The 144,179-nt window shown below is 44.6% G+C and overlaps 1 protein-coding gene across 1 annotated transcript; it reads left to right on the plus strand.

The window, feature by feature from the left end:
- The first annotated feature begins 29,077 nt into the window (after window positions 1–29,077).
- Window positions 29,078–59,346, plus strand: LOC148107426 (small G protein signaling modulator 1-like). The gene is given in 15 exon segments (XM_087857154.1): window positions 29,078–29,121; window positions 29,165–29,232; window positions 30,307–30,470; window positions 30,861–30,990; window positions 34,775–34,913; window positions 37,279–37,343; window positions 39,264–39,409; window positions 42,949–43,077; window positions 46,967–47,149; window positions 48,633–48,701; window positions 50,052–50,061; window positions 50,064–50,638; window positions 52,584–52,708; window positions 54,634–54,716; window positions 59,168–59,346. Coding segments are annotated over 15 exon segments (2,109 nt in total).
- The last annotated feature ends 84,833 nt before the right edge of the window (window positions 59,347–144,179 follow it).

Here is a 144,179-nt window from a genome sequence, read left to right on the forward strand (position 1 = left end):
GTTGGCTTAAAACCCTCCAACTTCGTCTTCTGTTGTACTCTGTAAGTCCTTACAGTGCCTTTCAGGGTGCCACTCTATCTGGCCACCCTGTGCCTCTTGGACCAAGTTTGCTCCTCACTCACCTCTTACCGACCAGGATTCCTTGCAGTTTTGGGAACCTGCTAAACATGCCTCCAGGCTTCTGCATTTGTCATTCCTGTTATCCAGAATACTTTCCCCTGGAATCCGTACTTCTGTCTGGTCTTACACTTCAATGTCACCTTCGCAGACCACCCAGTATAAAACAGCAGCAGCCTGTCCCCCCAGACATCCTCTCTTCCCTGCTTTGCATTTGTCTCTACATGCTCAGTGTCATGTGGCATATCTTTGTTTGTTTTACTCTCCTCTTCCAGACTGCAGGCTCTATGACGGTAGGGATTTTACTGTATTCACTGCTGCGATCCATTCTTACAACAGTGCCTAACGTTTGTGGAAAGAAGAGATTATCTAGCCTGGGTCATTAGGTTAATCATGATGTCATTGGCAGGGAAAGAAAAAATATATTCAGGGAGATGGTGGAATGCCTTCATGCCTTCTGGATGTTAAGTCTAAAGTGACAGATTCTTAAATTATCACTATATGCTGTAAATAAATACCTATTTTTGATGGAGAAGAAAGTGAGTGCTAGGAGTAACCCGCCTAGAACAGGACCTTTTTTTTTTTTTACATTTTTTATTTTATTTTTTAAAATATTTTTTTATTATGTTAGTCACCATACAGTACATCCCTGGTTTTTGATGTAACGTTCGATGATTCATTAGTTGCGTATAACACCCAGTGCACCATGCAATACATGCCCTCCTTACTACCCATAACCAGCCTATCCCATTCTCCCACCCCCCTCCCCTCTGAAGCCCGCAGTTTGTTTCTCAGAAGTTGTGGTCCATACACACGTAGTAAAAGGGAGTGAAACTTGACTGGAGAATTCGTGCATTGTAACTTTAGTAACTTTTGTAAAACCAGATATGAAATTAAAAAAAAAAAAGCATGAGAGACTATGGACTCTGAGAAACCTTTTTTTTTTTTTTAATTTCATATCTGGTTTTACAAAAGTTACTAAAGTTACAGTGCACGAATTCTCCAATCAAGTTTCACTCCCTTTTACTACGTGTTTATCTTTCATGTTCCAAATAGGCAAGGAAAATTTCACAGACTGCAAGGACAAAACAATTTCTTTCAAGAGGTATTTTCTCAAACCGTGAACACAAATCGGCTGGTCATTTACTCTGAGATTTTACTTCTGTGGGTCAGGTAGCAAAACGTCCCTCCCCTTCACTCCTCAACTGGGGGTCTCTAATCCCATCTTCATTTCCCAGGTCTCTCCAGGAAGAAGTGAGTTCCAGGAGGGGTTTCAGAGGGCTCCAACAAGAGCCTTCTGCAGTTCAAAGGAGCAGTCCCTGGATTTGGCTGTTGGTCAAAGGATGCAATCAGTGAAGGAGAGAAGACTGGACGTGCCCTGTCCCCGTCTCCGCCTCCGCGGGGATGCTCTTTAGGCTGCTGGTCTCTTGGAAAAGGGGGGTCTTGGGGCGAACTTTCCCCTGGAGCATAAGGGTGTGCATTTCTCCAGCTGGGGAGGAGTCCCGGTGTTTGGGGGGTACAGGATGTCCAAGTTAAGGCTCTCTAAAGAATTTTTCCCAACGGATCTCCCCCAGGAAACTGACACTTCTGAGGAGCTTTTCTCCCTCGCATCAGGTCTCTATTTACCCGAAGAGTAAATGAGCCTGTTTTGAAAGCTATAAAAGGTGGCGCGGGGGGATCACGTCTGCCCTGGAGTCCGGCTTCCGGCTCTCTCAGTGTCAGTTAAAGCTCCAGGGGGTGAACGCAGTTGTCAACTGCTCATTCATTCAACAAATATTTATTGAGCGCCCGCTGAGTGCCAGGCACTGGGGGTGCCCGGGCCCCAGTAGCAACTTAAGAATTTATACTCGTTCCCCCAGAGGCGCGGCGCACAGTGGGAGCGACCCCGCACTCCTCGCCCACCCGCAGCTCCCCTGGGTGTGTCCCGCGCCTCCAGCGCTGCCCTCCCGACGCCCCCCGGGATCCAACCTCGAGGGTTTAACCCGGGGGAGGAAGGCGGGGGGGGGGGGCGGCGCCAAACACTCAAAGGAAAAAAACCTGAGCCCAGTCGGCCCTGGGAAACCGCTCCCGGGAAGCACGCGAGGCGAACCCAGGAGAGCGCAGCGCCCCGGGGCGGGCGGGAGAGGCCGGCGCCCGCGGGTCGGGGCGGGGAGGCGGCCCCGGCGGGAGGAGGGCGCGGCCCGCGGCAGGGGCTGGGGCCGCGCCGCAGGGAGGGGCGCGCGACGGCGGGGCTGCCCGGCCCAGCAGGTGACCGCGGGCCGGGGCGGAGCAGGAGCAAATCCGCGCGCGCGGCGCGGCGGGGAGACGGCTCGCGGGGTCGGCGAAGTTTGCCGGAACACGGCGGAGGAGCCCGAGCCGTGCAGGAGCGCGGCACGGCGGCTGCCGGGGACGCAGGAGCTGTAGCCGCCGCAGCCGCCGCTGCGGGGCGACGTCGCCGCCATGGCCAGCTGGATCCCGACCAAGAGGCAGAAGTACGGGGTTGGTGAGTGCTCGCCCCACCCCGCCCGCGCCCTGCTGCCGCGAAGTTCGCGGGAGCGGCCCTGCCTTGCGCAGAGTTGGGTGGCGGACGCCGGGCCGCTGGGTACCCGCGCTGCCCGGCACCGGTTTCGGCTCCCGCTGCCCTCGCGGGCTCAAGCAGAGCTCAACTCCCGCAGCGGCAGTTCCCGGTTGGGGACGTCCCTCCGGGTTTGGGGAATCCGAGTGCACTCGGGCTCCGGGACTGGTAATTGGGCTCCAGAACCCAGAGCTCCAGCGCTTTGCATGGTGGGAACGTCAAAAGATGAGCGCTCGCTTGCTATTCATTCATTTGGGGCACCGGGCCTGGGTGCTCGCCTTTCTCCTCCCCATCCTTGGGGTTTCATTGAGTAGTTGTAATCGGCCGCCGTCGGCGGATTGCGGGTTGCCGCTCGCGGACCCGGGGCTTTCTGCCTTCCCTCTTCCTGGGTTCTCTCTGATGTCCCAAAGTGAGGGTTTGGCGGGAGAAAGCCGCCCGCCCCCCTTTCCTCCCAGGGACTGGGACCCTGCTAACAGTTATAAACTGAATGGGAAACTGAAGTCGTGGGGTGGAGGTGATGGAAGAGACATGAAGTGTGTGACCAGGCAACGGGGGTGGTTGCGCCGGGGGCTGATTGTGCAAACACCCTCGTCGCTAACGGAGCGTGTATGAGACGGTGTAAGACTGCCTTCCGAGCCCCGAGTTTCGTCGTGGGATAACATGAGGATTTTTTTTTTAAAGATTTTATTTATTTATTTGACAGAGATAGAGACAGCCACCGAGAGAGGGAACACAAGCAGGGGGAGTGGGAGAGGAAGAAGCAGGCTCCTAGCGGAGGAGCCTGATGTGGGGCTCGATCCCATAACACCGGGATCACGCCCTGAGCCGAAGGCAGACGCTTAACCGCTGTGCCACCCAGGCGCCCCAACATGAGGATATTTTGTTAAGAAAACTGTGACAGGTCCTGGCCAGGCCCTTGGCATTCCTAGCAGCCCTCCTGGAAGAACCCCCACCACCCGCGGAGGGATTGTTGTTGTGTTGTTTTGCATCGGAAACACTGGATGTGCCTGGTTTTGACCCGGGTGAAAAACCATGGCCCTTGCACCTTTTAACCAGGAGCGAGGTTGCAGAGGTCTCCTGGAAAGACTGCCTTAAGTCCGGCGATTACAAGGGCAAGTAGACTTCCTGGCGGTTCCCTAGAATAAACAACAGTTGTGTGTGTTGAGAATTTTATCACTTCCTCTCAGGTTCATTCACTGGGCCCATTTGTAATTTAATCTTTTACTTTCGTCCCTTTCCTGCCCCCATTTTCCCTCCGAGCTTCAGTTAGGACATCCTCTGGGTGCTTTTTACCTCTGTAACCGCGAGTCAGTTAAACCAACAACCAGACCCTTTTACATTTACTATAGTATTCTTGATTGTGACCCTTTATGTATGTATGTATCTGTGTATATAATAATATATATTGTATATACATAATTCCTTGTTTTCCCTCTGCTCCAAAAAGCTTGTTTCCTCTTAAATTTTATTTAGAATCCTTGCACTCTCCTGTGGCTACAACTCAGAAATGAGTAGGCGTTTCTTCTGCCTCAGACTACCTGGTCCTGGGGCTTCAGGCAGGTGCCAGCACTAGCCAGTAGTTATGGAAGTGAAATGGTCTAAGATAGAGGGAATCCATTTCTTTATTTTTGAGCATTTCAGAGTACTACTAAATTAAAGCATATTTAGCAATGCCTAATCATTAATTACTACTTACAAAGTTTAATTTTATCAGTTTTAATTTTAACAGGATCCAAAACTATTATGACTTTTGTGTAGTTAATGCAAGCATACCCCCAATATGGTTTTAATTGCCATAGTCATAGGAGCAAGTATGACATGTTTTCTTTTTAATATACTTTTTTTTTTTCTATTCTGGGGTCAGGTTCCCCCGTTATTTATCATCAGTCGAGAAAGGTATTTGAATTACATTTCCAGGGCATAGGTGGTAGCAAAATGGCCCCAGGATGTAATTTGGCACACTTATTTTACTAGACACAATAGATTCTGATTAATCTTGGCTTGACAAAAGGACCCACTGTTAGGACAGATTAGCTGAGGAGATAAATCACCATTGTTTTTTTTTTTTAAGATTTTATTTATTTATTCGACAGAGATAGAGACAGCCAGTGAGAGAGGGAACACAAGCAGGGGGAGTGGGAGAGGAAGAAGCAGGCTCATAGCAGAGGAGCCTGATGTGGGGCTCGATCCCAGAACGCCGGGATCACGCCCTGAGCCGAAGGCAGACGCTTAACCGCTGTGCCACCCAGGCGCCCCAACCATTGTTTATCCCTAAAACTCACTGTTGTTCCTAACACCTCCCTGCTTGGAAGCCTTCATTGGCCTACAGGGTAAAGTCTAAATTGAGCCCAATTTTCAAGGTTAAGATAATCTGGTTCAACCTATCTCCACCAACCTTATCTCTCCTGGCTTCTTTCTTGAACTCACCAGTGCCGACACTGCCCTTCCTTGCTCTTGCGCCATGTGCAATGGCGAGTCTCTCCTTTGAGACTTTGCTCTCTTGTGCCTGTCCCCTGTCCAGAGTGCCCTCCCACTTCTCCATCCCCCCAATCCGGCCTTTTCCTCAGGGCTCAAATCCATTGCCATTACTTCCCCAGATTTGGTATGAACCAGACCTTCCCAAACCTTTACGCCTGTCCTCACAGTCACTACATTGTGCCATCCTTTGTTACTTACCCTTTTATCCTTGGGTTCACTGAATCAGGTTATGGTTCTGTATTCCTGTCACAGTACTAGGCATAGAGCGTGTCTTCAGTAACCGCTTGTCCTTGGTGTTGAGGTGACATTCTAAAGCCCTAACCTAATTTCTGTGATGATTTAATGCAGTTCCTCTCCCACCCCCCCAACCCTCCATTCACCACCATTTGAGTTTTATTTTGTTTAGTTAAGTGCAGAAAGTGAGAGCCTTCACTCTGTCTTCATCTTTGCAAGTAAAAAGAGACAGAGAGAGAGAGAGAGAGAGAGAGAGAGAGAGATGTGCTGTTGAGAAAATAAGGAAGCATAGAGTAGAAAGACTCACTTAAACAGAATTAGGAAAATTGGCTTGTTGGACTTTTGGGAGGATAGTAATCACTTACGAGTGTCTGTTGGTCAGATTGCGTTTCTGGGTGAAGGAAGCCATATGGTAGCCATTTTGAAGCATTTCAATGACTCACAGCTACTCTGTGTGAGGGTAGGGCTTTGATCTCAATTTGAATTTTGCTAAGTGAAGCTAGCAGTCTCTACTCATATTATCTTGGTGCCACTATCTGACGTAGCCCAGATTTTTCTATGGGGACTGAGATGCAATCTGTCTGGGCTTTCTTGGTTATTAAACATAGCTGTGTTGGCTCAATCTCTAGCATTTAGAAGGGCCTAAATGACCCATGTGTGTTTTCTGTGTTATCAAGGGAGAGAAGCAGTAGATTTGCTTCTTTAAAGTTCTAGTCCATTCATATCCCAGTGTGAAGTGCTCCCTGCCAAGTGCTTAGAATAAAGTGCTCTTCCTATAGCCATGGAAAATTCCCTTTCCTCCTTCCTTTTTCTTTTTTCTTTCTTTCTTTCTTTCTTTCTTTCTTTCTTTCTTTCTTTCTTTCTTTCTTTTTCTTTCTTTCTTTCTTTCTTTCTTTCTTTCTTTCTTCTTTACTTTCTCTCTTTCTCTCACTCTTTCTTTCTTTCTTGATTTTTTTCTGTTTGAGGATATGAGGGTACAATCACTTTTATTTAGATTTAAAGCAAATGTTAGTGGTATATATCCAGGTTACTCTTCTGATGATTGGAAACATTTATGTTTAAGTCTGCACCCAAACAAGCTATTTATATCAATAACAGCCCCAGACTATGTTGATGGTTGATTTTTTTTTTTTTTGCAAAATAGTTCATTATTGCTTATTTGTGATCTCTACTGTTATAATGTGATAAAAGATAGTGTGGGAGAATCTTTGCTTTCTGTTTGATTCTGCTAGGCCCCATTAATCTGAATGCATTTAGCTTGGTAGAGTAGATTCTCGAATGCTGGTGTAAAAATTGAAAGCAGACCCTTGTAGCTCTTTGTTAATGCATTCAGGTGTGCTGTGGGTTCCCGTCCAGCTCTTGGGGGGAGGATCTCAGAATAATCTCTAGTATTACTAGTCCAGTTTCCCTTTAAAGAGAAGAACTTAGTGTCTAAAGAGGTAAAGTGAATTGCTTAACACAAGGTAATCTTTTGACTACATGAACTCCCTTGGTCATCTGGTTAAGCCAGTGGATCCCTTCCTTAGAATAATGATTTTAAATACACAAAGTCAACTCTGAAGGATTGAAAATGAAACCCAGTTGTATTGAAATACAGCTGTCAAGATATTTTTCAAAATTTGTGATATTGTAATATACGTGCTTATCTGTGCACTAGATACCAAGATCTCCTGGCAGGTCTAATAACTACCGTACTTTTGAATTAGTGATGAGCATGTATGATTTTCTTAAGATATCTGCAGTAACTGTGAAATGATATGAAAATACCTATGATTTCAGTTTGGTACAAGTGGGGGGTCTATTGCCTGTTGTCATAATTAAGGTACATGCTGAGGGTTAGAAAATAGAGATGTATTTTTTTCCCTTTTCAAGTCCATGGATCTCTGAATTTGAGCACAGACTAAAAATCCTTGGCTGAAGATCACACGGCAGATTAATTACTGAACCAGAGTAAGCAGCAGTAGTAAGTAACCCTTGTTGATCAGCTGTCTACAGAGGCAGGGTGCTGCTAGATATTGTACAGCTGATGAAGAAGTCTTTGCCCTAATGTGTTCTTGTTCTAATAACATCGAGGCTAAGAACAAAGGGCAGAGAGAAGTAATATTTATTATGAATTTACTTTGTTTTACAAAACCCTTTAATTCAGTATGTTCCAGGTACATGTGGGGGTTGTGGAGACATTTTCAGTGAGCCCATGAGATTGAAAACTTTTTTGGCTATGATGCTAAGATGTTATCGGCCTGTTTCACTCTACCCTCTCTTGAGTATATGGTTTCCCAGAGCCTGCATGAAGTGTGATATCACAGCAGATTGAACGCCGAAGTCGATGGGAGAACCCAGTTGCCTTTCATGAAGGTAGACATTAAAGAGATTTACGAAGATGCAAAGCAGTGCCTCTCCTAAGTGGTTTTGTTTGGAGAAGTGTTTTTTTTTTTAATGATTTTTTATTAGATTATGTTAGTCACCATACAGTACATCCCCGGTTTCCGATGTAAGGCTCGATGATTCATTAGTTGTGTATAACACCCAGTGCTCCATGCAATACGTGCCCTCCTTACTACCCATCACCGGTCTATCCCATTCCCCCACCCCCCTCCCCTCTGAGGTCCTCAGTTTGTTTCTTATAGTCCATAGTCTCTCATGCTTCATTCCCCCTTGTGATTACCCCCCCTTTCTTTATCCCTTTCTTCCCCTACCGATCATCCTAGTTCTTATGTTCCATAGATGAGAGAAATCATATGATAGTTGTCTTTCTCTGCTTGACTTATTTCACTTAGCATCATTGGAGAAGTGTTTTTATTTGGAAAAATACATATTCACAAAAAACATGCATTGGGTTTATTATGATTATTTTATTATTTATTTAAATTTTTAAAAACTTTTATTATTTGAGAAAGAGTGCGCAAGAAGGGGGAGGAGCAGAGGGAGAAGAACGAGCAGACTCCACCCTGAGCATGGAGCCCAAGGTGGGGCCTGATCACAGGACCCGGAGATCATACCCTGAGCTGAAATCAAGAGTCGGTCACTCAACCAACTGAGCCACCCAGGTGCCCCATGATTATTTTATTTTTAAGATTTTATTTATTTATTTGAGAGAAAGAGAGCACAAGTGGAGGAGGAGGGGGGGAGGGGGGAGGGGGAGGCAGAAGCAGACTCCCTGCTGAGCAGGGAGCCCCCTACGAGGCTCCATCCCAGGACGCCAAGATCTTGACCTGAGCCAAAGTCAGCTGCTTAACTGACTGAGCCACCCAGGCGCCCCTATTATGATTATTTTAAATTAGTTAAGTAAAAAAGTATAAAATGTCTCAGTTTTACTTTCTAATATGGTAAATAGTGACAGATGGAACCCAGATAAACAAAATCTCTTTGAGAGTCTCGTAACTTTTAAGAGTATAAAGGGGTTCCAAGACCAAAAAGTTTCAGCTTTGCTTCTCTACCTGCTATTTCATTAAATTGAGATAATGCTGTAGTTCTCATCTATCGTCCCCTTTCCCAGATAAGACAACTGAGGCTCACAGAGGGTACGTTTTTCATCTATGGCTGTATAATCTTACTCTCAAGCCAAAACTCTACTCCATATGTTTCCCCAGACTTTAGTTGTTCGTTGTCACCTTGATCTCTGCCGTGTCCAGGTGACCTTGTGAAGCAGCTTCATGCCTGATTCCAACCCGTTTGCCTGGTCTGTTTCCTAGTTCATCTTCTATGTTGCGACCTTTTTTTTTTTTTTGTCTTTACTGAAAACAATTATTGCAAAAGAAAATCCTACATTCCTACCACTAAAGGAGAACCAGTATCACATGTCATAGGAAAGAGCAACTATAAAAATAACACCAACAAAAATAAAACAGCAGTGTACTGGAGTCTGGCTAGAATCTGGTACCTGTCAAGCCATTTCTCTATTAAAGAGCAAGGATGATGCCCAACTCCAGCGTTCTCTCTGTTGTAATGTAGATCCCTGTGATTGGTGGAAGTTAATATTCTGTAAAGTAGCTGGGAACACTGACTTAGGGAATACTGAGCCATCGCTCCTAGGCGAAATTCAAGGTCAGGTTGCTGTGAGCCTCTGGTCACATTTTCATCAACTGGTCAGTACATAACCTTATTTTATGTGTCTTCCGTGTAAGGTTTAAAGACTTTATTTATTTATTTATTTATTTATTTATTTATTTATAAAGATTTTATTTATTTATTTATTTATTTATTTATTTATTTATTTATTTATTTGACGGAGAGAGAGACAGCCAGCAAGAGAGAGGGAACACAGGCAGGGGGAGTGGGAGAGGAAGCAGCAGGCTCCCAGTGGAGGAGCCTGATGTGGGGCTCGATCCCAGGGCTCTGGGGTCACGCCCTGAGCCGAAGGCAGATGCTTAACCACTGAGCCACCCAGACACCTCTTTGGCAGTCCTTCGACATTGGTTTATAGGTAGCATCCAGCATACCTCAGGAATCATGGGCTTTTATTTTTAAGTTTAAAAATGTTATATGCAAGTAATGAATCATGGAACTTTACATCAAAAACTAGGGATGTATTGTATGGTGACTAACATAATAAAAAATATTATTTTTTAAAAAAAGTAAGAGGTTAAAAAAAATGTGCTTTGGACATCAGGCGAAGAAATGACTTTGAGGCAGAGATTTGGGTAAGCAAGGGAAAGCAGAGGATGGTTGTGTTAATTTTATTTTTGCAAGTGATGTCCAGGCCGTGTGCTCCGGCAGTCGGGACTCAAACGATTGTCTGAATTACTGGCAGCCAGTTCCCAAGCAAGAGACGAAAGTGGTCTTTGTCTTTCCCAAAGCTCTGTGCCATCGCAAAGCTGCTGTTGTTCCAGTGGCTTTATAGTCATGGATCCACGTTTCCAGATTGTGCCATTTTCTCCTACTTTCCCATACCCCATTAAACTCGGGGACTGCCCATGTCAGATACAGTAGTTGGACCCCTTGGAAGCCCTCTCTCTCTAAGAATCCTAGGCATCCATTCTTTATCTTGTCAAATAACTTGAGGAAAAGAGATCGGAGCAGAGATTCATTCCCTCTTGAAGATAGCTCTTGGCTGACTCAGCCAAGGTGCGTAAGAATGCATCCTGCTGACCGGTTTGTTACATGTGTACCTGGGACAGGATGTGCCGTACTTTGTCTGTACTTTCTCTGAGCCTGGAGTGATAGGGCTCTCCCTCCCCAGACTTTCCTGCTGGAGACTGGTTATAAGTCATAAACCTGAGTTACAGAATCTGACAGCTTTGCCTTTTTGTGTGTAGAATCAAAATATTAAGGGCTAGAGTCTATACGTATCCCTTCATAGCTAACATCCTTGTATATTGGAAAAATATGCCGCAGAGGCATAAAGTGATTAACCAGAGTCATGGGTCTACTAGCAGATTTGTTTCAGCCTATTGTCTTCTGGCTGCTTCCTCTCTCTTTATAACCAGACAGAGCAAGTTTCTTTATACGCCTACTTAGGGGTCTGACAAGTAATTGAACCCCACGCAGTCCTAACGGGAAAATGTCTGTCTTCCCTGGGTTTTTTCTAGGTGGAGGTTTGTTATAAAGAAGATCCAGCTATCAAATCATCTTCTCCCCCCCCCTTATTGAAATATCATTGACATATAACATGATGGCAAGTTCACTTGTACAGTGTCAAGTGTCTAGAATGTGAAATGATCACCACGTTAAGTCTAGTTAACATCCATAAGCACACATCGTTATAAAGTTTTCCTGGTGATGGAGACCTTTTTTTTTTTTTAAGATTTATTTATTTATTTTAGAGAGAAATAGCATGAGTAGGAGGGGCAGAGGGAAAGGCAGAGGGAGAGAGAGAGTCTCAAGCCGACTCCACACTAAGCATGGAGCCCGATGTGGCTCGATCCCGTGATCCTGAGATCACAGCCTGAGCTGAAACCAAGAGTTGCACGGGTAACCAACTGCGGCACCCAAGCGCCCCGTGATGAGGACTTTTAAAGGCTAATTTCAACTTTCAAATAGACAGTACAGTATTATTAACTGTAGTCATTAGGCTGTACACTACATCCCCAGGACTTACTTATTTTAGAATTGGACTTTTAAAGGCTAATTTCAACTTTCAAATAGACAGTACAGTATTATTAACTGTAGTCACTAGGCTGTACATTACATCCCCAGGACTTACTTATTTTAGAATTGGAAATTTGTACCTTTCGATCGCCACCCATCCCCCACCTCTGGCAGCCACCAATCTGTTCTATCTATGAGTTCCATTTTTGGGGTTTTTTTTTTTTTTGCTTACAATCCACATGTAAGTGATATCAGACAATATTTGTCTTTCTCTCTCTGTCTTCTTTCACTTAGCATAATCCTGCAAATGGCAGGATTTTCTTCTTTTTTATGGGTGAATAATATTCCGGTGTGTCTGTATCACATTTTCTTTATCCATTCATCCATCAGTGGACGCTTAGCTTGTTTCCAAATCTTGGCTATTTTAAATAATGATGCATGAAACATGGAGGTGCAGCTATCTTTTCAAGTTAGTGTTCCTTTGAATAAATACCCAGAAGGGGGATTGATGGATTAGATGGTAGTTCTATTTTTAATTTTTGAGGAAACTCCATACTGTTTTCCATACTAGCTGCACTAATTTACATTCCCATCAACTGACACAAGACTTTCCTTTGCTCCATATCCTCACTAATACTTGCTTCTTGTCTTTTTAATAATAACGTTCTAAAAGATTTGCGGTGATATCTCATTGTGGTTTTGATTTGTGTTTCCCTGATGATTCGTGACATTGGACATCTTTTCATGTGTCTCTGGGGCATGTGTCTTTGGAAAAATGTCTGTTCATATCTTCTTCCCATTTCTAATTTGGATTTTTTTTTTTGCTACTGAGTTTATGATTTCTTTCTATATTGGATAACTCCTTATCAGATAGGTGATTTGCAGATATTTTCTTCCATTTGGTAGGCTGCCTTTCCGTTTTGTTGACGGTTTTCTTTGCTGTTCACCTTCCCCTTTTTAAGAGTTCTGGGAAGGAAGGATGTTTTGAAGGTTTGAGCCTGCAAAGTAGAAGTCACGCTGTGGGTTCCATGGTGGTCATGCTTCAGGCCTGCTATGGGCCCAGTGGTCTTTGGTCCATGGTATTGACATAATGTCAGTCGCCCAGCACCATGGTATTGAAATAATGTCAGTCGCAAAATTAATAAGTAGTGTGACAGTCTTACAACTTTACAGGCATGTTTGAGAATGAATGTTACTATGGTTTACCGAGTGTTGATGGGTGAAGGAGAGGTCATGTATCGATCATAAAGGATTATAATATTGACCTGGAAGTGAGAGAACGTTGGTCTTTTTTTAGACCTGTATTTTGAGCAAAATAGTGATGCTTTATTCAGAACACTTAAGCTAGGAGAAGTCTGAGCAAGGCTCCCTGCTGTCGTGGGGGATGCCAGTCCTCCTGCACTGTTCTGATGGGAAGGGGCAGTGGGCAGTTCGATACTGGGAGGATATGCTCCCTCATCTCAGGCCGAGAGCTACTGTGGACTTCGTATTGGAACACACTCCTCCTAGAACAGGGCTGGCGTCCGTCTACCTGGTTTCTGAGCTCTCCAGCCAGGCTTTGAGCTCCCTTATGAACAGAAGCAAATAAACAGAGAAGGCTTGCCCCCCACATCATGACAGCGTGATTCATTTTAGTTTTTCCATCTCACAGGATTGTGAGGCACAGTTTCTATGAACTTCCATGCTTGTATATCTTTTCTCAATCAGTGGGTACTCGAAGCATAGTTACACATTTATTGTCTTTGAAAAAGGAATCCAAAGGCTCAGAAAATGTTGGGAACTTTGGTATAAGCGTAATTCTAATGTGCCGTGTCTTATAAGAATACTGTATGTGCCGTATCATTGTGGTCTGAAAGATCCAATTAAAATTGGTATAACCTTGGGGCGCCTGGGTGGCACAGTGGTTGGGCGTCTGCCTTCGGCTCAGGGCGTGATCCCGGCGTTACGGGATCGAGCCCCACATCAGGCTCCTCCACTGGGAGCCTGCTTCTTCCTCTCCCACTCCCCCTGCTTGTGTTCCCTCTCTCACTGGCAGTCTCTATCTCTGTCAAATAAATAAATAAAATCTTAAAAAAAAATCTTTAAAAAAAAATAAAATAAAATAAAATTGGTATAACCTCTATCAAATATTGATTTAAAATGCATATACCTTTTGACTTACCAATTCCACTTCTGTGAGTTTATCCTGAAGATACAGTAACACATGTGGGGAATGATATATGGACAAGTGTATTCATTAGAGCATTTTCATAAAAAAATGTGAAAATGTATGTGAGTCAGTGGGGGATGGGTTTAGTAATTTATGGCACATGCATGTAAATATCAGGCTCAGACAGACAAAGTGTCTGCTAAAGATGATACTGATGATACTGGCATTTGGTGGTTTAAGGATGATCTCTTCAAAAAATGGTGCCGGGTCAATTGGTTGTGTATATTGAAAAAATGTGCTGGACCCTTGCCTCATGCCAAAAGAATTGATCACTGGACCCCTACTTCATGCCATAAAAAATGATTCCAAAGGTCTGAAAGGTGGAGACTTTCAAAAGAGAGCACAATAGGGGTGTCTGGGTGGCTTAGTCAAGCATCTGACTCTTGATTTTGGCTCAGGTCATGATCTCAGGGTTGTGAGATTGAGCCCTGTGCCCGGCTCTGTGCTAAGCGGGGACCCTGCTTGAGATTCTTTCTCTCCCTCTGCCCCTCCCCCGCTTTCTCTCTTTCTCTAAGAATAAATAAATACATCTTTAAAAAAAAAAGCAGAGAGCATAAGAGAACATCTTGACCTTGGAATAGGCAGAGATTCTAAAAAGGGACACAAAATACACTAACTTAGGAAAAAAAAATTATACCAAGTCTATTAAAATTAAGAACTTCTGTTCACAGAAAGACACCCTTGAGAGATTAAAATGGCAACCCACAGAAGGAAGAAGACATTCCCAGTACACGTGTCTGACCAACGGATCATATTGCCAACATGTAAAGAACTAGAAATCAGTAAGAGAAAAGAATAACCCAATAGAAAAATGGGCAAAAGACTTGAATAGATTATCATAAAAGATGATAATCCAAATGTCCAGTAAACCTTTGGAAGGTGGCTGCTTTCCATTTGTCATCGTGGAGTTGTAAACACAATGGCAGCCCCACCAGAAGAGCTAAACAGAACAAACAAAACCATGGAGGGCACCTGGCTGGCTCAGTCAGTTCAGCATCTGCCTGCGGCTCAGCTCATGATCCCAGGGTCCTGAATCGAGTGCTGCGTCGGGCTTCTTGCTCAGCAGGGAGTCTACTTCTCCCTCTCCCTCTACCCTTCCCTCCTGCTGGTGCTCTCTCTCTCTCTCTCTCTGACGAATAAATAACTAAAATCTCTAAACAAAACCAAACCATGGAATCATTCCGGCTATTGGTGAGGACATATGGCTGTAGGAAGTCTCACGTGTCGTGGAAGCGTACATCGATCGGTACAACCATTTTGGAAAGCAGTTCAGTAGTTCCTAGGAAAGTTAGGCGTGGACCTCCTCTGTGCCTCAGCAGTTTCACTGTTAGGGGAATGACAAGTTTGTGCAGAATGTTCAAGTACACTAAATAAAATAGCCCCAAATTGGGAACTACACACATACCCGTTGGCAGTTGAACATATGTATCAATGATGGTGTCTCCACTCAATGAAATACCATAGGGCAGTGAGAATGAAGGATTTACATGTCCTCACAAAAATACAGTTTAATCCGACAAAAGGCTATGGGAAAGAAGGTGAACAGAAAAGGGTACCCATTGTATTATTGAATTTCTATAAATACGAATACAGGAGAAACTAATTGGTTTTTAGAAGTCAGGGTAGCGGTTACTCTAGGTGTGTGCAGGGTGAAAGGTGTGCTGGCAGTGAGGATGAGCAGAGCATTTAGGCTGTTGGTAATGTCCTTTCTTGATCAGGGTGCCGCATAGCTAGGTGATTCAGTTTATGAAAACCTAGTGCACTGTGCATGTGTGGCACGTGCATTTCCTGTATGTATATTACACCAAAAGAAGAATTTTGGAAAGGAAAAGAGTGAGGCAGCTATTTCCAAGATATATCTGAATGCAAGGGCAAGATGCAAAAAGTACCTATAGTACTAATTCTGTTAAATGAATATTTGTGCCTTACCCACTGTGTCCAGCACTGTTCAAGGCACTGAATGCAGTAGGCAGAGAAAGGTATGTGTTTGCGTGCGCTTGTAAATGCCAGACCATTTCTGAAACTGTACGTAAGAAATTGTCCCATCAGTCGTTTCTTGGAAGGGGATGGTGGATTGGGTGTCAGAAGTAGAGAGCTTTTATTGAGTACTTTTGCGTCTTTTAAAGTTTGTCTGATGTGGATTCGTTACCAATTTGAACAAATAAATAAATTGGACTTAAGGATCCTATGATTATTCATGTAATGTGTGACCTAAAGGCAGTAGCTGTTGTCACCTCTGTGTTAGGGGTCTAGCAAATGAAACAGAGTATTTTGGTGGTTTGCCCCAAATCACACAGGATGTCTTGTCTGGGTTCAGCAGTTAGGTCTTCGACCCCATCTCTCAAACTTACACTGACTCTTGCATATTCTAGCAGAAATCTAACCTTATGTGTCCCTGTGTACTTGAGGACAGTCTGTAATTTTGTATACTTTGCTTTCTATGGTTGGGTGAATTACTTATGACACACTCTGTCTCTGTTCACAATCAAAAACCAATTCCAAGATTGTTCTTCACTTAAGGGCAAAATGGAATCTTCATGTTTACACCAGTCTCATCTCTTTATAACCCTAAAACTAAAAACTCGCAGAATCACATCTCACTAATTCTAACCTATCGGCTGTCCTAAGGCCCTAGATGACTATTTTATGGCTGATAAACCATTAGTCTCTGGCTTTGACCCCTCTATCTGTTCAGAGACAGTAGGTGTGAGGTCATGGTCTTTTTTTGTTAAGGTAATGGACAGTCCCGTGGAATACATAAGACTTGGTGTCGTTGGGGCGCCTGGGTGGCACAGCGGTTAAGCGTCTGCCTTCGGCTTAGGGCGTGATCCCGGCGTTATGGGATCGAGCCCCACATCAGGCTCCTCCGGTGGGAGCCTGCTTCTTCCTCTCCCACTCCCCCTGCTTGTGTTCCCTCTCTCGCTGGCTGTCTCTATTTCTGTCGAATAAATAAATAAAATCTTTAAAAAAATCTAAAAAAAAAAAAAAAAGACTTGGTCTCACATTACATAAAATATTTGGCTAACAAAACAGAACAGTTACATACGATTATTTCTTAGTCTAACAGCTTCACTAATAGGGTATGCCTTTCAAAAAAATAAGTCCTGTTCTGCATGAGTGAAGAAGAACAAGGTACAGATGTTGATTTACTCAGTGCCACATGGTAAGCCGACATGGTAACTACTTCCAGTCCTGCAGACTGTGGTTAGTGCCAGTGGCCAAACCACGCTTAAAATCAGAATTGTCAAGGCAGACGCAAGAGTGAAGTTTTGGAGGGTAGCTTCTTGTGGCTTGGAACTTTGAAGTTCAGGTCTACTAACTTTTGTTACTCTTGGCCTTTATGAAGTCATACAAGGCTCTAAGCCAAGTGAGAAGTTGGGAATATGATTAGCACACTTCCTGGTACCGCGGGCAGTATGGCGATCATTACCTGAAATTTTGCTAGGCCGGAGCCTGCCTGAGAGTACGCTGGGCTGGCAATCAGGTGCCCTTGTTTGCAGAGCAGGGTAGATTATTAAGTAGTTAATGTTGGTTAGCTCTGAACCCATCTTCAAAGGTCCAGACTAAACTCTAGTATCAAAGTGTCAAAGTTCTTATGGCTGGAAATGGCCTGGTCTTGCAAAAATTGTCATAGAAAATATGTGAATTCCCAGGGGTCTCTGGGTGAGGGGACTTCTATTCTCTGTTTCTGTGCTCTTGAAGTAGCACTCGCTCACTGGCTCAGATCAGTCTGGGATCTGAAGAGGTAAAAATAAATAATAAACTCACACATAACTGACTGACTAACATGGGTGTTTTGAGTCAGGCCAACTGGAATTTTTTTTTTTTTTAAGATTTTATTTATTCGACAGAGAGAGAGACAGCCAGTGAGAGAGGGAACACAAGCAGGGGGAGTGGGAGAGGAAGAAGCAGGCTCCTAGCGGAGGAGCCTGATGTGGGGCTCGATCCCATAACGCCGGGATCACGCCCTGAGCCGAAGGCAGACGCTTAACCGCTGTGCCACCCAGGCGCCCCAGGCCAACTGGAATTTGAATCCCTACTCACTCTGACGAACTTACTGCTCTGAGGAAGTACACGTTCTCCGAGTACCTGCTACTTTCCAGTGGCTCATGTGCTGTGAGGATTATGTAAGATACAGAATGTGTGGAAAATACATAGAGAGAGTAGGCACTTCATAAAGGCTGGCTTCCTTCCCTCTGGCTTGATAGAATGCCACACAGTCCATCCTCTCCAGCCTCGTCTCCGGTCATGGACACACAGCCATTTGTGACCAGTAGCCCGCCATTTCTGGCCCTATCACACAGACTATCATAGAATCTGAAAACAGGAGTCCCCTGAGGACAGAATCCTGAATGACTATCTTGTGGGCCTGTGAGCCTCTCCTAAAGAAGACCGATGCCTGCTTGAGTCAAAGAGTTGACTGTGTATAGAATACTGCAGAGTATTTCAGAAGAACCGTAGACACCTTGGGAGAGGCCAGTACCCAGTTCACGTTGGGTGACGTGAGGATTGCAGCTCCAGCTTTTTTTCCATTTGCGCGATAGCTTCAGGGAGGTCTTTTTGGAAGCTCACAGATTCAGAAATGGTTTGACTCTGGAAGAATTCCTTTCATGTTTGAGTTCCGATCTAAGCCAAGAGCCTTGGAAATTTTGAATCCACCTCTTTGGTATAGTTGCTATAGAAAATATAATGATCACTATGGTAAACATATCATATATTAAAATATATAGCATATTGGGGCGCCTGGGTGGCTCAGTCGTTAAGCGTCTGCCTTTGGCTCAGGGCGTGATCCTGGTGTTATGGGATCGAGCCCCGCATCAGGCTCCTCCGCTGGGAGCCTGCTTCTTCCTCTCCCAGTCCCCCTGCTTGTGTTCCCTCTCTCGCTGGCTGTCTCTCTCTGTCAAATAAATAAATAAAATCTTAAAAATATATATATAACATATTAAAAGAATGTATAAATTATCATAGTTTTGTTTTAAGAATTATTTAGTGAACTATCCAACCCTTAGCTATTTGGGAATTTTTCCATTAAAAGAACCATTTCACGTTTCACAGGTCAAAGCTACCATTTAGAGAAACATGCATTTAGCTTACAGCAAAATTCTGAAGCTCTCCTGGTGAGAAGTACTTAGATATAGACCGCAATGAAAAGAAAACTACACTCATTTTCCTTAGCCCGTAACGTGAGAGTTCAGAAGGAAAGAAGCACTTCTCACTAAGAATAAACTGTGAAATGCGTGGGAAGTTGTTGGAGGCTGTGCCAGGGGGTTTGTAAGAGGAAGTACACAGAAGTTCGCAACTATTAGTGGTTAATTCGAAGGTACTTAAATCCGCAGTGACTAAATGGCATTAATGTTACATCAACAAATTGACCTGCAAAGGTAACCATCCTCAATGTCCCTGTGATCGTGAATGATTTGTACTTAAAAGTAAGTATATGAAAGTCCTCATTATAGTTGTCATTGCTCCAGAAATAAGTTAAAAGAAGCCTTGCTTATCTTTTCCCTGCTAAGACTACTGTAACGTTCGCCAGGTCATCTCTTCAAAAGACAGCTGGCCTGATTGTTAGAGTGTTCGATTAAGAAAACTAGATACTAAGGCAACATAAGGGTTCCAGCTTGCTCAAACTCTCGGTCAAGCCTAGAAACCTAATAACTGTGGATTATATTGACCATATTTGAATCAGTTATTGAAGCTGAAAAAATCGATCAACTTCTATTTCTGGAATTCAAAACAATACTCCTAAGACTAGAAGCAATCCTTCGTAGCCACAGATTATCAATGAAGATATTTGGAATTTCCATGTTTTTGTTTAAAAATGGTCACATGTATACAGGTCCTTAGGGTTGACCCTAATGCTTTACAGCATTTCAGTTGCAGTCATCCAAGTAGAAGTGTGTGAAGAAAAATACCCCACCGTTAAGCTTACTGATACATGAAAATGTTATCTGCAAAATAAACCACAGGTGAAATGCTGTAAATATGTGTTGGAGCTCTTCAGTGAAGGAAGTGGGTTACGTTTTAAAGTTGAATGAAATAATCATAACTCATCAGTAAAATGTGTGACCCTTGATAAAATGTGTCACTTTTAGTCTAATTCAGTGTGGTGATTTCTAAGGTATTTTTGCTCATTCCTCAGTATGAAAATCCGCATCGTTGAGTTACTCATTGGGGCTCATATGTCACTTTTTCAGAACCTTATCCAAAATGTCAGTTGAATCCTCGACGTCAGTATATTCTTGAAAACCTGGCAAGTTTTACTTTTTTCTACTTTCTTTAAATTGTCATTAATGTAGTTTAATACACTTTATTAGTAAATCCAAAGAAGAAATCAAGAATAGATGTAGAAAAGAAAAGTTTTTGGTTCTTTGTGTATTTAGGAGTCTAGTTTAGTATTTGAGTGATTTATTCAATAATAATTGTTGAATGCCACTTAAAACAAAATGAAAATCATCATCTTTTACCTATAAAAAAATCCCTTACATAGATGAATTCACAAATGGAAATTGGTGGTATGCTTTCTTAAGACGAAATTGTTGGGATTTAAAATATGATATTTTTATATGATTTGATATCTCTCAAATCTGAGAAATAAAAATCCATTCTGCAGATAGTTTTAAATTTGCATTTTCAAGTTAATATTTTCAGTGGGATGTTAGACCTACCACGCGAGCAGATTTGTCCTGAGAGTATTTCCATATCTCTGCCGTGAAGTGCATCCTTAGTCTGGAACTGAATGAAGCAAAGTTGCTCACATTACCTCGAGATACAGACTCAGGGACTGCTCTCTGTTACGGGGTATTAAATGGCTCTCTCTGGTAAGCAGTGTACAGAATAATCCTGTGCAGTCTGAAAAATCCCTAGAGATGTTTACATTTAAATTGCCTGTTTTCCACTGAAAAGCAAAATAATTCCAGTGGAGAAATATTACCATTTATGTTCAGGAAAAAAGGATGGGCAGACCCGTAGCTGCAGAACTTCAGTACCAACTAAATATTTAGTAAATAAAGCAAAAGAAGAGCTGAAAATGAGTTTGAAATCCATATGTAATGTGCAGTAGGCTTACATGATATTAATTGATGGCATAAATATATGCAATGTTAAACTTACTAAAAATTCACTGTGAGGGGCGCCTGGGTGGCACAGCGGTTAAGTGTCTGCCTTCGGCTCAGGGCGTGATCCCGGCGTTGTGGGATCGAGCCCCACGTCAGGCTCCTCCGCTATGAGCCTGCTTCTTCCTCTCCCACTCCCCCTGCTTGTGTTCCCTCTCTCACTGGCTGTCTCTATCTCTGTCGAATAAATAAATAAATAAATAAATAAATAAATAAATAAATAAATGAAGTCTTAAAAAAAAAATTCACTGTGAGACTAGAGCAATGCTCTTAACTTCCCAGTCGTTGCTGGCAGTTTTGAACGAAAGGAAGTTTTGGTTTGGGTTTACGCCCCTTATCATCATTTAACAATAATGTCGTCTTCATCATTATTAACATACTCGTTCTCATCCTTATTTTCATTGTTAAACAAAACGTGTCACAAAGCATTGTTTTCATAACCATATGTATATTAACTCTGGTTTCACAAACGAGAAATTGGATTCTTATAGAAGAGTTTTAAATACCTTGCCTGAGGTCATGAAGTTATTTTAAACGACAGTTGGGATTTGAACCTGTGTCATCTGGTCCCATAGGTCACTTCTCACATTGCAAAAATCGTATCATAACTTTAAACATAATTTGGGAAAGAACATGTTTTCTAGGTTTCTCATATATGGGGGAGCGATTAGAAAGTGACTCAGAATACTAAATTTTCACGTAACTGGGTTACGTTGCAGATGCTATTTTAGAAGCAAAGGTTCAAAGACAAAGGTGCCTTTAAACATGGAGACACAATTAATTAGATTTTGATTGTTTGAGTGAGGTGGTACCACGGTGAAAATAGTGTTGTTACTATTAACTATTCCCCAGTGAACCACTCCCTGTATTTATGTCTTGTGCGGTCCCCTCATACATTGACTCTACGCCTGACCTTGTGACTTTCTTTAGACAATTTAACGATTGTAAGCACCACACAAATAGAAATTTTATAAACACTTGCAAATTGTGCTGTTCTCTTGTATTATAGTTACAGTGTAAAGAAGTCCAAGCTGTCTATAGGCAGGCAGCGCGTGTAGACAGAGAGAAGTGTACAGGATTTATCTGGACTTTCTAGCCTAGCCAAACCACCATCTGAAAGCAACCTAGTAAGCTCAGTCATCTCCATATAAGCGGAATGGCCAAGATGGACTCATTCAACCCACAAAATCAGGAGAAATAATAAATCGTTGCTGTTATAAGCCATTAATTATTGGAGCAGTTTGTTACACAGCAATAGTCAATCAAAATGCAGAGAGTCTTATTAAATAACTTTGTCAAGAATCTTATTTCAGTGGAAAAGAATAATTTATATGAATGAACTGGAATCTCATCCACATATTTAGTAGGGTCTATGAATATCTTATACACATATTTAATAAGATCTGTAGCATGAATAAATATCCCATACACATATTTAGCAGGGTCTGGGACAAAATGTATAATCAAGGAATTTTGTAATTATAAGCTATTTTATTGATAGAAATGTCATTTATTGGATTCTTACTGCCACATTTTTGATGCTACAGTCAGGGAAATGATGGTTTCATTTCAAATACCTTTCATATGTATATAGTATATATGTGTATACAAACATATGTATGTATATGCACATAATATACATACATACATATGTATATACATGCATGTATATATATTATTGCCTAGAATATATGTAAAATGTGGTTTTAATCAGTTTAAGTAATAATGAATTAATATAATTAATATAAAGAAATTTATTTTTTTAAATTTTTATTCCAAATTGATGTCTGTGTTTTAATTGATTAGTTCAACTCATTTGTATTGATTATGTTGAAACTAAAATTTAATCTTGTTTTTTATTTTCAAATTACTTTTAATTTTTTCTTTTTTGCTATCCATTTTTTTATTTTATTTTTTTTATTATGTTAGTCACCATACAGTACATCCCTAGTTTTCGATGTAAAGTTCCATGATTCATTACTTGCGAACAACACCCAGTGCACCATGCAATATGTGCCCTCCTTACTACCCATCACCAGTCTATCCCATTCCCGGACCCCCCTCCCCTCTGAAGTCCTCAGTTTGCTTCCCAGAGTCCATAGTCTCTCATGGTTCATTCCCCCTTCTGTTTACCCCCCCTTTCTTCTTCCCCTTCTTTTCCTACCAATCTTCCTATTTCTTATGTTCCATAAATGAGTGAAACCATATGATAATTGTCTTTCTCTGCTTGACTTATTTCGCTTAGCATTATCGCCTCCAGTCCAATCCATATTGTAGCAAATGTTGAGAAATCGTTCTTTTTAATGGCTGAGTAATATTCCATTGTATATATGGACCACATCTTCTTAATCCAGTCATCTGTTGAAGGGCATCTTGGCTCCTTCCACGATTTAGCTATTGTGGACAATGCTGCTATGAACATTGGGGTGCTTAATGGCCCTTCTCTTCACTACGTCTGTATCTTTGGGGTAAATACCCAGTAGTGCAATGGCTGGGTCATAGGGTAGCTCAATTTTTAACTTTTTAAGGGACCTCCACACTGTTTTCCAGAGTGGCTGTACCAACTTGCATTCCCACCAACAACGTAGGAGGGATCCCCTTTCTCCACATCCTCTCCAACGATTGTTGTTTCCTGCCTTGTCAATTTTTGCCATTCCAACTGGCGGAAGGTGCTATCTCAGTGTGGTTTTGATTTGAATTTCTCTGATGGCTAATGATTTTGAACATTTTTTCATGTGTCTGTTAGCCATTTGTATGTCTTCATTGGAAAAGTGTCTGTTCATATCTTCTGCCCATTTTTTGATTTGTTTATTTGTTTCTCGTGTATTGAGTTTGAGCAGTTCTTTGTAGATCTTGGGTACCAGTCTTTTATCTGTAGTGTCATTTGCAAATATCTTCTCCCATTCCGTGGGCTGCCTCTTAGTTTTTTTGACTGTTTCCTTGGCTGTGCAGAAGCTTTTTATCTTGATGAAGCCCCACAAGTTCATTTTTTTCTTTTGTTTCTCTTGCCTTTGGAGATGTATCATGAAAAATGTTGCTGTGGCCGATGTCCTACAGGTTGCTGCCTATGTTCTCCTCTAGGATTTTGATGGAATCCTGTCTCACATCGAGGTCTTTCATCCATTTGGAGTTTATCTTTTTGTATGGTGTGAGAGAGTGGTCAAGTTTCATTCTTTTGCCTGTAGCTGTCCAATTTTCCCAGCACCATTTATTGAAGAGACTGTCTTTTTTCCACTGGATGTTTTTTCCTGCTTTGTCAAAGATTAGTTGCCCAAAGAGCCGAGGGTCCATTTCTGGGTTCTCTATCCTGTTCCATTGGTCTGTGTGTCTGTTTTTGTGCCAGTACCATATTGTCTTTGTGATCACAGCTTTGTAGTACAGCTCGAAATCTGGCCTTGTGATTCCCCCAGCTTTGTTTTTCCTTTTCAACAGTTCCTTGGCGATTCTGGGCCTTTTCTGGTTCCACACAATTTTAAGGGCTGTTTGTTCCAGTTCTTTGTAAAATGTCATTGGTATTTTGATCAGGATGGCATTGAAAGTGTAGATTGTTCTGGGTAGCATAGACATTTTGACTATGTTAATTCTTCCGATCCACGAGCATGGAATGTTTTTCCATCTTTTTGTGTCTTCTTCAATGTCTTTCAAGAGTGATTTGTAGTTTCTAGAATACAGATCCTTTACTTCTCTGGTTAAGTTAATTCCGAGATAATGTATGGGTTTTGGTGCTATCGTAAGTGGAATGGATTCCCTGATTTCTCTTTCTTCAGTCTCATTGTTCGTGTATAGAAATGCAACTGGTTTCTGAGCATTGATTTTGTATCCCACCACATTACTGAATTGCTCTATAACTTCTAGTAGTTTGGGGGTGAATTCTTTGGGTTTTCCATATATAGAGTATCATGTCATCTGCGAAGAGAGACAGTTTGACTTCTTCTTTGCCGATTTGGATATCTTTGATCCCTTTTTGTTGTCTGATTGCTGTTGCAAGGACTTCTAGTACTATGTTGAATAATAGTAGCGAGAGTGGGCATCCTTGTCGTGTTCCTGATCTTAAGGGAAAGGCTTCCAGCTTTTCCCCATTGCGAATGATATTTGCTGTAGGCTTTTCATAGATGGTTTTTATGAAATTGAGGAATGTACCCTCTATCCCTACACTCTGAAGTGTTTTAATCAGGAAACGATGCTGTATTTTGTCAAATGCTTTTTCTGCATCTATTGAGAGGATTGTATGGTTCTTGACTCTTGTTGATATGATCTGTTACACTGATCGATTTGCGAATGTTGAACCACCCTTGCATCCCAGGGATGAATCCCACTTGGTCATGATGGATAATCCTTTTAATGTACTGTTGGATCCTATTAGCTAGGATCTTGTTGAGAATTTTGGCGTCCATATTCATCAGGGAAATCGGTCTGTAATTCTCCTTTTTGAGGGGGTCTTTGCCTGGTTTGGGGATCAGGCAAAGTAATACTGGCCTCATAGAATGAGTTTGCTAGTTTTCCTTCTGTATCTAGTTTTTTGAAACAGCTTCAGGAGAATAGGTATTATTTCTTCTTTGAATGTTTGGTAGAATTGCCTGGGGAATCCATCAGGCCCTGGAGTCTTGTTTTTCGGGAGATTTTTGATCACTGCTTCAATCTCTTATAATTAATTGGTCTGTTTAAAAAATCAATTTCTTCCAGTTTCAGTTTTGGTAGTTTATAGGTTTCCAGGAAGGCATCCATTTCTGCCAGGTTGTTTAATTTATTGGCATAAAGCTGTTGATAAAAGTTTCTAATGATCCTTCCTATTTCATTGGTGTTAGTTGTGACCTCTCCCTTTTCATTCATAATTTTATTAATTTGGGTCCTTTCTCTGTTCTTTTGAATAAGTCTTGCCAGTGGCTTATTGATCTTATTTATTCTTTCAAAGAACCAGCTTCTAATTCTGTTGATCTGAACTACTGTGCTCTTTGTTTCTAATTCATTGATCTCTGCTCTAATCTTGAACTGCTTTCTCGTGCATGGGTTAGGCCTGTTCTTCTGTTCCTGTTCCAGCTTCTTGAGGTCAGAATATAAAAACTGCATTTTAGATTTTTCTATTCTTTTGAGTGAGGCCGGGATGGCTATGTATTTCCCCCTTAGGGCTGCCTTTGCAGTGTCCCGTAGGTTTTGGACCATTGTGTTTTCATTTTTGTTATTCTCCATAAATTGTTTAAATTGATTTTTGATTTCCTGGTTTATCGAATCATTCTTGAGCAGGATGGTTCTTAGTTTCCAAGTATTTGAGTTTCTTCCAAATTTTTCCTTTTGATTGAGTTCCAATTTCAAAGCATGTGGTCTGAGAATATGCAGGGAATAATTTCAGTCTTTTGGTATCGGTTGAGACCTGTTTTGTGACCCAGTATATGGTCTATTCTGGAGAAAGTTCCATGTGCATTCGAAAAGAATGAGTATTCTTTTGTTCTGGGGTGTAGTGTTCTATATATATATATATATCTATGAGGTCCATCTGGTCTAGTATCTCATTCAAAGCCTTGTTTCTTTGTTGATTTTCTGCTTAGGTGATCTGTCTGTGAGCAGAGTGTTGAGGTCCCCTACTATTAACATATTTTTATCTATATGTCTCTTTATTCTGGTTAAGAGTTGGCTTGTGTATCTTGCTGCTCCCCTGTTGGGGGTATAGACATTTATAATTGTCATATCCACTTGTTGGATACATCCTTTAAGAATAATATAGTGTCCTACTGTGTCTCTAACTACAGTCTTTAGTAAAATCCAATCTGTCTGATCTGAGAATTGCTACCCCAGCTTTCTTTTGAGGTCCACTGGCATGAAAAATGGTTTTCCATCCCTTCACTTTCAGTCTGGATGTATCTTTAGGTTCAAAATGAGTCTCTTGTAGACAGCAAATGGATGGGTCATGTCTTTTTATCCAATCTGCAACCCTGTGGCATTTATGGGAGCATTTAGGCCATTCACATTGAGAATGATTACTGAGAAATATGATTTTAATGAGGTCATGTTGCCTGTAAAGTATTTGTTTCTATAGATTGTAGCTTTCTGTTCTGTATCACTCTTGGGCCTTTTTACTTTTATAGAACCCCCCCTTAATATCTCCTGTAGGGCTGGTTTCGTGGTTATGAAATTGGTCAGTGTCTGGCGATTCTGGAAGGTCCTTATCTGTCCATCAATTCTGAATGACAGCCTTGCTGGATAAAGGATCCTTGGCTGCATGTTTTTCTCTGAAAGAGCTTTAAAAATGCCCCCCCCAACCCTTTCTCTCATTCCAGGTCTGTGTAGACAAGTCTGACGTAATCCTGATATTTTTGCCTTTGTATGTGAGAAATTTCTTTGCCCTGGCCGCTTTCAATACTGCATCCTTCAATCTAATAGTTACGAAATGCACTATGACATGACGGGCGTGGCGTAGGTTTGTCGTGGTTGAATTTGGGACGGGTCCTCTCTGCCTCTTGAACACGAATGCTTGAATCCTTTGCTAGATTAGGGAAGTTTTCAGCTACAATTTGTTCAAATATCTCTTCTAGACCTCTCTCTTTTTCCACCCCTTCGGGGATGCTGATGATTCTGACATTGGAACGTTTCATTGAGTCAGTAATCTCCCGTAACCTACATTCTTGAGATTGGATTTTTTTGAGCCAAGTTTCATTTTAACTTTCCCTTCTACCATCCCATCCTCCATTTCACTAATTCCTTCTTCTGCCTCATTCACCCTAGCCGTCAGAGCCTCTAGTTTAGACTGCATTTGATTCATAGCGTTTTTAATTTCTGCCAGATTCGCTCTCATTTCCGCCCTTAGAGATTCTATATTCTCATTAATATTTTCTTCAAGTCTACACATCATCTTGACCATTGTTACTCTGAACTCCATTTCTCACAATTTGGTTATATCCATAAATATCAGTTCTGTGGCAGAGGCCACAGACTCATGGTCTTTTCTTTGCTGGGGGGTATTTCTCCTTCTCGTCATTCTGATGAGGAGAGGTAGCCGGGATGCCCAGAGCCCAAATTATTGACCAGGACCCAGGCAGCGTGCTTTTGTTTTATAGGGACCTTAGGAATGTGGGCTTCTTGATTTTTCAGCCTGCCTTCTGGGGGAGGGGCCTGCCGCACTGATACTCAGGCACCCCTGTTTGGGTAGAGTTGCCCCGTCCCCTGCGAGGGGGGATGGGGATGGGCACAATGTGAGCTGGTAATTCCGGGCTTTTGTTCTCTGGCAGCTTTCCCTGATGGTTTTCTGTGCCTCTTCTGAGAGTCAGAGCAGCAGTGGCTGAATCCTAGCCTCTGTCTCAGAACAGAGAGATCACAGTCCGCTCTCCACTGAACTCTCCTGGCCACTTTACCTCTGTTTCTGTTGGTGCTGCTAAAAACCCTGAAGTGTCCCGGGTTGTGCGCCCCACAGCCACTCTCCCAGTCCTCGCTTCCAGGGCTGGCAAGTCCCTATCCTTTGTGCTTCGAACACCGCCAGCCGCCCCGGTTCCCGCGTGCGCTCCCGAGCTCTCGGTTTCAGTGTGGTTCGGGGTGCTCCGGAGCACCGGTTTTCAGTCTGGTCGCGCACGCGCACTCCCAAACTGTTGGTTTCAGCCTAGTTTGAGTGTGCACTCCAGAGCTCTGGTTTTCAGTTTGGACGCGCGCACACTCCCGAGCTCCCGGTATCAGTCCGGTTCCAGTGAGCACTCCGGGGCGTTGGTTTTCACTCTGGTCGGGCGCGTTCCCAGGCTTACGGTCTCAGTCTGCTCTCTCTCTTGCGGGTGCCAGTCCGGGAGCCCGCCCGCTCCCCCGTGCAGGTGGCTCCTGCTTCCTGGTCGGTGCCCGAGCACGGTGGCTCCCTCCCCCTTCTAATTTATCTTCCAATATCTGTGCGGGGATTCACGGCTCCCCCACTTCGTACCTCAATGCTCAGTGCTAGAGATGTTCATTTGTAGAGATCCAGATGTATCTTCCTGCGTCTCAGGCTGATTCCGTGGGTGTTTAGGCTGGTCTGGTACCTATCCAGCTCGACTCAGGGGACCGGCTGAAAAAGGGGACCCCCTACTCCTCTGCCATCTTAACTCTCTCTCCGAGCCTCATTATTTCTGCTTGGGTTGCAGGGCCATCCCTAAACCAGTCACTTGGCTGGAACAGTGGAAAATGCTGACCGGCCAGGCTGGGGTCAGATGGCCATTCCTGGAATCCTGGCATAGAGGGTGGGTGGACTCCGCCTCAGCCACATGGACTGGGGTTAAGAGAGGAGTGGTCCTTAGAAAACTGGGGTGCTGGGACCAAAGAAGGGGAGATGGATTCTGGGAAGCCTGGAATACAGATGTTGGAGACAGGTGGGTCCTAGTGAGAAGGGTGCAGGAGCCCATGGGTGTGGTTTCGTGGCCTCCTGGGCCCTTTGCCACGAATCGGTGAGCAGGCATCCTGCGGACCTAACCATCCCTCCCCTTCCAGCGTCTACTGGGACTATGCCATGACCATCTGCCTGGAGGAGATTGTGTACCTGCACTGCCATCAGCAAGGTAGGGACCATGGGGGAGCACGGGGCTGGGGTGTTCCTCCTGGCTCCCCTGCCTGGCCCCACCTCCTTAGTACCTGTGCAGCCTCAAACAAGTGACCTCTCGCTGAGCCTCAGTTTCCCCATCTGTAAAACGGAATCACAACAGCACCTACTCCTGGCGTTGTTGTGAACATCCTGTGACATATGATAAGGGCTCAGCACCAAACCCATGGTATTAGCTGCTCACGCCTATTGAGCGCTTACGATGTGCCAAGCAGGGCTCTAAACAGCTTGGCACGAGGTCACACACCCCGGGAACTCCTGAGTTTGGACTCGAAATCAGGTCTTTATCATTCCAAAGCCTGTGCTCTCAAGATCTGGGATTAATAACTAGAGTTCTCCTTTAAGGCTCAGAGAAGGCACATTCAGAACAAGCAAAAGGCCATCCTGCTGTAGAAAGCAAGTGATCCATGCCCCACCAAGGCACAAAACATGAAGCTTAGTTAGTGAGACAGATCTGGGTTCAGATCCAGGCCCTACTGTGCAGCCCTGGGCAAATTACATCGCCTCTCTGAGCCTTGGTTTCATCACTTGTAAAACACACAATAAGAGATATACCTCATAGGTCTATTTTGAGTATTCCAGTAAGACACTGCCTTTAACATGCTGTGCTATATACAGTAAGCGCTCAATACGTGCTAGCAAGTCAACTACTGCCCTGAGAAGGGATAGGTCTGCAAGCCTCCATGAAGAAATAGGTCAGGCTGATTCGTAGAGGGTGATTGAGGGTGTAGAGGGACATCACATGTTTAGGGGCATCATTTCCTTTGGGGGGTGACTTCATCGGGGCCAAACATAGTCTTCTGGATCATGTCCTCTACTTCCTGGTCAGTGACCGTGGCAGGTGGGGTGGAAGAGGCTTGGCGGGGGCTAAAAACTGGCCCTGACCTTCTGCCCAGGCCTTTCTCAGAGCCTTGGAGCAGGTCTGTGGGTCTGGTTTGACATGCCTGGGGGGATGTGTATGCCGGGAGGGCCCCATACCCATGCCTCATACTGACTTCCCGCTGGATCTCCTCTGGCTGGGTCGTGGTGGCAGTGGACAGCGGCGGGACAGTGATGCTGGTCAGCCAGGACGGGATCCAGAGGCCGCCTTTCTGCTTCCCCAAGGGAGGGCACCTCCTGCAGTTCCTCTCGTGCCTGGAAAATGGGCTGCTCCCTCATGGGCAGCTGGACCCTCCACTCTGGTCTCAGCGGGGAAAGGTGAGTGATCACAGGGGACCCAGGGAGGCTGGGGTGGGGGTCAGCTACGGGGAGTGGTCATTCTTTATTTTTTGAAAGAGAGGTGCATGCGTGTGTGTGCAAGCAGGGTGGGGGAGGGGTGGGGGAGAGGGAGAATCCCAAGTAGGCTCCGCACCCAACCCAAGACTTGGGGCCGGATCTCACGACCCTGAGATCATGACTTGAGCCGAAATCAAGAGTCAGATGCTTAACCGACTGAGCCACCCAGGCACCCGGAGGAGTGGTCATTCTTGCCCATGGATCCTTAAGTGGCTTTGTGGGCACATACACACCCCACTGAAACCCTCAGGCTGTGCAGATTGTGGGGACAGGTGTATCCCAAGGACTGTGCAATAGGACACCTTCTTTCAGGGCAAAGTATTTCCCAAACTGCGCAAGCGAAGCCCTCAGGGTTCCGAGTCCACGTCTTCAGACAAGGAAGACGACGAGGCCACAGATTACGTGTTCAGGACCATCTGCCCCGGCATGCGGTCTGAATTCGGTAAGCTGCCCCGTCTCTGGGCCCCCTGGATCCAGATGTTAGCTGATCATGAAAATGATTCCAGGTGTTTGGAACTAGAGGACAAGTGGTTTTTTTCCCAGGGGCCTGAGCCTCACAGAGCTAACACAAGCAGTCATGTATGGTTTTCAGAATCTTTGAGAACAAGGACGTCCTTTCTGAAGAAGTGCCTACATCAGAAATGGGCAGACTCCTTCCTGTGGTCCAAATTCGGCCCCCTGCCTACTTTTGTAAATAAAGTTTTATTGGAACACAGTCCCGCCCATTCATATCCATATTGTGTGTGGCTGCTCTCACACCGCAGCAGCGGAGTGGGAGTGTTGTGACAGAGACCGTATGGTCCACAAAGCCAAAAATAGTTACTATCTGGCCCTTTATAGAAAAAGTTTGCAGATGCCTGCCTCAAGTAATAAGAGAGAAGAGTTTGGCCCTGTGGGAGGGATGAGGGGCCATAAATGGTTCTAAACCCCCTCTCAGTGTCTTCCTGCCTCTGTCTCCACCACCCGGTCTGTGTGCACAGAGGAGGCAAAGACAAGTTCTGAACCGTGCAGACAGGCTCAGAGTCAGAGGAGGGCATTTTCAGACTCCTGTGTTGCTGAGACTGTCTGTACCATCTGGCGTGGTAGGCGTGAGCCACGTGTGGCTCCCGAGCACTTGAAATGCAACGAGTTCGAAGAGAGATGTGCCTTAAGTGTAAAAGACACCCTGCATTCTGGAGACTTTGGAGCAACAATAGGAAAGAATGTAAAATATCTCATCAGCAATGTTATATTGACTCTATGTTAAAATGGTAACATTAGGGATACACTAGGTCAAACAGAATATACTGTTGAAATTGATTTCATCTGTTTCTTTCCCCCCTTTTAGTGTGGCTACTAGAAACTTCTAAAATAAGCTGGTGGCTCAGGGAAGATTCCTATTGAACAGAGCTGGCCTAGGGCGGGGTTGACACATTGGATGAATAACTGTGTGTTTGGGAGGGGGGGTCTTGTCCATTATAGGATGGCAAGCAGCATCCCTGGTCTCTACCCACTGGATAGATGCCAATAGCATCTAGCAAATTCTCAGGTTGCGACAACAAAAAATGTCGCCAGACATCGCCAAATGTCCTTGAGGGGCCAGAATTGCCCCAGTTGAGAACTGCTGGTCTGGACAGAGGATGGATGAGGTTGAGGGGGGATATCGGTCAGGAGAGTGTGAATAGGGTCTTGGGGTCTGATGCCCTGGGTCAGAATCCCAGCTGCACTATTTGTTCACTGGGTGGTCTTGGGCATGATGCTTCCATCTGTGCCTCAGTTCCCAAATCTGTAAAAGGGGATAATAATAATAATAATATTTGCTCTCAGTAAGTGATAGCTGTCGTTAGCAGAAAGAGAAAGGGGACCTCGGTCGGAAAGAGCTGTTATGCCAGTTACCACCTGCTGGGGCCGTGGATGGTTCAGTAGTGTTGCCATTCTGAGCCTCAGTTTCCACTCTGCAGAATGGGAGGAGAGATGCGTCTCCCACAGGGGCATTAAGGCTGATAAAGCAATCCCTGCACAGCAGCCGGCACACAGTAGGGCATTTTATAAACATCAGCGTTCTTTCTTCCTCAAAGCCAACACAATACATGGGAGCTGTGCAGAGCCGGGCAGGGGGGAGATCAAGCCCCGAGGAGTGGGTTCTTTGGCTGTTTCAGGGTTCTGCCCACCTCAGACATTTCATTTCACTAGTGCTTTTTGTTTTGTGTCTCAAGTTGCTCCTGACCCCCTGGGCAGCCCTGCCCCCGGCTCCGCGAGCCCCGCCAGGACGGTGGTTCCTACCGGCCGGTCCGTGCTGGTGGTGGCCAGGGGCGGTCAGTGGGCGCGAGCCAGATGGGACACCACCTTCCCCGTGTCGGGCCGGAAGCAGCAGCCCCCCAGTAATGTCTGGGCTCCTCCCATGCCTGGGGCTGGGTGCTGGCCACCTCTGCCATGCTGTCTTTTGAGTCTTGGTCCCCAGGACGAGGGAAGCCGGAGACAAATGGATGCCCTCACGCTGTCCAGCCTCCACGTGGCAGAATGCAGCTTGGAGTGTTGTGGGGTCCATAGGGAAGGGGTCCACTGGTGATGCTGGTGGAGTGTGAGATGCTGGGGCCGGGGCCAAGGCATACTGGCCACAGCTTGCTGAAGCTGATCAATGCTTCCCTCAGACTGGCGGAGAACTGGGGATGCTTTTCTAGAACATTTTACAGGGGCTCACTGGTCTTTCTTGGCCAGCTCATCAGTGAGTCAGCTTGGGGAGGAGCTTTCTGCACTAACAGTGGCTAGGGCTGGGCCCTGTCAGCTACTGAGCTCTGATGACAAGTGGCCCTGGGTCCATAACTTCCCAGCCTCGCAGCCCAAGGGAAGAGGCCAGGGATTACCAGTCATCCTTGAGGGGGCAGGGCCTGTGGGACAGATGTGCACCCTTCTCAATCTCCTAGGTCAGGACTTGGCAAACCAGGGCCCAGGGGCCGGAGCCAACCTCATTCAGTGCGACCCATGAGCTAAGAATGGTTTTTACATTTTTTTAATGATTGAAAAAAATCAAAAGAAGAGTAATATTTGTGACCTGTAAAAATACGAAACTCAGATTTCAGTGTCCATAAATAAAGTGTTATTGGAACATAGCCACGCTCACGTGTTTGCAGCTTGTGGATGGCTGTGTTTGCATGATGATGACAAAGTTGAGTGGCTATGATCGCGGCCAAATGGTTCACGAACCCTAAAAATGTTTACTGCCTGGCCCTTGACGGAAAATGTTTCCCGAGCCCTGTCCTAGAGAAAATAAAATGTTTGCACCTGTCTGGAACTGCCAGGAGGCCAGGAAGTTAGTGATAGAAATTGTAATGTGTGAGTCACCGTTGTGTCTGTCATGCGGCTCTGCAGACGGGGCGGTTTCCATGGAGCTGGCAGGGAAGGCGGTGAGGGACACTCCAAGTGCTGCATCCTGGGACCATGTGATCACAAGTCACCAGTGTCCGTGTTAGGATATCAGTCATGCTCTCTTGGTTCTCGAACGTGGCTGCTGTTATCAAAATTTTTTTGGATATACGGATTTAAGGGCTGTATCTCCAGGAGGTTTAAATTCAGTAGGTCAGGGGTAGGATACAGGCATGGCTTTTTAAGAAGCCCCCCGCCACGTGATTCTGGGTGGGGGTAACCCACCTGTTTGAGACCTGTTGATGGAAGAGCCCTATGGCTCAGGATGATGGACAGTGCAGGTGGCCTCATCAGCAGGAGCTCCATTGGGTCCCTCGTCCTTGGCACCCTGCCTCATCTGTTGAGTTAGGCTCCCTTCTGTCTCCCCGGTAGACTCTGTCTTCCAGAGAGTCTGTCTCTGGCGACTCGGGACTATGAGCCGTCCCCAGAAGCCCCCAGCAGGCTCCTCTTCCTTCTTGTCAGCCTCCTGTGAGGACGCTTGAATGACAACATGGTGAGGCTCGGCCTCCTGCTCTGGGACTGGGTCTGTCCCTCTTGTCTGTCTCTCTTCCCCCCATGCCCCACTTCTTCCTCTCTCTTCAGCTCTCATCAGCTCTGCCTGTCTGCTGAGGGCCCCAAATCTTGGTGGTGGTTTTCCCTGGATCAGGTGGGCTCACAGGTCTGGGTCAGATAATGATTGGGGTCGCTGTCTCTGACTGTCACATTCAGGGTCTTTCCCTGTCCCTGTGCTGGCCTAGGGGCAAGCTGGTTGCTTTGGGATGAGCTTTCTGTGACCCACATAGGCTTAACCGGGGCTCTTGCTCTGACCCTCCTGTCCACCACAGTCCCCCAGGACCTGATGGATGTCTCCGTGAGCAACCTACCGCCCCTTTGGCAACCCAGCCCCCAGAAATCCTCCTGCTCACCCTGTTCACAGAGTGGCCTGGCCGATGGTGGCTCGTCCAATGGCTGCAACCATGAGAGGTATGAGGGGCTTAATCTGTGGGTGGAGGGTGTGGAAGGATTTGCCAAAGATTTGTAGATACCCATGTCTTGCCCAGCACTGAATTCAGAGGAGGAACATAAGCTATGAGATCATCGAGGTCTGGGTTAAATCCTAGCCTCATGAAGTCCTAGCTTCCTTACACGTATCAGTCAGGATAACCAAGGTTATGTTGCAGTAACAAACAGTCCTGGAATCTCAATGGCTTAGTACAACAGAGGTTGATTTATCATGCGTACTGTGTGTCTCTCGTGGGTCAGCTGGGGGCTCTGCTTGCACCACATTAAAGGGCCTGGCTGATGGAACGACACCTTCTGGAATATTCCCAGTCGCAGTGACAGAGGGAAAGGTAGGTCTGGGGCTCCTGAAGGACAATGAAATGCTCCACCCTGAGAGCAGCACATACTCTTTCTGCTCACGCCTCATTGACCTCATCCACAACATTCCAGGAAGCGCAGCCCTATCATGCTCTTGGAAGGCGGAAACTAGCAATACTACTCACTGCAAACCACATGTGCCTCCATTTGCTTCTCCACCGAATGGGGATACGAATGCTTGCTTTGCATAGCTATTGTAAGGACAAATCAGATACTGGTCTAATGTGGCCAGCACGTGGTACCCAGCCCCTGGAAATGTTCAATTAAGTGACGCTTCTTATTTTATTGGATAAAGTTAGACCCCCCCAGATCATCTATCTCCTGGCCGACAGATCTCATGTGTCTTCAGGGCTGCTCAGTGCAATAATGAGACTGGTCTTGTTTCCCACCAAACCCACCTGGCCTGGCTGGGGAGAGTGGAACCCCTTTTTCCATGCCAGGCCCCTGGCCCCATGGGTGGTCCTGTCTTCAGCCATAGGAGCTTAAGGGGTGGGAGCTGGCATCACACTCTTGCAGTCGTCCAGGGCCTGCTTTCGGCACGTGGTCCACAGACCTGCAGCAGCATCCTGGGGCAGATCTCAGTCCATCTTGCCAGACCTACTGAAGCAGAATCTGCATTTCACTGGATCCTAAGATCGTGTGTGCACGTTTCAGTTTGAGAAGCTTTCCTGTAATCAGAGAGTCTCCCACGTTTGTGTGCATCAGAATCACCAGCGGGAGGTGATACTGGTTCCCAGACAACTTCCTTAGGGGCCCCGATTGAGTCGGTCTGTGCGGGGCCCAGGAATCCGCATATTGGAGAAATCCCAAGTGATTCTTGGGCTGTGGTCCAGGGGCCATTGAAAAATGCTGTTGTAACCTAGTGTCCCCTCTCGTGGCATCTGCTTCCACACCTGGAGTGACGGGGAGTTCATCACCTTTCACAAGCCAAGTCCCCTGTGGGACAGCTGTCCGTGTGGTGCTCTTCTTAGGTAAACTGAGCAAGCCTGAGCCCCACCAACTTGAGGCCATGACGAGGGTGATTTTCATGTTTAATGCCTCCATGTGTGTAACTGGAACACCTTAGCCATGCCCCTGTTCCTGTCTTGTTGAGTTTTCCTGAGTGTCCCCAGGATGTCCTGAGAAAAAAAGATGCAGATATTCCTCCACTCTGTTCTCTGTGAGAATGCAGTCCCATCAGCAGTCCTTGATTTCCCCAACAGTGCTAGGGCCTTACTCCCCTCTCCTCTTTCAGCCAAAACAGCCCCCCCCCAAATTCCCATGCAAGGAGAAGCTCTGAGGCGTCACCTCCTTTGCAACAGCCAGACTCTGAGTCCCAGTTCGGCTCAGTTTGGTTTAGCTGGGTCACTTCAGAAGTCAGAACTCTTTCTACAAGTGACAGAAACCCACTGCAGACTGGTTCAAATACAGAAGAAAATCTCAGCAGAACTGAGGAGTCTAGAGGTGCAGTGACTTCAGGCATGGTTGGTTCCAGACGCTCAGAACACAAATGTCTCTGTTTCTTCACCTCTTGTCTCTGGCTGCCTCCGTGATGGTTTCATTCTCAGGCAGGCCCTTCCTATGCAGCGGCAGAAATGGATCCCAGCAGCCACTGCCCTACATCCCTCTGGCTTAGGAACTCGAGCAGAGAAAAGAGTGTGTATCTCCCCGTAGTTCCAACGAAAGTCCCAGGGCTCGTTCTCATTGGCTCAGGTCGGATCACATGACCACGTCTTACCCAATGCCTGTGCCTCCAGCCTGAATCCTGCACGGGGTCGAATCAGCCCCATGCAAACCACAGAGAGTTGGGGAGAAAGTGACCCCAGAGCTGATAGGTGAAGTGGACGAATGGGTAGAAACAGTAGTCCCCCCAGAGTCCCCTTGGCTGGTTGGTTTTAATCTGCCCCCTCCGGGTAATGGGCTCCACTCCTCCAGGAAACGTGGGCTCTGTGTGGTCTTTTCTAAGTGTCCCCTCTTCCTCCACCTGCAGGGCACCGCTGAAGCTCCTCTGTGACAACATGAAGTACCAGATCCTTTCCAGAGCCTTCTATGGATGTGCGTACTGGCCTTTTTTGCCACTGTGGTCTACGGGCACGTTGATCGAATGCCTGTTGTATGGCATCAGTATTGGGGGAAGGAGCCCGGCTCTGGCACGTGAACCTCGGCTCCCCTAGTTCCCGGATGTGTCTAGTTTTAGTGAAGTTAGGCAGACTTCTCGGAGCCTGAACTCCCTCCACCAGGGACTGGGCATAAGTTTTATCTCTAGTTCTTAGAGAGGGCAGCCAACGATGGGGCTCCTCGTGGCAGGGGTTTGGTTGGTCACCATCGCATCCCCAGTGCCTGCCTTAGAGGGTTTGTTCTCAGAATTAAAAGAGAAGCCTGTATAAAACCCCTAGCACCCAGCATTCCATGTCATGGGTGCTCAGCGAAAGTCCGTTCCCCTCACCTGTGGGCAGAAGCAGAAGAGTAAGGAGAAGTTAAAAATTAAAGCTTAAATACAGGTATTCTGATTATTTCCAGTTAGCATATGAGGAAGCTAAGGCACAAGGAGGCAGAGTGACTTGTCCAAGGTCACACCGCTAATGCAGGACAGAGCTGGGACTCAAACCTAGGCCTGTCTGACCTCAAAGGCTGTTTTGTTTGTTTTCCTTCACTCGCTGTGTTGATTCTTAGCACGTTTTATTTTCCCAGCCTCCCAGCCTAGATGAGGGAGATAAATCGTGTGTATTATCAGGGATTCTAGAAAAGTGTTAATATATCCTGCGTAGGCCTGGGGAATAGCAGGGCCAGCCGTGTGCCCGAGTGCCTGGAGGGGCAGGGAGAGCATGAGCTCCCAAGAGCAAGGATTTTTGCCTGTTCTGTTATCACCCATCCCCAGTGCCTAATGCAGGGCCTGGCGTGGAGCAGGCCCTGGACGAGTATTTATGGGACCCAAATGGAAGAGCTTCCTGGAGGAAGGGTTGGGGGTCAAGAGGGATCTCAAACAATGTTATCGCATTCAGTGGCTTGTCCCTGGTGGTGGTTAAGAGCCCAGGTTCTGGTGCTGTGCAGCTTGTGATCAAATCCCAACTCTGCACTTCCTAGCAGTGTGACCTGGGCAGGAGACAGAAGCAGTCTGTGCCTCGGTTTCCCCGTCTATAGTGTGGAGAAGATAGGAGTACCTGTTTCATATGGTTGTATGAGAATTTAGTGAGTTAAGTATGTGAGGTACGGGCAGCTCCCTGGCACGTAGTGCGTGCTTGTGTAAGTGTTAGTCACTCCCTCCTCCTCCCCCTCCTTTCCCCTCCCCCTCCTCCTCCTCATTGCTGGTAGGGGCCTGTCCTCAGGCCCCAGAAGGGTCCTCTCTGGGCCTTGGTAAGGGAGAGTCAGAGGGCGGGGGCACAGGCAGAGCAAACACACTCTGGCATTTGCTGATTGCCTCTTGTGTACCAGGCACTGTGCCCTCCAGGTGCCCAGGGCAGAGCAAGTAAGGGGCAGCAGGTTAGTGGGAAACCCTTTAAGAGTGCAGAGCCATCTCTGAAAGCAAACTAGGTACATCTCCCAGGGCCTTCTTTATCCAGCTGCACTTTGCACAAGATTCGTCCACCTCTGCCATTCTCCTCCCTTGGGACAGATTGGAGGCACCCAGAGGCACAGCGAGCCTGTGGGGTCACTTACCACCTCCTTCCTGCCGCCCCTTCCCGGCCTCTGCCCATGGATTAAATACCTTGGCTTCTGGCAGAAATAATGTCACCCTGGCCCAGGCTAAGAAAGGTGATCGGACGTCTCCAGGCTCACCCAACTATTAAGCAGTCAGGCCAGCAAGGGATTTTGCCCCTCAGAGCCCCTTCCTCGCCTGGAAGAAAGGGATGGTGGGACTTTCTAGGTCATGAGGGTTCACTGGGATTGCGGGCGGGGCAGTGCTTTGAGATCCATGAGACAAGGCAAGGTGGGTTGGGTGGTGGATGATGGCCCTTTCCCTCCCTCCCTCTCCAGGGCTTGCCTACTGCAGACACCTGTCCACCGTGAGGACCCACCTGTCAGCCCTGGTCAATCACATGATCGTGTCTCCAGACTCGCCCTGTGATGCTGGGCACGGGCTGACGGCCAGGATCTGGGAGCAGTACCTTCAGGACAGCACAGTAAGGCTTGGCCTGGCTCGGTCTGCAGTGGGGCAGACAGAGCCTGTGGGGGGACCGTCTGGTTATCTGAGCAGTAGACCCACCTGCTTGTGAGGACTTGAGGCTGTTATGACACCTTTGGGTTCTGCATACCCAACGCAAAGGCCCTTCCCTTCTTGAGAGTTCCAAGACCCACAGCCCACTTCTGCCTGTAAGGGTGAGGATCAAGGAGGATGGAAAGTACATATTCTCATCTAGAAGGAGTAAGAATGAATCCATCACCAAGCATTTATTAAGCACCAGCTGTATGCTCAGTGGTGCAAGAAGTGCTTTAAGTCCCCAGCAGGAAGGAACTTACAGCACAGTTGAACTACTTAGAGTGACGGAGGTAGTGAAGTCAGAGGAGGCAGCTGGGTGGAGGAAAGCCCGCCACGTGCCCCTCTGCCTCAGGGCCAGAGAATCCTCCCATTAGATATTTCACCCGGAGACAGATTTCTAAGATTTTCTTATCAGAAGGCAAATGTCCCCACAAGGAAGGTGTTTACGGTGGAAAAAAGCTTCACGGTCGGAGAGTTTGGGAAACAAGATGAGTCAACTTTTCTGTACCCTGCAGCACTTCCTAGAACCTTGGCTAGGCTGATACACTTGCCGGTCTCAAGAAACGGGGGTGGGTGGGATGGGGGGGGAGCATATGGAACAATCCCTCAAATGTGTGGGGCCACAGGGACCTTTGTTGGAAAAGTGCCTCCATGGCTGGTGTGGAAGGCAGAATCGATTTCGATAGACACTAGTCTCACTGCCGCCAGCAGCAGGCTTTCAGAAGAGAGACCTGATTTCTCCACGCGGGACGAACGCGGTGGCTCAGTCCGCCGGGTGCCTTCCCACCCGGGCCCTGGGGAGGGCCTGGCTTCGCCACGCTGGGGAAAGGTGCTATCCTGTGTATTGATTTGGGAATGCTGGGGGACTCTGGGAGAAACAAACTGGTTCCCAAACCTGGACAAACAGAAGGGTTATTTGACATTTTTTTTTGGCCAAAATTAGCTGTTTTTCTGAACAACAGGAGGAATGCCTGCTTACTGGGACAACTCAAACAAGGAAGAATGCAGGTGTATAAAACAAAAATTGTTTAGTTACCTTCTTTCTGCCACAATGCGTTCGTTCTGATCGCCTGAGTTAATGAATAGTGTCAGTTATGTAGAGACCCTAATGTATATTTCTGGTGCTTATACATTCATAGATATGTCTACATAGATATGTCTGTAATTCTTATTTTTTTAAAATGAGGTGATGTTATATTTGTATTTTAAGCAACAATTTCAGTTTATATCAAAGACGTCTTTCAGGGGCGCCTGGGTGGCACAGCGGTTAAGCGTCTGCCTTCGGCTCAGGGCGTGATCCCGGTGTTCTGGGATCGAGCCCCACATCGGCTCCTCCGCTATGAGCCTGCTTCTTCCTCTCCCACTTCCCCTGCTTGTGTTCCCTCTCTCGCTGGCTGTCTCTCTCTCTCTGTCGAATAAACAAAATCTTTAAAAAAAAAAAAAAGACGTCTTTCAGATCTGTAGGTGAAGTCCTAAATGCTAGCACCTTAACACCTCACAGATGAGTAGCCCATAATTTATTCAAATCTTCCCCTAATGATAGACAACGGGGCTCTTTCTCTTTTTAAAAACTATTTCAAACAGTGCTCCAGTCAACATCTTCATAAGCACATACCATTCTGCCTAGTGCTTTTATTTCAGGGGTAGATTCCTAGAAATTGATTGATACGCATTTAAAATTTAAATAGATATGCCAGCTTACTTTCTCAAAAAAGTCACAGTGTTCATAATCCCCGGGGGCCTGGGAGAGTGCACATTTCCTGAGGAATTCGAAAGATATAGACTTCTGGGCTCCACTCCAGTGTTACTGATTTAGCATCTCTGGGAGTGGAGCCCAAGAATTTATATTTTTTGGAAGTTCCCCAAACGCTTCAGTGATCCCCCCAGTTTGGAAGGTACTAGTCTAAGTACAAGTTGGTTGATCAAATAAATTAGTCAAAAATGAAAAATTTTCGTCTAACACTTTTGCAGTCCTTTCACAAATGGGCCGTATTTTTACCCTTCTTGGTTGCATTGTTGTATTAGGGTGGACTGAGCAGCAGTATAACAAATGTCCCCACTTTTTCAGTTGCTTGACATCATGGGGTATGTTTCTTGCTCCGTGAGGAGTCCTAGGTGGGCATTCCTGGCGAGTGGGCATTTGTCCTCCCTCCAGAGGTTCAGGGGCCTTTCATTCTCATGGCCCCACCATCCTCCAGGGTTAATGGGGGGATGCAGAGTCTGAAGGGAGTACACTTGCTCCTTTAAAGCCCTGGCCTGGAAATGGCTTATTGCATCCTGCCAGATCCCATTGGCCAGCGCCTCATCACGTGGCCACACCTAACTGCAAGGGAGGCTGGGAAATGGAGTCCAGCTGTGGGCTCCAGGACCCAAGCAGGTGGCTTTTTAATGAAGCGTTTACAGCCTCGGACACAAATAGTTCTCGGATTTTAAGCAGCTTTGACAAGGCTGTCTGCAGAATACAAGTTAAAATTTCCAACAAAGACAAAAGAATGGCTGGTTTTGCCATTGTGGTTGGGTACATCTAAGACGTGCATTAAGATGTAAAATCAGTGGGATGCCTGGCTGGCTCAGTCAGTAGAGCATGTGACTCTTGATCTCAGGGTTGTGAGTTTGAGCCCCATGCTGGGCATTGAGCTTACTTTTAAAAAATGTCACATATGCTTGTAATTTTGGAATGTAAAGAGATAGGAGGAAACAGAACCCTACTACCCTTCAGAGTAGCTTTCTAGTAGTCATTGGTACTTTCCATACACACACACACACACACACACACACAAACATGAACAGATTGGGCCTGCTGGGTGCCCAGCATGACTAATTATAACTGCAAAGTCTTTGCCTGAAAGTGAATTTTTGAAAAGAGAGTAAATCTATTGGACAATACAGCAAACAGTTGTTAAAGTCGTCTTAGTGTGCACAGGAGTCATAGTGCATGAAGAACCAGCTGGAAATGTTCATTTGGGATTGATTTGCTTTTAAGCAATTTTCTTTGAGCTGAATCAAGGTTAATAACTTTGAACTCATGCTGCCATATCGACACAATGCACAACATCGACTAAAAATTCAGTAGAAATGTTCGTTCATTCTATACTGACCTTTTGGGATTTTTTGCAAAAAAATGGGTTCACACTAGATATGTTCCGCCTCTTGGGATTTTTTTCCACCTAATAATACACGTTGAACATCTTTTTGTGTAAGTTCTCACGGATGCGCGTCCTGCCCTTTCTCCTCCTGCCCTTTCGATGTGGTGTTCCCATGTAGGGATCCGTTGTTCCTCCGTCAGCGGGCAGTTGGGGGTTTTCCCATATGATGCCAGGATGGCTGTCCCGGTACACACAGCTTTGCTTATTCACAGCATGATCTCTAAAGGCCAGGTCTGAGAAGTAGGGCTGCCAGGTCACGGAGCCCTCCTTCTGGTTTTCTGTTGACCAACCCTTTACTTCCTGCCACCTACCACAGAGCTACGAGGAACGGGAGCTGCTACATCTCATCTCCTATGGCGGCATCCAGCCAGAGATCCGCAAGGCTGTGTGGCCCTTCCTCCTGGGCCACTACCAGTTCGGGATGACAGAGGCAGAAAGGAAGGAGGTTGGTTGCCCCTGATGGGCAGTGGGGTCTTTGGCAGCAAAAGGTGGGGCTGGGGGTGCTCTGGTTTCATGCTGGACCAAGATGGGGCAGGGGAACGTGGGGGAGCCAGGAAACCCCAGGGCGGGGCTGTCCGGTAGAAATACAATGCAAGCCACAGATGCCATTGCTTAAAATTTTATTTTGGGAGATAATTATAGATTCACATAGTTACAAGAAATAATGCAGAAGGGTCTCGCATATCCTTTATCCAATTTCTCCCAATGGTAGCATCTTACAAAACTATAATACAGTATCACAACCAGGGCATTGACGTGTGTGTGTGTGTGTGTGTGTGTGTGTGTGTGTGTGTGTGTGTACCACCCCAGTCAACATACTGAACACTTCCGGTGCTACCAGGGTCCTCGTGTTACCCTTTTTGAGCCCCACCTCCCGGCCTAACATTTGGCAACCACCAGTCTGTTCCTCCTTCCTGCAACTTTGTCATTTGGACGATGTTGTAGAAATGGGATCATGTCGTATCTAACCTTTTGGGATTGACCTTTTCACTCAGCATAATCCCCTGGCAGTCTGTCCTTTCTATGGCCAAGAGTTCCATGGTGTCCCACGGCCTGGGTGAATCACAGTTTGACTATCCATCTGTCGGCGGATAGGTGGGTTTTGTCCTGGTTTGGGCTATTACAAAGAAAGCTGCAGTGAACATTCGTGTTTTCGTGGGAGTGTAAGTCATCATTAAACGCTCAAGGGTACAATGCTGGGACGCACACTATGCATGCTTAGTTTTGGGAGAAACTGTCCAGCTTCTGCAGCGGCTGAGCTGTGTTCTCTTCCCACCCGCAATATCCAAGTGAGCCACACCTGCACCCTCCCTGGAGTTTTGGTCTCGTTGCTGTTTTTTACGTTAGTCACTCAGACAGGTGTCAAGGAGGTTTCATTGTGGTTTTAATTTGCATTTCCCAAATGGCCAGTGACAGTGAACATCTTTGCACACGCTTACTTGGCATCTGGGTATCTTTGGTGAGGTGTCTGCTCACGTCGTTTGTCCATTCTCTAGCTGAATTGTTCGGGTTTTTACTGTTGCAATCGGGAGTTCTTAATACACTCCAGATATTCCTTCTCTGTTGGATAAATGGTTTGCAAGTATTTTCTCCCAGTCTGTGTCTTGTCTTTTCATCCTCTTAATGGGGCTTTTGCAGAACAAATGTCTAAATTTTTTATGAGGTTTAGTTTACCAATTTTTCCTCATGTACATTGAGCTTTTGGTGTCGAGTCTAAGAACGTTTTGCTTAGTTAGCCCTAGATTCCGAAGATTTTCTCTTATGTTTCTTTTCTCAAAGTTTTATAGTTGCACGTGTTACACTTATGTCTGTGATCCATTTTGAGTTCCTTTGTGTATACAGGGAGTGGTTGAGGTCGGGGTTCATTGTTTGCCTTTGACGTCCAGCGGCTTCAGCCCCATTCGACAAAATGGCCATCCTTCTTGCACTGAACTGCTTTTGTGTCCCTGTCAGCAATCAGTTGGGCCCGTTAGTGTGGATTCCCGTTCCGTTGCATTGGTCTAATGCTACCCTGCTGTGAGTCGTCTCCAGCCGATAGCACACCGGGGCACCTACGTTGATCCTGAGTGTTCGGTTAATGCTTTAGTAGTCCTGTTTCAGAAAGTAGAAAGGAACAGATGCCCATAAATATTTTTACAAATGATAAGTTCACAAGAAGTTGCAAAAACTGTGACAAAGAGGTCCTGCCGTACCCAATGGAAGCATCGCCTAGAACAGTAGCTCATTATCAAAACCGGTACGTTAGCGTGGGCACCATAGAGCTCCCTTGACTACAGGCCTCACTAGGACTTCACCAGCTTCTGCAGTATCTCGTGTGTGTGCACACGCGTGTGTGTGCGTGTGTGTGTGTGTGTGTGTGTGGGTAGGTCTGTATCATTTTATCAAGGTGAAAGTAATTTTAATAATACATTTTATTTAACCCAACATACCCAGTATATTACCATTTCAGCCTGTAGTCAATATAAAAATTATCGAGAGATTCTGCATTCTTTTATTCATACTAAGTTCTTAAAACCTGGTGGTATTAACATTCCATATCCGAGTACCACCTGTGCTATTATACATTTGTCAGTAAGTTGACTCACTATGTATATAGCTTATTTAAAAAGATATTTGGTATCCCTGCCATCAATGGAAAACTGACATGACTTGCGTAATAGAAGGAAACCATAAAAACAAATAGGATATGACAAAAGGACATAATTCAGTTCCACGCAGATGCCGTAGCCTGCCTGAGGCCAGCTCTCTCTTTGTCAGGAGGGGGTTTCTGAAGTGTGATAGGAGGTGTTCAAGACACTGTAGCACCAGACTGACCTTCCCCGTAATCTGAAAAGTTAAAGGGGAGCTGAAAATAGAAATCACACCGTGATTCTGTATGATAAGACCCCATGCCAGTGAACTGTCTGAAATCGTCTCGGAAATAGCGGGAGGCCCCTGCCACACCTCACCCCCTTGCCTGCTGGGCTCCCGGTGAACAGGAACAGCGTTCTGGTGTGCCAGGCCCTGTGCTTGGGACCGGGGACCCAGCGGTGTGTTAGACGAGGTCCTTGCCAGGTTAGTGGGGGTCGTGCAGAGTCCGATGGAGGCAAACCCAGGGTTGTAAGAGCGCATAGGAGGCACCTCTACCAGGCAGAAGGCTTACCTGCTCTCTTTCCAGGCCATGGGGGTGAGGCAGGGCCTCTAGGAACAGGGGCCAGCCAGAGCTAAGCCCAAGGGGAGACTCGTGCATAATGCAGTGTGTGTGTGTATCTGTGTGGGGAGGGGCGGGAAGGGCATGGTGGACATGGTGGCTGGCACATAAAGGACAGGAGGGTGGGGGTGACAGTGAGAGGTGGGGCTGGGGAGGAAAAAAGAGGAGGCTGCTGAGGGGTAAACTCATAGGAGGGGCCAGGCTGGGACAAGCAGGCACCGGGAAGGAGGCTGCTGGGGTCGTCCTGGTGCAGGGTCATGGAAACCTAGCCTAGAAAGGCAGTGGGAATGGGGAGGTATGCTGGGATGAATCTTCTGGAAGTCCGTGGGAGGGAGGACAGGCCTTGGGCAGGGTGGACCCTGAGTCTCTCTCTGGAAGCCCTGAATAGCTAAAGGATTCCCCACCCCTCCCAACCTGGACACGGAGCAAGCTCCCTGCCTTCTGTCTTCATGCCTGTCCACACCCTTACTTAGATCAGCCTGTCTGTCCCGACTTGTGCCCAGAGGCCGGGCTGATTCAGAGCCTCGGTTACCCAGGCCGTGTATCAGGAACAAGGCCAGCTACCCTCCCATCCGCTGACATGCCACAAGGGAAATGCTTGAAATCTGTAGTCCTCCTGTAAGTAAAGGGAGGGGTCAGTTTTGTTCATCTTTGTATCCTCGGCACCTGGCCCTGCACAGGGCACGTGGGAGGCCCTCAGTAAATGTGGGGGGGGGGGGAGGGTGGACGGGTGGTGGAGTGGGTACCTGGCACATTGTAGGTGCCTCCCGAATTAGGGGTGAATGAGTGAATGAGGAAGGAGAGAAGGTAATAAGAAAGGAAAGAAACAGTCCTCTCACTTCAGTACGCCCTGGGCTTAGTATGCTCCCTGGCTCCACGGATATTTGAATGTGTGAATGAATGAATGAATGAATGAATGAATGAATGAATAGGAGGGAGGAAGGGAACATTGAAAGAAAGATGCAGCCTCGCGCACGTTTGTGTACCCTCAGGGCCCAGCCGGTGCCCTGCACATAGTGGGTGTCCGTTGGATGTCCATGACATCTGGGGTGTCTCTGGGGCTCAGGCTCCCAGGTCGGAGCTGGCGTCCTCGTCTGGCTTGGGCTGGCTCTCCCCAGGGCTGACCTTGTCTCTGCCCCGGCAGGTGGACGAGCAGATTCACGCGTGCTATGCGCAGACCATGGCCGAATGGCTGGGCTGTGAGGCGATCGTGCGGCAGAGGGAGCGGGAGTCCCACGCGGCTGCCTTGGCCAAATGCTCGTCAGGGGCCAGCCTGGACGGCCACCTGCACCAGATGAGGCACAGGGACGCTACCATCAGCAACGAGGTGATGGGCGGCACCCATCTGGGAGCACGGGGGTGGGGGAGGGGCGGTAAAGGCAGGGATCTGCTCCGCGTAGCTCTTGTAGGGACGGTGACGGCTGTCTGGAGCTGTCACCCCTAGCATGTGGGTGGGAGGTGACCTTGGAGTTCGAGAGACCTGCATTGGAATCCAGCCTCACCATTTTCTGGCTGCGGGGCCTCCAGCAAGCACCTTTACTTCCGGGCCTCAATTTCCACATCTGTTAAAGGGAACACCCACTGGCATAGGGGAAGTTTGTGTGCAGCTCACGTGAGATCGTGCATACAAAGCGCCTGGCACAGCGCTCGACTTTCACATATTCGGCACATGCGCGCTGAGCACCGCGTTCTGGAATGTCGGGAACGCTCCCGTGGCCACATCACACCTCTCCGCCCTCACCGAAGCGCCGGCTTGGCAGCCCAAAGAAGGAGCTGAGAACAAGGTTAATTCTCTTCCCCAGCGAGGCACACTCATCGGGTTGCCAGCAGTCACGCTGCACAGCATAGCAAGCGACCACCAAAAGTCAGTGACTTCTGACAATGAGCCCTGAATGTGTCCTCGTGGGTCTGGCTCAGCGGAGCACTTCTTTTTTTTTTTTTTTTTTTAAAGATTTTATTTATTTATTTAACAGAGATAGAGACAGCCAGCAAGAGAGGGAACACAGCAGGGGGAGTGGGAGAGGAAGAAGCAGGCTCATAGTGGAGGAGCCTGATGTGGGGCTCGATCCCATAACGCCGGGATCACGCCCTGAGCCGAAGGCAGACGCTTAACCGCTGTGCCACCCAGGCGCCCCAGCGGAGCACTTCTGAGTGGGGCTGGCAGGGCTCACTCTTGCCCGCTGTCAGCGCCTGGTCCGCTAAAAGGTTTCTTGATCTTCGCTGGGCTCTCTGCCATGTCTGGGGTGACCGGGATGTGCCCCACATGTCCCATCGTCCAGCAGGCAGAGCTGGGCATGTTCTCATAGTGAACGCAGATCATAGACAAAGTGGAGATACACGAGGGCTGGTTAAACGTCTGCCCTGGCAAGGTTGCTCACATCCCCGGGCTGCCGCAGGTCCCAGGGCCAAGCCTCGCAGCCGAGTAGGCAGGAATGAGAAGTTCTAAGGGCAAAAGCATGTAGACAAAGGAATAAAAAAATCAGGCCATTAGTGCCAACCAGTCACTGGGAGTTGAACTTAAATAGTAGGCGGAAGTCTCAAGTACAGGGCAATTAAAGGTAGGGTTTTGCGGTTGCAGGAGTGGGAACTGGGGTCCCCTGGCTGCTGTGTGGCCCTGAGGCTCCAGGGAGCAGAGGGATACCCCCCCCCACTCTCATTGTACAGATAGGAGGCTGAGGCCCTGAAGGGACCTGCCCAAGTCAGGAATAGAGATGAGGCCGCACTTACAGAATCCCTGCCTGAGCTGAGAGCAGGGCCCCAAAGCCGGGATACAGCCTCACCCCTGCTCTCTCGGCCCCTTTTTCTATCAGTCCTCCCAGAGCTGCAGTTCAGGCCGCCAGCATGTCTGCCTGCAGAGTGACTCCAGCAGCAGCACACAGGTGACCTTCCAGAGGCCCCGCCCCTTCCCCATCCTCCCCTTCCCCCACCCACCCTCTCCCTCCAACCTGGAGTAAAGGGATGGGAGGTCCATCATCTATAGGTCACCTAGGGTTTATTTGTTTTAGCTTTTCATGCTAGCATTAAAAATGGAGTTTTTAGGCACACAAGTAATATATGAATCTCTTCTCCCTGTAAAAAATTAAAGTATTGCAGAAAAAGCTAAATTTGGCTTTGATCATTCCTAATACCCACTTGCCCTCCCTAGAAATAGCATCATTTTGCTGTGTGTGCTGTCAGACCCTACTGATTGCCTGTACGTACACAGAAATATGTACACGGTATATAGAGGACATATTGCAATGTTTGGTAATTTTTGAAAATTTCTACATAAATGCCATCATGTGTGTTGGTCCACAGCTTTCCATTTTATTCAGTGAAATGTTAACTCGTCTCATGTGATATTAAATAAAAAAGCAAAGCCCCCAAAATAGGTGTACTATGTCACCTCTTGCATAACAAGAGGGAATATTAATATTAATATACCTATTTTCAAAAACAATGGATGAATAAGCCAGAAATGAATCAGAATGGTCGCCTGCAGGAGTCAAGGGAGGGCTCAGGAAAAGAAGCTACATTTCCCTGAATAGCCCTTGTTTCCTAGTTCCAACTTTGGGGTTAGGGACATTTTTTTTTTTTTGCATAATTTAAAACAGTTGAATCTAGAAGAAATTTTGAAAAACCAAAAACGTGATTTTAACAGCAAATCAGATTGGTGACATAAACACACAGAGAAGAAATACTTCGTGTTCCCTTGGAACATGGTCTTACATCCTTGATAGGATCTGACCTCAGGACACAAAGAACCACAGAACAATCTTTGAGATGTATCCTGGAGGCTTTTCCATGGTAGTTCATACATTATCAAAGTACTTTTGAAAATTAATCCGTAACAGCCAAGCACGTGGATATACTATGCTGTTTCTAGCCTGTTCCTTCTGTTTTTAACCAATTTTTTGCTTTAAAAACTATGTGCCTATCATTTTGTGTGATGAAAGTTACGCTCCTTGCCACTTGAATTCCCTAGTACTCTCTCCTCAGGCAATTTCAGTGCTTCCTTATTTCTGGATTATTCTATGCATTTCCATGCAATAGGTCACTTTTTTTATTTTTCACAGCGGGAGCTTGTATCATACCTGGTTCCACCCCATCCTTTTCCCCAACTGTATAGTATTCCACGTGCATGTTCCATATTTGAACCAGTCCCCTGCTGATGGATATTTAGGCGGCTGCTGGAACCAGGCCACAGGGGACATTCTCTGTCTGTCTGTTTTTGTGCACCTCGTCTTCAGGTGTTTGAGTCTGTGACAAAGTGGAGCAAGTCGAGGCAGAAGGCAGGTTGGAGGAGAAACAGCCCAAGATCCCCAATGGGAACCTGGTGAATGGCACCTGTTTCCCAGACTCTGGCCATCCCTCCTCCCACAACGTCTCCTCGGGCCTCTCGGAGCACTCGGAGCCCAGCCTGAGCACAGAAGACAGTGTCATGGACACCCAACAGAATGCCCCCCTGGCACTTCGGCCTGGGGACAGCAGCGTGGAGAACGGGCAGAGCAGTGAGGCCACCACCTCCTGGGATGAGGCCCCCCATGAGGAGCTGGCCATGCAGGACAGCCTGGAGAGCGACCTCCTCGCCAACAAGAGCATGGACGAGTTCATGTCCTTCACCGGCAGCATGGACGTGGCCCTGCCCGTGGAGGGGGCTGCCATGGAGGGCTGGGGGGGCGGTGAGGTGGAGAAGCACAGCCAGGTGGACAGTGAGGACAAGCTCTCAGAAGAACCCGAGATGGAAAGTCTCTTCCCCGCCCTGGCTTCTCTGGCCGTGGCCGTTTCTGCCAACAACGAGGCATCACCCGTGTCCTCCAGCGGCGTCACTTACTCTGTAAGTCACCAGGATTCTCCTCCACTCCGTGTTCTCACCTAACAGCTGCGGGAGGGTGGGCGTGTCCCACAAGCCTCAGTTTCCCAGCACGACCTCTGCTCTGTTACATTTTCCCAGGCACAGAGGCTGCACTGGAAAAGCCCCTTTGGGAGGGAGGACAATATCATACCAGGCTCTGCTGTTCAAACCACCCCAGGTTCAATCCCAGCTGAGGCACGCCACTTCATGTCTCTGAGCCTCAGTTTCCCTATCAGTCGAGTACCTTCTCTCTTGAGCTGTTCTCAGAATTAGTGAGTCCGGTCCTCCATGCCTGACATGCGGTGACCTCTCAGTCAATAGCAGCCTTGAGGATGAGTATCTTGGCATACGATCAGGTCCAACGTCCTTTAAATCCTCAAGTTTGCTTTCTTGCCAGAAGGTCCAAGCCAAAGGATGTCAACTGAACGGGAGGTTTTCGGAGCCAGGAGTTGTGTTTCCATTTTCCTTTGAAGAACTTGTTATTTCTATCTAAGATACACATGCCCATAGTTTGTAGAGTCAAACAGACAAGGCTGAATAGGAAATCAGAAGTGCCCCCCACCTGCCCCCGTGGAGCCCTCCCCAGAGGTCATAGTGGTTACTTACTCTGCCCAAGTTATCTGGTGTTTACCCCTGTGTCCGTAAATAACATACTTGTATTGCTACTTCTTGATCTTTTTTTTCCCCTTTTTTTCTGCAATTCCAGACATTCCACACCCACACCCTCGCCCCATAAGTGACACCTTCCCATCCCCATCCATCCACTACAGTTACAATGATTTCAGTTAAATGGCTCTTGTTCACACTCGTATAACAACAGAATGTATACACCACGTAGGAAGCACTATTTCTTTTTCTTTCCTACAAAAACAATTTTGTTTTCCCCGGATGCATTTTGATTTCCTTATCTCTGTTGTCTTTTCCTACGTTTGCTACGTATGGGTCATCACTCCATGCCCCCAGCCTCCGCACTCTGCCAGTTTTCTAAATCTCTCCTGGAACACTGCGGACACATGAGGTTTTCTGTTCATTTGTATGTCTCGCGAAGTCTCTCCAGTGGCCTTCCCCGGTCCACTGCTCCCAATGGATAGCTGTCATCTTAGATTTTTCTCCACCTGTACATGGAGGTTACTTTTGCTTTTGAATTATGCACCTGTGTATGTTGTAAATCTGATTCAAAGCTGTTAATTATCCAGAGAGATCTATTTTACAGTTCATCTGACACCTTGATTCAAAACAGGCAGCTGTCCTTGAGAACCCAAATGTTAGTTTTTCTTCCGGGGTTCCCTTACCAGGGATGGGGCTTTTGAGGGGGTCCCACCTTCATGCAGGAAAGTCTCTTATTAGATTCCTTACCTTAGGGGAGAAAGACCCCAAAACCATTCAACCCAAGCTTATGTTTTGCCAATTTGGAAGCTTCCTTCAAGGCAGAAGCCAGATTTGGTATTTTCTTGCCTTTCTGGGTTAAATTTTGGCCTTGGAATGTTCCGTATTTTTCTTGCCATATCATTGGACCTTTTCATCAGGTGGGGTCAAGGCAGTAAGTCCAGCATATGGTGGGAACCAGACTCCCGCTCGCTTCCTCCCTTCTTCCTGTCCGGTGTTCAGTGGGGGAGGGTCGCTGCCCCTCCAGCTGGTTATAACCCTCGTCCACTCAACGGGGACCATTCGTCTGTGCACCTTAGAGAATTGTTCTGTTTTATAGAAGGGAGAAAAGCTAAAAGAACTTCCATCCCACAAAGTGAAAAGAGGCTTTCGGGGGAAACAACAGAAACGAAATCGAACACCCACCCGGGCCAGGGAGAGGACATGCTTTTCAGTGGCAGCAGGAGAGGGCGAGGAGGGAGGAGGGAGAACCCTTGGAATCCCACCTCTGGGAGGAGTTGGGGTGTAACTGTTCCTTCCTCCCCGTCCCCTGGGTCTGCAGCCGGAGCTCCTGGACCTGTACACGGTGAACCTGCACCGCATCGAGAAGGACGTGCAGAGGTGTGACCGCAACTAGTGGTACTTCACGCCCGCCAACCTGGAGAAGCTGTGCAACATCATGTGCAGGTGGGGGGATGGGGAGGTCTGCGGGGGGGGGGGGGCGGGAGGGGTGGCAGAGACGGGGCTCACAGGGAGCCCAGCCGGACGGCAGCCTCTGCCCCTGGCACCTTGCCCACCTGGCGTTTACACCAGCCCACGCTGACAATAAGATAACAATCCGAGCAATGATCACAACAGGGAGCATTTATTAAGCACTTACTGTATACAGGCACTCTCCTGAGCCCTTCACTAAACACTGTTTCATCTCGTCCTCACAGCAAGCCCGTGGGGTGAAGTGTTACCCCCGTCCACAGGGGAGGAGATGGAGGTTGAAGGCCAGCGCTTTGCTCCCGTCCCCCAGCGGGCAGTTGGCTGAGCAGGAGCTCGTACTCACGTCTCTCGGGCTCCAGAGTCTTGTGCTTTGTTTCCTTAAGCCAAGACCTGGAGCCTCTCATTACTTTTCACTACATACTGAATATTTTCTTTCTTAAAATAAGAAGGTAACTCAGGCTTATTAAAAACCTCAATCACCCAGCGAAACCACAAGTTCCTAAGGTCTAAAGAGAAGCTGCTTCCCTCTCCAGTCATAATGCCCCCTCGCCTAGAAGAAACTACTGCTAACAATTGAGTAAACATCCTCCCAAGCCATGTGTATAGTTATGTGTAAATAACATAATATAGTGTGTATTATATAATATCACATGAGTACATATGTGTTTTAATGTTTTTTTATTTTATCTATATGGGATTAATACTCTGTCTTCTACGAATTGCTTTATACACTTAATCATGCATCGTGGGCATCTCTCCAGGCTGCTCTAACTCAGGGTTAGGGCTATACTAGTGTAGCCCACAGGCCAAATCCGGCCCACCACTCGTTTTTGTAAATAAAGCTTTATTAGAACCCAGCCATGCCCATTCGTTCGCATAGTCTCTATGATTGCTTCTGCAGAGTTGAGTAGTTGAGACAGAGAACGCACGGCGTGCAAAGCTGAAAATAATTATTATCCGGACCTCTCAGGAAAGGTGTGCCAATCCCTGCTCTAACTCATTTTTATTAATAAGTACTATCCCTTAACTATTCTATTTTACAGTCTCCTAAGCAATCATTGCCTCTCAAAATTGAGTTGAGGAGATACAAATATAATGAACTTTAATATAGTATGTTACATTAAAATGAAAAGGTGCTGGGGAAGAAGGAAGGATAAACCAACCTTTTCTGGGTTATGGCCTTGGAAGAAATCATGGAAGGCCTCACAGAGGAGGTGACATTCAAGATGGCCTTTGACAAAATTAGGAGAGACTCAAGAAACCACTTGGCATATATGTACTCTGTGGTGAGGCCACCTGGGTTCAGATCCTGCCTCTGCCATTTATTATTAGGTGTATGACTCTATGCATGTCACTTGTGTCTCTGGCCTCAGTCTCCTCATCTGTAAAACGGGATATGATAATACCTTTCTCATATGATTATTTTGAGAATTTCATGGTGTAATACATTTTTAGTGGCTGAGTATACAGTAAATGCTCAGTAGATATTAGTTATTATTAAGGGGGCAGATGGGAACTCCAGGCACAGAACTGCTAGGGCAAAGCACAGGGGCATGAATGTGTGCCTGAGAGGAGGAAGTACCAGGAGGTGGTGGGGCTGTGATGGGGAGGAGACAGTGAATGCCGTGTACCCCCAGCGAAGGGGTTTGCATGTTGTCTTGTCATAGTGGGGGGCCTGTGAACATGTGGTGCTTTGAGTTGGGCTTTAGGAAGGCCATCGTGGTGCCTGAGAATAGGATATTTGAAGCGTGTCAGATGGGGGAAGGGAATGAAGGTGGGAGCTGAAGGAATGAGTGGTCCAGGTGAGGGGTGGGGAACTGCGTCAGGGAGGAGGGAGAGGACGAGCGGGTTGGAGAGACAGGTCGTGAGTGCCATCCTTGGGCCCCTTGTCTCTCTTGAAGCTACATCTGGCAGCACATTGAGATCGGCTATGTCCAGGGCATACGTGACCTCCTGGCTCCACTGTTGGTCATCCTGGATGACGGTGAGTATGTCCTCCCCACTCAGGGCCAGGGGTGCAATTTTCTCCCTACTGCAGAGGAGGGGATGTGAACCTCATTTTGTGACTCCATGGAATGGGTCAGTGCAGGTGCTCAGAGGACCTGTTGGTGACCACACCAAGGTCCTAGTAAAATAAAAAGTTCGTTCCACATTAGCCAACACTTATCGCCAGGTGCCCAACACCCCGCCAGGCCTTCGCTAGCCACTGATTGTACAAACGTGAATGGGAACAAAGAAAAACCCAGGCCCAGATGTCTTCACTGGTGAATTAATACCAGTTCTTCACAAACTCTTCCAAAAGGTAGAATAGGAGGGAATACGTTCCGACTCACTCTATAAGACCATTCCTTATATGAGGACCCATTGGTACCTTGATACCTATACCAGACAAAGATGTCACAAGAAAAGAAAACTACAGACTGATGTCCTCTATGAATATAAAGACAAAAATCCTTAGCAAAACACTTGCAAACTGAATCCAGCAAGATATAGTAGGACTATATACCATGGCCAAATGGGATTTATCCCAGAAACGCAGGCTGGTTCAACGAATGAAAATGAATCCATGTAATTCACTATACTAATAGAATTAAGGACAAAAATGACATGGTCATCTTAATTGACGAGGAAATGGCATTTGACCAAATCCGACACCCTTTCATGTTAAAAACACTCTACAAACTAGAAATAGAAGGAAACTTTCTAAACACGATAAAAGGCACCTAAGAAAAACCTACGGCTATTTCATACTCAATGGTGAATGACTGAATGCTTTCCTCCTAAGATTAGGAAAAAGATAAGGATGTCCACTTTTGCTACAGAAGATTCTAGCCAGGACAATTAGGGAAGCAAAAGAAATAAAAGGTAGCATACTGGAAAGGAAGTAAAACTATCTATTTGCAGATGATGTGATTTTTGCATATAGTAATCCCAAGAAATAAGAAAAAAAGTATTGGAGGGGTGCCTGGGTGGCTTAGTAGGTTAAACATCTGACTCTTGATTTCGACTCTGGTCGTGATCTCCAGGTTGTGAGATCGAGCCCTGTGTCAGGCTCCACACTGGGCATGGAGTCTGCTTAAAATTCTCTCTTCCTCTCCTGCTTCCCTCCCCCCCCCCAAAAAAAAAATATTGGCGCTAATAAAAAAGTTCAGCAAGGTTGGAAGATACAAGATATATATACAAAAGTCAGTGGTACTTCTATACACGTGCGTTGAACAATCCGAAAGCGAAATTAGGAAGGCAATTCCAATTGTAATAGCATCTTAGAAGATATTTATGAATAAACTTAACAGAAGAAGTGAAAGACTCGCAGGTTCAATTCCAGACTGCTGTGATACAGCAAATATTGCAATAAAGCGAGTCAAATGAATTGTTTGATTTCCCAGCGCATATACAAGTTGTGTTTACACCACACTGTAGTCTGTTAAGTGTGCAGTGGCATTATGTCTAGAAAAATAATGTACTTACCTTATTTTAAAAATACTTTATTGCTAAAAGAAAAAAAAATACTAACCATCATCTGCGCTCCCGGCGAGTCATAATCACTGATTACAGATCACTGTAACAAACATGATAATAATGAAAACATTTGAAACAGTGCAGGTATTACCCAAATGTGACACAGAGACACAAAGTGAGCAAATGCCGTTGGAAAAATGGTGCTGATAGACTTGCTCGATGCTACAAACCTTTAATTTGTAAAAAAAAAAAAAAAAAAAAAAAAAAAAAAAAAAAAAAGCGGTATCAGAGAAGTGCAATAAAACAAGTATGCCTATATACCAAACCTGTAAAAGACTGTTAACAAAATTAAAGATCTAGGGACCCCTGGGTGGCTCGGTCAGGTGAGCGTCTGCCTTCGGCTCAAGTCATGATCTCAGGGTCCTAGGATTGAGCCCCATGTCGGGCTCCCTGCTCATTGGGGAGCCTGCTTCTCCCTCTCCCTCTACTCCTCCTCCCTGCTCACGTACTCTGTCTCTCTCAAATAAACAAAAGCTTTAAAAAAATTAAAAGATCTAAGTAAATGGAAAGACATGTCATGTTTGTGAATTAGAAGACTTGGTAGTGTTAAGACGGCAGTACTCTCCAAATTGACTAGAGTCAGTGTGATCCCTATCGATATCCCAGCTGCATTTTTTGTACAAATGGACAAGCTGACTCTAATGCGGATAGCATTTCGGTGGAAACCTGGCGGTGAACTCCAGGTAGTGCATTCACCTCTCCGGTTCTCCCCCACCCCCGCCCCCACCCTGAACAGGGCCCCAGAGCTGAGTGCCTTTGCACTTGCCCTCCTCACCTTTTGGAAGGCTGTTCCTCTTCTTCCCAAAGGAGCAATCTCTCCCGTGTGCTACCACCTCTAACAAAAAGTGAAAATAATTATTCTGCCTGTATATTTAGCTCCTGTATGCAAAATTGACTCGGGATCATAAAAAGCTGCCTTTCTCTGCCGAGGCCTGTAATAAACACGTGTTGTACATTTCAGAAATCAGACGGGCCTGCGCTTTACTTCTGACACTTTTGGCTCTGCTCCCTTGGGCAGGAATCTCGGCCCCCTCACCAGTTTCTTTCACCTCCACGCAGTCCCTCCCCTGGACGTGGCATGAGTCTTTGTGGCAGTACATATGCCGATTCCTATTCAGTCAGCTTTGTGCCTGGAAGGTCAGAGGACGCCCTTCTCCTACACCAAATCCCAATTCCCCACCTGCGCTTAAGGGCTCTGCGTGGTCTGCTTTGTGCCTGACTTTTTGAGCTCAATTCGGACTCTTCTTCTCCTGGGTTACCTGCTCCTTTGGCCTTCGTCCTGTATGTGGGGCATGTCAACCTGTGCCTCCTTGTCCCTCTGCTTGGGAAGGCTCTTCCTTTGGACCATTTCCCTTGTGGTTACGAGATGCATCAACTCACACATCACACCTCAGAGAAGAGATGGTATCCAGCCCCCCGCCCCCCAGTCTTTGAGAGTGGTGCAGACACTGTCCACCACACCACCCTTCATGAGCTCCGCTTTGACTCCTCTTACTTACTTGTCTGCTTTTTGCCCTGTCTCCCCCATTGGGTGGGAATCTCAGTGAGGTCTAGTTTAGTTCACGCCAGTGGTGCCTGGCACATGGCCACTCAGTAAACTCTAGTGGACAAATGTCTTGTTTCTCCAACTAGATTGTAAGCTCTTGAGCAGTGGGACAGCTTGTCCTTCCTTTGACTCCTTCTCCATAGTGCCTGGCACATAGGAAGTGCCCGGTGAGCGCCGCTTCATAGCTTGTTGAATGTGGTTGACTGTCATTTAGGGGACAGCGACTGAAGAGGAAGGCATCTAGAGTCACAAGTTTCCAAGTGCCGCTGTAAATGTGCTCTCACATGCTATGTAAACATGGGGAGCCCGTGACATGGGACAAGCTTTGATCTGGATTCTAGTTCCACTGCTACCACTAACCAGCGGGCATCCTTGGGCAAGTTTTTTTACGTATTCTTCAAGGGAGCAAGTCCCCTAGACCCCCTCAGCTCTCACCCCTGTGAGTATGGGAGTAAAGTGAGGGGCCACCTAAGGCTTCCTCTCAGCTCTAAATTCTGACCGCCATCCTTTGAGGCCAGGACCATCCCCAGCATCAGGTGGTTTCCGCTTGGTTTTTTGAACATTTACTAATATCCATAGCTTAATCCTATGCAATAAGAGGCGTCGTTCTTTCCAGGACAGAGAACAGGTGCAAAGGTCAGCGGCATAGAGATGTCACTGAGAAGTTGGGTCGGAGGTGTAGGCAAGAGGAGGGCCCCGTAGCTGGAGAACGGAGGTGGAAGGCTGGGTCCTGCCCTGCGGTTTCTTGCGGGTTGCTCCCGTGAATGCTTGAAACGCGAAATGCGCGTGGTTCATTTGTGAGAACTGGCCTTGAAAAGCAATCTGGTGACGGAGGTGAGGAGGGCAATGAGTGGGCAAAAGTTGAATTTTGCAATCAAGTTAAATTCCAGGCCTCGTCGTGTACAGCTTCAACACACCCTCCACAGAGGGAAAGGAAAAGCTGATTCGCGAAATTGTTCCAGTGAGCGCTTGGGCTGATGCCCGCCGCCCCCGCCTCCCCTCGCTGCGCACGAATTGTGGGGGCTTTCTAGATGGCTTTAGGACATATCCCTTGTGAATGGCAAATGTGTATATGAATAAAAAATGAGTCGGGCACATGCCCAAAGCTCGTGGGGGGACGGCGGTGCCTGTGCACCTTCCTCAGCTGCTCGCACTGGCGCCTCTGCTGGGTCCCACCTACACATTTCTCTTCCCTGGGCTCCGGGGCTAATCTGAGCCGGGGCCCCGCCGGGGACCGTGGTCGCAGGCCACAGTGGGGGGCTCTGAAAGGGTTCTTGTGAGCCTTCTATCCAGGGTGCTGGGTGCCCCGTGTGTCCACCGAAGGCACCGAGGCGCGCATTGCCCCCCCCCCTTTCTTTTTCCCTGTCAAGTCACTGCAGCTCTTTTGAGTGCTGTGCGCCTCGCCTTCCCCACGGAGCACCCCAGGCCCCCGCACTGGCACTGGAGCTTGTGTGCCGAGGGTCCCGACCCCCGGCCTAACTTCTTGGTCCCCTTGGCAGGAATGTGCTGGCCCTTCTTCCGGCTGTGGTCAGAGTCCGGTCACGCCTAGATGGTTTCTGTGAATCCTGGGCGGCCGCCTACACCGCCTCCCAAAGCCGGGTTCCTCCCCCGACCGCTGCAGCCGACGACTTCCACGTTCACAAGCCCCGAGTGGCCAGAACGGCTGCGCCTCTTTTTGTAGACTTACCGGGGGGATGCGTGTGCTCGCCTGGGCCGGCAGCTTTGGTCGCTGCCAGGGCGCCATCAGGACTGGCTTCCTTTCCCTTCCTCGACACGTTCAAGGTGCTGAAGCCACGTGGCATTTTTGCTGGCGTCCACACTGTGCTTAGTGAAGCGTCCCTGAGAAGGGAAGTTACCTCCCGTTTGAAAACCATCCCAAACTATAGCTTGAGAGTATGGGAGGTTGATATGAACTTTATCTAAGAATGTTCGGAGCTTTTAAACAAATTAACTTAAAAATAAAATTGACTTTCTTTAGAATTGTTAAGTTGAGAAAAAAGTTTAAGCGTGTTACTACGTGTCAGCCAATGAGATCTTCAAGATCAAATTTTTTAGATGGATTGTGCCTGCTCATTATGCCAGGTATGAATGTTTGGGGAGTTATCTGTGTTTCTCATCATTTTTAAGCCTTGATCTTTTGGCCATTATACCTTTATTTGGGCACATGACGAGCCAGAACTTTTGTGGAAAAGAGCTCTCTGGAGAAGGTTTCTGAACCAAAGAGCCGTTTACCCACGTGTCAATTGCTTTCTCTATTCACAATAGTACTTGAGATTGGTTACCTTTCCCCCAAGAGGGCGCCTGGGAGCCTCAGGCAGAAAGGTGGTTAGAAGTCTGCTGAGGTGGGTCTGGTCCGGACGCACCTTCATGGTGTTCTGTTTGACAGTGTATAGCCTCTATGCCCACACTTCTGATGACAGGGAACTCATGACCTCTGAAGAGGGACAAGCACGTACTTGGTGCTGGCAGGTGTTTTCCTGAGCCCAAGTGCGTCTTCTCATACTTACTCTCTCCCACTCTCCAGATTTACTTCTTCCCTTTGGGGCCCCGTGGAAGTCAGTCCTGGTTTTTAGCCTGGGTTCTCTAGAAATCAAGGCTGGAGGCAGAAGGAAGAGGGAGCAGGGATAAAAAGGAGGGCGGCAGGGGAGTCCATAGCAGGGAACTTGCCGCTGTTAATCACGACTGATGCCCCAGTCCACGGGACCGTGCCTCTGAGGGGCCGCCCCAGCCAAACCCTGAGATGTCCCCTCGGCAGTGAGAAAGGGGAAGAATCCAGGTATTGGGTCTGGTCTCACGCTGGGGGTCCAGCTCCCTTACACGCCAGGCTCCACCCACTCATGTGACCTCCCCAGGGTTGGGGACAAGAGGCACGTGGGCAGCACCACTCTTAAAGTTCAAACCAGGACCCCTTTGAGAGTGAAAGGGACACGTGAATTATGTCTAAACAACAGGCGTAAACTGGGGCTGGTCTGGGCAAACTGGGATGCATGACCATCATCCTCAGAGCCCATGAAGAGCAGGATCCGGGACTCATGAGGCCTCGAGGCTCTGCAAAGGTGCCTAAGGGGCTCTGCTACAACTCTCATCCACATGGCAGTCTGAGTTGAGGGTTCATTCATTCCACAAATATTTATTGAGTGTCTGCTAATACCAGCACTGCCCTGGGCCCTAGGGAGGCAGCGGCAGTGTGCAAAGCCAGGCACAGGTTTCTGCTTTCTGGGAGTCTATAGTTTAGGAGAGCAGATATCCACTTAACAATAACTAAACAACTCTTTAATTACCAGTGTGGTGCTGTGGAGAAATGCTGTAAATACACAGAAGGGTATAACCTCTTCTGGGGCAGGTGGCAATCAGCAAAATGTCCCCGTGGGAGTAAAGTGAAAGGTGAGATTCTAAAGTGTGAGTGGAATTAGCCAGGCTGGGCTGGGCAGAGGAGGAAAGCCTGAGGGAGGGAGAAGGGGAGAGGCAGGGGAGGAGAGAAGATTGTCTCAGTCAGGGGGGATCTCATGGCAGAAGATTCCCGGCCGGGAGGACTTTGGTGCCCAAGATGGTATGAAATGCCCCCATGGGTCTGGGACCCAGGATCCAGGGGGAAGACTGGGTGGTGGTGAGACCACATGGGAGGGCCATGTTGCTCCAGCCTGACACCAGGCTAAGGATCACATCTTCAGTGATTTAAGTTGAAGCTGTGTCCTCACTACCAAGTGCGGTGTGGCAGCATGTGCAAAGGGGAAAATCTTTAACATGCTTTTGGGAGTGTCCTACAGTGAAAGTTACAGGTGCTTTGGGTAGGACGGAGGGAGTGGAGATGGAGAAAAGTAGATGGGTTGGGGATATACTTAGGAGACAGGATAGGCAGAGCTCAACAACCCATTGGGTGCAAGTGGGGAGGTACAGGGAAGCAGGGAAGGGTCAAGGATGAGCTCTGGTTTTAGCACGAAGAGCTTCAGCATGGAGGTGCCCTTTCACGAGGGGAGAGGGATGGAGAGGGAGGGAGGAGCTGTTTGTGTGGGAGGAAGAGACCCAGCCATTCCTTTTGGATTTGTAGAGGCTGGGGGCAAGTGAGACCTCCCCATGGAGATGGGAAGTAGGTAGCTGGGGTGGAGGTCTGCCACCTGGAGCAGATATTTGGCCTGGAGTTAGGGACTGGGGCTTTATGAATCTGTGAAGCCACGGGAGAGGTTAGACCTGCGAGGGAGAACTAGAAAGGAGTGTCCAGGATGGAGTCTTGGTTTAACTCTACTGTTTAAAGATCTGGAGGCGAAGAGAGAGCTCTCAAAGCAAATTTAGAAAAAGGGGCCAATCAGAAGGTGAACAGAGAGAGCGGTCACTTGGGAAGCTGAGGGAAGAGTGTTTCAAGAAGGAACAAAATAGTTAACTGCGCTCAAGGCTTCTGAAAGGTCCAAAAGATTTAAACCAAGAGGCTGCAGGTTTATCAACGTGCAAAGCCATTGCTGACCGGAAGGAAAAAAGAGAGTTTTAGCAGAGGGCAGTTCGATCGGAGGGGCTTGAGGAGTACGGGAGCCAAAGAAAAGCAAACAGTGGAGTGTGGATGAATTGGAGCGAGGCTGGGACAAGAAGAGATGAGGCGCGTTTGGTGGGGGCCACCGGGGAGGGCTCACTTCGGGAAGGTGAGAGAAGGTCCAAAGGCTGCTGGCAAGGAAGCTTGTAAGGAGAGGCTGAGGTTATATGGGAAAGAGGGGAAAGTGAAGTCAAGTGCCTGAGAGGACGGGGCAGGGAGGGGACTATGAAGCAGCCAGAGATGTGAAGGCCGAGTGAATGCGAAAGGGCTGCCCATAGGTTCAGATAAGATGGTGGCAGGATAGGACAGAATTCCTGGCTGTAGGCTTCGTATTTTCTTTGAAACTTTGAGAGAAGTTCACCTGCTACATGGTAGCAAGAAAAGCTGGAGGTTGGAGGGAACAGTTGAAGTATTAAGTTCCATGATGCGAAGACGAACCAGACGGGTCCACCGGCTTCTCGATACCGGCTGGCCGGGACGCTGGCCGGCCGAACTGGCCGCACAGGTGGTGGCCACTTTCTTGAGAGTTTGAGGCACGATGTTCCTGCCTTCTCATTAAAAGGCGTTCTGGACTCAGTCTATTAATGAGCATCTGAGATGCTGTTCTCACTTTTTTAGCTTCTCCATTCATTTCACAAACTACTATTCTCTGCTACCTGTCTCAAGATCTGAAATTTGGCTTAAAAAAAAATCACTTTCTGGGAATGGCTTTGACATCATAGCTGAAGCGACAAAGCCTTTAGAACAGAGTACATTTTGTTCTTGCTTTTGCAGTTGTTCATTGGGATGGGGGTCATTTCATCAGGACAGGAAGGCCCCAAATGCACACAGATCAGAGGTGGCAACGGTCCTCATCTCTCGTCTGTGCTCCTTTGTTGTAGAAACGATGGTCCTGTTCGAGGGCCACATCTGGAGGCTTGAGTTTGCTAAATGTGCTCTACACCTGGACAAGTCACAGAGACTTTTTTTCCCTCCAAATTTTTATTTAAATCAGTTAACACACAGTGTAATATTGGTTTTAGGTGTAAAATTTAGGGATTCAACATTCCATACGTCACCCGGTGCCGCTCATAGCAAGGGCACTCCTTAATCGCCGTCACCTGTTTCACCCACCCCCTCTCACCCGCCTCCCCTCCAGTAACCATCAGTTTGGTCTCTATAGTCAGGAGTCAGTTTCTTGGTTTGTCTCTCTCTTCCCCCCTCCCCCACCATGTTCATTTGTTTCTTCGATTCGAAGGTCAGGTGGCAAATACATATACACTGGAATATTACTCAGCCATAAATATGAAGCCTTGCCACTCACAGACAATTTTTATGAGAAGCTGTTTAAGGGACACTATCCCTCCTGGGAATGCCAGAGATCCAGGGGATTTAAAAGTCTGGAATAAAATCTGTTGCAAACCACTATATTGGTGAGTGGCCTAATTCTAAGTTCTGTTCGGCTAAGATGCCCCAATAATGGGCCTATGCCCCTTGTGGGAGAGAGCAGTGTTGATCTGAAAGCTGTGGTTTAGTGCTATGGGACTTCCGGTGAATTCCTTTAGGAGGAGTATAAACTTTGTGCCCTGGAGTTAAGATTATGGTGTAGAAGAATAACAGGCCTTCATAAACGTGAACACTGCTGCATGCCCTCTCTTGACTTCTGACTCATAACCTGGCCAGGCTAACCTCTGATTCCTGGCAGGAACCTTCCACTCTAGCTATGCAGATTAGATGAGGTTGAATCCGCTCGAACTGCCCGCAGAGCACTCGGGGCTCTGTACCTTCTTTCACCTCGGCACCCTCAGTTCCTTGAAGACCAGGACGATGCCTCCTACGTGTTTGTATTCCTAGAGTTTCGCACTCCTCCTTTCTTGATGTACTTACCTTCTCGAGTTTTCAGAAGAGTTGCTCGGTTGTAACGACTAGACTTTGAAGTTGCTAATTTCTAAAGCTGGGCCTTTTCCCTTTTGTTGTGATATCAGCAAATTCTATTTTCTCTCTGCTTTTAGTAGACAAATAGCAGCATTCTCATGATGCTCCCATTGTCTGGACCCAGCTCTCCCATTCTCCTCCTCTCCCCTCCTATACCTCTCTACTGCTGAATTAATAAGAGATGAGCCAAGAAGTGTGAGCCACTTGTGTGGTTAAAGGTGACTGATGCCACGTGAATTTCAGCCCTAAAATAACAGGCACAGGCAATGTAATGCATGGTGGTGTAGACTGCCCTCTGCTGGTATCATTCAGAACTGCAGAAAGCCTTGTTCTAACCCACTCTGTGTCACATTAACGGAAGAAGAAACAGCTTTTCACAAGTCAAGAAGCTTAGCCCCTTGGAAATCCGAAGACATGGAATGTTAATGTCCCTTGGATCCCCTCGGATCCCCTCTCCAGAGCCATACACTTGATTTTAGTAAATCACTTAGCATCACTGGGAGAGGTTGTATTGCTTTAGAAACCGAATGGTCTTTCTACTTTACAATTTTACCAAGTCCTGGCACTGGGTAAAGCCGTCCTTTGAAAAGTCACACTTACCCTAGAAGCCAAAGCGGTGGCTGTGTGCACTGAGGGAGACAGGGGTGGCCCGTGCTGGAGAAAGGGTGCTGGGCTAAGCTGGGGAAGGACAGCCTTGGATTCCTGGCTCCTTCCCCAACCTGAGTTTTAACTTGTGAAAAATAGGGTGGTTTGACTAGATGATTTCTAAGGACCCTTCCAGCTTTGTGTCTACTGTAGACAGCACCATCCCGGCCCTCCAGGAGCGTATAATCCAGGTAGCATGTTTCCCGGAGCCCCCAGGGGTCACTGTGGTAAAGCACGTGCGTGGCCTGCAGTGGCTGGTTGCATGAAGTGATCTGACATGACAGATGGCTGGCCATCTCTGTGACTGGACCTGAGTGTTGGCACGTGCGCGCGCGCACACACACACACAAAATCACACTCATGCTTCCCTCCGGCTTGCTGCCCCTATCGAGTCATGTTTGCTGAGGTCATGTGGGCATCCAACACTCCATGGCAATTCCTGTGTACGTTCCCACATGGCTTTCGCTTCCATTGAGCACAAAAGCTCTTTCAAAGCTTCCCTCCCCCAGTCCTTTGGTCCTGCCACCTGTCACCAAACTCCTAGTGGGTGATTTTGCCTCCCTCCCGCTTCACAGAGGAAGACAGAAGCTATTGGTAAAGAGCTCCCCTGCCCTGCCAGCCTCTCTCTCACGGCTGGCCGACTCCTGTCAGTATTTAACTCACCCATGCTGCCCCGTCCAAAAAACCAAAACACAAAACACAAAGCCAGCCTCTCCGAGGATGCCACATCCCCATCCTGTATCTTCTGTCTCCTCCCTTTCACAGCCAAATTTCTTGAAAGCAGTGTCTACATTCACTCTCTCCCTCTCCTTCCCCCCACTCATCCCTTGCGCCACTCCGTTGGGCTTCCTTGCTCCTCTCCACTCCCCTGAAACTCTCACCACTGACCTCCATGTTGCTAAAGGCAGTGGACACTTGGGCATTTCCTGTCTTCTCATGCCTAGGTGGTTCCCCTCTCCCTCTGTGAGCCTCTCTCTTCCCATGACTACTGTTACCCTAGATGCTTCTGGTTTCTCTCCTCCCTCTTTGGCTGCTTATTTCCAATGTGTGGGGTCCTGCCACCCTTGTTTTTCCTTTTGGGTTCTGTCCTAGATACTTTTCTGTTTTGCTCCACACACTCTCTTGTCAAAAGGAGAAGGAAACAGAGTGGTGGGGGTGGGATCAAGAACAGAGAGGGAGGTGTCTTGGATAGGTTGGTTATAAAAAGCAAAAGGGGAGGGAACTTGGTCCTGTTTCCAGTTCAGAACTGTTGGTGGGGCAGTGGTGGTGGTGATCAGGTTGGATGGAACAGTGTAGGAAAAGAGAACAGCACCAGGTGGCAGGCCTGAGCCCCATCAGCCCCTGTGGGACATTGGGGGCTGGGGCCCGGACATGCGTGCACATCCTCAGGGGCCAGCAGGCCGAACCCTCTAGATGGCTGCCAAGGTGGGGGTGGTGATGGGACCCCGTAGATGAACGTGGCTAGGGTGAGCTGCCTGGAGAAGGAATGGGGTGGAGACTGTATTGTAATTGTGACAAGGGGACCCCAAGGGGCCCATAGCACCAGCAAGGGCTGAGCTGGGGTGTATCAGCCAGAGCAGGTCGACAGGCCCTTTGGGAAAAATGCCAAAGGAGAAGCCTCATTTTCCAGCTGGATACAAGGGGCAGGACCAGACCACCTCGCTAAGTGAAACCAGCTTATGCATTCCTAGTGCCCAGTCCAAGGTGGAGGTCAGCAGAAGGCAAGGCCTCCATGCCCTCTAGGGGTGCTTGCATGTTTTCATGGCATGGTCATTGGTTTCCCCCAGAATGAGTGATCCAGGAGAGCTCAAGGGAAATCCCAAATGTCTTTGATGGCCTAGTCTTGGAAGGAATACGCTGTGATTTCTGTTGGTTACACACACAGGCCCTGCTCGCTGTGAAATAGGAATACACCAGGGCACCAGCACCTCTAAGCCCTGACGACCTCGTGGATAGGGGCATGGGAGTGAGAGAACATAGGACATCTTATCCACCCCCAGAAGTCATCCAAAAGAACTCCTTTAATTATTTGGGCAGAGACTGTAGCAACATAAACTGTCAAGTTGAAAGTTTACGGGTCCTTATTCTTAAGGAGGTGTGGGATCATGAGAATATCCAAGTAGTTAACAGAGGATAAAGAACCCATGTTTTCTTTGCACACTTGGGTATGAAGTGAGAAATTTATAAATTTTACAAGAAATTTGAAGGGGCCTTAAAATGCTTGAAAATATACTAGGAAGATCGGTAGGGGAAGAAAGGGATAAAGAAAGGGGGGGTAATCAGAAGGGGGAATGAAGCATGAGAGACTATGGACTCTGAGAAACAAACTGAGGGCTTCAGAGGGGAGGCGGGTGGGGGAATGGGATAGGCTGGTGATGGGTAGTAAGGAGGGCACGTATTGCATGGTGCACTGGGTGTTATACGCAACCAATGAATCATCGAAGTTTACATCAAAAACCAGGGATGTACTGTATGATGACTAACATAATAAAAAAAAAACATTAAAAAAATAAAGGTTTATAATTTTTTCCACAGGGAAAAAAAAATACACTCGTAATAATGATAAACATAGTCTATGGGTCAACACAAAAACCCCTGTAAGACAATGTAATGTTAAGTGAGCAAAGAATACACCTTGTGTGTTTGCTTTTAACCACTGAAAACTATATGCAGTTGGGTAGAAACTAGGAAAAAAGCACAGGGAGCTGAAACTATCTCTTTGACAGGCACCTGGATAGATTTTTACAAAGTTTGTATTAATAAAATGAAAGTATTATAAATTCATTTTATTAATTATGGTTTGTTTTAAAGTGATGAGTAAAAATCATATTTTTGCTTTGTTTTCTGGTGGGGCAGCCCACTGCACACTTCTTTTTTCTTTCACTGGAATGAGTGTTTCCATTTGAAAACCACCCAGAATATAATTTTCACTGGCCATTGCTTTAAAAATCTTTCTTAAAAAACATACAACTGACATACCATTTCCTTCTGCTCTGAAACATTGTAGAAGTTTTAGGGTGCACCACAGACTACAGAATAGAAAGTATAGGATGATCTCATTTGTGCACAATAGTCAGATGTTTCCACCCCACCTGCCCCCTCTGTGTTACTGATTCCTGACTATGGTCTACGCTTCCCTTGAGTTTCAGTAAATTTATTTCTTTTGTGAAATATATTTACTATGAAATGTATTATTTATCTATTGCTGCATAAAAAATTACCCCAATGCTCAGTGGCTTTAAACAGTGGGCATGTATGTATTGTCTGACATTGATTTGGGGGGGTCAGGGATTTGGGAGTGGCTTAGCTTGAAATTGCTCACGAGGTTGTATTCAAGGCCTGGTCTAGCCCTGTAGTTGTCAGAAAGCTTGTGCAGGGGGTGGAGGACCCAGCTTCTGCCCACTGCTAAATCTACAGCTTCTCCCACATTTTAGATTTTGGTTATAGTAGCATCCCATTACCAAGTTCCCAAGTCTATTAGTTATCTCTGGCTGCATGACTGCATAACAAGTTACCCCAAAACTTAGATGCTTGAAACAACAATTTCAAGGTCTCTTTTGAATGGCCAGTAAGTGAGGGCTGACTGTTGCTTGCTGTGTGGACCTTCTTCAAAGTACAGCTGCCTGTATTTTTCCATGGCATGGTCATTGGCTTTCGGCTGAGTGAGTGATCCAGGAGAGCTCAAAGGAAGTCCCAAACGTCTTTGATGACCTAGTCTTGGAAGTCATATGCTGTGATTTCTATTGGTTACACACACAGGCCCTGCTCGCTGTGAAATAGAAGTACACTAGGGCATAAATACCAGGAGGTGAGGAGCATTGGGGGCCATCTTGGAGACTGGCCACCATAGTTCACCCTCTGGCCTCCAATGACTCATGTCCTTCCCACATGCAAAATATACTCATCTCTTCTCAAGGTCCCTTGTTAAGGGTTTCATCCCATTAAAGTATCTCCTCAAAAAGAAAGAAAGAAAGAAAGAAAGAAAGAAAACCAAACCTAGGATCTCATTATTTACATTAGGGCCAACTGTGGGGCTACTCAGGCCCAGTTGCTCACAGTCTGAAGATCTGTGAGTTAAAGAGACAAGTTATTTGCCTCTCACACACCCAATATTCAATGGTGGGGCAGCGGGCACGGGATAACTGTTATAGACATTCCTGCCAAAAAGCAGGGAGAAGGGGGCCACATAGGAGTCACTGGTCCATAGCAATTCTGAAATCCATTGGGATACATTTAAAAAATCACTTTAAAAGGACTCAGTCCTACTGCTGCCTTGGAATGAGTCTCTTTGCCTTTTGGCTTTGCCATCTGGCTCTTATTTCTACCCTAATCATCTTTCCTTTCCCATGAGAGGCAGCCTATGCTTGCAACCAAGTAGTTTCCCAGTCTTCCTGTCTGTAGATGTTTGAGGTCCAAAGTCTACTTTTCATTTTGAACTGTCTCTGCCCTTTCAGTCCAAGCTGGTGGTGTTTCTGCCACAGCGATTCTCTTATTAAAGTTTTTGTGGGTCTCCTGCCATAGTGTGTTTTATTCCTTGGACGAAAGCCACACCCACAAATCTCTTCCAGATAAGACTTTATCTCTACCTTAGGCTGCTACTGACTGAGAAATCGAAAGGCAATGCCTTCAAAGTCCTTAGAAGTCCCAGACAGTATGGGGCTGAACAGTTCTTTGAGGTCATAACAAAGGATTTTTCAGTTCCACTCTCAGCTTCACCTTTAGACCACGTTTTCTTGAGAGGGCCCTGGATTTGTTCTTTGCCCAGAAGCCATTTCTTAATTTTAGCATCCTTTCCATTTGGGGAGACTGGGGGTTTTCAAATGCAACCATTCCTGGATCCTTCCTGTGTAATTGTCCCTCCTCTGGCTTATCTCTGCCCTGTTGCATTTTGGTCTGAGCAGTAAGACAAACACCAGCACACCTTCAGAATTCAGTTCCGTCACCAGCTCGGGAGGTACATTATATGCTCCACGTTCTGTAGATGACAGTGTTGATCATCAACTTTCTGCCACTACACAACCTCTTGTTTCCAATAATAGTCTCCTCTGCTTCCTTGAAGCCCTCACAGGCAGCCTCCTCAAATGCCACCAGCTTTTGCTAACAGTTTGTTCCAAGTCCTCTAGGCTCTCGTTAGCCCTCTTCAAAGTACCCTCCCCCCGCTGCTGCCCGCTGCCAAGCACACAGCTTCTCCCACCTTGTAGGTTTGTGTTTTAGTAGCACTTTACTTCCATGGTCCCCGATTTATTAGTTACCCACTGCTGCATAACAAACCACCCCAATACTTAGATGTTTAAGGCAATAATGACCATTGATTATCTCTACCCATTTTCTGTGGGTTGGGAACTAGGGGACGACTCAGCTGGTGGTCCTGCTTCAGGGTGTCTCATCTCCTGGAGTAGCAGTTCAAATGTCAGCTGGAGCTGCGGTCATTTGAAGGCTTTCCCAGGACCAGCAGATCCAGTTGCAAGATGTCTCACTCACCTGGCTGGCCAGTTATTGCTGGCTGTACACAGGAGGCCTCAATTCCTTACTGCGTGGATCCCGGGCTATTTGAGATTCCTCACAACATGACCGCTGGCTTCTCTCAGAATGGGTGAGAATTTACTTTTTGTGACCAAAACTTGGAAACCACACACTGTCATTTCTGTAGTGACAGCCAGGTGTTCTTACTGTGGGAGGGGACATGCAGGGGGGCACTGATGCCAGATAGCAAGACCAGGATGGGGGCGCTGAGGAGGGATCTTGGACACGGGCTGCCACTTGAACTATGTGAACAAAACAATGTAGACACACACATACATTTATTGAGGTGGAGAAAAAAAACACCCCCAAGGAAAGAGTACACATGTGTGTGCACACACACGTACATGTGCACACACACACACACCCACACACAAATGTGTCTAGAATAAAAGAATAATAAAATGAGAAATAGGTACTCTCAGACAAGTACAAGAAATAAAACATTATCAATAACTTTAACTTTCAAGCCTTTGTTCCCCACATCTCATTCCTTTCCCAAAATGGGAAGGTATTGAACATTGTGGTTACATGACCTCTGCTTTCTTCATAGATTTTTGGAGGGGTAATGTTCTAAATATTTAACAACCAGTATGATGTGGGCCTGATGACTGGGATGAGGCCCTAAGTGTTCAGCACAGCTGTGCCAGTGCATACCGGCTAATACCAAGCTTGGTGGTGGTATCTCTAACCAACAGGTTTCATTGAGAATGTTTTTAGAGTTTGCTTTTTTCATTTACTGTTTTATTTCTGGGATTCATTCATGTGGAAACATGCAGCTATAGTTCACTGCTGTGTAGTGTTCCACCGTGTGACCATCCCTTACTTTGTTTAGTCTCTCTCCGAATGATGGCCATTAGGTTCTTTCCAGTTTTGTTTTCTTTCCTCCTATTAAGACAATGCTGGTATGAGATTATCTATACATTTCTTCCAATATACTTGTGTAAGAATTGCTCTAGGTATATAGCTAGCAGTGCAGTTCCTGGATCTCGGAATATATATGTGTTCAACTTTAGAAGGTAATGTCAAACCGTTTTTCCAAATGGATGTAGGAATTTGTATCCTGATTACCATTTAAAGAGTTTTCTTTGCTTGACACTTTGGAATCGTTAATTTTATTATTATTACTTTTTTGTCTGATGGATGTTAAATGGTAAGTTAGGTTTCCTTTAGTTTCTGTTTCTTGATTAGTAATGAAGATGATGATCTTTTCGTATTCTGGGTTTTTAATCATTCCTGTTTCTCCTTTTTTGGATGTCAGTTCCTGCCTTTTGTCTACTTTTCTACTGGGTTATTTCTGTTTCCCACTCTCCCCCCCCCCCCACAAGTCCCACACTTTATATGTTTTATTGAATCAGATAATTGATATTCAAATTCAGTGACTTAGTCATGTCATTAAAGACATCAAGGGCTGTTCTGGCCTGTCCTGCCTGCCTTCTGGGCCTCCCTTAGGGTGAGTGGTTGCAGCAATCCTGAGCCTCACGTTCTCTGCACTGCACCTCCAGAGGCAGCAGAATATAATTGACCATGGACATGTCAGAGAGCTCAGGGATTGAGGCCAGGGATTATCCCCTGTCTGGTCAAAGATGTGTTTCCTATACTTAACATTCCTGGTACTTTGTGGGCTCCCACAAAGTATGTGTTGCAGGAATGAGCAGAAATTGCTTCCTTCCTAGGAGATCCTGCCAATCCTCTCCACCTGCCTCACTGACCACAGGTGGGTCCTGTGCAGCTTCCTGAGCAGTCTCGAGCCAGGAAACACCTTGCATGGACAGGTGCGGGCTTGATGAGTTGGGCGGATATAATTTCGCCTTAGAGCTATTGGGATTTTCAGTCTCCAGATTCCACAAAAGAAGGAGACGGGTCACTGTGGAATCTGTTCCAGGGAAAGGGCCATAATATCCTCTGGGAGCGGTCTTGCATTCCATTTACAACAGGAAATACGATGAGAACTTCTCCAAGGGGACCTCACCTACCCCATCTTCTTCTCTTTGTACTGATGGGTCTACAGCTCTCTGACTGTTGGTAGGAGCCAATGCTGATGCTGGGTGCGGTCAATGGCAGCAGAGCAGAAGGAGGATGGAGTGGTGGGAGGTTTTGCTTGATACCCTATACAGCTCTCTGGACTGATCAGTGTTTTCAGCAGAATGTTTTCCTGCTCTATCTAGTAGTTTCCATTTTTCAGCTCTTTTCTCTTTGTGAGGATCCACTTCCTTTCCAATTGTGGAAGTCAAATATCTTTTCACCAGATCCACAGTTTGCCTCAATCTATCTCCAGTACTTCCCTTCACACTAGAGAGGATTGCAAGCTCTAAGTGTTGTGAGTAGCAAGTCCTCCCCACACACAAGATGAGTCTCAGGGCCAAGACAATGGAAGTTCCTGTCTTACACAAAGAGATCCTTCAAGTGTGCCTGTTTGGATAGTCTCTGTTTTTGGCTTTTGTCACTTCTGAAGATGGATAAAAATTTCATTGAAAAACATGGAGAAGGAATTGGAAAAAGGAACATTTTCCCTGAAGGAAACACACATTTCTTCTGAATGTGACCTGACATGATCAAGGAAATAGTTTATGGTGATGGCACACCTACTTAGAGATGACCTATAGTCTTTTATGCTCATTTTCCAGAGTTTTACTGAGATGCAATTATATAAAATAAATGGCATCTACCTTAAGTGTATAGTTTTATGAGTTTTAACATATGGATATACCCATGATACCATCACCACAATCAGAATAAGGAACATATTTGTCACCACCAAAAGTTTCTTCATATCTCTTTGTAATCCATTCTCAGGTAACCAGTGAACTGGTTTCTGTCACTATAGATTACTTTGCATTGTCCAGAATTTTATATAAATGGAATTGTACAGTAGGACTTTATTTTTGTCTTCCTTCTTTCACTCAGCATAATTATTTTGAGATTCATCCACCATTGCATGTATCAATAGTTTTATTTTTTATCACTGAGTAGTAATCCTTCTCATGAATATACCATAATTTATTGATTCACCTGGTAATGGACATTTCGTTATTTTCCAGACTTTGGCAATTGCAAAGAAAGCTGCCATAGTTTTACTGTATGGTGACTAACATAATATAATAAAAAATATTATTATTAAAAAAAAAGAAGGCTGCCATAAATATTCATGTCCTACTCTTTATTTGGATACACACTTTGATTTTTCTTGGTTAAATACTTAGGAGTGGAATAGCTGGGTCATAGGGTAGATGTTATGTTTAACCTTTTAAGAAACTGCCCAACTGTTTTCCAAACTGGTTGTACTATTTTGCACTCCCACAAGCAGTGGAAGAGTGTTGCAACTGATCCAAATTCTTGGCATCATTTAATGTCTTCCGTCTTCTTAATTTTAACCATGCTAGTAGGTACGTCATGGTATCTCGTTGGAGTTTTAGTTTCTATTTCCTTAATGACTAATAATGTTGAGAGTTTTCCCATGTGCTGTTATGTTATTCATATATTTTCTTTGGGAAAGTGTCTGTTGAAATATTTTGGCAGTTTAAAAATTAAGCTATTTGTCTTTGAGCTGTAAGTGTTTTTTATATGTTCTAGATACAAGTCCTTTGTTGCATTTATATTTTGGAAATACTTTCTCCCAGTCCTTGGTTTGTCTTTTCATTTTCTTAACATTGTATTTTGAAGGTCAAAAGGTTGGAATTCTGATGAAGTCCATTTTATAAATTTTCCTGTGTTACAGTTTCTGCTTATGATGCTCTGTTTAAGAAATATATGTTAAGGGGCGCCTGGGTGGCACAGCGGTTAAGCGTCTGCCTTCAGCTCAGGGCGTGATCCCAGTGTTCTGGGATCAAGTCCCACATCAGGCTCCTCTGTTATGAGCCTGCTTCTTCCTCTCCCACTCCCCCTGCTTGTGTTCCCTCTCTCGCTGGCTGTCTCTATCTCTGTCGAATAAATAAATAAAATCTTTAAAAAAAAAAAAAGAAATATATGTTAAGCACAGTTTACTAGGTATTTCTTTTCTGTTTTCTCCTGAAAGTTCTACTTTTATAGTTAGGTCTTTGATCGATTTTGAGGTTAAATTTTGTGTATGGTGTTAAGGGTCAAGATTTATTTATTTATTTATTTATTTTATATTTTAATAATATTTTTTATTATGTTAGTCACCATACAGTACATCCTTGGTTTTTGATGTAAAGTTCGATGATTCATTAGTTGTGTATAACACCCAGTGCACCATGCAATACGTGCCCTCCTTACTACCCATCACCGGCCTATCCCATTCCCCCACCCCCTCCCCTCTGAAGCCCTTAGTTTGTTACTCATTTTATTTATTTTTGTACATGACTTTCCTATCAGTTCAGCATTTTTTAGAAAGATTGTTGTTTCTCCCATTGCCATGTCCCACAGTTCTGTTTCTGGAGTCTCCGTTATGTTTGATTGATCTATGTGTTTATCTTCATGCCAATAGTACTCTATCTTTTCACGGATTTCTGCCCTTTATTATTTTTCTCTTGATCGTTCGGATTTAATTTGCTCTTATTTCTTCTGATGGATGCTTAGCCCATTGACTTGATATCTTTATTTTTTTCCCCTAATAGGGGTGTTTAGTGCTGTTCATTTCCCACTGAGCACTGCTTTAGCTGAATTACAAAATTTTTCATATGTTGCATTTTTATTTTCATGCAGCTCAGAGTACTTTTAAAATTTCCTTTTGATTTCTTCTTTAGTCCAAGGGTTATAAAGAGTGTGTTTATTTTTTTAAAATATTTGGGGATTTTCCACATACCTTTCTGTTACAGATTTTCAGTTAATTTCACTGTGGTTAGAAAACATTCTTTGCTTGATTTGATTTCTTCAAAATTGACACTTATTGTATGGCCCAAAATATGATTTTTCTTGGTAAATGTTCCCTACACTCTTGAAAAAAAGATATTTCTTTTTCTATAGTCTCCATTATGTTTAATTGATCTTTATGTTTATCTTCATGCTATTACTATGCTGTCTTTTCATTGATTTCCACTCTTGTCTTTATTATTGATTTTCTTACTATGTTTGGATCTAATTTGCTCTTGATTCTTCTGATTTAGTTTGCTCTTATTTCTACAGTTGTTTGATGGATTGTTCTACAAATGTCAATTAGTTCAAGTTGTTTGAGAGTGTTCAGTCTTTATGTACTTATTTTCTTCCTACTTGTCCTTTTCAGTTATTGAGAATAGAATGGTAAGTCTCCAACTGTAATAGTGGATTTGTCTATTTCTCTTTTTCAAGGCTCCATGTATTTGGAAACTTATTGCATTTAGAATTATTCCATCCTTCTGATGAACTGATACATTTATCGTTATGAAACATCGCTCTTTCTCCTTGGTAATAGTCTCTGATATAAAATCTACTTGTCTGATAGTAATAAAGCCTTTACAGCTTTCTTTTCATTAACATAAGCAGAGTAGTACATATTTTTTATCCTTTTACTTTTAACTTATTTATATTTTATATTTAAATCGAGTTTCTTGTAGATAGCACATAGTTAGATCATGCTTCCCTCCCCCATTTTGACAATATGTGAATTTAATTGGGGTGTTGAGACCTTCTGCATTTAATGTGATGAAAGACTTAATTGAGTTGAAATCTTTTGTTTTTTTTTCTGTTTGTCCCATCTATTCATCATCTCCTTTCTTCTCATTTCTTGTCTTCTTTTGGTTTACCTGAGTAATTTTTTTTGTGATTCTGTTTTATTTCCAATATTGTCTTATTAATAATACCCTGTATAGTGTTTGCTTAGGGTTTAATGTGTACATCTTTAACACAGTCTCTCTTCAAATAATATAAAAATAATTATTATGTATGGAATGTTTGAGTCTCGCCCCAGATTCATATGTTGAAGCCCTAATACCCAGAGTAATGGGAAGTAACCAGGGTTAGATGATGATCTTAGTGCCCTTATAAGAAGAGGCACCAGGACCTCTCTACATGCACACACATGTACACGCACCAAGGAAAGGCCATGTGAGCACATAGTGAGAAGGCGGCCATCTGTAAGCCAGAAAGAGTCCTCACCAGAACTCAACCACTCTGGCACCCTGATCTCAGACTTCCAGTCTCCAAGACTGTGAGAAAATAAATCCTGTTTTGTTTAAGCCACCCAGTATGCAATATTTTCTTAGGGTAGCTCAAGCAGATTAAGGCAATGATCTTACAATTGTATATCTTCATTTCCCTCTCCTAGTCTTTGTACTAGTGTATATAATTTTACTTCCAGATATGTTATAAGCTCCACAATGCATTATGTTTTCCTTGAAGCATTCAATTATTTAAGGAAATTTAAAAACCTAAAACGACATCCTATTTGCTCACGTTTTTGTAGTGTAGTGTGGTTTTCATTCTCTGTGTAGATTCAGGTTTCCATCTGGTATCATTTCCCTCCTGCCTGAGGGGAAGTGATATTGTTGTTTTCCTATAATGTTGTTCTGGTGATGGTGAATTCTTTTAGTTTTTATATGTATGAAAAAATATTAAATTTTCTTTGGTTTTGAAAGGCTTTTTCCTTAGAGTGGAATTCTAGGTGAATAATTTTGTCCCTATCATGTTTTAAGGATGTTGCTCTATTACATTCTGGCTTACATATTTTCTGCTGAGAAGTCTTCTGTCATTCAAATTTTTATTCCCCTATACAGTTTTTGGTCTGGCTGGTTTTAATATTTTCTCTTTACTATTGATTTTAAACAATTTGATTTTGATGTGTTATGGTGCATGGGGAAGTCAGGGTTTATTGAGCTTATTGGAACTGTGGGCTAGTGAAAATTTATAGCCATTAGTTCCTAACATACTGTTTTCTGTCCTCAATAATTTCTGTTCTTTTTTGGGGACCACAATTATGTTCCTTAAAGTTGATCTATAGATAACTGTTACTCTGTTTAATTGTTTAAAGTCTTTTTTCTTTCTGTTTTCCATTTTGGATAGTTTCTAATTGTTGGCATATTCAAATTCACTAACCTTATTTTCTGTAGTGCTTTATCTTCTGTTATTCCCAGGCTGTGTATACTTTTTGTTGAAAATTTTATTGAGCTAATTGTTGATTCATATGCAGTTGTATATTTGCCTATTTTTCACCAAAGTTTGCACTTTGCAGAATTATAGTACAATATCACAACCAGGATATTGACATAGATACAATCTACCAGTATTATTTAGATATCCCCAGTCTTACTGATATGTGTGTGTGTATCAATGTGTAATGTCTTTCAATAAAGCTTTAAAATCTTCCCCATAAAGTGATTGCATATTTTTATTAGATTTATTTGTAATTACCTTATACTTTTGGTTGCTAATATAAAATTAGGTTTTCTAATTGTTTCTTTCACAAAGTAATTTTTAATTGAGTTTTAATCTGCTCACTTGCAGATAAAAATCTATTCTAATAATTGCTTTGTAGACTTTTTGATATTATATGCAGACAATCGTCTCAGTGAGAAATGATTTTGTTCCTACATTTCTAGTTCTTTCATTTTAGATTTATTTACGTCATTTTAATTTATTTTCCTGGTTTTATTATTTTGGCTATGACTTCCAGTAAATGGATGTGGTGATAGCAGGCATCCTTGTGTTATTTCTAATCTTTGAAAACAACTTTATTGAGGCATATTTTACATACCATAATATTGCCCAATTGTCAATTTGATGATTTCCATACATTTACAGGGTTGTGCTGATTTGCAATTAATCCCCACTTCCACCCTCTGTCTTAGGCAACCACTGATCTATTTTGTCTTATAAATATAGAGATGCTCAAAATCAATGGTTATAAGAGAAATTCAGATTAAGGGGAAATCACAATTTAACCATTAGATTGGCAAAAGCTAGAGAACTGCAAATGCTAAGAATTGGTGGGGATATGTGGACAGAGGAGTCCTTGCAGGCTGCTGGATGGACTGTTGATTGATGTAGTCATTTTAGAAAGCAATCTGCTAGTACATCGTCAAGTACTCACATACTCTATGACTCAGTTCAACTGCTTCTGGTATTCATCCCAGGGTAATTTCTGCACAGATCTATAAGAGGTCATCCTTTGGAATGTTTATTGCAGCATTTTTATGGGAGCGGGGAGTTAAAAGCTACTTCAGTGTCTGTGCTAACAAAGTGGATAGGTAATGTGTGGTGTCTGCATTAGACACAACAAACGAGAGGTACATGTTATATGTGTGTATCTTAAAATGTTATAGCTTAGTGGAAAAAGTAGGAAAAAATGAGATGCAATGCAAAAATGCAATATAATACCTTTTATGTAAATAAAGATATATGTTCTCAAGTTAAAAAAACATTAAAATACAAACAAAAATAATAATATGCTATTAATGAAGGAGTATAGCTGACTCACCCTGCTGAAGTACTTGAGATATGAAACAAAGCCCAGAAATCTAGCTTGTTAGCAAGCTTTGTAGGGATAACTGGGTAACTGACTCTGGTGGGCCAGGAGGGTGCAATCCAGAGAGTCTGAAGTGACCTGCCCTCAGAAGGTTTCACCACAATTCTCTATGTCCTGGTCATGTGATCTGAAAACTTTTATCCTCCTGTCTTCATTTGTTCCTAATGCTTTTTTAAAAATAGTTTCTGCTTGTAGACTGTCTTCTCTGTCTTCCTTCTTTTATTTAGGTGAGAAAATTCTGTTTGACTTAACTGATGTGGTGTCTGCTACTGTACTTTCTGACAATCTAATCCTGTTATTCACAATTGTCGGAGTAATGATTGCGAGCACTGTAGAGTCCCATTTCTTGGTTTACTTTTTCATTTTTCTGATGCATATCCTGTAGTAGTCCTCTCAAAGAAGGGTACATGGAAAGTAAATTGAGACTTTACATAGTTGAATTCATTTATATTCTGGTGTAGTTTATAATTCTAAGACAGAAGTCACTTTCCAACAGAATTTTGAAAGCACCACTGAGTTCTAGTAGCCAGTGTTGTTTTTGAGAAGGTTGGGTACCATTATGGTTCCCGTGTGTGTGTGTGTGTGTGTGTGTGTGTGTGTGTGTTTTAATCCTTATTCTGAAATCATTTTAGACTGACATAAAATTTGAAAAGGTAGTACAGTTTCGGTATATCCTCTACCCAGTTTTCCTCATTGTTAACATCTTACATTACTGTGATACATTTCCCAAAAGGAAGAAGCTGATATTAATACTATTACCTCCAGGCTTTATCCAGATTTCACCAGTTTTCTATTAATGTCCTTTTTATGTTCCAGGATCCAATCCATGGTAGCACATTGCATTTTAGTTGTCAGATATCTCCAGTCTCCTTTGGACTTTGGCAGTTTCTCATGACATTGGCAGTCTTGAGGAGTACTAGCCAGGCATCCTGTAGATGATTTCCCAGTCTAGGTCTTTCTCACAATTAAAATGTGGTTGTGGATTTTTGGAAAGAATACGATAGAGGTGAAGTGCTTTTTTTTGGTTACATCATATCAGAGGTACATGCTATTTATGTCTGCCTGCACTAAGTATGTTAACCCTGACTTGGTTAAGGATTTATTTACCAAGTTTTTCTTGTCTGTCAGATGATGGACATTTGGGTTGTTTCTGGTTTTGGCTATTGTGAATAATGCTGCTATTTGTATACAAGCTTTCATGTGGAGAATGTTTTTTTTTATTTCTCTTGGGTCTATACCTAAGAATGGTATTGCTGGGTCATACGGTAACTCTATCATTTTGAGGAATTGCCAAACTGTTTTCTGCAGCACTCGTACCACTTTACATTCCCACCCTTCAATGTATGAGGATTCCAATTTCTCCACTTTCTTGATAACACTTGTGTTTCCCTCTATTATTTTGATCATAGCCATCTGAGCGGGTGTGACAATGGAATCATTTTGTGGTTTTATTTCCCTGATTGCTAATGATGTTGAGCATCGTTTCATGTGCTTATTGACCATTTGCTTTATTTGACCATATCCTCTTTGGGGAATGAAATGCCTATTCAGATCCTTTACCCATTTTTAAACTGGGTTAATTATCTTTTTACTATCAAGTTGTATAAATTCTTTATGTATTCAGGATACAAGTACCTTATTTGACATAAAATTTCTCCCTTACTTTCTGGGTTATCTTTTTACTTTCTTGAGGGTGTCCTTTTATGCACAATGGTTTTTAATTTTGATGAAAACCAATTTATCTTTTTTGTCACTTGTGCTTTGGATATTGTATCCAATAAGGCTTTGCCTAACCCAAGTTCACAAAGATTTACTCCTATGTTTTCTTTAAAGAGTTTAATACTTTTGACTGTTACATTTAGGTGGATTTTTTTTTGTTATGTCCATTTTATGTTAGTTTTCTGTGTATTATGTGAAGCAGGGGTTCAAATAAATTTTTTTAGTGTGTATGTATGTAATTGTCTCAGTACATTTTGTTGAAAAGTTTATTTCTTTTTCATTGGATTTTCTGGATGTCTTTGTCAAAAATCAATTGATTATAAATATAAGACCTTATTTCTGGATTCTGGATTCCATTCCATTGATTTATATGCTTATCCTTATGCCATTACCACACTGTCTTGATTCTTGTGGCTCTGTAATAAGTGTTGAACTCAGAAAGTGTGAATTTTTCAATTTTGTCCTTAATTTTCAAGATTGTTTTTTCTGTGTTGGGTCCTTTGAAGTTCCATGCAGATTTTAGAATCAGGTTGTCCAGAAAGTCTGTTGGGATTTTGATGGGGATTACACTGAATCCATAAATAAACTTAGGAAAGATTGCTTTCCAAATAATATTCAGTCTTGCATTCCATTAGTTTATATTGGATGTCTTTCCAATTATTTTGATCTTTTATTTATTCAACAATGCTTTATATTTTTCAGTGTACTTATACTTCTTTTGTCAAATTTCACTGTATTCTTTTCGAAGTATTTTATTTTGTTGCAAACGTCATTGTTAAAGTCATTTTCTTGCCTTGTCTAGCTAGAACTTCAAGTACAATATTCAGTAGAAGTGGTCGGAATGGGCTTCTTAGTCTTGTTTCTGATTTTAGGAGGAAGGCCCCCAGTCTTTCACCACTGAGTATGACATTAGTTGTGAATTTTTAGTTAATGCCTTCATTAGGTTGAAGAAATTCCTTTTTAGTCCTAGTTTGTTGAGTGTCCTAATCATGAAAGGGTGTTTGGATTTTTTCAAATGGTTTTTCTGTATCTAATGACGTGATCAGGAGTCTTTTCTTTATATTAATATGGTGTATTACATTGATTTTTGTGTGTTGAACCAACTTTACATTCCTGGGATAAATACCACTTGTTCATGGTGTATAATCCTTTCTATAAGTTACTGGATTTGGTTTGATAATATTTAGCTGAGGATTTTTATATCTGTATTCATAAGGAACATTGGTCTGTAGTTTTCTTCTTTTTTCTCTTTTTAAAAAATGATTTATTGCTGGTGATGGGTATTAAGGAGGGCACATATTGCATGGAGCACTGGGTGTTATATGCAAACAATGAATTATGGAACATTACATCAAAAATTAAGGATGTACTGTATGGTGTCTAACATAGCATAATAAAAAATTTTTTAAAAGAGAAAAAAGATTTATTTATTTATTTTAGAGAGGGGGAGGGGCAGATGGAGAAAGATAGAGACCCCCAAGCAGACTCCATGCTGAGCACAAAGCCCGACATGGGGCTTGATCCCATGAGCCTGAGATCATGACCTGAGCTGAAACCAAGAGTTGGTTGCCTAACCAACTGCACCATCCAGGCATCCCTGTAGTTTTTCCTTATGATGCTTTTATCAGGTCTTTCAGGATGATACTGGCATTATCTAGGTTATGCAATTTGTTGGCATTCCCTTATAAACCTCTTCATTCCTGTAAGGACTATAGTAATGTCTCCTCTTCTGTTGCTGAGTTTAGTAATTTGAGGGTTTTTGTTGTTGTTGTTGTCATTCATTCTGCTAAAGATTTGTTAAATGTTTATCATTTCAAACAAGTACTTTAGGTTCCATTGATTTTTCTCTATTGTTTTCTATTTTCTGTTTCGTTTATTTCTCTTTTAATCATTATTATTTTTTTTCCTTCTCCTTACTTGGGTTTAGTTTGGGTTTTAGTTTCTTTTTCTACTTTCTTAAGGTGACAGGTCAAGTTATTGATTTGGGTCCTTCTTTTTTATATAGGCATTTACAACTATACATTTTCCTCTGAGCTCTAATTTTATTGTATCCCACAAGTTTTGGTATGTTGTGTTTTCCTTTCATTCATATCAAACATTTTCTAATTTCTTCGGTAATTTTTTGACTCATTGGTTAGAATGTTTAATTCCCACATATCTGTAAAGTCTCCAATTTCCTCTTATCATTGATTTATTATTTCATTATCATCAGAGAATATACTTTGTGTGATTTTGATTTTAAAAAAAAATTGGAGATTTGTTTTGTGGATAACCTGGCATATAGTTTATTCTTCAGAATGTTCCATGGGAACTTGAGAAGAATGTGTATTTTGCTCTTGATGGGTGGAGTGTTTTGTAGAGGTCTGTTAAATCTGATTGGTTTGTTGTGTTGTTCATGTCTTCTATTTCTTTACTAACCTTCTGCCTAGTTGTTCTACCCATTACTGAAAGTGGAATATGGAAGTCTCCAACTATTATGTTGAATTGCCATTTCTCCCTCTATCCTTTCAGTTTTGCCAAAATATGTATTTTGGGCTCAGCTGTTAGCTGTATATATGTTTATAATAGTCATATCTTCCTAGTGGAATTGACCCTTGTATCATAAAATATCTTTCTGGTAATATTTTTTTACTTAATTTTTTCCTTGATATTAATTTAGCCACTCCAGTTCTCTTTTGGTTGACATTTGCATGGTATATCTTTACCCATTCTTTTATTTTCCCCCATGCCTTTGGATTTAAAGTGAATCTCTTATAGACAGCATATAGTTGGATCATTAAAAAAAAAAAACCATTCTATCAATCTCTGCCTTTTAATTGGAGAGTTTAATACATTTATACTTAATGTAATAAGTATTAAAATAGGATTTATGTGACCATTTTGCTATTTATTTTCTTTTTTTTCTAAAGATTTTATTTATTTATTCGACAGAGATAGAGACAGCCAGCGAGAGAGGGAACACAAGCAGAGGGAGTGGGAGAGGAAGAAGCAGGCTCCCAGTGGAGGAGCCCGATGTGGGACTCAATCCCAGAACACCGGGATCACGCCCTGAGCTGAAGGCAGACACTTAACCGCTGCGCTACCCAGGTGCCCCTGCTATTTATTTTCTATATGTCTTTTTTGTTCGTTAGTTCTTCCATTATTGCCTTCTTTTGTATCAAATAGAAATTTCCTAGTATATCTTTTAAATTCATTTTTAATTTCTTTAAAAATATTTTTTAAAATATCTTATTGATTGCCCTGGGAGTTACTGTTAGTGTCTTAATTTATAACAATACAATTTAGATTAATACCAACTGAATTTCAATAGTATGCAAAAACTACTCTTATATAGCTGTTTCTCCCTCCTTTATACTATTATTGTCACAAATTACATTTTTAAACATTGTGTGCTCATTAACATAAATTTTAATTACTTATTTTTGCAGTTGTCTTTTTAAAATCAAATAGGAAAAGGAGCTGCATATAATAGCTACATTTATACTATTCTAAAATGTTATATTTACCTTTAGTGGTGCAGTTTCTTTGTGATTTTGTATTACTGTCCAATGACTTTTTTTTTTTTTTGCAACCTGAAATATTTTCTTTAGTATTGTTGGACAGCTTTGCTAGTAATGAATAACTCTCCCAGTTTTTTTTCTTTTGTTTATAGAAGAATGTTTTAATTTCTTTTTCACTTTTGAATGAGAGCTTTGCTGGATATAGAATTCTTAGTTGGCAGTTTTTTCTCATTGCTTAGAGATCTTCATGTTAATTGATTTCTAATTTGCTTCCATGGTAGTTGGATAATGCATTTTGTGACTTGTGTACTTTTTTTTTTTTAAAGATTTTATTTATTTATTTGACAGAGATAGAGACAGCCAGCGAGAGAGGGAAAACAAGCAGGGGGAGTGGGAGAGGAAGAAGCAGGCTCATAGCGGAGGAGCCTGATGTGGGGCTCGATCCCATATCGCCGGGATCACGCCCTGAGCCAAAGGCAGACACTTAACCGCTGTGCCACACAGGCACCCCATGACTTGTGTACTTTTAAATTTATGTAGACTTGTTTCATAGTCTTGAATATGGTCCATCTTAGTATATGCTCTGTATGCATTTGAATGAAAAATTTATTCTACTCTTGTTGGGTGGATATCTATAAATGTTAATTAACTCAAGTTGGTAGGTAGGGTTATGCAACTTTTCTATATCCCCACTTACTTTTTGTCCCCTTGTTTTTGTCAATTACTGAGGATTGTTGAAATCTCTGACTATAATGGTGGATTTATATGTTTCACCTTATTTTTAACAAGTTTTGCTGCTGTGTTTTGAACCTCTGTTATTAGGTACATAAACCTTTGATATTTGTACATCTTCTTAGTGAACTGATTCATTATTATGAAAATATCCTCTTTATCCTGGCTAATAGTCTTTGCTCTAAAATATGTCTTGTCTGAAATTAATATAGCTACTCCACCTTTCTTATGATCTGTGGGAGCATTACATCTCATTTTTCGTCCTTTCATTTTGATTTAATTGTCTGTATATTTAAAGTGTTTTTTTGGTAAGCTGCATGCACTTGTGTCTTGCTATGTTTAAATCCCATTTGACATCCTCTGCCTTTTCTTATATTTCAGTGTACTTTATATATTAATATGTGAATATTATTATGATTGAATATAAATCTATCATTTTGCTATTTGCATCATCTTGGTATTTGTGTCATCTACTTCTTTTATTTTATTTTATTTTTTTGTTGTTATTGTTTTTATTTTTTATTTTTTTTAATGATTTTTTTATTATATTATGTTAGTCACCATACAGTACATCCCCGGTTTCCGATGTAAGGCTCGATGATTCATTAGTTGTGTATAACACCCAGTGCACCATGCAATACATGCCCTCCTTACTACCCATCACCAGCCTATCCCATTCCCCCACCCCTCTCCCCTCTGAGGCCCTCAGTTTGTTTCTCATAGTCCATAGTCTCTCATGTTTCATTCCCCCTTCTGATTACCCCCCCTTTCTTTTTTTTTTTTAAGATTTTATTTATTTATTTGACAGAGACAGCCAGTGAGAGAGGGAACACAAGCAGGGGGAGTGGGAGAGGAAGAAGCAGGCTCCCAGCGGAGGAGCCCGATGTGGGACTCAATCCCGGAACGCCAGGATCACGCCCTGAGCCGAAGGCAGACGCTTTAACGACTGCGCTACCCAGGCGCCCCTACCCCCCCTTTATTTATCCCTTTCTTCCGCTACCGATCATCCTAGTTCTTATGTTCCATAGATGAGAGAAATCATATGATAGTTGTCTTTCTCTGCTTGACTTATTTCACTTAGCATTATCTCCTCCAGTGCCATCCTTGTTGTAGCAAATGTTGAGAACTCGTTCTTTCTGATAGCTGAGTAATATTCCATTGTATATATGGACCACAACTTCTTTTTTTTTTTTTAAGATTTTATTTATTTATTCGGCAGAGATAGAGACAGCCAGCGAGAGAGGGAACACAAGCAGGGGGAGTGGGAGAGGAAGAAGCAGGCTCCTAGCGGAGGAGCCTGATGTGGGGCTCGATCCCATAACGCCGGGATCACGCCCTGAGCCGAAGGCAGACGCTTAACCGCTGTGCCACCCAGGCGCCCCTGGACCACAACTTCTTAATCCAGTCATCTGTTGAAGGGCGTCTCGGCTCCTTCCACGATTTAGCTATTGTGGACAATGCTGCTATGAACATTGGGGTGCATATGGCCCTTCTGTTCACTACATCTGTATCTTTGGGGTAAACACCCAGTAGTGCAATTGCTGGATCATAGGGTAGCTCAATTTTTAACTTTTTAAGGGACCTCCACACTGTTTTCCAGAGTGGCTGTACCAACTTGCATTCCCACCAACAATGTAGGAGGGATCCCCTTTCTCCACATCCTCTCCAACAATTGTTGTTTCTTGCCTTGTCAAATTTTGCCATTCTAACTGGCGTAAGGTGGTATCTCAGTGTGGTTTTGATTTGAATTTCTCTGATGGCTAATGATTTTGAACATTTTTTCATGTGTCTGTTAGCCACTTGTATGTCTTCATTAGAAAAGTGTCTGTTCATATCTTTTGCCGATTTTATGATTTGTTTATCATGTATTGAGTTTGAGAAGTTCTTTGTAGATCTTGGATACCAGTCTTTTATCTGTAATGTCATTTGCAAATATCTTCTCCCATTCCGTGGGCTGCCTCTTAGTTTTTTTTGACTGTTTCCTTGGCTGTGCAGAAGCTTTTTATCTTGATGAAGTCCCATAAGTTCATTTTTTCTTTTGTTTCTCTTGAATTGGAGATGTGTCATGAAAAAGGTTGCTGTGGCCAATGTCGTAGAAGTTGCTGCTTATGTTCTCCTCTAGGATTCTGATGGATTCCTGTCTTACACCAAGGTCTTTCATCCAGTTGGAGTTTATCGTTGTGTATGGTGTGAGAGAGTGGTCAAGTTTCATTCTTTTGCATGTAGCTATCCAATTTTCCAGGCACCATTTATTGAAGAGACTGTCTTTTTTCCACTGGATGTTTTTTCCTGCTTTGTCAAAGATTAGTTGCCCAAAGAGCCGAGGGTCCATTTCTGGGTTCTCTATTCTGTTCCATTGGTCTATGTGTCGGTTTTTGTGCCAGTACCATGCTGTCTTGGTGATCACAGCTTTGTAGTATAGCTTGAAATGTGGCAACATGATGCCCCCAGCTTTGTTTTTCCTTTTCAACAATTCCTTGGCGATTTGGGGCCTTTTCTGTTTCTGCACAAATTTAAGGGCTGTTTGTTCCTGTTCTTTGAAAAATGTCATTGGTATTTTGATCAGGATGGCATTGAAAGTGTAGGTTGCTCTGGATAGCATAGACATTTTAACTATGTTAATTCTTCCAATCCATGAGCATGAAATATTTTTCCATCTTTTTGTGTCTTCCTCAATGTCTTTCAAGAGTGATTTGTAGTTTCTAGAATATACATCCTTTACTTCTCTGGTTAAGTTAATTCCAAGATAACGTATGATTTTTGGTGCTATTGTAAATGGAATGGATTCCCTAATTTCTCTTTCTTCAATCTCATTGTTCATGTATAGAAATACAACTGATTTCTGAGCATTGATTTTGTACCCCGCCACATTACTGAATTGCTCTATAACTTCTAGTAGGGATGTACTGTATGGTGACTAACAATGCAATAAAAAATATTTAAAAAAAGAATAGAGTTATGAAAGAAGGAAGGAAGACTGACAGAGTCACTCACGTAGAGTGGAAAAGACATGGAGGAGGTAGGGTTTATGCACGTCTCCTGTTTCAGTTCCATATAATCGAAGATCCAGTGGTCGATGAATGAGAACACATTTCAAATGTGAAAGATTACTCCAGGAGGAGTAAGCATTGCTAAGACAGTCCTGCAAAATGCAGTTGAAATAGGGTTGATGCACATCTTCTGTTTTGGTTCTGGGAGCTGTACGAACTTTGGACTTTTGTCAGTGTTGCAAATGATCACTGACCTCTGGGCCACCTCCAGGACCACATCCTCCTGCTTTGGTCTGAAATAGACATCAGGGAACACCTGGTAGCCAAACCGCCAACCATGTATTAGTTTAAGGTCTGCTAGCAGCAATCCTAATTCTTTCACAGCTTGTGTGACCTGGTGGTTTTGGCCTCTTTGAGCCTGCACTCCCTGCTGGCAGTGCGGAGCACACTTTCAGTTTGGGGGTGACTCTGTGTCTCCCAGAGTGCCATCCCTAAGACCCCCAACTCAATGCTGTACTTGTTTTACAGATGGTTCTTCTTGGCTCACATTCCTTGGCCTCGTGGGTAGGATGCAACACGTCTGACCTCTGCGTCTTCACAGCAGATTCCAGTGCGATACGTACAAGAGTGGTACACCCTGTCATCTCCCCGGTGGTTCTGCATCACAGTGGTTAAGTTGTCTTGGTTCTGAACCTCCCAAATAAGTTCACGCTGACTTGTCCTCAGGGCCACTACCGAAGCTGTATATAGATCCCCAGTGCCATGCTGGCTCACTTTCTCAGAGCAGCTTTGGAGAACCTGGGTCATCTGTCTTGTTATGCAGCTGTGGGAAACAGCGGGGGGAGTTGTATGAGTTCATGAGAGGCACGTGGTTTTCCGCAGCTCTTACAAGAGGTCTACAGGTTAGTGTTGGGTGTGTCTTCTGAGGTCTTGAGGTGATTTCCCTGCAGGACCCATGTGTGTCCTGAAGAATGTGAAGCTCCCCACAGACCCCCTGGGGCAGAGTGAAGGCTACATTCTGAGGGTCAGACAGCCCCTCCCCTGACTGTCCTCCTCTGGGACTGCTGAGTCCCCGTCCTGCTTGCCTGTCCCATTCCCAGCCTCTCTGAGAGCCCTCAGCATGCCCTTCTCTGTGGAGGAGCCTTTGCACTCGTGAGTGTTGCAGGTGGCATGGCAGAGACTATGTGTTCCTGTGGAGACAGGAGGGGAAGTGACTTTGCACAGTCCACACTGTGGGTGGGGCATGAGCGAGTTGGGAGCAGAATTGATAGAACCTCAAACTCACATGAAGAAATGGGGCCATGAGGTGACCCCCTACCTCCTACAAGGCTTTTTGGAGGTTCAGGGGACCCAAGGAGTTGGGCAGCTCCCAACTGACTGGCAATCATCCATATCTCAGCTTGATACCTGGACCTACTAGTGTCCACAGGGGTCCTCCCCTGTGCGAGGGGAGCTATGTTGCTTGCACGAGACCAGGGGACTGTCCTGTTCGCTCCTTTCTCAGCTCCCTGAGGGGAGAGATAAGGCCACTCCATCAATATCTCATGCCTACTAGCGATGTTCTGGACGAAGCTCTCTGCTGACTTCTGCAGGTTGGGAGGGCAGGACTGGGTCCTGCAAAGTGAGGGGTCAACAGCTCCTGGGGCCCTTTTCCAGAAGAGCCCAGTGCACTCACCTTCTGGGGTCCAGTCCCTAGAGGTACCCACTGCCCTCCGTCCCAGTTCAGCAGCTGCTGGAGGACACAGCCCGACCACCACGGGGAGTTGTACGGCTCAGGCGGAGGTTCCTCGTGGGATGTGCTCGGGGCACCCAAGTGCCTGCAGGGACTAGTCTGACCTTCCTCTCGTCTCCTGTTTGTGCTCAGGCACCGGGGCAGCACCCCAGGTTTTGTGTGCCTTCCTGAGGTGCTAACAAGTAAGTCAGGGAAGCGACGGAGAACATATGTGCAAGTTTGCCTTCCCCCTTTCCTGCCCAAATCATCACTTTCCTAAGTCCTTCTCTTCTGAAGGACAGACTGCTTCTCTTGTTTTAGCTCTCAAGTCTCTGGAAGGAGAGATTCTCGAGAGCTGAAAGGAAGAAAAGAATCAGGCATGTCCACAGACTCCCAGACTCCCTCCCTTCCTGAGGCCCCTCAGCAGGGTGGGCTCTGCCCTGCTGCTGTCAGGGCTGCTCCCCAGGCTCAGTGGTGAGGGGTCAGGCTGATGCGAAGAAAGGGGTGGGGACGGTTGCAGAGTGATTTCATGAACAATGCAGACGCAAAGCCTCAGTGCCTGCAGGAGACCAGGTCCACCAGGGTGGGCCCTCGTGAAACCAGGGAACAAGGAAGAGCTAGGAAGAGGTGCTTATGGACAGACAGCAGTGAGAGGAAGTGCAAGAGATGGAGGAGGAATTGAATTATAGGCACAATGTTGTTCCTTCCCTGGGAATCCTCTTCATCCTTGAAGTTATCTGTCAGTGCACAGTGGATCGAGGATGCTGTGTGTCCTTGGGAGAGGACAGAGGACAGGAGGTGAGAACCTCTGGCTCCTGCTCTTAGCATGATGGGCTCTGGCCTCAGTTTGATGGGTCCTCAGCTCTGAGTCCTCCCTGGCCTTGGTCCCTTTATCTCCATAGGGTGGAAGTGGGTCTCTGGTCTCTCACTTGCTTTTCCCACCTCGGCTTCTCTCCTTGACCAGGAATGAAGTCTGTTTCATCCTGTCCCCCCGTAAGCCATCACTGTCCCCATGACTGTCTATGCAGGACTTTGCCTTCCTCCCGCCTTGCTCCTCTCCTCCCTGCTCCCCTTCCTCCTCCTCTCCTCATGATGCCCCATTCCCTTCCCCCTGCCAAGCTCTACCAATCATATTGTTCTCAAATAGGGGACAACCAAGGAAGGAGAGGAGATATGCTGGCTCCCACAGAATCAATTCCCTGATCCCTCTGTGTCGGGAGCAGCTGTCCTGGGTCTGGGATTGCTGGGGAACTCGAGGGAGAGAGTGCCAACCGCCTCCACATATCCAGTGTCTCAGTGACTGAGATGACCTTCCCAGGGAAATGCTTCAGGCTGAAACAATGTCACCTGTTTGCACAAGTGGTACAGAGGTTGAATGCAAAGGAGAGCACAGTAACTTGTCCATTTCCCCTGAATGTTTGAGTGCCGCACTGGAAAATGGCTACAGTGTGTCCACTGAAACACATGGTGCCTGCCGGTGCTCCGCTGAGCCTTACAGGGCAAGGACCTCGGCAGGGCGGGCAGAGCCCTGGGCAGGCCTGAGGAAAGTTCCCAGGGTGGGCATCACTGGAGAGTGGGGAGCATGGCCAGTGCTGTGAGCCCGGACTGGCGGTTGTGAGATGAGTAGTGACTCCCTGGCCCTGCTGCCAAGAGGCTCTGTCCTATGCCTAGACGACCCCTGGTGACAGGTCAGTGGGGCTGTGACAGCAAGTGTGTGGAACAGGCCCAGCGGCACGTTCGCACAGGACTCTAGAACCCCGGCCCGCCCCAGAGGGTCTCCGGGGTGGTAGCTGCACAGGGGCCTCTCTCCCCTGGAAGCACATTCAGGGGTCAGACTCGGGTGGGGTGTGAAGGCTGCCATAAGCTAAGGGACATGGGAGCCTATGTAGTGATGCCGGAGGAAATATTCTTTAGCCCCCCCAGCTCTGGGAGTCCTCTTGAAGGTGCAGCAAACAGGACAGAACCACAAAGGTTTGGTCCAAGTCCTGGCAGTTATGAGGGAGAGGGTTTACTCTCTTCCACCTCCTGGCTCACAGCAGAACTTAGCGTCCAGGTTCTCGTGTGTGGGAGAGGGTTGTTGTGGCCCACAAGTCATGCCATTGTAGGTCAATGGCAAGAACGACATAGAATGTCTCGTGCACAATTCCCGAGAGGCACTGACCAGAGAAACCAGGCTTCGACATCTGGCAGAGGCAGAGGGAGGAAGTGCAGGTGTTATGGGAAAGATCATGAAAATAGCAAACCAAGGAGTGCTGATGACAGAGCAGAGCACACCAAAGACCCATGGACACAATTTCTGCTCTTTTCAGTTAGAAAATATGAAATGAACAAATCATACCTGTCTCCAATGTTTCCCTTTTCCTTTCTGATTTCTTACCCACCTTCTTCATTCTCCCGAGTGGCAGGTGCAACCCCATGTTCCCAGAGCCCTCTCCCCCACTGTTCTCTACGTCAGTGCTGTTCCCTACCTGAAAAGTCTTCCTCTTCCTCACTGCTGGAGTCGTGTATGCTTTCCACTTCCAAATCTGTAGGAACAGAAACAGGAGAAATCCTGTTATTAGAAAGAAAGGCTCACCCGTTCATCCCACTTTAGCTGAGAGGTCTACGGGTCATGCAGCACTACCTGACCTTTCTCGTACATTGTCAGATGTTCACGGGGCTGCTGGAGACAGAGCCCTTCAACGAGACTAGGATCCCAGTTGCAAACCTTCTGGTGAGACCAAGATGCTGTAGGAATATCCTCAGAGTGTCAGGTCTACACGCCCCTTCTAGCTCTCCCCTCCAAATGTCAGAATCTGAAATTCCAACAGCTATGGGCTGCTTGGCATGTGGCTGGTGTGAGGGAGCAATTGGAGGTTTTATTTTATGATTTGAGTGTAGTTCATTGAGTTAATGAATAATTGTGTGAAATGGATTGCAGACAGACTCCTTCAGGGATAGCACAGCACTAGAATCCAACGATGAGCTAGATAAAACCCCCGCTCCCCTGCTTGCTTCTCTCCTATGAATTGCTGGCCTGATTCGACCACTTACATGGAGGTAGTTCCTGGGCTAACCCACACCTGCCAGGCACTACTGGAGGCCTGTCGACACTAAGAGACCAAGGGGAACACCCAGTTCCTGGAATAAATGCATGGATTCAATGCAGCAGCTACCAAGATGACAATGTCATGGTATAAAAATAGAAAAACTGCTAAAATATCTATGGCACCGCCAAGGAACACAGACAGCCAAAACATTCCTGAGAATGAAGAACAAGGTGGTGGCTCCAAAGACGCCGACTCTAAAAGACAGTGGACAGCGTCACTATGCAGACAGGATGGTGCCATCACAAGAATAGGCAGGGACACGTTGGAGCAAAATAGAGAGCCCCCAAACAAAAGCACTCATTCGTGGCATAAGGAACCTTGACAAGACTACACGTTAGGAAAAGCATACTCTCTGAAACATCTAATGAGAAGGAGAATGAGAAGCCAACCTACATGTTGGAGAAAATATTTGTAATTCTTTTATCAGAAAAGGATGCTCATTTAAAAAATGGGAAAAAAATAAGAATGGCATTTAACCCAATTAGGGAATAGGGAAGAGACTTAAATAGACTTTGCTGCAAAGGAAACAAATGAGTGGTCAACAGACATATAAAAAGATATTCAACATAACGCATCACGAAGGCAGTGGAAATCGAAAGGACGATATCCGTTCATCTGTTAGGGTAGCGGGGATCCAAACCAGAAATTCAACCCCGGAACGGATGTTGGAAGGATGCAGAGAACGAGAGCCTTTGTATGCTACTAGTGGAATGCAGAATGGTGCAACTATCCTGGAAAAGTGTGTCGAGGGTCCTCCAACTGTTGTTGCAAAAGGAACTCACATAGATCCAGCACCGACAGGGTTCGGCGGGTGGGAGAGAGGGGAAGGGGCACACAGGTAGGTGGAGAGGATGATGGGAAGCTGCTCTGTCCAGGTGCTGAAGAAGATGTCTGCACAGGGGCACCCCAGCAAGGTGGCCACATGCTTTCTCATCCCCCACGAAGGAGCTCCTATTAGGCTAAGTGTGGCCATGTGGGCGCAGGTAAGACTGCTGCTCCTGAACTTGAATCTTTGCAGTCAAGCTCCAGCAATGAGAAACTATGATGTGCAGATGGAGGATTTCTAGGACAACCTTCTTTCGATGGGACGGTTTTTGGAGCCAATGAATGACATTTTAAAACCAAGCAGTCTGTTTGTCTTTGTTTCTTTGAGGAAAATAGGTGTATGATAATCACATTCTATTAAAATACATGTTTCTCACAAGATTTAGGCACCAAAGGAAAACGGAAACCCAAATTTGGCTCTGTGTACATTCATAGTGACTGAAAATAATTTGTTTACCTGCAAAATCCTTCAGAATAAAACAAGCCCCTCTTTCACGGGCACATGGACAGGGAAGCAAGTGGTGATGCTCCCATCGCACTGTCAAGGTTTGAGGTTCTCTTTCCCCGCCTTCCAATGCACAAAGCGCCCTTCCTTCCTCCTTGGAAGAGGCCCAGGTACCCACAATGACGCTCAGTCCCTGAGGCAGACCTCATCTCTCCTTTCCTATTACACTTGCTTTGCCCACCTCAGAGAGCCACGCCTAGGATCAGTGGTGGGCGTGTGATTTTCCACGTGAGAATGACAGTTTTATTCTTAGACCCAGTACCTGAAGGTAAATGGTCGATCTCAATGGAGAAAGACAGAGGGAACTGGCCCCAACTAGTCCTGGCAGCTGGTCCTTTCTCAGGTTCCTCCCAGAACTGAGTGTGGCACGAGGCGGCCACAGAAGCCACGTGCAGAAGGAAGGAGTCTGTCCCAGCACGGAGTGCTTCGGATTGAGGCTTGGGAGGGCCTCATTGCGGGGCCTCTGATGAAGAGAGTTGTGTGTGAGTGAAGGGGCAAGAGCGGCGTACCGTGCCACGAGACCTACCACGAGGGAAGAGTCATAGCGTCACTGACTCAGTAACAGGGATTATGAAACGCGAATTTGTGTCTTCTGTGCACAATTATCCTCTTCCTAGGGAGTGATGAGATTTGCTTTCCAGGTTCCCTGATGTGTATTTGCAAGTAATGAACACATATTTAAACTGTACCTGTTGAAGAGATTTCATATGCATAGACGTACATGATGTGATGGTGATGGGGAATGTCACTGAGAAGGTTGACAACATGAGGGGCAATGTTTAAGGGAACATGAACCTACAGGAACACACCCTTCACCAAACTAACACACACACAAATCCTAAGGATCACAGCACATGCACTCAAACGCAGACGCACTTCCTGCCCCGCACACAAACCCACACCACCTACGGACAGCACACTAGCTTCCAGGGACAGTGCCATTGGGCCACAGGTCTACACTCGGAAAACCCCTTTCTATTTCAACTTCCCCTATGCTCACGCCAGCAGGACCTGGCGTCAGGGTGGCTCTCAATATTGACCCTGCAACAAAGCCCCACCTTTCCCATTTTCTAGATGGTTGCAAACAAGTGAGTGACTCTAGAATAGAGGATACGTACCACCCTCATTTTTCATCAGGACCACCTGCAATTTCAGAGAAGAAAACGTTATGAGGATCAGATCATGCTTGTCCTGTTTGCACAGCACTTTTGTTATCTTGGTGATGGGAGAAAACCGGATGGGAAAGGGTGATAGAGCCCAGCGAACCCCAAAACATGAACAGAACAAAGTCAGCCATGGACGAAGGTGTCAAATCTTCATGCAGGATGCATGTCCCGGGTCCATTTGACAAAATCACTGGCAAGGAGGAATAGCTGCTACCTGGGAAAAAGCTCCCTACCCTGCAGACTCTTGCTGATCCTGCTGTTTTTTACATGTCTTTGGAATCAGGTAACAGTTGGTACCTGATTCATCTCAGTGAACATTCTCCCCACCTCAGTGAACATTCTCCCCACCAAGGAAAGTGTAGATAGCAAGCGGGATGTTCATGCTGAGATTTGTGTGTCTGACTTCGATTGCTAGAGGAAAAAAGAATGTTGTAGCTCACACGAAGAAGGGCCTGCTTACCTCGTTGGTGGAACACTGGGCGTCTTTCCCCCTGCTGTCCTTGGAAAGGTCATCCATGAGGCCATCTGGGGAATCTAGGTAGATATGCACAGAGACTGTCAGGACACTGTTGGGGCTGCTCAGGAATTGCTTGGGGAGTTTTCTTTGGTGTGGACATGCACATGAGTGTACAGAGATGGCTGGTTAGTCCGTATGGCCTGATCTGCTGCTGGATCAGGAAAGGTCAGGGAGAGGAGCAGGAAAGTAAAGAGAAACATGGCCTCTGAATCTGAGCTACAGGGAACTGAATCAGGGTGAAATCGTCAATTTGAAAAGGGGGCAATCAGTAATATGCATGCTACGCTTTCCTGACAGTCCTATGAACCCCACTGACTCTTTGAAGTTTAGCAAAACTGCAAATGTGTGGTGCACATTTTCAAGGCAGTTTCTTTGCAGGATAAATATACCCTGCTCCTACCTATATCTCATCTCTTCTAGAAGGTTGTAATTTATTAAAAGAACCCTGTGTTGCAGGGCTGCATCCAACCCTAGGAAAACTACCCTACAATTTTATATTTTTTCCCTAATCATTTATCATAAGGAAAATCAAAGATCCAACATTTCAACATACATTCCTGCATTTCAACGTAGCCACCATAGACAAGGTGCTGTTTCATTCCAGTCTTCCTTTTCTGTGCAATGTGTGTGTGTGTCCTTTGAGTCAGTGGGACCCATTCTCCCCGGAGCCCACCAGCAAGTGGCAAGTTTGTTACAGAGGGGAGGCCTGGCGAGAGCAGAGACACGGTGTAACCTGGCCGTGCAGGGGATTTGCAGCAAGTTGGGTCGGGCACCAAGCTAATGATGAAGCTTCACTGAGAGTTCCCATTTGCCACTGACCCTTCCGTTTAAGCGCTTTCAAGATGTAAGCGTTTTTGAAGGCTAATGATGATTTTCTGATAGGCTAAAATATCTTCCCGAATCTTCTCTGCTTTGACCATGTATGAGAAATGTCCCCTACTACGACAGATGTTGGCCCCTTCATTTCTGCCCCATCCCCATCTGAGGAAAGGGAATCCTAAGCAAACCTCCAGGTGTAGCTGTGGTCAGGGAGGCATGTGGTGTCCTAGGCAGTGTGCACAGTGGGGATGAGGTTTACCTTAGGAAATCTGACGCTTGCGTCAGTGAGAAATGTCTTCTGATGAACACACACACTCAACACTCCCACTGGCACAATCCTGTCGCATCGACTCACACAGAAACAACCCCCAACCCTCATACACACCAGCCACACCCCCTAAAGGACCTACTTGTGTCCGGGGACTGTACAACAGGGTCCTAGGTTTTTACAGGGCAATCCGTTTTTCTCACTCAGTCCCCGCCTCCATTCCCAGTGGGATCCCAGAATCAGGGAAGCTCTCCGGAAAAAAGAAGAGAAAGCCCTGCCTGATTCATCAACCAGATGTGTCCTCACAAAAAGACGGATCTTAGAAGATGTACCTTGACACTGTCTGGTTGCCTCCTCCTGCAGTTAGAAAAAAGGAAACACCATGAGGATCACACCCTCGTCTGCACACCATTTGCACACATCTTTTGTTCTCTGGGTGACGTAAGCAAGCTGGATGGGATACAGTCACTGAGTGCATGATCACAAAAATGATAACTTCACCTGCCAAAAAGGCTCCAGCGTTGAATGTCAGGTCTCACGGGTCCATTCTGGCCAGCAAACACAAAGTCATTTTCCAGATCAGGAAATGATCTGGAAAATGCTCGCAACCATGCATCGTGTAACTAATTGGTGGTGACGTTTTTAACGCCCCTCTAAATACAGTGTCCATGAGTGATAGAGACTCGCTACGACCTCTCAGCACCAAGGAAGTTGTATATGCCCTCTGGGACGTACGTGCTCGCATGTTCATGGAAACAGAAGCAGAACGATGGTCGTATCTGAGGCACAAGACATGAGTTTACCTGAGGGAGAGTTGGAGCTTCTTCCTCGGCCTTTGAACCGGGTAGCTCTTCCACCAGGTCCTCTTCCACCAGGTCCTCGGGGGGAGCTGGGAGGATACAGAGCCGCTGTTAGGACCGGTGTCGGCTGTTCAGGGACTGCACGGGGAGTCTGGGTGGATGAGGACAGGAGGCGAGTGCGTGTGTGTGGTTGGTGAACATGTAGGGACTGCACGGCTGCTGGGCACCCTCCTTGGTGGACAGAGGAAGGGACGGGAGAGGAGCAGGAAGGAAATGAGTAAAGGGATTTTGGTGTTTCTAGCGAGGCGGGCCTGATCAACACGAAATAGTCCATCAAATACGGGTAAACCCTACAGTGCCTTCTGCGTGAGGACCGAGTCCCAGAACCTCTCTCGACTGAAGTGCCACTAAGCTGTCACTCTCTTCTTCTTTGGAAATCAGTTCTTGCCCCAGGATCTGCCTATGCTGCTCCTGTATTCATCATGTCCTTGTAAGATTTTGCCCTGGATGAAAAGCAGCCTTTATTGCGGGGCAGCATTTGGTCCTAGGGAAGGTACCTCAGTAGTTTCCTTCACTCATCATTTGTCCTAAGGAAACTCCGATGTGTAGCATTGGAAAATATGGACACCCTACGTTGTAAAACATAGCCAAGTCAATGAGTTTGATGTATTCCTTCTACTTTCCTTGGGCTGTACCATGTGGGTGTGTCTATCAAGACAGTGGTGGTCCCAACCGGCCCAGGCCATCGGACAAATGGGAAGTTCCTTACACAGAGGAGGCCTGGAATGAGCACTGGCACTCTAACCCTGCTGTGCAGGAGATGTGGAAAAGCGGTATTGGGCACAAAGCGTACAACCAAGTTTGACCTTGAGTTCCTATTTGCCCATGGCCCTTGGGTGTGTGCATACAGACCTGCCACCCTGCTAAGGCTTCTGGAAATCTGATGAAGCACACTAAATGACCTCCCTGGTTCTTATCTGCCAGTGGTCCTGTATACGCAATAACCCCAGCATGACGGATGTTGCCCTGTGCTGTCCCTCCATGGGGCCTCCCATTTGCAGCATCTATGGGCTTGACCAGGATGATGTGGCCTTTCTATGTCTGCTCCACACCAGTGGCCAGGCCACAGCCAGTGCTTTGTGCCCCTAGAGTTTCCCTGCTTTATGTGACCATGGAGGCCACTGTGTCATGTTGGGCAGTGTAGGGGGCCTTTGTAGAATCTAGGACGTGAGCTAAGTAAGCAATGCTGGCGCTCCTTTGCTGGCCAGCTCCCTTGCAAGCTCCTGACCCCGTGGCTGAAAGATAAGTGCAGGTCAATAGTCCCAAGCAACGTGCCGACCGACACCTGGGTTCACACCTTGGCTCTTCACGTAGGGAGTCAAGGGTTTTGATCATTCATCTCTGTGCCAACCCCGTCTCAGGAAAGGAAATGGAAACATCCTCCATGTATAGCTGTGGTGGTGGTGGGGGGGATGAGTATGTAAAGTGTGCCATGGTGATGGGAGTGTTTCAGAAGGGTGACACTTTTATTGCGATGGAAGTGTGAGAAGTACGTCCTGAAAAATGCACACACTCACGTTCACAATCCTAACACACAGACTCACACACACAGGCCCTTCACCCCACGTGCACACAAGTCACACCTTCTGCACGCCATAGTTCCGCCAGGCCCTGTAACACACGGTCACAGTGCCTTACTGGACAATCTCTCTCAATTTACCCCCACCTCATTCGCAGGAGGAACCCATAATCAGGGGGCAAACTTCTTTTAACCCTAGATTTCATCACCAAGTATGATACTCTTAAATACGTACACTGTTCGTTTCTCCCAGCATCTACCTGTGATTGGAGAAAATAAAACACAATGAGGATCACACCATCCTGTCCACTGTTTGCACAGCTCTTCTGTTTGGTGAGGACTTCAGGAAATTGGTGGGGTACAGCGGTTGAGTCAATGTCCCCCCACCCATGTTAAAGAGGACACATTTAGTGATGCTTGAGCTTTGCACGGCAGATCTCTGAGATCCACTGTGATCAACAGATAGAACATTCTTTTTCCAGGAGAAACATGTTCTGCTGAAGAAGGTGTTCGATCCCATACAGTTTGTCACTGAGGCTGTCCTGTTTCGTCGCCCTTTTTTGTGTCCCCTGTCAGTGGGTAACAGACTTCCGCTCGGCATTCCTCCAACAAAGGAGACTGCCTATCTCATGTCTGAGGTATCGTGCCAGATTTCCATCCTGCAGTGATTGAAGAAGAAGGAAGGAACATCGCTATCTCAGAGGAAGAGAGGCGCACTTACCTGAGGGACAGATGGGGCCCCCTCCTCTGTCCCGTCCGTGGGCAGACCCTCGGCCTGGCCCTCCATAGGATCTAGGAGAACACAGAGTAGCTGTCAGGATATTGGTTGTGCTACTCAGGAATGACTCAGGGAATTTTGCTTGATGTGGACATGGGGCCACAGGGGATGTATGTGATCGGTGAACGAGGAAGGCCTGACCTGCTGCCGGGCCAACCTCCTTGGTGTACAAAGAAATACAGAGGCAAGGAGCAGGAAGGGAAAGAGAAAGGGGGCCTTTGCTTTCAAGCCAAGGGGATCCCATCAGCGGGAAATCATCCATCTCAAACAGGGAAACACTCAAGGCACACTGTGTTTCATGACGCAGTCCCCTGAGCCCTCCCGCCCACTGTGAAGGCCAGCCACACTCCCACGTCTTCACCTCTCACGGGACCAGTTAGCTTTCATCCCTGCGAATCTGCTGCGACTGTATCTGTCCTCTATTGCCTCGGGGGACTCGGTGTTTATGTGATGGACTCTACGTGGTGTTTACGCTTTCAGTAATTACTAGGTGTGTGCTCAGTGACACCATTTGCATTCATAACGCTTTGTAGTCGACACTACCATCTGCATCCCAAACATTTGCATCCTGTCTTGAGGGACCTCTGTACGCATGCACCAATGACTGCACTTCCCCCTTCCTCCCTCCATCGTACTCTCTACTTTCTGGGTCTATCGATTTCCCTACTCTAGTTTCCTCAAAGGTGGGACCGTGTAATATACGTCTTTCTGTGTGTGCCTTGCTTCCAATAGCATATTAGTTTCTCATGGTGCATCCATTTCATAGCATATTGAAAACTTTAGTTTCTTCTTAGGGCTGAAGAGCACTCCATGATGTGTATGTATCCCATTGAATGTGTGCTTTCCCCACAGGACGGATTTTTTTTTTAATGATTTTTTATTATATTATGTTAGTCACCATACAGTACATCCCCAGTTTCCGATGTAAGGCTCGATGATTCATTAGTTGTGTATAACACCCAGTGCACCATGCAATACGTGCCCTCCTTACTACCCATCACCGGTCTATCCCATTCCCCCACCCCCTTCCCCTCTGAAGCCCTCAGTTTGTTTCTCATAGTCCATAGTCTCTCATGTTTCATTCCCCCTTCTGATTACCCCCCCCTTTCTTTATCCCTTTCTTCTCCTACCGATCGTTCTAGTTTTTATGTTCCATAGATGAGAGAAATCATGATAGTTGTCTTTCTCTGCTTGACTTATTTCACTTAGCATTATCTCCTCCAGTGCTGTCCATGTTGTAGCAAATGTTGAGAACTCGTTCTTTCTGATAGCTGAGTAATATTCCATTGTACATATGGACCACAACTTCTTAATCCAGTCATCTGTTGAAGGGCATCTCGGCTCCTTCCACGATTTAGCTATTGTGGACATTGCTGCTATGAACATTGGGGTGCATATGGCCCTTCTCTTTACTACGTCTGTATCTTTGGGGTAGATACCCAGTAGTGCAATGGCTGGATCATAGGGTAGCTCAATGTTTAACTTTTTAAGGGACCTCCACACTGTTTTCCAGAGTGGCTGTACCAACTTGCATTCCCACCAACAATGTAGGAGGGATCCCCTTTCTCCACATCCTCTCCAACAATTGTTGTTTCTTGCCTTGTCTATTTTTGCCATTCTAACTGGCGTAAGGTGGTATCTCAGTGTGGTTTTGATTTGAATTTCCTTGATGGCTAATGATTTTGAACATTTTTTCATGTGTCTGTTAGCCATTTGTATGTCTTCATTGGAAAAGTGTCTGTTCATATCTTCTGCCCATTTTTTGATTTGTTTATTTGTTTCTCGTGTACTGAGTTTGAGAAGTTCTTTGTAGATCTTGGGTACCAGTCTTTTATCTGTAGCATCATTTGCAAGTATATTCTCCCATTCCGTGGGCTGCCTCTTAGTTTTTCTGACTGTTTCCTTGGCTGTGCAGAAGCTTTTTATCTTGATGAAGTCCCATAAATTCATTTTATCTTTTGTTTCTCTTGCCTTTGGGGATGTATCATGAAAAAGGTTGCTTTGGCCGATGTCGTAGAGGTTGCTGCCTATGTTCCCCTCTAGAATTTTGATGGATTCCTGTCTCACATCGAGGTCTTTCATCCATTTGGAGTTTATTTTTGTGTATGGTGTGAGAGAGTGGTCAAGTTTCATTCTTTTGCATGTAGCTGTCCAATTTTCCCAGCACCATTTATTGAAGAGACTGTCTTTCTCCCACCGGATGTTTTTTCCTGCTTTATCAAATATTAGTTGCCCAAAGAGCCGAGGGTCCATTTCTGGGCTCTCTATTCTGTTCCATTGGTCTATGTGTCTGTTTTTGTGCCAGTACCATGCTGTCTTTGTGATCACAGCTTTGTAGTACAGCTCGAAATCCGGCATTGTGATGCCCCCAGCTTTGTTTTTCCTTTTCAACAGTTCCTTGGAGATTCGGGGCCTTTTCTGTTTCCATACAAATTTAAGGACTATTTGTTCCAGTTCTTTGAAAAATGTCCTTGGTATTTTGATCGGGATAGCATTGAAAGTGTAGATTGCTCTGGGTAGCATGGACATTTTAACTATGCTAATTCTTCCGATCCATGAGCATGGAATATCTTTCCATCTTTTTATGTCTTCCTCAATGTCTTTCAAGAGTGATTTATAGTTTCTAGAATATAAATCCTTTACGTCTCTGGTTAAGTTAATTCCAAGGTAACGTATGATTTTTGGTGCTATTGTAAATGGAATGGATTCCCTAATTTCTCTTTCTTTGGTCTCGTTATTCGTGTATAGAAATGCAACTGATTTCTGAGCATTGATTTTGTATCCCGCCACATTACTGAATTGCTCTATAACTTCTAATAGTTTGGGAGTGGATTCTTTTGGGTTTTCCATATAGAGTATCATGTCATCTGCAAAGAGAGACATTTTGACTTCTTCTTTGCTGATTTGGATACCTTTGATCCCTTTTTGTCGTCTGATTGCTGTTGCAAGGACTTCTAGTACTATGTTGAATAATAGTGGCGAAAGGCATCCTTGTCGTGTTCCTGATCTTAAGGGAAAGGCTCCAGCTTTTCCCCATTGAGAATAATATTTGCAGTAGGCTTTTCATAGATGGCTTTTATAAGATTGAGAAATGTACCCTCTATTCCTACACTCTGAAGGGTTTTAATCAGGAAAGGATGCTGTATTTTGTCAAATGCTTTTTCGGCATCAATTGAGAGGATCATATGGTTCCTGAGTCTTTTCTTGTTGATATGATGTATCACGCTGATTGATTTGCGAATATTGAACCACGCTTGCATCCCAGGTATGAATCCCACTTGATCGTGATGGATAATCCTTTTAATGTACTGTTGGATTCTATTAGCAAGTATCTTGTTGAGGATTTTGGCGTTGATATTCATTAGGGAAATCGGTCTGTAATTCTCCTTTTTGAGGGGGTCTTGCCTGGTTTGGGGATCAAGGTAATATTGGCCTCATAGAATGAGTTTGGTAGCTTTCCTTCTGTTTCTATTTTTTGAAATAGCTTTAGGAGAATAGGTATTATTTCTTCTTTGAATGTGTGGTAGAATTCCCCAGGAATACCGTCCAGGCCTGGAGTTTTGTTATTTGGAAGGTTGTTTATCACTGACTCAATTTCTTCATAATTAATTGGCCTGTTTAAGGAATCAATTTCTTCCGGTTTCAATCTTGGTAGTTTATAGGTTTCCAGGAAGGATTCCATCTTTTCCAGATTGCTTAGTTTATTGGCATATAGCTGTTGATAAAAATTTCTAATAGTTCTTCCAATTTCAATGGTGTTGGTCATGACCTCTCCTTTTTCATTCATAATTTTAATAATTTAGGTCCTTTCTCTTTTCTTTTGGATAAGTCTTGCCAGTGGTCTGTCAATTTTATTGATTCTCTCAAGGAACCAGCTTCTAGGCCTGTTGATCTGCTCTACTGTACTTCTGGTTTCTGATTGATTGATTTCTGCTCTAATTTTGGTCAACTGCTTCCTTGTGAGTGGATTAGGCCTGTCCCTCTGTTGCTGTTCCAGCTTCTTGAGGTGAGAATATAAAAACTGCATTTTAGATTTTTCTATTCTTTTGAGTGAGGCTTGGATGGCTATGTATTTCCCCCTTAGGACTGCCTTTGCAGTATCCCATAGGTTTTGGACCATTGTGTTTTCATTCTCGTTGGTCTCCATAAATCGTTTAAGTTGATTTTTGATTTCCTGGTTTACCGAGTCATTCCTGAGCAGGATGGTTCTTAGTCTCCAAGTGTTTGAGCTTCTTCCAAATTTTTCCTTGTGGTTGAGTTCCAATTTCAGAGCGTTGTGGTCTGAGAATATGCAGGGGATAATTTCAATCTTTTGGTATCGGTTGAGACCTGTTTTGTGTCCCAGAACATGGTCTATTCTTGAGAATGTTCCATGGGCATTAGAATAGAATGAGTATGCTTTGGTTCTGGGATGTAGTGTTCTATATATATCTATAAGGTCCAACTCGACGAGTATGGCATTCAAAGCCTTTGATTCTTTGCTTAGTTTTTGCCAGGGTGTTCTATTTCTGATAGTGGAGTGTTGAGGTCCCCTACTATTAATGTATTTTTATGTATATGTCTCTTTATTCTGGTTAAGAGTTGGCTTGTGTATCTTGCTGCTCCCCTGTTGGGGGCATATATATTTATTATTGTCATATCCACTTGTTGAATACTTCCTTTAAGAATAATATAGTGCCCTTCTGCATCTCTAACTATAGTCTCTAGTTTAAAATCCAATCTATCTGATATGAGAATTGCTACCCCAGCTTTCTTTTGAGGTCCATTTGCGTGAAAGATGTTACTCCATCCCCTTACTCTCAGTCTGAATGCATCTTTGGGTTCGAAATGAGTCTCTTGTAGACAGCAAATGGATGGGTCATTTCTTTTTATCCAATCTGCAACCCTGTGGCGTTAAGGGAGAATTTAAGCCATTCACATTGAGACTGAGTACTGAGAGATATGATTTTAATGATGCCATGTTGCCAGTAAAGTCTTTGTTTGTATTGGTTGTAACTTTATTTTCTGTATCATTCTTGGGGCCTTTTTACCTTTATAGAACCCCCCTTAATATCTCCTGTAGGGCTGGTTTCATGGTTACGAAATTGGCTAGTGACTGTCGATTCTGAAATGTCTTTATTTGTCCATCAATTCTGAATGACAGCCTTGCTGGATAAAGGATCCTTGGCTGCATGTTTTTCTCTGAAAGAGTTTTAAAAATACCCCCTCCCCATGCTTTCTCTCATTCCAGGTCTGTGTAGACAGGTCTGACGTAATTCTGATGCCTTTGCCTTGGTACGTGAGAAATTTCTTTGCCCTGGCCGCTTTCAATACTGTATCCTTGGATCTAACATTTGCGAAATGCACTATGACGTGACGTGGTGTAGGTTTGTCGTGGTTGAGCTTGGGAGGGGTCCTCTCTGCCTCTTGGACACGAATGTTTGTTTCCCTCGCTAGATTAGGGAAGTTTTCAGCTACAATTTGTTCAAATATCTCTTCTAGACCTCTGTTTTTCTCCACCCCCTCGGGGATGCCGATGATTCTAACATTGGATTGTTTCATTGAGTCAGTAATCTCCCGTAACCTACATTCGTGGGCGTGGATTTTTTTAAGACCAGCTTCTATTTTCATTTTTTCCTCTATTAACTCATCATCCAATTCACTAACACGTTCCTCTGTTTCGGTGACCCTGGCCATCAGAGCCTCTAGTTTTGCCTGCATTTGGCTCATAGAATTTTTAATTTCTGTCAGATTCGCTCTCATTTCTGTTCTTAGGGATTCTATATTCTCAGTAACCTTTTCGTTAATACTTATTTCAATTCTACTCATCATTTTGACCATTGTTACTCTGAATTCCATTTCTGATAATTTGGTTACATCCATATCCATTATTTCTGTGGCAGAGGCCACAGACTCACTGTCTTTTCTTTGCTGGGGGGGGGGCTTCTCCTTCTTGTCATTCTGATGAGGAGAGGTTGCGGGGTTGTCCAGAGCCCAAATTATTGACTGGGTCCCAGGCCGTGCCCCTTGTTTTATAGGGATCTTGGGGATGTGGGCTTCTTCTTTAAAGATTTTATTTATTTATCTGAGAGAGACAGACAGTCAGCAAGAACGGGAACAGAAGCAGGGGAGTGGGAGAGGAAGAAGCAGGCTCCCAGCAGAGGAGCCCGATGAGGGACTCCTTTCCGGAATGCCGGGATCACGCGCTAAGCCGAAGACGGGCGCTCAATGACTGCGCCACCCAGGTGCCCCGGGTTGTGGGCTTCTTGATTTTTCAGCCTGCCTTCTGTGTTCTGGGGGAGGGGCCTGCCGCGCCGATACTCAGGCAACCCTGTTTGGGTAGAGTCACCATGTCCCCTGCGAGGGGGGATGGGGATGGGCACTCTCTGAGCCGGTATTTCCAGGCTTTTGTTCTATGGCGGCTTTCCCTGGCGGTTTGCTGTGCCTCTTCTGAGAGTCAGAGCAGCAGCGGCCGAATTTCAGCCTCTGTCACAGAACAGAGGGATTGCGGCCCGTTCTCTACTAATGTTCTGGCCACTTTAACTCCGTTACTGTTGGTGCTGCTTAACCCTGCAGCGACCCGGGATGTGCGCCCCACACCCGGCGTCCCAGCCCTCACTTCCAGGGCTGGCGCGTCTCTGTCCTTTGTGTTTCTAACGCCGCCAGCCGCCCCGCGCGCTCCGGAAGCTCCCGGTGTCAGTCTGGATCCCGTGAGCGCACCGGGATTCCGGTGTTCCGCGAAATGCCTGGTGGCGTGCGCTCCCGGCTCACGGTCTCAGTCTGCTGTTTCGCGGGTGGGGTGCCATCCGTGAGTCCGCCCGCTCCCCCGTGCAGGTGGCTACTGCTTCCCGCTGCCCAAACTCGGCGGCTCCCTCCCCCTTCCATTTATCTTCCGATATCTGTGCGCGGTTTCACGGCTCCCCGCTTCGTACCTCAATACTCATCACTGGAGATGTTCATTTGTAGAGATCCAGATGTATCTTCCTGTGTCTCAGGCTGATTCCGTGGTTGTTTAGGCTGGTCTGGTACCTATCCAGCTCGACTCAGGGGACCGGCTGGAAAAGGGGTCCCCTACTCCTCTGCCATCTTACCTCTCTCCTAATCTCCCAGTTCTAGATATGGTCTCTGCTTACTAAAAATCTGAAACCCGTGGTTCGTGGAGAGATGTATATTGACCTGTGTTCCAAAAATAGCTAAGATCCATACATTCAGCTAGTAGATACTTTCTTCCTATGACACACGGATCCACTTTCAGGGAGAAATGCATCTTGACTTTGACACTTAATGGCGATGGACTTAATAAATTTAAATGCATACATATGAAATCATAGAAAAATCTGTCTCAGCATTTTTCTCTTCTTCTGTAATGTCTATGTCACTAAATGAAAGAATGATTCTGAAATCAACTTAATGAGTAAATTGCCACAGTACCGTCCTCGGTGTCCCTGATCAGGTACACACGGTGATCCAGGCAGAAACGGACTCTCTTCTGTGTTGGCCTGGCAGGGGCCGGCATGACTGTGAGGGGCTCCTCAAATTTAGGTTCCCCCTCCACACAAATTCCTGGGAAATGCATAGAAAGAGAGAGCAGTGTTGGCATCTTGTTGTCAGAAGACCATAGGAAAACAAGTCATAATTTACTCCCAGTTCAACCTTCGGCTCCCCCTACTCACCAGCTGCCTAGCAGACAGTCCTCCCTCAAAGTGGGACCTAGGACGATGTTGCAGTGTGGTGTGCACTGAAATCCCCCAACTGACAGGTTTTCTGGGCAACCACTGTTGTTTAGCAGAGATATTAGAGAAATGCAGCTACGCACAGAGACCACACCTGATGGCCTGGATTCACATTCCATTTAGCAGCCACACATACCTGAGAGAGTTCTTGAGAGCCCTCTGTGACTTAGTTTCCTGGTCTGAAATGTGGACATAGTCATACCTCCTATTCATTAGCGTGCTGTGAGGATGGGAAATGTGATTGACCTCAAATAAAGCCTCGGACGTAGTAAAGGACTGATCCTTCACCATTGCTCTGTAGGTGTTCAGGTTCTGAATGCCTCCAGAATGAGCTAGACACCCGGTAGTGGGTGAATCCAGACATGGGACTGGGATGACTGCACTGCATGGGGGGAAGGAAGCTCACTCTTTATCCTTCACATGGGAACGATGCCTTAGAGCTCACAGAGTATATGTGTCATCTACTCCTGTCATCCCCACAGCAGCACTGTTGGGAGGGGAAACAGGGGCTGTGACCCATAATTTACAGTGGAGGGCGTTGAAATATAGGGAGTTGGAAGTGAGTGTCCAGAGGGGCCACGCTGGTGAGTGACGGATCCGGCAGATGAATGTAGTTGGTTCCCTGAGGGGAAGAGATCCTGAGCAACTGACACCAGCCCAGGGCCCCTGAGAAAACTTCCTGAACCTCTAAACCAATAGCTGCCCTCAATTTCCCAAATCCACTTATGCCAGTGTTTCTTTGGGAGAGAGTGGGCGCCTGCAGGAGGTGTCTGTGCCACGAGAACAATCTCAATCCTAACCCACCTCTCTGTTTGGGTCCCTGACATCAACTAATGATGCAGGTCCGTCCAAATTGAGCCCCAGTGAAGGACCAGGGAAGCGCAGCTCGGGCCACCTTCCCCCAGCTCTTTGCGATATCAGCTCAGTCAGCCAGGGCCTTCCTGAAGGCCAGTTGACCACCCACTGTGACTGGTGGACTGCTGGCTCCCAAGCTGATTCAAAATCCAGGCCATTACAAACCAACTGTCACGCTATGACCCTGCCAAGAATTCGCTTGCCTTCAACTGACCAATCCCGAGAAGCAGTTCATGGGAATTAGCATGACAGTGGCCATCTGGGCTGGGGATGGTTGCTTTCAGGAACGAAGTCTGTGATGCTGACCGTCCCTACTGTTGATCTCCGGAATGGTCTGAGGGGCCTGGACTAAAGTGAGGCTCCAATGTTTGGAGTGAACTAACTAACTAACTAACTAACTTCCTTAATGGCGATGGACTTAATAAATTTATTTTTTTATTTTTTTATTTTTTTAAAAAGATTTTATTTATTTATCTGACAGAGAGATAGAGACAGCCAGCGAGAGAGGGAGCACAAGCAGGGGGAGTGGGAGAGGAAGAAGCAGACTCATAGCAGAGGAGCCCGATGTGGGGCTCGATCCCATAACGCCGGGATCACGCCCTGAGCCGAAGGCAGATGCTTAACCGCTGTGCCACCCAGGCGCCCCGGACTTAATAAATTTAAATGCATACATATGAAATCATAGAAAAATCTGTCTCAGCGTTTTTCTCTTCTTCTGTAATGTCTATGTCACTGAATGAAAGAATGATTCTGAAATCAACTTAATGAGTAAATTGCCACAGTACCATCCTTGGTGTCCCCGATCGGGTACACGCGGTGATCCAGGCAGAAACAGACTCTCTTCTGTGTCAGCCTGGGAGGGGCCGGCATGACTGTGAGGGGCTCCTCAAGTTCAGCCTCCTCCTCCACACAAATTCCTGGGAAATGCATAGAAAGAGAGAGCAGTGTTGGCATCTTGTTGTCAGATGCTTGCTTGCTTCCTTCCTTCCTTCCTCCCTCCCTCTTCCTTCCTTCCTCCTTCCTTCCTTCCTTCCTTCCCTCCCACCCACCTTCCTTCCTTCCTCCCTCCCTCCCACCCACCCTCCTTCCTTCCTTCTTTCCTTCCTTCCCTCCCTCCTTCCTTCCTTCCTTCCTTCCTTCCTTCCTTCCTTCCTTCCCCAATTCCACTCTCTATTCTCAGGTCTCTTCATCCTCTCTAGACACTGTAGGGTTAGGGGACAGTCTCCTGTCTCCTCTTAGGGAGTTCCCTCCATACATACACAGAGCCTTGAGAACCCACCCCAGGACTATCTCTGAAGATCTTCAGACAGTCCATTCCTCAGCTGTGAAATGTTCATCCCACCTACTCGATGGCATGGTCCCTTCTCATGCACTCGCAGGCATCATCCAGACAGACGGGGAAGCCCTCCACATCAACCCATGAAAATACCACAAGATGTTCCAGTCTCTCTCCTTCTATAAAGCTCTGGATTTAGACTGTTCGCACTTGCTTTCAGATTTTGTCATCTACACTGAGAAGAGTTGACCTGGAATTCCTTTCTCTATCATGGGTTGCTGGGATGGCATCAAGATCCTCCCAATCCACCGACAGCAGTGTGCTGTATTCCCTGCGTGTGTTCTCTGGATGAGTGTGGACAAAATTGACATTCAGAAACAGTCCAGTTTTCTGAATTTAGAATTTCTGAATTTAAGGAAGCCAGCTTCATTGAAAAATCAAAATTAACTAATACGGAAAACCTAGAATTTTCATCTAAAACTGTGGACAAATTGGAGTGTGGAAATGAAAACAGAAATTTAAAAAAAGAAACAAATTTCTCTAAAAGTGAGGCAGCCAACGTGAGAGAAGAGAATTCAGAAAATCAGTACGAACATACCTTTAGAACAACAGTTCAGATTTCCCATCGTGGGAAGCTTCACACCTGCTAGCCAAAGTGCACGGGCTCGGCTCACAGAGTGACAGTTGAAATGGAAAGAGAGGTGTGCATCATAATCAGGTTGCCATGGCGATGGCTCATGCTAGAACTTTCAGAGCCCAAGGCAGCTCTGCACACTGTCGGTTGATGGAGGGAAGTGGGTCAGGGTTCGGTAGGTGGGTGATGGGTATGAAAGAGGACACTTGTTGATATCAGCACTAAATGTTGTATGTAAGTGATGAATGACCAAATTCTACTCCAGAAACCAATACTGTACTGTATGTTAACTTAAAAAAAAAATAAAAGGATACCCCTGTCAGGGACACATAGGTGACTTAAATTTTCATTTTACATCTGCTATACTATAAAACTTTTATTAGTAAAACACTGTTTAAAAAAGTCTGAATTCGGTCAGTTTCGGTAGGAGAAGGAAGGGAAGAATGAAGGGGGAATGAACCATGAGAGACTATGGACTCTGGGAAACAAACTGAGGGCTTCAGAGGGGAGGGGGGGGGTCGGGGACTACGATAGGCAGGTGACGGGTAATAAGGAGGGCACGTATTGCATGGTGCACTGGGTGTTATATGCAAGTAATGAATCATGGAACATTACATCAAAAACTATGGATGAGAAGGGGAGGAGTTAAGATGGCGGAGGAGTAGGGGACCCCTTTTTCAGCTGGTCCCCTGAGTCGAGCTGGATAGGTACCAGACCATCCTGAAAATCCACGGAATCAGCCTGAGACACAGGAAGATACATCTGGATCTCTACAAATGAACATCTCCAGCACTGAGTATTGAGGTACGAAGCAGGGAGCCATGAATCCGAGCACAGATATTGGAAGATAAACGGAAGGGGGAAGAGCCGCCACGCTTGGGCACTGGGAAGCGGTAGCCACCTGCACTGCAACTGGGCAGACTAGAGAGCAGACTGAGACTGTGAGCCTGGGAATGCGTGTGCAGCCAGACTGAAAACCGGAGCTCCGGAGCGCATGCGAACCCTACTGAAACAGGGAGCTCAGGAGTGCGCGGGGGCGCCAGACGGCTGGCGGTGTTAGAAAGACAAAGGACAGAGACGTGCCAGCCCTGGAAGTGAGGGCTGGGATGCCGGCTGTGGGGCACACAACCCAGGACGCTGCAGGGTTTTTAACAGCACCAACAGAAACAGAGGTAAAGTGGCCAGAAGAGCACTGTGGAGAGGGACTGTGATCTCTCTGTTCTGAGACAGAGGCAAGGATTCGGCCACTGCTGCTCTGACTCTCAGAAGAGGCACAGAAAACCGCCAGGGAAAGCCGCCAGAGAACAAAAGCCTGGAAATACCAGCTCACATTGTGCCCATCCCCATCCCCCCTCACAGGGGACAGGGAGTCTCTACCCAAACAGGGTTGCCTGAGTATCAGCGTGGCAGGCCCCTCCCCAAGAAGGCAGGCTGAAAAATCAAGAAGCCCACATCCCTAAGGTCCCTATAAAACAAGAGCACACTGCCTGAGTCCTGGTCAATAATTTGGGCTCTGGGCAACCCTGCAACCTCCCCTCATGAGCATGACGAGTAGGAAATCCCCCCCGGCAAAGAAAAGATAATGAGTCTGTGCCCTCTGCCACAGAACTGATGGATATGGATATAACCAAATTATCAGAAATGGAGTTCAGAGTAACAGTGGTCAAGATGATGTGTAGGCTTGAAAAAAATATTAACGAAAATATTAACGAGAATGTAGAATCTCTAAGGGCGGAAATGAGAGTGAATCTGGCAGAAATTAAAAATGCTATGAATCATATGCAGTCAAAACCAGATGCTCTGGCAGCCAGGGTAAATGAGGCAGAAGAACGAATTAGTGAATTGGAGGATGGGATGGTAGAAGAGAAAGTTAAAACGAAACTTGGCTCAAAAAAATCCATGTCAAGAATCAAGGTTACGGGAGATTACTGACTCAATGAAACGTTCCAATGTCAGAATCATCAGCATCTCCAAGGGGGTGGAGAAAGAGAGAGGTCTAGAAGAGATATTTGAACAAATTGTAGCTGAGAACATCCCTAATCTGGCAAAGGAAACAAGCATTCGTGTCCAAGAGGCAGAGAGGACCCCTCCCAAGGTAAGTGACCACAGACCTATACCATGTCATGTCATAGTGCAATATGCAAATATTAGATCCAAGGATACGGTATTGAAAGCGGCCAGGGCAAAGAAATTTCTCACATACAAAGGCAAAAGTATCAGGATTACATCAGACCTGTCTACACAGACCTGGAATGAGAGAAAGGGTTGGGGGGGCATTTTTAAAGCTCTTTCAGAGAAAAACATGCAGCCAAGGATCCTTTATCCAGTAAGGCTGTCATTCAGAATTGATGGACAGATAAGGACCTTCCAGAATCGCCAGACACTGACCAATTTCGTAACCACGAAACCAGCCCTACAGGAGATATTAAGGGGGGTTCTATAAAAGTAAAAAGGCCCCAAGAGTGATACAGAACAGAACGTTACAATCTATAGAAACAAAGACTTTACAGGCAACATGACATCATTAAAATAATATCTCTCAATAATTACTCCCAATGTGAATGCCCTAAATGCTCCCATAAAATGCCACAGGGTTGCAGATTGGATAAAAAGACATGACCCATCCATTTGCTGTCTACAAGAGACTCATTTTGAACCTAGAGATACATCCAAACTGAAAGTAAAGGGATGGAAAACCATTTTTCATGCCAATGGGCCTCAAAAGAAAGCTGGGGTAGCAATTCTCATTTCAGACAGACTGGATTTTAAACTGAAGACTGCAGTTAGAGATACAGAAGGACACTATATTATTCTTAAAGGATGTATCCAACACGTGGATATGACAATTATAAATATCTACGCCCCCAACAGGGGAGCAGATAGATACACAAGCCAACTCTTAATCAGAATAAAGAGACATATAGATAAAAATACGTTAATAGTAGAGGACCTTAACACTCCACTATCAGCAACAGGTAGATCACCTAAGCAGAAAATCAACAAGGAAACAAGAGCTTTGAATGACATACTAGACCAGATGGACCTCATAGATATATACAGAACACTACACCCCAGAACAACAGAATACTCATTCTTTTCGAATGCACGTGGAACATTCTCCAGAATAGACCATATACTGGGTCACAAAACAGGTCTCAACCGATACCAAAAGTCTGACACTATTCCCTGCATATTCTGAGACCACAATGCTTTGAAACTGGAACTCAATCACAAGGAAAAAGTTGGAAGAAACTCGAATACTTGGAAACTAAGAACCATCCTGCTCAAGAATGATTCAATAAACCAGGAAATCAAAAATCAATTTAAACAATTTATGGAGACCAACGAGAATGAAAACACAACGGTCCAAAACCTATGGGACACTGCAAAGGCAGTCCTGAGGGGAAAATACATAGCCATCCACGCCTCACTCAAAAGAATAGAAAAATCCAAAATGCAGTTTTTATATTCTCACCTCAAGAAGCTGGAACAGCAACAGAGGGACAGGCCTAACCCACGCACAAGAAAGCAGCTGGTCAAGATTAGAGCAGAGATCAATGAATCAGAAACCAGGAGCCCAGTAGAGCAGATCAATAGAACTAGAAGCTGGTTCTTTGAAAGAATAAATAAGATCGATAAGCCACTGGCAAGACTTATCCAAAAGAATAGAGAAAGGACCCAAATTAATAAAATTATGAATGAAAAGGGAGAGGCCACAACCAACACCAATGAAATAGGAAGGATCATTAGAAACTTTTATCAACAGCTTTATGCCAATAAATTAAACAACCTGGCAGAAATGGATGCCTTCCTGGAAACCTATAAACTACCAAGACTGAAACTGGAAGAAATTGATTTCTTAAACAGAAGACCAATTAATTACAAAGAGATTGAAGCAGTGATCAAAAACCTCCCGAAAAACAAGACTCCAGGGCCTGATGGATTCCCCAGGGAATTCTACCAAACATTCAAAGAAGAAATAATACCTATTCTCCTGAAGCTGTTTCAAAAAATAGAAAGAGAAGGAAAACTATCAAACTCATTCTATGAGGCCAATATTACCTTGATCCCCAAACCAGGCAAAGACCCCATCAAAAAGGAGAATTACAGACTGATATTCCTGATTAATATGGACGCCAAAATACTCAACAAGATCCTAGCCAATAGGATCCAACAGTACATTAAAAGTTTTAGCCATCATGACCAAGTGGGATTCATCCCTGGGATGCAAGGGTGGTTCAACATTCGCAAATCTATCAGTGTGATAGATTATATCAACAAGAAAGGAGTCAAGAACCATATGATCCTCTCAATAGATGCAGAAAAAGCATTTGACAAAATACAGCATCCTTTCCTGATTAAAACAATTCAGAGTGTAGGGATAGAGGGCACACTCCTCAATTTCATAAAAACCATCTACGAAAAGCCTACAGCAAATATCATTCTCAATGGGGAAAAGCTGGAAGCCTTTCCCTTAAGATCAGGAACACGACAAGGATGCCCACTCTCGACACTATTATTCAACATAGTACTAGAAGTCCTTGCAACAGCCATCAGATGACAAAAAGGGATAAAAGGTATCCAAATCAGCAAAGAAGAAGTCAAACTGTCTCTCTTCACAGATGACATGATACTCTATATATGGAAAACCCAAAAGAATTCACCCCCAAACTACTAGAAGTTATAGAGCAATTCAGTAATGTGGTGGGATACAAAATCAATGTTCAGAAACCGGTTGCATTTCTATACACGAACAGTGAGACTGAAGAAAGAGAAATTAGGGAATCCATTCCATTTACAATAGCACCAAAAATCATACGTTATCTCGGAATTAACTTAACCAGAGAAGTAAAGGATGTATATTCTAGAAACTACAAATCACTCTTGAAAGACATTGAAGAAGACACAAAAAGATGGAAAAATATTCCATGCTCATGGATCGGAAGAACTAACATAGTTAAAATGTCTATGCTATCCAGAGCCATCTACACTTTCAATGCCATCCTGATCAAAATACCAATGACTTTTTTCAAAGAACTGGAACAAATAGTCCTCAAATTTGTGCGGAACCAGAAAAGGCCCCGAGTTGCCAAGGAATTGTTGAAAAGGAAAAATAAAGCTGGGGGCATCACGTTGCCAGATTTCAAGCTATACTACGAAGCTGTGATCACCAAGACAGCATGGTACTGGCACAAAAACAGACACATAGACCAATGGAACAGAATAGAGAACCCAGAAACAGACCCTCGGCTCTTTGGGCAACTAATGTCTGACAAAGCAGGAAAAAAACATCCAGTGGAAAAAAGACAGTCTCTTCAATAAATGGTGCTGGGAAAATTGGACAGCTACATGCAAAAGAATGAAAATTGACCACTCTCTCACACCATATACAATGATAAACGCCAAATGGATGAAAGACCTTGATGTGAGACAGGAATCCATCAAAATCCTAGAGGAGAACATAGGCAGCAACCTCTACGACATTGGCCACAGCAACTTTTTTCATGACACATCTCCAAAGGCAAGAGATACAAAAGAAAAAATGAAATTGTGGGACTTCATGAAAATAAAAAGCTTCTGCACAGCCAAGGAAACAGTCAAAAAAAACTAAGAGGCAGCCCACGGAATGGGAGAAGATATTTGCAAATGACATTACAGGTAAAAGACTGGTATCCAAGATCTACAAAGAACTTCTCAAACTCAATACACGAGAAACAAATAAATCAAAAAATGGGCAGAAGACATGAACAGACACTTTTCCAATGAAGATACACAAATGGCTAACAGACACATGAAAAAATGTTCAAAATCATTAGCCATCAGGGAAATTCAAATCAAAACCACACTGAGATACCACCTTACGCCAGTGAGAATGGCAAAAATTGACAAGGCAGGAAACAACAAATGTTGGAGAGGATGTGGAGAAAGGGGATCCCTTTTACACTATTGGTGGGAATGCAAATTGGTACAGCCACTCTGGAAAACAGTGTGGAGGTCCCTTAAAAAGTTAAAAATTGAGCTACCCTATGATCCAGCAATTGCACTACTGGGTATTTACCCCAAAGATACAGAGGTAGTGAAGAGAAGGGCCATATGCACCCCAATGCTCATAGCAGCATTGTCCACAATAGCTAAATCGTGGAAGAAGCCGAGATGCCCTTCAACAGATGACTGGATTAAGAAGATGTGGTCCATATATACAATGGAATATTACTCAGCTATCAAAAAGAACGATTTCTCAACATTTGCTGCAACATGGATGGGACTGGAGGAGATAATGCTATGCGAAATAAGTCAAGCAGAGAAAGACAATTATCATATGGTTTCACTCATTTATGGAACATAATAAGTAGGAAGATCGGTAGGAGAAGAATAGGCAGAAGAAAGGGGGGGGGGTAAACAGAAGGGGGATTGAACCAGGAGAGACTATGGACTCTGGGAAACAAACTGAGGGCTTTAGAGGGGAGGGGGTGGGGGAATGGGATAGGCTGGTGATGGGTATTAAGGAGGCCACATATTGCATGGTGCACTGGGTGTTATACGCAAGTAATGAATCCTGGAACTTTACGTCAAAAACTAGGGATGTACTGTATGGTGACTAATATAATAAAAAAAATATTATTATAAAAAAATAAAGTATATTAGAAGGTATGGTCCTATCCAGATCAATTATGTACCTCTCCCATTTGTTCAGTCTTCTTTTACATCCTTTGGTGACATTTTAAATTTTCTCCATGAAAATCTTGATTATTTCTTGTTTAGTTACTTCTAGATATTTTAGTCTTTGTTGTCACTGTGATTTATTTCTTTCTGTTTTGTTTTTTATTTTATTTTTTAGAAGATTTTATTTATTTATTTGATAAAGAGAGACAGAGATAAAAAAGAGCGAGAGAGAGCACGAATGGATGGGAGAGGGAGAGGCAGGCTCCCCACTGAGCAGGGAGCCGGACACAGGGCTGGATCCCAGGACCCTGGGATCAAAACCTGAGATGATGGCAGATGCTTAACCAACTGAGCCACCCAGGTGCCCCTAGTCTGTTTTTTAAATGGCTAATGACAGTGGATAAGAATGTTCCTGTGTTTTTCTTTGTTGATTATCAGATTATTCTCTGCAATTTTTAAAGTACAAATTCTCTGCCTTTGTAATAGAATCAACCTGTTCGTTGTTCTTGCTCTTGTTGTTGTTGTTGTTACTGTTTGCTTTGGCCAGAACCTGAATCACAACATTGAATAAAATGAGCGATAATGAGAAAAAAAACCAACAACTATGGATGTACTGTATGGTGACTAACATGACATAATAAAAAATTATTATTAAAGAAAAAGACAGATGGGGCGCCTGGGTGGCACAGCAGTTAAGCATCTGCCTTCGGCTCAGGGCGTGATCCCGGGGTTCTGGGATCGAGCCCCACATCAGGCTCCTCCGCTGGGAGCCTGCTTCTTCCTCTCCCACTCCCCCTGCTTGTGTTCCCTCTCTCGCTGGCTGTCTATCTCTGTCAAATAAATAAATAAAATCTTTAAAAATAAATAAAAAATAAATAAATAATTTTTAAAAAGACAGAAATAACAAACCTTACCTAGGATGTGAAGGAAAGGGATCCCTGGCGCACTGTTGCTGGGTACCTAAGTAGGTGCACACGCTGTGGAAAACAGTATGCAGGCTCCGCAAACAAAAGAAAAATTAAAAAGAGAACTACCCCACCATACAGTAACTTCTCTTCTTAGCTTTTAGCCAAAGAAAATGAAAATACCTATTTGAAATATATTTAGACCTGCGTTTTCATTGCAACAGTATTGTTTAGTAATATAACATATAAAGCATAATATTTAAATAAACAACATATACAACATCTATAATGCAAAGTATAATACAAGACTGTATATACATAACGTAACATAGAGGAGCCAAGAGAGAAGGATAACCTACAAGTCCACGTCCGTGGAGAAATGGTTCCATAACGAAGATTTGTTGTGCCCTTGCCACCGCAAGTGCCCTCCCCGACTCCACTGCCCTGGCTGCTCTTGACACCCGGACACTCACCGACCTCTCCCTCCCCCCCATCCTCACCGCCAATGCTGCCCACCATGCCAACCCACTTGATGTCACTGGTGCATGGAAGGGCCTGCGCTGCTGCCTCCACGGCCCTTGAGGTCACTGATGCACCACCACCGCCAGAAACGCCAGGGACCTCACTGCCAGCGTCCTGGCTGCTAGAAATGCCAGGGACCTCATCACCAGAGCTGTGGCTGCCACCGCCGCAGAACTCCCTGCCCACACCACCACTCCCATAGACAGGATGCCACTCCCGCCCTTACCGCTGAGGTTGCCCCGGAACACACCATTTTCGCCCATGCCAGGGCTGCCATTGAGGCTGCATCCATCCACTCCACTGCCCTGGCAGAACTAACAACCCTGACCTCTGATGTCGTCCACACGGCCTACGCCACCCACAACATTGCCGCCCCTGATGTCACTGACACACCGCTGCCAGCAATGCCAGGGACCTCACCACCATCGCCACCACGCCGCCCTTGCCACCGCAGAACTCACCGCCCTCGCCACGCTGCGTTCCCCAACCTCACCACCCTTTCCAACGCAGCCCATCTCCCTGCCACCCGAGCCGCAGCCCTTGCTGCTGTGGCCACCGCTGAACATTCCACCCATGCCCTCTTCCATCTTCGCCTACGACCATACCACTGCTGCCCTCGCCACCCGGTGACAACTCATATCCCTCGCCCTCACCGCCGCCTGGGACTCAGAGCCCTAACCAAGCACGCCATCCTCTTCCCCGCCAGGAAACCCACGACTTCACGGCCCTTGACCTCACTGCGTACCTACAATGCACGCGCCGCTGCCACCGGGGCCCCTGACCTCACTGACGCGCCGCCACCGCCGGCAACACCACGGACATCCACACCCGCGACACCATCACCACCCTCACTGCCACTCGCATCGCAGCCCATGCCGCCTGGGAACTCACCATCGCCCTTGCTGCCACTGCCTCCACCGCCGCCGCCTCCAGCGCTGAAGCCGAATCTGTTGACGCCGCCCTGGCCTCCAGTGATGCTGCCTTCAATGCCAGAGTCCGGGCACCACTGACGTCAGAGGGAGGCGCCGCCGACGCTGGGGCTGCCTCCAGAACCGAGGCGTCCTCAGTCAACGCCCCTCCAGGAACACCGCCACTGGCGCCGCCTCCAGCACGGCCTGCACGGCCTCCAACGCCTCCAGCAACGCCGCTGCTCCCGCTGACTCCCTTGAGGCCGAGGACGCCTTCAGCGCCACCGCTGCTGACTTCATCAACGCTGCTGAAGCCTCCAGCGCCGCCATCTGCATCCACGCCGGAGTCCCTGCCGCACTAAAGTGAGGAGGGCCGTCCAGCGCGCGGGGCTTCCACGGGTGCCCTTCGGCCTCCTGCGCACCGGGCCCCGCCTCCAGAAGGAGCGCGGTCCCAGAAGCCTTTGGCAGGGGCGCCGCATGCATGATTGCTCCTGCCGCCTCCAGTGAGGCGGGCGCTGCCTGCAAGAAAGGCACTGCTGCGGACGCCACCTCCAGCAAGGGGACCGCTGCCGCCGTCTCTGGCAGGGGTGCCGCTTCCATGGACGCCCGCCGCCTCCTCCAGCTTGAGGCCCCGGGAGCGGCGGGCGCCGCCTGCGTCGTCTCTTGCAGGCCTGCAGTGCGCCGGTCGCGCTGGTGGTGCCTCCAGCAGGGCGCCGCGTCTGTGCACGTCCCTGCTTCCTTCACTGCTGCCGGTACCGCCTCCAGCAAGTCATCGCCGCCTCCTCGAAGGGCGCTGCTTCTGTGTGGGCTTCGGCCACCTCCAGCTCGGTGGGTGCCGCCTCCTGGAAGGGCACCGATGCCGGCGCCTCCGGTTGAGGCGCGGCTTCCGTGAACCCCGTGCGGCCTTCACCGCGCCTGGTGCTGCCTCCAACAAGGGCGCCGCCGCCAGTGCTTCCCGCAGGGGCGCCGCTTCCCGTGGTCGCCCTTGCGGCCTCCAGCGCAGCGGGCCCCGCTTTCAAGGGTCACCCTTGCGGCCTCCAGCCTGGCGGGCGTTGCTTTTGTTGGAAGGTTGGATAGGCAAGTATTAACGAACATATTTTTTCAGACACTCCTCTTTACAAATTCTTTCTCCCCTTTCACATTCAGAGAAATTGGAGTGATGACAGAAGGAAACAAAACATTATGCAGTGTATAGAATAAATGATGGGTGGATGGATGAATGGATGATTTAATCTGGTTGTTTAAAATTATACACAAGTATTATGAATTCTTTCTTAAATGACTCAATTCTGTATATCTCCATTCAAAATACATAATATATAAAGACATATTTTCCATAATTTATTTATAACTATATATATGTAGATATATTTCATTCATATTAATGGCTTTCCATTATATACCATGTCAAATTTGAAGAGAAATTAAAATAAGATGGTTTTAACTCCTTATATAAATTATAAAGAAAATAATGATAATTTATATTAATATAAAAAAGCAGAACTGTATCTTGGAATTTAAAAATATCTTAAATATACATATTTGTAGTTTATGATTATTTACATTTTTTAAGCTATTGAGGGTGAATGGTTTAAGCAATAACCTTATTATATATTTTACCAGAATGTCACAGTATTGGATTAGACCGAGCACATTTCCTCTGAAATACAATAAATACTGAACAGTACTTTGCAAAATGAATAAATGGGCAAGTGCATGCTAACTCTACCTTTAGACAGTATTTTAGGCTAGTCCTCCAAGATAAATTAGATGAACTGTTTACAAGTGTATCATTAAGTAATCATATAAATGGGCTAGTGATTCATGCCTTTTAAACTGCATGGATAACTGCTAATTGAATCAGATATCAAACATGCAGTGAATGTTATGATAGATGAGCTAACCAGTTTGACATACAAACAATTAAACCAACAGCCACGTCATAACTATGTAATTATCTGTGTTCATAGCTATGTATTTATATGGTTTACAAAATGTTCACATCTATTATACCACTCTTTACAATTAGGAACCCAAAGTTAAGCAATTACGACTTGGGCTATTTCAGATACATAAGAATTAGCAGAATCAGAATTAGGAATTTAGGTTTGTGTCTTTAAATCTAATGCCCTTTTTACTACATGATAAATGATTAAATATAGTTATAGACATAGATAATAAAACCACACACGCATAAATATACAAACAGATATATATCAATATACTTACAGACACTATGATGATACTAAATTTGCCATATTTAAAATCATAATAATAAAAATTTTAAGTAAGTGTCAACACTACTATTTTCTACATTTTGCTTTTTACCTACGAAGTAATCTGGGTGGTCTGCTCTGAGAAATTTCCTAAGTTTTGGGTTGTCGGAATATAGTGCTAACAGCAAAGAGGAAACGACAAGTACAAGGAAAGTTAGAAAAAAAGTCATACTCTGCTTACAATGAAGGAAAATAGAAGAAACTGTGACAGCTGATCTCACACATTTTAAGAACATTCATGTGAAGAAAAGGAATTTGTTCTGTTACGGGATTGTGGCATCGAAATAAACAGACTTCGTGGAATACCATCGTTTTTGCCCGAGGAAAGGTTCATCTAGAGTTTCCGACATGGACGTGCTCCGGCCATGTAAGCAGATGCTGACGCCCTAAGGAAAGTTGAGTCTTCATTCCTGCACTCACGCTTGATGCACGTGCCGGCGCTGTACTTCGTTCTCTGTAGAGATTTGGACCAAGTGGGAAGATTTGATTTCTCAGATGAATTAATTTCCTAGGACAGCCTGTTCCCTGAAAATCTGAGAAGTCTTGTTGCAGACAGTGAGTTTGGAATGCGAAAGACTTGTCAGGGGTTACAGCTGTGAACGTTAAAGGGAGGAAACGTGATTCAGTTGGGGGAGTTACTAGACCAGGATGCTGCTCCGGCAGTGTCTACCAGCTCAGTGAGAAGCCCTGGAGCAAAGACTGCCCTTTTTAGAAGTATCTCATGTTGGACGAAAATGACTATGTCCCTGAATGACTTTCTCACGCCTTCTCTGGAAGTGGCACCATCACCTTCTTTAGCTCTTCTGCTGGATCTGTCCTGAAAAAAGCATGATGTTGGCTAGAGAGCTGAAGCAAACCCTGAAGGAGCTAGCAGTGAGCTGGCAGCGATCAGCTAGCCATTTTCTTCTGAGTTGGACGGATTTCCTCTCTTGAAGGGGTCCTGAGAGCATATCTGTATCCCTGCCACACCCTACCCTAACCTGCTTCTATGAAAACCTACTTTGCAGAAACTAGCAGTTACACAGGATAAAAAACTTGGAGTCATTACTCTCTCTTCTCTTTAATAACCCCTGTGTGATCTATCAGTCTTGTTGCTTCTCCTTTCAGACACTGTCCACGTCCCTGCCTCCATACCTGCTGCCCCAGTTCAACCCATCATAATCTTTTTTCTTGGATTACTGTGATAGTTTCCTCACTAGTCTTACTGATTTTAAGCTTGCCTCTGTAGTCTATTCTCTGCACAGTATATTATATCTCCTTTGTGTTCTCAAATCTTGCTGTCCATATCCTTGGGTCCTATCATATCTTTCATTTACTCAGACTCTCCAGTGATTACCCTTCTTACTCTTGAGAAGAAAACCACATTATCTAGTCCTCTCATTGTTATTATTAATCTTTATTCTGACCTCTAATTCTCTACTTACTCTGTTCCAACCTTAGTATTCCTTAAATATGCTAGGCACCTTTTAGCCTCAGGGCCTTGAACTTGCTATTCCCACTCCTTTCATACATATTCAGGTCTTTGATAAAGTGTCATCTTTTCAGAAAGACTTTCCCTGACAACTCTATTAAAAGTGCAATTCAAACCATAACTCCAGGTTGAAAGATGGCACTGCCATTTCTCCATCTATTATTTTTTTTCATAACACTTAACAACAAGTGTCAACTACTGTATCTCCAGGACCTAGACAGATTTTGGCATTTGTTATGTTTTCGAATGAGTATTTGTTGAATGTGCGAACTCTCAAAAACTATCATTTTCCTACCTTCACTCCGTGATGGTAATAGGAACTGTGTATTTGCACATTTTGTGTGGTTATCAGTGAGAGACTCGGTTGGGCCTGATCCAAAAATAACCAGAAGATTATTAGGAACAAGACAACAACATAAAAAGAGATCCATGATGGGGCGCCTGGGTAGCTCAGTCAGTTGAACCTCTGACTCTCAATTTCAGCTCAGGTCATGATCTCAGGGTTGTAAGATGGAGCCCGACATCAGGCTCTGCCCTGGGTGTGGAGCCTACTTGGAATTCTTTCTCTCCCGGTCCCCCTGCTCTTCCCCCTTTCCCCCTCGCTCACACAGGCACTCACTCTCTCTCTCTCTCTCTCAAACATAAATAAGCAAGTAAATAACAAAAGAGATCCATGACATAAGAAATGTAACGCCAAGTAACGTTAAATGCTTACTCTGTGACTGGCACATGCAAATTATGAATAATTAATTATTTAATTTGTCCTTAAATAGGTATTAATATCATCTGGTCTACTGATAGAAACAGGTTTAGAGAAGTAAAGTACTTAACCAAGTCTCTGTTTATATGGAGAAGTAAAGATTATCTTCCCCATCCCTTTATCATTTCTACTGCATTCTGAGAATTAAGTACAATAACCATTTGTCAGGAATCATGCAATAACTTCCTAAATTTCACCAAAAAAATTCTGCATTTCCTAGTCTTTTATGGACCTCCCTCAAATGCACATTATTTTTTTTATCCCAACCTTGATTTAAATATATAACTCAGTCTTTAGCATAGATTTGTAACTCTGTAAACTCAGATTTTTCACAAAGTAGCATTTACTCATTCATTGACAGTTCTGCCTATCCATCCACAATTGATTCAGTCACGCATCCGTTCACTTATTAGATTTTTCTTTAACTGTGCAATCTCCTGATGGTTTATTTGAAGATCACAAAGACAAAGTTTATACCTTCATGGGAATTAAATATATATAAGCATTTTGTATAAGCTAAGTGACACCGGTATTAAAAATAAGATTTTCTGTCAGTGGGTGCAGACATCATGAGGCTCTAATTTAGTTTAGAGATTAAAGCATTCACATAAACCCCACATACACCAAGATGAAATAACAACATCTTAAGAATGTGGTCTTGATGGAGCCAAGGGAAGAATAGCTCAGGACTGTTCCAACCCAAAGGAATTGCCAAAGTCAAAAAATGGGGGCATATGTGAAGAAATGAATTATGCTTAGCTGAGCTTTCTAAGCTAAGTGTATCTTATCTTGAGAGAAATTGGAATCCGTGAAAGTATTTTATTTATTTATTTATTTTTAAAAGATTTTATTTATTTATTTGACACGGAGACAGCCAGTGAGAGAGAGACAAGCAGGGGGAGTGGGAGAGGAAGAAGCAGGCTCCCAGCAGAGGAGCCTGATGTGGGGCTCGATCCCATAACGCCAGGATCACGCCCTGAGCCGAAGGCAGACGCTTAACCGCTGTGCCACCCAGGCGCCCCCCGTGAAAGTATTTTAACTGAAAGACTGAAGTTGCCAGAACTGTATAATTGAGGAATTACTCTTACAATAATAGGGAAAAAGGATTGAAAGCGAGCATCTGCTGATACCTGGTTTCCCATGCCCTAATAGTTGAATGAAACTATTTTCACTAAATTTAACAATGACTACCTGTTGCTAAATATTGTTTATATATGTCTTATACCTTCATCTTGTTTGACGTCCCATTATCACTTAGTACTTACATAGTAATAGAAAGTAAGCAGCAGGACAGAAAGGTTAAAAACTCAGATGAGATACAGAATGAAAAATAGAAAAGACCCTAAATGGGGCATACTGGGATAGACTCAGAACCCAATTAGCAAGACTTATCTTTAATGCAAGTAGGAATGTGAGTGTCATGGGGGAAAACAGCTTGAAAAATGTAGACTTGATTTGAATTTGGTCATTTTGGAGAATGGCATTGGAAGTTGATTACTGAACCATATGTAGATAAACCTAATGGGATTACTGGGCCATAAATTATACGGACACAAATCTTGGCTTTCATGCCTTTGTCTCCTATAGATCTCAGCTAACAGGTGCAAGAACCAAGTCCTGACCCTTGGAGTCCATACCCTATTCTGGTTTTGACAGGCGCAAAGGAGGGAAGAAAAGGTAAGAGTTTGGGATGCGGGCAGCAGGGTGACTGAATTTGGGCCCCGACTTCTAGTAAAGTGAAGAGAGGTTAATTAGAGTTAAATGAATAATTATTAAATAAGTGTTGTTCTGAGTTGCCATGTACAATGAAGTAAAGGTGATATTTCGTCAATTACGTAAGTTTCAAATTTTTCTCTGAAAGCAAGGTTACTTAAATAAATTGCTGGACTTGTCCGGACCAAGCATGTGCTTAACCCATGTTATTCCAGAATTTTTCAGGCCTCATAAGCTGCATTTAAGTTGTTTTTGTTGAGCTACCAGAATGTTAAAAAAAAAAAAAGTGTTCCAATATCTCTAGTTTTAGAGCTTCACCGCAACTATTGGTTTATAAGAAACTTTTTAATCTATAAATGAAAATTGCTTAACCTTTAATGGCATTTGAATATAAATCAAAAGAAAACAGGCATATATGTACAACATGAGATATAAAGGCAAACTATAAAGATAAGGTATTTTCAATAATTAAAAATCATTATTCGTAGAGCTTATATTCTTGTGAGATTTTCAGACCCACATAAAGTATCTTTAAGCATGTCATTTTTTTTTTAAGATTTTATTTATTTATTCGACAGAGATAGAGACAGCCAGCGAGAGAGGGAACATAAGCAGGGGGAGTGGGAGAGGAAGAAGCAGGCTCATAGCAGAGGAGCCTGATGCGGGGCTCAATCCCAGAACGCCGGGATCATGCCCTGAGCCGAAGGCAGACGCTTAACCGCTGTGTCACTCAGGCGCCCCTAAGCATGTCATTTTTAAAGAATTTTGGTATAAACTAAGAAATAATGCAAATGTAGCTAAGCTGTTCCTTAAGCAAATATAACCAATTCTTAGAGCGTGCTCTCAAAGATTTTAAGGTCTTTTAATGACAAAGAAGTGAGAAATTCAAATATCATAACTGCTTCGTTGTAAGTTTGCCTCCATGTTATAAATTTGTCTTCTCCACCCACTCCAAACTTCACACCTCATTTCACACAACCCTATATACTTGGAAGAGCATTCTGATTAATGTTTACTCTTTTCCCTCTGTCTGAAATCATTTTTTTTTTGCTCTTTCTTAAGCCCATCTGTTTTGTGGCAAACCCACCTGCTTCAATTGCTCCTTTGTCTTTTTCATTTTTCTTAGCACCGTCTATGGTTGCTGATAAAAACCTCTCTTCGTGAGAATTGCGAACTCATTGAGTTAGAATTTGAATGTGCTTGACCTGTTTTCTTTCCTACACATTTCTGTATGAAAGCTAGGTACTGGGGCGCCTGGGTAGCGCAGTGGTTAAGCATCTGCCTTCGGCTCAGGGCATGATCCCAGCGTTCTGGGTTCGAGCCCCACATCAGGCTCCTCCACCAGGAGCCTGCTTCTTCCTCTCCCACTCCCCCTGCTTGTGTTCCCTCTCTCTCTGGCTGTCTCTCTCTGTCAAATAAATAAATAAAATCTTAAAAAAAAAAAAAAAGAAAGCCAGGTACTCATAAATAATATTAGGAGTAATAATATAATTAAAAATACTAAACAAAAGATTTATCCTCTCAAATCAGTAAAGATGCATAAAATTCTGAGATGTACATTTCTGATTTATAGTTAAGTGCTGAAAAATATTTGAAGACATAGCACTGAAATATATTAAGTACTGCTTTTATATAGCTCACTAAAGGATAGGATAAAATTTCCACTTTCCTGTAACAACAACTTTAAAAGTATTTGAGAGTATAATTTCAAAAATCATATTTACGGTGTATGTTGCTGACATATATTTTATGCTATAAATGCCAGAGTATTGAATTACAGTATTTCCACCTTGTTTAATGCATGCTTTTTCTGTTAAAATTATGAAACATTGATCATTTTGAAGACTGTCCTTTTTTTCTCTCAACATCATAGATAGGTTTGTTTTTTCTAAGATTTTATTTATTAGAGAGAGAAGGAGAGAGAGCTTAGGGGGAGGGGCAGAGGGGAAAGGAGAGGGAGAGAATCTCAAGCAAACTCTGTGCTGAGATCATGACCTGAGCCAAAACCAAGAGTCAGATACTTAACTGACTGAGCCACCCAGGCGCCCCTCTCAACATCATTTATACATTATTTTTTCCATAAAAAGCCAAAACAAAAAAAGGTTTGACGAGTACAGCTTCAACTTTTCAAAGACTAAGTCAGAATGTTTTTATTCGGAAGTACAGCTGGATTCATATATGACATAAATTTGCATAATAACTAAGCAAAGGCAAAACAGGGTTTATAAACCACTTTTTTGTTTGTTAAATAAATAAATAAATAAATAAATAAATAAATAAATAAATAAATAAAAATTTCCCTCAACATCATTTATAAAAATTTTTATAAAATTTTTAAAAAGTAGTTCTACCTCGGGGGCGCCTGGGTGGCACAGCGGTTAAGCGTCTGCCTTCAGCTCAGGGCGTGATCCCGGCGTTATGGGATCGAGCCCCACATCAGGCTCCTCCACCATGAGCCTGCTTCTTCCTCTCCCACTCCCCCTGCTTGTGTTCCCTCTCTTGCTGGCTGTCTCTATCTCTGTCGAATAAATAAATAAAATCTTAAAAAAAAAAAAAGTAGTTCTACCTTCCTGAACACATAAACACACCACACCCACATTCTATTGAATACCAAAAAGAACGGTGTCCTAGGTTTTATTTTTAAGATATTAGTAAAATTACCAGGGCCATTGATTGTTGAGACCTACCACTTTAGAAGACTGACGGTTCTCAATAATGACTTTGTGATTGATTATAGGGTTGCAGTTCCATTTAAGAGTGATTGTCATACTGTCTTGTCAGTTTGTGTTTCTTATATAGTAGAAGTCTCGTGGATCCTCTGCAATTTCTGTCTCTTAACCGTCTGGAGAAATATGGTTTTGGTTTTGTTTTGTTATTCCCATACAACTGTGTTCTCAGCGTGACCAGATAGAAAACACGTATTAATGCACAAGAAACATCACATATAGGGCGCCTGGGTGGCACAGCGGTTAAGCGTCTGCCTTCGGCTCAGGGCGTGATCCCAGCGATCTGGGATCGAGCCCCACATCAGGCTCTTCTGCTATGAGCCTGTTTCTTTCTCTTCCACTCCCCCTGCTGTGTTCCCTCTCTCGCTGGCTGTCTCTCTCTCTGTTGAATAAATAAAAAAAAAAAAAAAGAAAGAAAGAAACATCACATATAGATAACTTCACATCTTTTTCATAGCAGCCTGTCAAAAGGGAGACTTGATGACAAGATCCATTCCACACAGATGTTATTTTTTCTATCCCCTGTGTTCAAATGGACTTTCGGGCTTCTATGACGGCGTTTATTCTATTTGTGTATTAGGGCTCTATGTGCATTGATCCCCATTTTAAAGTATATTTAAAGAACTTGCAGGTAAGGGATAATTTTATTTTTCATCTTTGCATATGCTGTAATACCGAACAAAAACTTTTTGCGCATCAATGCATATTTATTGAAGTAACTACTTAAGAATACATTAAGCATTCAGTTTTTTTTTAAACCTACCATGTGGATTTAAGAATTTAATTGTATTATATTTTATATTAAAGTGTTTTTTTCATATAGCAGTTGTAATAGTATGTATGGAACCTGTTGTTGTAACTCATTGCCTGGGTTCAAATGTTAGAATTCTTCAGTATAAGTGTGTTCTTCGAAGACAGGAAACTACTATTCACCTAGAATGTGAACAACAGGAAAATTGCAATGGCCATGTATTTTACTTAAGGTTCTGTGAGCCATTTGAAGTAGAAGCATACCAATAGAATGAATAGACCTGTAGTGAACACAGCCAAGAATCAAAGAAAAACAGGGGCGCCGGGGTGGCGCAGTCCGATTAAGTGATCGACTCTTAATTTCAGCTCAGGCCTTGATCTCTGGGTCCTGAACTCAAGCCCTGCATTGTGCTCCGCACTGGGCCCGGAGCCTACTTAAAAACAAAACGAAACATAAATATGAAACTAAAAATACCAAAGGACATAGGACCACAGAATTAGAGGAGCAAATTTACATAAGATTAGGCATATAGTTCTCACTTAATAAATTGTCAACATCACAAACAGAATTCACTGGGAAAATGTAAATGACCAAAACTGAGCCAAGAAATAGACAACCTCAGGCGGCCAAACAGCAGAGAAGACATCGAAAATGTCGTCAAAATACTACGTCTAAGAAACGTGGCAGGCCTAGCCATAAAGGCGAATGCTTTTTGTATATTCCAAGAAGAGATCCGTTGAGGATGTAATATAAACTCTTCCATAGGAAAAGATGGCATGCTTGCTGGCTTATCGTATGAAACAACATAACCCTGGCAGAAAAACCTGTTAAAATGTGGGAGGAAAAAAAATATACATTGATATTTGTGCAAATATAATACAAATACAGCTATAAATAGAGATTCGGAATGAAATATTAGTGCATCTCTTCAAGGATTCAGTATGGATAAGCCATCGTGGGTGGATAGACAAAAGGCATTTGGTTAAAATTAGCATTCGCTCGCAATCCAAACTCTTAGTAAACTAAGAATAAGACATTCATCCTCAACTTGATGAGGAGCGTGTCCTGGAAACTGGCACACGGCATCACACTTCAGCGCTGTCACGTATTCCCATTCGCCAGAAATAAGAAGTGAGGTCCGGTAACACCGTGGTTAGAGCAGTATTCAGGGTTGCTCTATCCAATGCAAGGAAATGCGAGACATGCATTTGAGACCAAATTGTTATTGTGTGCTGATTATATAACTGGCTAACAGAATCAACAACGAATACTTTCAAACAATCAGAATTTTATCATATATTTATTTTTTTTAAGAAAATACATTTTTATTAGATTCTTTTTCTTATAAGTTTTCTTTTTTTTGGTGTATTTTTTTATGATAATATTTTTTATTATATTGTGTTAGTCACCATACAGTACATCCCTGGTTTTTGATGTAAAGTTCCATGATTCATTAGTTGCGTATAACACCCAGTGCACCATGCAATACGTGCCCTCCTTACTACCCACCACCAGTCTATCCCATTCCCCCACCTCCCTCCCCTCTGAAGCCCTCAGTTTGTTTCCCAGAGTCCATAATCTCTCATGCTTCACTCCTCCTTCTGATTACTCCCACTTTCTTTATCCCTTTCTTCTCCTACCGATCTTCCTACTTCTTATGTTCCATAGATGAGAGAAACCATATGATAATTGTCTTTCTCTGCTTGACTTATTTCACTTAGCATTATCTCCTCCAGTGCCATCCATGTTGCAGCAAATGTTGAGAACTCGTTCTTTCTGATAGCTGAGTAATATTCCATTGTATATATGGACCACATCTTCTTTTTTTTTTTTTTTAAGATTTTATTTATTTATTTGACAGAGATAGAGACTGCCAGCGAGAGAGGGAACACAAGCAGGGGGAGTGGGAGAGGAAGAAGCAGGCTCATATCAGGAGCCTGATGTGGGGCTCGATCTCATAATGCCAGGATCACGCCCTGAGCCAAAGGCAGATGCTTAACTGCTGTGCCACCCAGGCGCCCCATTGCCACCCAGGCGCCCCATGGACCACATCTTCTTAATCCAGTCATCTGTTGAAGGGCATCTTGGCTCCTTCCACGATTTAGCTATTGTGGACACTGCTGCTATGAACATTGGGGTGCATATGGCTCTTCTCTTCACTACGTCTGTATCTTTGGGGTAGATACCCAGTAGTGCAATGGCTGGATCATAGGGTAGCTCAATTTTTAACTTTTTAAGGGACCTCCACACTGTTTTCCAGAGTGGCTGTACCAACTTGCATTCCCACCAACAATGTAGGAGGGATCCCCTTTCTCCACATCCTCTCCAACAATTGTTGTTTCCTGCCTTGTCTATTTTTGCCATTCTAACTGGCGTAAGGTGGTATCTTAGTGTGGTTTTGATTTGAATTTACCTGGTGGCTAATGATTTTGAACATTTTTTCATGTGTCTGTTAGCCATTGTATGTCTTCATTGGAAAAGTGTCTGTTCATATCTTCTGCCCATTTTATGATTTATTTATTTGTTTCTTGTGTATTGAGTTTGAGAAGTTCTTTGTAGATCTTGGATACCAGTTTTTTATCTGTAGTGTCATTTGCAAATATATTCTCCCTCTTTTCCCTTGTTTTGATGTACATGTATGGGGACTCCATAGGCAAAACAAAACAAAACAAAACAAAAAACCCAAAACAAAACCCACTGAGGCTCTTTCACCAAATTTACTACCATATGGTATGTGTGATATTTCAGTTTCTGCAAAGTTGGGTTAAACTTGACCCATCTTCAAACACAGAAGAGAATTTAGCTTCAAAATTATTTCACCTGTCACGGAGAAGTTTAAACAGGTCACGCCGGTTGCTATTATTTTGTCAGTAGCGTGCTCTCTTGGGTAGAATGGGCCTTTCAGTGGGTTGTAGGATGTCATTCTGAATTCTGCAAGTCTGGTGGCTGCTGCTCCCCTAAGAGGCATTAGCGGGACCCTCAGAGTTCACCTCCCAAGCTGACAGCCGTGCCCCTGTTGTCGATCTCTGCTAACACCACCCTTTTTGCTCAGACCACAGAACTATGGCAGCAAACAAGACTTTGGGGTGTGGTTGCACAAATACATTTTGCACTGAGCCTGTGTTTGCCTACAGTTGGCTCTGAGGGAGCCTCTTACCCTTAGGGACTGAGTTAACTCTTAGAGAATCTCTAAACCCTGTGATGCGAAGGAGCCCTGAGCCATGTTACAGTTCAAGCCTGAGGCACCAAAGAAGGTCCAACCTGTAGCTTCTAGGCCAGCCTAGAGAATGACCTGAACTTAGTTGCAATGACAACAGCATAGGAAATAAAATTCATGAAGGTATTTGTGAGAGCAACACAAATTGAATTGGAAAATATAATTATAGGGGCGCCTGGGTGGCTCAGTCAGTTAAGCGTCCCACTCTTGGTATTGGCTCAGATCATGATCTTGTGGGATCGGGCCCTGAGTTGGGCTCACGCTCAGTGGGGAGTCTGCTTGAGATTCTTTCCCTCTATGCCCCCCCTGCCCTGCGTGCTCACTCTATTGCTCGCTCGCTCCTTCTCTCTCTCTCTAAAATAAATAAATAAATCTTTTAAAATTTTTAAAAAATTTAAAAATTAAAAAGAAGAAAAAAAACACATGTAATTATAATCATTGCTGAATTAACCATGAGCATATCCACCAAGCAACTGAGGGATGATTTCAGAACCATTGGTAGTTTTCCTGCTATGCTCAGTCTTTTCTTCAAACACTCCTTCTAATAAACATATCCTATGGTATCCTAGAAAAAGGGGCTTGAAACTTTCTTGGGATGAACGATGTTCACACATGTGAAATATTTGTTTCAATGCCCATAATAGAACAATACAGTTAAGTTTGGGGAATGAATTAGAAAGAGGGCAAAACTTCAAAATAAATTTTAAAATTTCATGAAATCAGCCCATGGCAATTTGTGTCTGCGTTTTAAAATAGAGATAATTTACTGTGCTACTGAAAATAGCCTATGAAATTATAAGGGGATAACAAAAATTAAAAGATCAAGGGGGAAATGTTGCTATTCCTGGAGAAGAAAGCTGAAAAGGAATGCTGTTTAAAAAAAAAAAAAAAAATTGTCAGGGGCAAGGTCATGCTCGATAGCTATGGTACTAGCGCCACCCACTGTTCTAAGTATAAATTGCAGCTATGCCAGAGCCTATTCGTTCTGAATTTTCAGAATTCTTTTAAAACCTGCCCTTTCATGGCAGAAACAGGTGTGTTTTTGTTTTTGTTGTTTTGTATAATAATTTTTTATTATATTATGTTAGTCACCATACAGTACATCCCTAGTTTTCGATGTAAAGTTCCATGATTCATTACTTGCGTATAACACCCAGTGCACCATGCAATACGTGCCCTCCGTAATACCCATCACCGGCCTATCCCAATCCCTCACCCCCCTCCCCTCTGAAGCCCTCAGCTTGCTTCCCAGAGTCCATAGTCTCTCATGGTTCATTCCCCGTTCTGTTTACCCCCCCTTTCTTCTTCCCTTTCTTCTCTTACCGATCTTCCTACTTCTGTTCCATAAATGAGTGAAACCATATGAATATTGTCTTTCTCTGCTTGACTTATTTCGCTTAGCATTAGAAACTGGTGTTTTGTGTTGCTTTCACTATTTCCACTTACCTAAATCTTATTAAGGATTACTGTGCTAAGAGCTTTACATAGATCTTTGTACTTACTTGTCATAACCTTATCAGGCTGGTAGTATTTTTATCCCCATTGGATAGATGAACAGAACAGAACTTAAGAGTCCCTAAATAACTTAGCCAAGGTCCCATAGGTGGTGACGGACAGAGCCAGGGGTAGAACTTTCTGATCAGCAATCAACCTCAAGGCTGCTGTTCTGCCTTTGTCTGCTTTATGGCTATGTCTTGGTATCTCTCCTGTAGGAGATCTTCCAGAATGTATGTTTCCATCACTTCAGCCTTCGCTTATCATCTTTAGAAGAACTCACACAGAGGAACGAATTATTATAAAACACTATTAGGGCAAAAAAGAGCATCTGCAGGATATTTTGGGTGGTCCTTCCTATTTTAATTAAAAAAAAAAACACGGGTATCGAGTTTCAGGCCTTTATGTGCCTTTGTACTAATTTGTGTGTCTGACAGTGATAACTTGTATTTGGATATTTTCAGATTACCGTAAGTGAGAGATAGGAAGATGGGTCAGATTTTCCCTGAAAGGCACCCCCTCTAAGACTAAGGATTCCACCACCAATGTATTTCTATCAGGGGGACAAGAATGGCTTATTGGTGCTTACTTTGTATAGAAGGCTTGTTATCAAACCTTCACTGGCTGTCATATGGAGATGCTAAAAACTCTTAGTACTATCTTCCAATGAATCCCCGGGTTGTGCTAAATGTAATGGTATTTTGTGTCCAAGGTTTGAAAACACAAAACGGAGAGAGGAGGAAGCAAATGGAAAAGTATAGACTGGATGAAGTCCAGGAGGGCAGAGGGCAAAAGTAGAGGGAGACACGGACAGGGTCGCAAATCCAACTGGAGGAGAGAAGCAAAATCAGGGAAGTGTACCCAGGAGCCAGGTCCTAGGAAAAGCAGAAGTTGGAGATCCAGTGTCAGCACGCAGCCACGAGCTGCACAAACGCCGAGTGATGTGGAGTTGAGACCAGTTGGAAGCCCACAGTGGGGACTCCATGACAGTGTGTTGGTTGTTAGGAGGACAGCTTTCAAATCAAGAGAGTCAACACCAGATGCTATTAGAGTCCCTTCAATTCAACGGCATAAATATTTATCCAGTGCCTTTGGAATGAAAAGCACTGTGGTAGTTGTGCGCTGTCAGTAGTCAAAAAATCTGCCTCAACAGACCTCTTCCCCTGTTCTCTCTGCAGATTAGCACAGGTAGTATTTAACGCCATCTAGCGGTAAAGACCGGTAAAGCTCAATGGCTGAGTTCCAATCTGATTAAGCATGGTGAGCCCGAAAGCTACAGTTTAGTTACCTAGTTACAGCCTAGATTGGCATCTCCAAGCTGTGTAATGATTCCCAAGCCAGCATCCTACTTCTAGCCTGGAGAACCCTACTTCTTACGTGTGTGTATTAGTTGTAATTTTTTTTCTCTTTTTAAAAATTGTGGTTAAAAAACACATAACATTAAGTTTATTATCTGAATCATTTTTAAGTGTACAGCTCAGTTGCCTGAAGTATATTTACATTGTTGTGCAACAGATCTCTAGAACTTCCTCATCTTACAGAACTGAAACTCTGTACCCATTAAAACAAATTCCTCCTCCCTCCTCTCTCCAGCGCTTGGTCACCACCTTCCTATTTATTGATTACTTTAGAGACGTCATATGAGTTGAATCACACAGTATTTTTCCTTTTGTAACTGGCTTAGCATAATGTTCTCAAGGTTCCTCCAAGTCTTAGCATGTGACAGAATTTTTTTTCTTTTTTTTTTTAAGGCTGCATAATATGTGCTTGTATATACCACATTTTCTTTATCCGTTCATCCATTGATCACATCTCTTGGCTGTTGTGAATGCTGCAATGGGCCTGGTGCTTATTTTTTAAAAACCCAAACTACCCCACCTAGAGGTTTAGCAGTCTACGGAGTGTTGATGGAAACAGAGGCAGAAAGGTGATGGGTTGCAGGCTAAGTGTCTCAGGAAGCAGAGCATGTAGCAGAATTGTTGGCTGCCATGCCTCACCGCCTGTACCTTTCACTTAGAAGAAAGTGTAACTGTTGGTATGACCCCTTGGGTTTACAGAAAGACAAACTTGCAACAAAGGGCTGGAACTTCTCTTCAGTGACTCATGCCGGTCACATAGCTCAGATCTCTAGTGTCCTTGTATGTCCCCCAGAGATTTCATGGGAGTCATCCTCATCTGCTTCCGACATGGACACATGTGTGCTTTGTCCAATTCCACAAAGGAAGGCATGCTAGAGGGGAAGAAAGAACACGGATTCTGAACTCTGGCCTCTGAGGATACTCGTTTTAGTCCATTGTTTTTAAACTTGGGAAAATCATTTAAATTCTTCGAATTTCAGCCTTCTCATTTATCAAATGAGGATGATAATGCAGACTACAAATTTTTGGTGAGGATTTAATGAGAGTAATTGTCAATTCTAAAAAAAAAGCCCAAGGAGGGTGAGCTAATTTAGGGGTTATCAACAGCTGCTACCACCACTGGGTCCAAGGGACAGAGGGAAATGATATAGATTATATCATTGTTCCCATGTATTCACTACGCTCCCAGGTTTGTATGTCTTGCCTCATGGATATGTGACTTGCTTGGCTAAGAAAGTGTGAGCAGAAGTGATAGACACTTACAAACAGCTGGCATCACAGTCTTTCTGACAGCTGGGCAGCTTGATAAGTAGGCAGCACTGGGCTTGGAGTCAGGACATCTGTATTAAATTCCTGGCTCGGCCACTTACCACCTAATAGATCTTGGGTCAATCACTGGGCTTCACCTGAAGGCAATTTCTTCACTGGGGAAGTGGGCTCTGTGATGGTTTTATACTGATCTGTCAGTGTCCTTTTATCCTGCTACCATATACCTTGGCTCAACCATACAACAACGGTCCCTTAAAGGAGGAATTCTTGTCCCTAGATTGAGTACTTTATTTTCCCTGTTCTTTGACTAAACATTGTCTTTGTCCTGGTACTTATGCACCAAGCAGGGTTTTTTTGTTTGTTTGTTTGTTTTCTGCTAAGAATGACTATTTCTTCTATCAACCAAAGCACTGCAAAGTCGACTCATTCCAATTTTTAATAGAACGATTCCATTGGCTGGGAAAAAGAGTGTCAGTTTCAGGAATGATTTGGCAGGTGCAGGAAAAACCTCAGCACTCTAGGGCCTCAGACAGATGCAGATCCTTTCAAGTGGCGCTGAGTGTTGTGATAAAGCAGTTTTCAAAAAGGACCTGTAATGCAATCTTTTAGTCCCCCACCTCCCCCCAACTACACTTCCAAACTCCCAATTGGGCTTGTCACCTGCCCTGCCACCACCTTCTTTTCCTCCTTTTCATTGGAAGAAAGATTGTATTTCACTTGAGTTACTCCAACCAGATTTCCTGGACTGGCTACCAAGGACATCTCTGGTGGTTTTAAATCCTGCACACAGTTGTGATAAAAGTGAAGGGATAAGGGTGAAGAGTGCCATTTTAGGTGATCACCAGTAAGTCTGAGAGTTGTGGTGCTCTCCAAATCACTATATCAACATTCATTAACGATGTGCTTACAAGTCATCCTGCTAGGTACTTCTGAAGTGTAAAGTCCCAGCACTGGGGAAAACAGTCACCCCAAAGAATGGTAGAGAGGGGATGGGATGAAGGAAGGGAGGTCTCTTGCCTACCTGGCTGAGACAGAGCTATGCCCATCTTTCCTAGGCACTGTCCTGGGATCTCTTACCAATCCTACCTGACGGCCACACTGATTTCTCAATAAAAGGCCACGAGTGGGGCCATCACCCTCTCACAGGGCCTAGATTGCTCAGAGATATCCATATGCACAGGTGTCAGCTTGATCCCTAGGCCAACCTCCCTGGGCAGCACCACGGTGGGTGGGATGGCAGAAAGTTCTTCAGGTTGAAAGTCTTTCAAAACAGATTATCATGTCTGATAATCCCGTGTTTGGGTTTCCATGACAATGGATCTTCCTGCAGTTTTTCCAGCCTGGTTAAAACTTTTAAAATGAATACATGCAAAATCAAAATATGGCCTTGCCTGCCTTCACCAAGAAAGAGGGTGGGATTTCATCCCACTTCCCACCTTTCCTCCACCAACAGGCTTACATCTGTTTGTTTCTATTTCTTTAAATTTTTTTTAAAGTAGTAAAAGTAATACACACGGAGTGTGTTCGTTTCCTGTTACTATTGTGCAAATGACCACGAACTGAGTGGCTTGAGACAACACAAACTTACTATCTTCGGGTTCTGCAGGTCAGAAGTGCAAAATGAATCTCAGGGGCTAAAATCTAGGTGTCAGCAAACCTGTATTCCTTTTGGAGACTGTAAGGGAGAATCCTTTTTGCTATGTTTTCCAGCTTCTAGAAGGCTCCTCGGCTCCTGGCTGCTTCCTCCTCAAGATCTGTCGCTTAATCACATCTGCGAAGTCCCTTGTGCCATGTACATACAGTACCATAGTCCCAGGTTCCAAGGATGAGGAAATAGACATCCTTGGGGATCACGTTGTGTCTACCACACTTATTAAAAAGATAATAAGTAGTATAGAGAACATAAAATAAAAAGTCAAATCGTGCCCCAAGTAATTTTTAATTGCGTCTGTGTACATCCCTGAAACTGTACCTCTTGGAGGAAAAAATTCCAAGCATCAAGGCCAATGGAATCCCCCCACTCACCCCAGCAACTACTCAAAATTGGCTCACGTTTTAATTTGCCTCATAGAGACCTGTGACCTCCTTGGATAGAGGCCCTTCTGGCAAATTACAGGAGAAATCAAAACACAACTCCCAGGGCTAGAGCCCTCTGGGCACTTGAAGTGTGGGCCATGCCCAGTTAACAAGGACAGACATTAGCAGTCAGGCCATTTCTAACTGGAGTTTGTCTCCACAAAGAACATAAGCGAATTTACTTCTCCTAAAAGACTTTTTGCCTCTGTGGTATGAATGGTTCTGAGAAACGAACCCTGAGGCCTAATTTTATGGGAGGGAAGGGCTTGTTTAAATAAGAACATTCTGCCACAGTAACATGACTAAGAAACTATGTAAGTAGAAAGCCCTGGGGCGCCCTCCCCCGATGCAGCAGAGCCCGGTGATCTGGGCAAAGTGTGTAGACAGATCTTGTTATCTTGAAAGTGAGCTCGGGAATATTGCCCAAATAGGAGGCGAAACCATCTTGGGCTGAAGCCATACCCTGAGATTGCAGAGTATTACTTTAGAATGTTGACTGCATTTTAACGTGAAAAGTTTGTTAAGCTATCATTAATGGGCTTGGCAATCACAGATTTGTTTGATTCAAAGAATGGCTTTCGAACGATCCCAATTTAAAATCTTGTAATCCCAATGAACAATCCCTAAAACGTGGAGTTACTCGTACTGTGGCACGAATAATCCGAGGCTGAATGTAGGTTCTCTCAAGAGAATAAAAAGGCTGACGTTCAAAAAACATGAATTCTGAAACCAAGGACAGTTACAGACAGCAAACAGCGGTCTCAATTTTAGTGAGCTAATGAATGTGAAAGCATTTCAGAATATTACTTATCTGTGTGTCCAAACGAGATGAGAACAGGGTATTGAAGAGATATCTGCACTCCCATGTTCACTGCAGCATTATTCACAATGGTCGAGATATGGAAATATCCTATCAACGGATGAATGGGAAAAGGAAATGTGGTGTATTTATGCACAGTGTGATATTATTCAGCGTGGAAATAGAAGGAAATCCTCCCATTTGCAAGAACATGGATGGATCTTGAGGGTATTAGGCTGAGTGAAATAAATCAGACAGAAAAAGACCAATACTGTACGATCTTATGTATATGTGGAATCTAAAAAAAAAAGTCGAACTTATAGAAATAGAGAGGAAATTGGTGGTTACCAGGGCCTGGGGGGAGGGGGAAAAGTTGGTCAAAGGGCACAGACTTCCAGTTATAAAGTAGATAGGTTCTGGAAATCCAATGTACAGCATGGTGATTATAGCTAACAATACTGTATTATGGGGTGCCTGCGTGGCACAGCGGTTAAGCATCTGCCTTCGGCTCAGGGCGTGATCCCGGCGTTATGGGATCGAGCCCCACATCAGGCTCCTCCACTAGGAGCCTGCTTCTTCCTCTCCCACTCCCCCTGCTTGTGTTCCCTCTCTCGCTGGCTGGCTCTATCTCTGTCGAATAAATAAATAAAATCTTAAAAAAAAAAACAATACTGTATTATGTCCTTGAAACTTCCTAAGAGTAAATCTTAAATGTTTTTACCACACACACAAAGTGGTAGAAGTGACAGAAGGGGACCTTACTGTGGTCCTTATCTCACAATATAGAAGTGTATCAAAATCTTTAAAAAAAAAAAAAAGGGGGGCGCCTGGGTGGCACAGCGGTTAAGCGTCTGCCTTCGGCTCAGGGCGTGATCCCGGCGATCTAGGATCGAGCCCCACATCAGGCTCCTCCGCTGTGAGCCTGCTTCTTCCTCTCCCACTCCCCCTGCTTGTGTTCCCTCTCTCGCTGACTGTCTCTATCTCTGTCGAATAAATAAATAAATAATCTTTAAAAAAAAAAAAAGAAGTGTATCAAGTCATCCCATCGCACACCTTAACCACATGCAATTCGATATGTCATTATATTTCAGCAAAACTGAAAAAAAAAAAAAAGAACTCCTATCGGTCTCTGGTTCTACACTTTCAACACCCTCCTTTCCCTGCCAAGTCTCCCTTCTAGTATTTCTGGAAAAGCCCAGAGGGTGTAACTCAGAATTCACACCCATCTGCCCACGTTGCTTTCTTTTCTTCTGCTCTGACCTTTGCCAGGTGATATCATCAGTAGCTACCTGGCCGTGCAAACGTTTTCACAGAGGTTGTCACATCTCCTTCTGGCACCGTGATCTGAGATACTCAGGAGAATGCCCCCTCCACTCATTTCCCCCTCAGCTTTACTGAGATATAATTAACATATAACATTGTGTAAGTTTAAGGTGTATAACATGTTGATTTGATACCTTCATATATTGCAAAATAATTACCCCCGCGGCTATGGCTAACACCTTGATCACATCACGTAATTACCATATGCTTTCCTGTATAGTTCAGGTGAGAACATTTCAGATCTACTCTCTTAGCAGCTTTTAAGTATATAATACAGTATCATTAGCTATAATCACCGTACTGTACATTAGATCCTCAGAACTCATTCATCTTTGACCTGGAAGTTTGTGCCCTTTGACCAGCATCCCCTCACTTCTCTCAACCCCCAGACCTGGCAACCACCATTATACTCTCTATGAATTTGGCTTTTTTTAGACTTCACCGTTAAGTGAGATCATACAGTATTTATCTTTCTCTGTTTGACTTATTTCACTTAGCATACTGCCCTCGAGGTCCATCCATGTGCTATCACACATGCCTGTCTTTCTCATGACTGAACAGTAATCTGTTGTATGTACACACCACATCTTCTTTATCCATTCATCTTTGGATGGACACTTAGCTGTTTCCATATCTTGGCTGTTGTGAACAATGGTGTGATAAATGTTCCTCCCCCGTCCACCTGTAGATGTCTACTTGTTCAGCGGGTAGCAAAGCAGTTGCTTGTATGCTGTCTTACAGAGGTTTAGTTATGTTTATTTATAGTTCCTGTCATCCAGAATAGAGTTCAGAGGGCTAGGCCAGGAGACAATTCCCCCAAACATACTGTTTTCAGAAGTGCCCCAACCTCTAAGGTAACTTGTATTACTTGGAGTCCTTCTCTTCACTCAAACTCATACAGCGGACTTCTGGTGGAAAGTTCCTACACTGATGTCTCCCTTGTCACCCTGACCCTTCTCCTGGTGGCACCCTCAGCCTTTCCGCTCACTTCAAAATGTGGTAGTAATGGTTTTGAGCAGGAATTGGCCAACTATGGCCCCCGGGCCAACAACAACACACAACCTGTTTTTGTACAAGCTTCAAGTTAAGAATGTTTTCTACATTTTTAAAGGATTGAAAAAGTAAAAAACAAAGATTATTTCATGACACATGAAAATCATATGAGATTCAAATTTCACGTCTACAAATAAAGTTTTATTGGAAAACGGCCCCATTCATTTGTTCACGTATTGTCTATGGCTATTTTCCTGCTCTAATTACAGAGTGGAGTGGTTGCAACAGAGACCAGATGGCCTGCAAAATCTAAAATATATATATGGGCCCCTTATAGCAACGGTTCACTGACTCCTGGTTCAGAGCATGGACCCTGGAGCCAGTCTGCTCAGGGTTTGAATTTCGTTCTGACACTAACTTATGATGTGGGCAATATCTTAGCATGTTCTGGGCCATGCTTTCCACATTTGTAAGGGGGGAGGATGAAAATAGTTTGATTTATCTCATTAGCTTGTGTGAGGATTAAACAAGTTGATTTAGAATAGTGCCAGGCACAGGCCGTGAATATTAATTATTATTGTTACACTACAGCTGGTGACCATGGAAAATCTATCTGGTGTTAAATAAAAATTCTAGATCGAATGTGTGTTTCTTAACTGACCATGAAGTAATAGGAAGACAAATCTGCTGACTATGACAGTCACTTAAACAATATAGTCACAGTGTCACTGTTACCAAGGGGCTGCAGAATGAAACTTCACTCTTGTCCCAAATAAAGGTCAAATTTAGGCATTTAATTTCCTGGTTTCCTACAGCGTCCAGGAATCTCAGCAACCAAGTGGTTTTCTTTTGTTTATTTTATTTTGAAGAAGGTTGAATAAAACTTTCCATTTTTTAATGGTCCTCTATAGTAATTTTTCCATGTAAAATATAATTTTATATAGTTGTATTATGGCATATACAATTTAATTATTTTTTACTTAAGCTTACATTATAATTTTTTCACATTGCTTCTTAGTTCCCACCATCTCTTGTTTTAAAGAGTTTAAGGAAGACAGATTTTCAAGTTCATATAGGAACTTTTCAAGATACATCTATAAGCAAAGTTTTGAAAACTCAGGTGGTTTTCATTGCTTCTCACCTACGTATTGATCCAATTTTCATCAGACTGATGACTTTGAATTGCTCATGTCATTGGTTTCTCCCAAAGGTGATCTTGGAGCATATTTCGATATTTGCAGCAACGAGCATTCGTTTTAGAGGGTTTTTTTTTTTTAGATTTTATTTATTTATTCGACAGAGATAGAGACAGCCAGCGAGAGAGGGAACACAAGCAGGGGGAGTGGGAGAGGAAGAAGCAGGCTCCTAGCGGAGGAGCCTGATGTGGGGCTCGATCCCACAACGCCGGGATCACGCCCTGAGCCGAAGGCAGATGCTTAACCGCTGTGCCACCCAGGCGTCCCAGCAACGAGCATTCTAGAAACAAACTAAAGGCTTTTTGCTGTATTCATGAAGAGGGTTCCCAAGCATAAATCTTGCAGCGATGGGGATGAGGATATGACTGGCATTAGAACACCGACCATCATTTCTCACTCAGCAGAGAAACAGGACCTACAAAGCCACATGGCAGAGGCAAGAACAGACCCAAAGATGCTTACCAGACAAATCATTTGGGGGACAGAGAGTAGATAGTGATGTGAGTTTGTAGGGTATATTTTTTTAAAAAAATTTGCTCCTAGGGGTGTGGAGGTCAGTTCCTTTGTCCCATTTAGCTCACAGGTCCCAAATAACCATGCATCGCCCTGCACCTGACCTACATACAACCACCTTGTCCTAAAGCATTTGCCCTTGAAAGACCTTAAAGTGGTGGTTAGAGCCAATTACGTTTTTCCTCTATTTTGGGGGGGGTGCATTCTAGCAGCTACATTCACTCATATGTAGGCTCAAAGAATGAGCCTCTTCTACCTAGAAAAAAAAAGAGACGCTTTTTAAGCAGAATCCATAACTTCCCTCAGAGAAGCAATCAAGTCAGCGCAAAATAAACCTGGTAATCAATGGAGGAAGTGAAGCTCTTGCCAGTTACCCTCACATGCATCTATTCTCTTAGGCATTGTAAGGGATAGCCACAATTTTCATGTCAAACTAGCCTCCAAATTCATGTATCCTCATTTCTTTCTCCAAGGCACCTTCAAGCAGAGTGTGCTGGTGCATAAATATGTTTGTATTTGTGTAGATTTTGGAGTCTGAATATCTCTGGTTGTGAGGTATGCTTACTGTTTCTTCTGAAAAGATATCAGAGGAAAGAGCAAGTGGTATTTCTGGGAATCCTGCTCTTATTCCACCCACCCATCTAGTTGACTCCCTAATTCTCAGCCTCATTTTAATAAAAGACATTGAGTAGCTCTGCGTTTATGATTTAAATGGACTTTCAAATTGGGATTTAACCATCTGATATAACAAAGTGGGCGGACTTCAGTCTTCAGAGGAAAAAGAATAAACATACCGAAAGCTGTAATTAAAATTTTGCCTTTGCCTCCAACCCTCTTCATGCAACTATTGTCAAACTTGAAATATCCAGTGCCCAAATTCCAACCTCAGGTTTTACAAAAAGTGGTAGGGGGTGGCAGCTGAAAACATTCCAGAAAAGGCAGCTGAAATGATTTTGGTAGAAATCCAGATCCGCC

Source organism: Ursus americanus, chromosome 30, assembly GCF_024610735.1.
Source record: "Ursus americanus isolate L20-20 chromosome 30, mUrsAme1.1.p, whole genome shotgun sequence".
Lineage (NCBI taxonomy): Eukaryota > Metazoa > Chordata > Mammalia > Carnivora > Ursidae > Ursus > Ursus americanus.